This window comes from Notamacropus eugenii, chromosome 2 (assembly GCF_028372415.1).
Source record: "Notamacropus eugenii isolate mMacEug1 chromosome 2, mMacEug1.pri_v2, whole genome shotgun sequence".
Classification (NCBI taxonomy): domain Eukaryota; kingdom Metazoa; phylum Chordata; class Mammalia; order Diprotodontia; family Macropodidae; genus Notamacropus; species Notamacropus eugenii.
Window position 1 is genome coordinate 18,078,252 of NC_092873.1, and position 138,014 is coordinate 18,216,265.

The 138,014-nt window shown below is 51.2% G+C and overlaps 6 protein-coding genes and 3 long non-coding RNA genes across 23 annotated transcripts; 6 read left to right on the plus strand and 3 right to left on the minus strand.

Moving 5' to 3' along the window:
• The first annotated feature begins 835 nt into the window (after positions 1-835).
• POLA2 (DNA polymerase alpha 2, accessory subunit) lies at positions 836-20,991 on the plus strand. Its single transcript, XM_072639123.1, has 18 exons — positions 836-1,055; positions 1,778-1,902; positions 4,635-4,729; positions 4,901-4,958; positions 6,528-6,637; positions 10,479-10,672; positions 11,425-11,513; positions 11,957-12,112; positions 12,431-12,493; positions 12,850-12,892; positions 13,619-13,743; positions 14,210-14,248; positions 14,645-14,718; positions 16,875-16,983; positions 17,820-17,926; positions 18,858-18,917; positions 19,313-19,439; positions 20,573-20,991. The coding sequence occupies exons 1-18, from the start codon at positions 959-961 to the stop codon at positions 20,720-20,722; spliced, it is 1,821 nt and encodes a 606-aa protein (XP_072495224.1). The 5' UTR covers positions 836-958; the 3' UTR covers positions 20,723-20,991.
• Positions 20,992-35,757: 14,766 nt separating this feature from the next.
• LOC140523417 (uncharacterized) lies at positions 35,758-37,877 on the plus strand. Its single transcript, XR_011973398.1, has 2 exons — positions 35,758-36,314; positions 36,438-37,877. It is a non-coding gene; the product is annotated as an uncharacterized lncRNA (long non-coding RNA).
• A 2,741-nt stretch (positions 37,878-40,618) lies between these two features.
• CDC42EP2 (CDC42 effector protein 2) lies at positions 40,619-45,072 on the plus strand. Its single transcript, XM_072637331.1, has 2 exons — positions 40,619-40,782; positions 43,525-45,072. The coding sequence occupies exon 2, from the start codon at positions 43,857-43,859 to the stop codon at positions 44,508-44,510; it is 654 nt and encodes a 217-aa protein (XP_072493432.1). The 5' UTR covers positions 40,619-40,782; positions 43,525-43,856; the 3' UTR covers positions 44,511-45,072.
• A 369-nt stretch (positions 45,073-45,441) lies between these two features.
• On the minus strand, positions 45,442-57,080 carry LOC140522190 (uncharacterized). The gene is made up of 2 exons (XR_011973247.1): positions 56,913-57,080; positions 45,442-45,957 (listed from the first exon to the last, which is right to left on the minus strand). It is a non-coding gene; the product is annotated as an uncharacterized lncRNA (long non-coding RNA).
• A 101-nt stretch (positions 57,081-57,181) lies between these two features.
• Positions 57,182-67,410, plus strand: DPF2 (double PHD fingers 2). 6 transcript variants are annotated; one of them, XM_072637325.1, is made up of 13 exons: positions 57,183-57,286; positions 58,681-58,793; positions 60,088-60,248; positions 60,565-60,672; positions 60,867-61,030; positions 61,388-61,480; positions 61,641-61,719; positions 62,154-62,195; positions 63,339-63,476; positions 63,617-63,745; positions 63,900-64,012; positions 64,225-64,306; positions 66,214-67,410. In XM_072637325.1, the coding sequence occupies exons 2-13, from the start codon at positions 58,783-58,785 to the stop codon at positions 66,288-66,290; spliced, it is 1,197 nt and encodes a 398-aa protein (XP_072493426.1). In that variant the 5' UTR covers positions 57,183-57,286; positions 58,681-58,782; the 3' UTR covers positions 66,291-67,410. The 6 variants fall into 6 exon arrangements, with proteins under 6 accessions (XP_072493425.1, XP_072493426.1, XP_072493429.1 ...); XM_072637326.1 differs by lacking the exon at positions 57,183-57,286 and adding an exon at positions 58,134-58,273; XM_072637324.1 differs by lacking the exon at positions 58,681-58,793 and having other exon boundaries at positions 57,182-57,286.
• A 231-nt stretch (positions 67,411-67,641) lies between these two features.
• Positions 67,642-70,184, minus strand: LOC140522189 (uncharacterized). The gene is made up of 2 exons (XR_011973246.1): positions 69,369-70,184; positions 67,642-67,904 (listed from the first exon to the last, which is right to left on the minus strand). It is a non-coding gene; the product is annotated as an uncharacterized lncRNA (long non-coding RNA).
• Positions 70,185-70,602: 418 nt separating this feature from the next.
• Positions 70,603-74,495, plus strand: TIGD3 (tigger transposable element derived 3). 4 transcript variants are annotated; one of them, XM_072637334.1, is made up of 2 exons: positions 70,603-70,960; positions 71,628-74,495. In XM_072637334.1, exon 2 carries the CDS (start codon positions 71,645-71,647, stop codon positions 73,058-73,060), a length of 1,416 nt encoding a protein of 471 aa, XP_072493435.1. In that variant the 5' UTR covers positions 70,603-70,960; positions 71,628-71,644; the 3' UTR covers positions 73,061-74,495. The 4 variants fall into 4 exon arrangements, with proteins under 4 accessions (XP_072493435.1, XP_072493436.1, XP_072493434.1 ...); XM_072637335.1 differs by having other exon boundaries at positions 70,603-70,941; XM_072637333.1 differs by lacking the exon at positions 70,603-70,960 and adding an exon at positions 70,967-71,449.
• A 390-nt stretch (positions 74,496-74,885) lies between these two features.
• Positions 74,886-91,787, minus strand: SLC25A45 (solute carrier family 25 member 45). Of its 7 annotated transcripts, none has more exons than XM_072637339.1 (7): positions 89,531-91,787; positions 86,814-86,969; positions 85,432-85,475; positions 85,056-85,127; positions 84,061-84,246; positions 76,042-76,300; positions 74,886-75,821 (listed from the first exon to the last, which is right to left on the minus strand). In XM_072637339.1, exons 2-7 carry the CDS (start codon positions 86,848-86,850, stop codon positions 75,553-75,555), a joined length of 867 nt encoding a protein of 288 aa, XP_072493440.1. In that variant the 5' UTR covers positions 86,851-86,969; positions 89,531-91,787; the 3' UTR covers positions 74,886-75,552. The 7 variants fall into 7 exon arrangements, with proteins under 7 accessions (XP_072493440.1, XP_072493439.1, XP_072493441.1 ...); XM_072637338.1 differs by having other exon boundaries at positions 86,814-87,036; XM_072637340.1 differs by lacking the exon at positions 89,531-91,787 and adding an exon at positions 85,651-85,756 and having other exon boundaries at positions 86,814-89,141.
• A 103-nt stretch (positions 91,788-91,890) lies between these two features.
• FRMD8 (FERM domain containing 8) lies at positions 91,891-109,366 on the plus strand. Its single transcript, XM_072637332.1, has 11 exons — positions 91,891-91,992; positions 92,580-92,664; positions 96,726-96,893; positions 99,837-99,938; positions 100,483-100,541; positions 100,712-100,878; positions 101,637-101,855; positions 101,928-102,051; positions 102,585-102,728; positions 103,397-103,604; positions 107,446-109,366. Exons 2-11 carry the CDS (start codon positions 92,580-92,582, stop codon positions 107,562-107,564), a joined length of 1,395 nt encoding a protein of 464 aa, XP_072493433.1. The 5' UTR covers positions 91,891-91,992; the 3' UTR covers positions 107,565-109,366.
• Positions 109,367-138,014: the final 28,648 nt, after the last annotated feature.

The window sequence follows — 138,014 nt, forward strand, 5'->3', positions numbered from 1 at the left end:
TGTCCGGCATGTGCCTTCAGGATTCAGTCCCGTTGGAGGGACGAGAGTCATTCATTCATTCATTCATTCATTCCCCCAGACACTTGTGGAGCCCAAGCCTTTCGGGGAGCGGGCACAAAGGCCCCTCGGCTGTCGCACGGTGGCCCAGCTCCCGGGGGCTGTGCCCTCAGCCTCCCCGTGCCGAGCATGGCGCCTGAGGGCCCTGCGGCTGCGCTGGGCACTTCCAGCTGCCCAGCCCTCTGCCACGGCCCCCGAGACCCCGGGTCTGTCAGGCAGTGCCGGCTGCTTTAGAGAGGGGTCGCTACACAAAGCGACAACGGATGTGCTGGCCAGAGCCGGAGACCTGGAAAGGCCCTCGGAGATGAGTCAGCAAGCACGTGCGTGGGGGCTGGCCTCCCAAGGCCACGCTCCAAGACCGCTGCCGTACACGTGTGTATATACGACTATATACGGGGCTGTAAGGGCCGCAGAGCGCCGCGCACGCGCACTCCCTCAGCTGGGCCTCGCCGCGCCCCGACAGGTGGGGGCCGCAAGGAGAGGCGAAGGCCGGCCCGTCTGGGGAGGGAGACCCACAAGGAAACAGCCAGGTTCCAGCGGGCTGGGCGGACAAGCTGGAGCCCGTCCCCGGGGGCGCGCGAGGAAAGGCTTCCGGCAGGGGGCCGGATGAAGCGCGAAGCGCCTGCCCCGTAGGTGCTACTGGTCGCAGAGCGAGCCAGGTGTTTGGCTTTTAGCGGCGCACGCGCACGGCGCACCCCACCCCCACCTCCCGCCGGCACCCAGCGCGCCTGCGCCCGGCCGGATCGCGGGCCGGGGAGAGTAGGTGAGGCGCACGCGCGCTGGGGCAGGGCGGAAGGGGCTGGACGCAGCCTCGCCTGGGACGGCGCCTGCGCAGCGGAGGAGTTTGGCGGGTGTTTTTTTTTTTCTCGGTCTGTTTCGGTAACCCTGCCGGGCGGGAGGGATGGGGCCCGGGGGCGCCGGCTCCGTGTCGGCCGAGCGCCTGGCCTCCGAGCTGCAGATGTTCGGCCTGGACTGCGAGGAGGCGGCCTACGAGAAGCGTGAGTGCACCCCGCCATGCCCACCCCCCATCTTCCCTCGCCGAGCCTTTGCCCAGCCGTCCCCCAGCCTGACCTGCGCCCCTCCTGGGGCACCAACAGATTCTGCAGGGAGCCTTCCCCGATCCCTCCCCAGCCCCCAAGTACTTGTGGGGGGATGAGAGTGATTGCAGAGCCCCCATCATCCCCTCCATTAGAGCTGAGCTCTTTGTACGCCCGGTACACACCGAGGATGGAGGAAAGAAGCATTTATTAAGTGCTTACTGTATGTGAAGCTCCAGCTAAAGGGGGGAGGGACTATCCTCCGGGATGGAAGGTGGAGCCTGCCCTCAGGGGTCCTGGGACACCGGAGGTGCATAATAAATGCTTGTTGGCTTGTCTCCCTCCAGGGAGAGACCCCCCCCCCCACTAAGGGACCTCCTCCTTCTGTTGGGGGGCTCTTTGCCTTCCCCTTGCTGTAGCCCTGTGCTTTCCTGGTTCCCTGCATCTGCTCATAGAGCTCTTCTAGAGCTTCTCTGGCCTCACCCTTTGCCGCCCTCTACTCTTGGCCCAAACAGAAATAAAGCAGCCTCCCTCTTGTAAGGGATGGCACGGCCACCCAGCGCCAGGACTCTGGATGATGGGGAGAGTCTCCAGCTCTCCCCCAAAAAGTTTGCTCTTTCTAAAGTGAAAAAGCCAAAGGGGAGCGTCCACACTGACGTGCGCTTTGTCCTGTGTCCCTGCAGTGGCAGAGCTGTGTCCCTTGTACCGGCAGACGGAGGACCAGCTGGTGGCCGAGCTCGTGGCCTTTAGCAGCAACACCGGCAAAGTCTATCTCACCTTGGAGACCCTCAGCTCCTTTGAAAATGAGGTAAGAACAAAGCCACGGTCTGGGAGCTGGAGGCAGACCCCAGCACTTGTGGTTCTGGAAATAATAAGTCTCCTTTACATCTGAGTCCTGTCAGCCTAAGGAGTGGGAGAGACCAGAGTTCCAGTCCGGCCTCGAGCACTGGACAAGTCGCTTCATCCTGTTTGCCTCAGTTTCTTCACCTGTAAAATGAGAGTGATAATATCTACCTCCTAGTATTGTTGTGTGGATCAGACCTTCAGTTACCTCCCCTCTCTCCTCCTGTCTATCATATTCCATCTCCTTCCCATCCACTAGGGCCATGAGCCTCGTGCCTCCTGACCTCATACTCAGCTGTGGTCAAATTTACGCTCTCCTTCATCCTTCACCCTCCCACTTCTTGACTGGCCAAGAACAGTCCCTCTCTGCTTCTTTTCCTGCCCGCAAACTGCTGGCCCACATCTCCCAGTCCATGGTATCTGCCTGTGGCTGGAATCATCCCAAGGCTGTACCCAGGGGCATCTTGGCCCTTCAAGCCACTTCTTTACTTCAGGTGACACCCCAAGGCTTGCCCTGGTGTTTATGTGGAATTTTTCTGCTGTTTTCTCTTTGGAGGCAGAACCTGCGTCTTCTTCATCCCAAGACACATGGACCCTGGCACAGAAAAGCTCCTGAAATCATTGGACTGAACGACTCTGTGTTTTTTAACACCTTTAAAAAATTTTTAATATGTTACATGTCCCTTTGCAGTCAGTTATTTTATACAATTTGGCATTGAGCAAACAAGATGTTGGAACATAGTTTACATCTTCCTCATGAACCCATCCTTTTGTCACCTTAGATATTAAGCTTTGATGAACAGTACATTTTTCTGGGTCTAGCTTTGGAGAAAGCCTGTAAGTTTTCTTTTTAAATAGATTTTTTTTATTATCTTTTGTTTCATATTACTTAAATTTCCCCTTATATCCTTCCTATTCCCCACTCCCAAAGAGCTATCCTTTATAACAAAAACTTTTTAAAAAGAAAGGAAAAATAAGAAGCAAAAATCTTAGCAAAACTGATCAATACATTGAAAAAATAGGACATTCCATGCAGTATTCCCCACGTGCAACGGCCCTCCGCTGTAAAAGAAGAGAAAGTATGTTCTTACATCTGTCCTTGGACACCACGCTTGCGGGTCATAACTTGTGACATTCATTTTTAACTGTCTTTGGTTGTGATCCCATTTCCAGGGCAGTAACCACTGTGGTTGTTTTCTTGGCTCGGGCTTGGACACCTCAATCCCTACACACCTTCCAGCCCTTAGACTTGTTGCTCTACAAGGTCTTGTAGAGTGAGTAGGTGAGAAAGCCTGTCCTCTACTGGATGTGTGTGGACTCAGCCTGGCACTGACCTCTTTGAATTTGGTATCCTGACTTACCCTGTGTTCAAAGTGTAGGTTAGAACATCAGTGGCATTTCCTGAAATCAGGGTTGCGGTCTGATCCCCAAAGAAGCTACATGTCATTTTGTCTAATGTAAAAAAATAAGAACAGGAAACGAGAAAGATAAGCACTTGGAGAGGACGGCTGGCTGACATCCCCTCCCCTGCTGGCTCCTGCTTCCTCTGGTCCCCCCAGAGCCAAGCTCAGTCCTCTGGGCTGGGACTGATCCATGCACAGGCCTGTGCTCCCCTGCCTCCTCAGGGCCTCCCCCCAGGACTTCCCTGGTCTCCAGGTCTTCCTTTGATCCTGCCATCCCATGTCCTTCCTTTTCTCTGCCCCTCCTCCACCCTTCCATTCAGCCTCTGTAGTCTGACCTCTGCTTTATCTTGAACAAATCCTTTGAGGAGAGGAGAGGGCGCTTTGTCATTTCTTGACTCATTCCTGGCCCCCATTCTCCTGACGCTGTGCCCTCCGGTCCCCAGGGATCTCTTAGGTGGCTGATGCCTGGCTGTCTGCACTGATGGCCAACCTTCCCATTGGATCCTCTTTTCTCTTTGGGCGTCTGAAGCACCTTGTGGTGACTCTTTGCTAACTCCTCCCCTCCCTGGGCTGTCCCTGGGTCTTGTCTCGGCCTCTTCTGTCACTGAGCCCTTTCTTCCAGCAGGCTTATGTCCTGCACTCATGTCCAGAGCTGCAGCTCCCCTGCAGTCACATCTCCAGTCCTAATCTTTTTAACTGCTGCACAATGGCTTTCCCTGGAAATGCTGCCATCCCTCAGATTTAGCAAATTAAAACCAAACTCTGAATTGTTGGCCATTCCCTCAGAGGGCATCGCTTCTGTCCCTGGCTCCAGCCTTACCCTCATCTCTCACATTTGAAATCTTGGGGTTCTTGTGGGCATGTCTGTCCCTCCACTGTGGGTTTCCTCCTTACTCTCTTACGCTCTCTTACGCTCATCTCACACACTGGGACAATGACAGTCGCTCCCAGACAGGTGTGTGGCCTCTGTCTCCCCCACCTCCTGCTCCATCACAGTCCAGAGAAACTCAGAAATCTAGAGCAGATCCATTGATCCCACTGAGCAAACTTCAGGAGACTTCGACTGATATCAAGGCTCCCCACACCCCCCTGCCTCCCAGCGTTTCCAACTTCATCTCATGATTTCCCTCCAGGAAATGTACCCAAACTCATATTGTCCCTGTCCGTGTCTTATCGCACTCTTGGACTGTAAGCCCTGCAATGTGTCTTCCCTAGCACTTAATATCATTTATTGAACGGGAGCCGGTGCCTTGGGACTTGGGCTGACACTGAGTCACCACCTTTTCTTCCTCAGTTTCTGATCAAAAGGTTGGCCAAAGCGAGGCACGGTCCCACCAAGAAGGACAGCAGCCACCCAGGAACCTGGGACATCGTCTCCATCCAAGAACTGTATCCTTCTCCAGTCAGAATGAGGGTGCCAGCTAGAGACCTAAGGGGAGGGAGGGTGCTGGCAGCATGTGCCAAGCCCTCTGGTAGCTGGGAAGGTGTTGGTAATGTATCCCAAGCCCTGGCCTCTGGGAGCAGGGGAGGGGCAGGGTTTTCCATAACTCTGATGTTCAGGATTGAAGTGGAGGCCCAAGAAGAGACCCTGTTGAACTCTTACGCCACGCCCTCCAAGGTGAGTGGACACTTCCCCCAAGCTCAGGATTTGAACCAATCAGTCCATGCAGCTCCTGAGCCAGCTCTCTGGAAATCAGTTCTGTCCAGGTAAAGGAAGTGAGGCTGACCCACTGGAGTCAGATTTGTGAGAGTGAGTTTGTCCTGTCCCTCTGCAGCTCAAGGTTGGTGTATCACCAAAGAAGGGAAAAGATCTTCATTGGAAAGCATCACCATATGAAACTGCACCTAGATCCGTCAGTGAATAAGCATGTATTAAGTACCTACTTTTTACCAGGCACTGTGCTTAGCTCCAGGAATCCCATGAAAGGCCTAGGACATTTCCTACCCTCCACGAGTTCCCAGTCTAATGGGAGAGAGAACAGACCTCCAACTGTGTCCAGACAAGCTCTAGACAGGAGACCTTAGGGAGCATTGCTGGCGGGAAAGCCCCTGCACTTACATGGAGCAAGAAAGGCTTCTCCTCAACAGTAGTGTTATTGCCATCGCTTGATTTGGGGAAACCAGTCTTGAAATGACAAATGCTATGTATTTTCTGTACAGTTCAGGGCATTCCTTTCTAATGAGCCTGGCCTCGTCGGGCCTCCAGGGGGAGCCCAAGAGCTGCTGCAGTGGCGGCTGTCTCTGGTTCTCTTCCAGGCAGAGATTGACTTTTTGCCCCTCCTGCAGCCAAGTTATTCCCTGGCCTTCCCCAGGGAAAGCGGAGCCCAGTGTTTTCCTCTTGTCTAGAGTCTGACAAACTAAGTTAGAGAAAGTGAATTCCCAGCATTCCAGAACCTGCCAGTTTTCCTCACCACACAAGGTTCATCCTAGGACTTTGATTAAAGAGTAAAATACCAAATTCTCTGGCAACTGTACCTTAGAAAGTGGCCGGAGTTCAGACATGTTACCTGCCCAGAGTCATTCTATTTTTTTTCTAGTTTGAGAAAAACTAACTAATTAAACTTCTTAGAATGACTGGTGACTTGGCCCTAGCCCATCTCAGAGAAATATCCGCAGGTCAAGATAGCTTGTGTTGCAGAACTGAAGGTTGTTGTGTAAAGTACAGAGAAGGAGGCCTTCTGATCGGCCAAGAGTCAACAGGAGAGATGTTCCTGCCTTGGACCTTTTTTGAGACTCCCAGGGTTTGTGGCTTTATAGAGGTGTGGATATTCCCTGCTATGTCAGATTTCAATGCCCCATGGCTTATAGGTGGCTTTCAGGACAGAAGCTAACTTACTATGGGACATCTATAAGTTTAACTAGACTGACCTTCATCCTGTAGACACAGGCTCCATCCCTGTCTCACATTGTTATAGCATGGCAGCTTAGTAAAACCTGCCACCTTACATAGCCCCTGATGGTGAGCTGTCACAATGGGGCTTTAGAGGAAACTTGAAGTGGGGTGTTGGAAATGGGGGTTTGGGTTCTCACTTGGGACAGGCTTCTCTGAGACAGCAAGTTTGGGCCTCCAGAACTAACGGTCTTCCCTGGTCATCAGTGGATCTTCCCTTCTTGAGACTTTGCCCTTCCTCGTTCACCAGCTTGGACTTAACGTTGCCTGGCCCTTGATGGGCTGATCTGCTTGCAGGGTTCTCAGAAGCGCAGTGTCAGCACCCCTGAGACTCCCCAGTCCAAGCGGAATGTATCAGCTGCTCGCAGTCCTCACCTGCTCTTCTCCCCATCCAGCTTCTCTCCAAGGTATGGGGCCAGACTCGGTGCTTTGGAGGCCCAGACGGTCTTAGTTACCCCAAGAACAGGGACGATTGTGTGAAAAACCAAGGTTTTGTACCAATGATTGCTCAGCCTTCCTGCTCACCTTGCATCCTCTTGGCTCTTCCTCTCTTTGTGGAAAATTACTGTATCTTAGAGTCATTGAGGAAATTTGGTTTCCACCCTGTTTTCAAGGGCTTGTTTTCAAGGGCTTGCTTCCTAGATAAGAAACTGCTGATAGCAGCCTGCCAGCTGGTTCAATAGGATTTATCCAGCTTGTCTTTTTTCTAAAATGGCCAAAGGATTAGGAGTTGTTTTTATATGTTTTTAAAGGAACTTAATCAGCACCTCTCATGTTACATAACCTACTTCTTTTCCCTCACTCAAGTTACATGGAGCTGGGACATTTCCTGGAAACGGCAGCTCCAGGCCAGCTTACGAGGAGATCATTCCACTTAGCCACCAAGGGAGCAGCATGTCCACTCCAGTGAAGTTAGGGGCCTTAGCCTTGTTTCTTGGGGTCCTGGACACCCATCTACTGCTGCTTCCCATCTGGAATCCATCCCCCCCAAACTCCCTGAGGTCTGTGCCTGGGAGAGCAGAAGCAAGAGACCTTTAGGGCATGAAGAACAATGCCATAGAGGTGGCTTCTCTTCAGTGTCAGCCCTGCACTGATGGGCAAGGTGCTAGGCACAGCAGACACTTTGGATGGGTTGGAGGTCTTAACTTTTTTTGGGCTTTAAAAAAAGTTCTTGATATCTTTTCTTTCCAAATATATCCTTTCCCCTCCTCTATCCGGAAAGGCATCATTGAAGGAAAGAGAAGGAGGAGGATGGAAAGAGAAGCGGTGCGGGAGCTCAGCGTGGGTGCCCCCAGCAGGCTGGCACTGCGGTTTCTCCTCTCCCCTGGCCACCAGCTTGATTATTACAATCCAGCAGCATCTGACTCCTTCTTGGCCTGGCTTTTTCTGCTCCCATCTGAAGTCTCCAGTAGGGATTGTTTTCCTGGTCCAGCCGCCTCTGTCCCCATCAGTTCACAGACATCATCTTGGCATCTCCTAGTCCTTTTTTGGTCCTCATTTCTTACAATACAGTGATACTCCTTGACCCTTATACACCATGCTTTGTCAGCATTCCCCTATCCGATGGGCATCCTCTTTGTTCCCATTCTTTACTATCCCCGAAGTGCTACAAACCCTTGGCCACATTCAGGCCTTTCTTCCTGCCTTTGCTCTCCTTGGGGTGAGTGCCAGCAGTTTACCTTGCTTTTTTAATACCCTCCAGAAAGTAAAACTTTTGAGTGCAGAGTAGAATGGGATCCAGACTCTCCTGTGCCTCCAGGGTGATGTTACTTAAATTTAGAAGAGACAGTAGTCTGGGCAGGGGGCTGTTTTGGGAGCCCTCACCTGCCCCTGTATGTAAGCACTTAAGAACTTTTGGGGCATCCTTGAAACTGCATGTGTAGATGGCTGCTCTCATGGGGTGGGGTTGGGCATGGGTGCCAGCCCCTCTCCAGGAGCAATAGTCTTTAATCACATAAGCCTTTGAGCTTCCAGACAGTTTAAAACTAACCTGAGTTTGAGCCTTTGTTGTAGGCAAGGGGCCTGTCTTAAATGGTTCACAGGAAGGCTTCCTGCAAAAGGTGGCATTTTACTTGGGACTTAAAAGAAGCCAGGGGTATTCTGTGTTCAGAGCGGAGGAAGGAGAGAGGTCCAGGCTGAGGGACAACCAGAGAAAATGCCCAGTGCTGGGAGATGGAGAAACACCAGGAGGTCAGGGTACTGAATGGAAGAGAAAGCAGGGTATAAGAAGGCTGGAAAGGGAGGTGGGGCAGGCCGTGAAGGCTGTGCTGGACTCTGGAGGCTGGAGCCGTGGGAGCCACTGGCAGTTAATACTGATTATATAATAGTTGCATGGCCATGACAAGAGAAGTGTGAGGCCTCACTGCTGCTTTGATAACCAGTGACAACACACAAAACGTGATATGGCAGGCCAAGCTGGTCTTGTGTGGTAATTGGTGGTTTAACCTTTCAGTAAGAGACTGTCTTGTTTTCATGACCGACTACTCACGACCCCATGGACCATCACATGCCAGTGCTATCCTTGGGGTTTCTTGGCAGAGATGCTGGAGTGGTTTGACATTTCTTTCTTCATCTCATTTTACAGATGAGGAAACAGAGGCAAACGGGGTGAAGTGACCTGCCCAGGGCCACACAGCTAGGAAGTGTCTGAGGCCAGGTTTACTCTGAGGTCATCCTGACTCCAGGCCCAGCACGCTATCCACTGAGCCACCATAGTACCTGATTACCTTCCAGCCATGCATAATTCCTCTGGCCCCCCTGAGCTGGGTGTGTTTCACCTGGTGTATTTCATACATGCGTTTCACGTATTCTCTCCGTTATACACTCACATACAGGCTCAGAAACTTAGCTTTCCAACACAGTCTTCCCTCCCCGCCCTCAGTCACAGGGGCTAAAAATTAAGTGGGATTTGAAGCTTGAGTTTTGAACAATTCAAAGAATTGTTTTGTTTTGTTTTTCTTTAACTGAGCATTGTAATTATAATACCCAAGTCTCCCTCCGAAAAGGAAACCTGGGTATGAGATATCACCCACCAGCTCAGACTCAGTGTTGGTTAGTTTTTATGAACGTTTTTCCCTCTTTGAAACTCTTTGTCACATACATAATGTGGCCCTGGAGTGAGCCTAAAAACCAAATATCAGTTGAGATGGGCCATGTGCCTAGGAGTGGGATGGTGCTGCCAGGTGCCAGGGTCCTACTCCTTCTGCCCTGCTCAGCTCTAAATTACAGGAAGGATGTTGACCTAATCCGCTGGAGAACGGTCTCCAGATCATGCCAGACAAGGTTCAGTGGAAGGACCTAGGGATGGATGACTAGGCCAGACTTACGGCCACATGAGCTCAACCATCCTCCCGAGGGATGAAGAAACCAGTTGCTACAGATCCCAGGAGGGAGAAATGAGAGCAGGGGGTGGACCCTTCCGCAAAGGAAAGGCTACCTAGCCATTCTTAGAGAGAAGAGCCCCACCTGGAATGGTCGCTTAGGAGACAGCCAAGCTGGAGGCCCCCTTATCAGGCCCATGACAGAGGATTCTGACCAGAGTGGGGCATTGGACTTGTTTCTTCCAGCTCAAATTCATTTTTTGGAGGAGGAAACGGAGGCCCAGAGAAACATGACTTCCCCAAGGCCACTCAGCTAGGAGAGGGCAGGGGTTTCAGGTGACCTCCCCCACTCCCACACTGTCACAGCATGAGGGACCCTCCAGATTCGCTCCGTCTCCTTTGTTTTAAGAGGAGGTATAGGTCAGGAAAGAGGAAATGCTTGAGTGACACAGTGAGAGGAGGGGCTGGGGTCCCCAGGCCTTCCCACCATCTTGGCTCCAGGACAGGGCATCTAGGCTGGGCTGGCTGATCAAAGTTTGGAGTGGTTGGGCATGGGATAGGGAGCCGATCCCAGAGCAGTGCTGGGGGATGGTGTGCTCCCACGCCAAGTCTATGGGGCGTGGTGTTGGCAGACATTGTGGACTTCCTTCAACCTTGCTGCTGGGGCCAGGGCCTGCTCTTTCAGGAAGGCATCCCAGTGGCCCCAGGCCTTCCCTGGAGAGCACCCTGTTTTCACTAAAATGTTAGGACACAGTACAACCCTGACGTACACTGGTGTAGCCAGATCCCTCCAGGCATGTTCAGTAGTACTTATGGTCTCTTCCCGGACAGTGCTTAGACCCTGTACATGTGGCTGGTGCTGCAGATATAGCAGTCTCCATCACTCAAACATGGTGCCCAATGAAGTCCCTATTTTGTTCCCACCCAGTGCCACACCCTCTCAGAAGTACAGCTCCAGAAGCAGCAGAGGAGAAGTCGTGACCTCCTTTGGCTCCACACAGGGAATGTCTTGGTCTGGAAAAGGAGGCAGTGGCAACCTCAGTGTAAAGGTCTTGGAAGCTGCCAAATCTCTCACTGGGAGCTACAAATCCATGTTCCAGAAGCTCACCGACATCCGAGAAGGTGAACCCCATGCCCCTAGTCTCACCCCTGGACGTGGGAACATCTGGGAGGACTTAGAGTATCCACCAGACCTTTGGCCATTTGGGGTCAAGTGTGATCTTGGGGCTGCCTTTGTGAACGTCCACCAGTAGCAGCAGTGGCCTGTGTGTCCAAGACCTTGTGACCACAGCCAACACCTGAACCAGTCATGCCCCCTTCAGGAGTCAGAGGTCACCATTTTGAATAGGTCAGAAGGATCTAGGCTCCCAGCTGCTGGCCTACAGCAAATCCCTTACCCTCAGTTTCCAGAACAGTACATGGGGGTGCTTTTAGGACTGCTCCCTTCCCTCTGTGGCTCTTGGGGAAGATGTCACTGTGGCTACAGCCACCATCACTGCCTACCATCTGTGTGTGTCACTCCCACATCAGGAAAGACACTTGATTTGTTTGGAAGGCTGGGAGAAGGTGGGGCCAGTCTTTAGTAATGAGGGGGGAGGCTGGAGAGAAGCACAGTTTACTTACTGGCAGGCGGGCATCGAACTAGAAGTGTGGGTTTTCTCCAGGTTCAGCCTTTTCCCTTGACAAGATGACGGCAGGGACAGATGGAGAGCTTCTCCCAGGCTGGGTCACGGGGCTGGGCTGGGGCCTTGGGCAGCACTGAGCTCCCTGGACCACCCACACTAACAACACCAAGCTGGCTGCTTCATACCTGGTGAGGGAAGGGGGGCTTTTCCTCTTCCAGACCCTCAGACCTTTAATCCTCCTGGCTTCAGTTCTGACCTGCAGGATCGAAGAACTTGGCTATGAGCTGAAGGAGTTTCACAAGATTGAGGCCTTTAGTCCTGTCTCAGTGCCAGCACAGGTCAGTGTCAGTGCTGAGCTGCTGCTCCCTGCCTGACCAGACACTGTCAGTGGCTTCCCATTGGGAGTAGATTCTCATACATGACAGGACAGGTGAACTCCATTTTCTGTCAAGGGAAGCCCAGCCCCTGGAGGTTTGGAGCTCCCAAGGGGTTCGAATGCCAAGGCCCCCAATGAGTTCCAGGGGCACCTCCAGCCACAGCCCCAGCTCCTAAAGAAGGTCACTCCCATCACGTTCCTAACACATATCACACATATGAACAGGATCTTCTCCCACCTCCCACCTCCTCCCCGGGGTCCCTTTGCCATCTGGACTGATTTCTGGTGGTTGACATTTTTAAGCCCGCATGTTCACTTGGGTCAAGATGGTGCAAGGAGTGGAGGTGGGCTGGGAATTCTGTCTCTGGCTGCCTTTTTCACACCGTCGTCTCTTTCCTTCCGTAGGAGCCAATCACTTTGCTGGGCCAGATTGGTTGTGATAGCAATGGGAAGTTGAATCCAAAATCAGTGATTCTGGAAGGAGACCGGGAGCATTCCCTGGGGGTACAGATCCCTGTGGATCTCTCTGAGCTCAAGGAATATTCTCTATTTCCTGGCCAGGTGAGGCTTCAGACATCACCCATGACTGGATACAGGCTCTGAGCGATCTCTTGGATCCTTGGCCTAGTGGGATAGGGCAGGGCCCCTGCCAGGTGCTCCTTGAGAGTGAGACACAGACACCACACCAGTGTCACCTAGTCCAAGGTCTTCTTGGTTTCCTCTGGGAATTCGTGTGGGCCCAAGTCCACTCTGCAGGGGACAAGGAGCCCGAGAGCAGCAGTCACAATAACATGGCTGTGCTTCCTTCTGAGGAGCCCATGCCTTGCCATCAGTCTGTTCCTGGCCTCCTTCGATCACTGGTTCTGCTGCTTGTTTCAGGTTGTTGTTATGGAGGGAAGTAACACCACAGGAAACAAATTCATTGCCACCAAACTCTATGAGGTAAGGATCTCGCTGCACCTGGGGAGTCCCCACCCCCTTCTGGGCCTCACAGCTGCTGACCAGAGATGCCACCTCAACCCATAGTGCACCTTTTCACTTGCTTCTCAGACCATAACCTGTGACCTGGAGCTTTGGTGGCCTTGCAGGGCCGAACACCGGGGCTCAAAAGCATCGTCTGTCACAGGCAGCACATGCTAGGGGCTTTGAAATCTCCATGAGGGAGGTGTCTCCCCAGAGAAGCAGAATGCCCTACTTCCTCTCTTTGCCACTTTCTCAGGCAGGAGCCAGTCCTCTCAGACACTTCAGGGAGCGGGGCCTGAAACAGATCGTAATTTAGATTTTTCCTTGTTTTTAAGGGAGTACCTCTTCCTTTCTACCAGCCCACAGAAGAGGATGGAGGTGAGTTTTGATTTTAAAAATAAAATTTCTTCAGTAGAAAGCCATGCTCAATTTACTGTCATGTCACTGTCAGCGGAGTGTCCAGGAGTGTGGATTCTCTATCCTGGAGCAACCCTGCAGTGTTTGAGGGCAGCGGTAACACTGATGGGGGAGGGAGCTGGGGGTCTGGCGGAGGACACTGACTGGGGCAACAGAGAGGCATAGGACCAGCTCAACCACAGCCAAAGAATTCCTAAGGACAGCAGAAGCAGGGTTTGTGTGAGGTGTTCTGGTGTCCTCCCATCGTGGGCCCGTAGTGTGTCGCCAGGCCAGCCACAGGCCCCACGGTGTAGTCTACAAGACTACAGAAGAGCTGTTATCTGCACTGGCGGAGAAAATCACGTTTTGTGGAAGTGTTGAAGTTCCAGAAAAGAAGCAGGAGAGGGAGCGATGTGTGTTTGTCACACATACAGGATTTTGTTTCAAAGCCTTCATACACACAGGTTTTTTCTCTTTGCAAGCAAACTGAGACCCTTGGCGAGAGCCATTCCGACCTAACACAGCATGCTGGCATTTGGTGAGCCTTGCAGGGGCATGATCCCCAGCAGGGGTCAGAGTCAGGGGCAGGGTCCAGCTGAGAGCCTTGAGGGGAGCCTCCCAGCAGGCTTCTGTTAGCTACTCCCGCACAATCCCAGCATTGTGTCATGTGGACAGAGCCTCTTGAAATCCTGCTGTCCTTCTTGCCAGATTCGGATCAGCGGATGATCCTTGTGGCCTGTGGACCTTACACAACATCCGACAGCATCACTTATGACCCCATGATCGACCTGATTGGTGTCATTGGCAGAGACCAGCCAGATGTCTGCATTCTGGTAAGCAGCCCCTGGGTGGCAGCAGTGGCTGCTGCTGGGCAGCTCTGGGAAGCATTGGCTGGAGGGCTGGAGATGTGGCGACCTGCCTGGCTCCCCCACACAGCCTGAGACACTTGGAAATCCTCTGTGGTCTGTTTTCTGTGAGTCCAGCTTGATCAGAGCGGTCTGTGTCTGCCTGTTCGGCTGACTCTCACCCGTTCTGTTTCCCGTATCTGTCTCTGGCCCTGTAGGCCAACCTTTGGAAAGGAGGGAGAAGGGGGGTGTCATGGGCCTGAGCTGTGGGAAGGGCTCGTGGTGGGGGTGCTTAACCTGGGGTCCAGGCTGTCCAAGGGGTCTGTGTCACAGAAGAAGGCAGGACCCCCAGGCCCTGCAGGCTCTAGGGAGGCATGACTTTTGGGGGGCAGTCCTTTGTTCTCCACTCTGTGACTCATCCTTAGCGCCTTTGTTTTTCTTTCTCTCTGTGCAGTTGGGACCTTTCCTCGATGCTAAGCATGAACAGGTTGAGGTAAGAAATTCCAACTAGACAAACACTCAGGCCACCCCGCCAGGCTAGGAGAAGGCCTTCTTGAGAATATGTTTGGCCCAGTGGGGCCCCAAGGGCCCCTCCCTCCCTCTAGGACCCTGGCAGGTCCTTTCTAAGACAGTCAGCCTTATGCTCCATGAGGCCTAGAAGCAGATGGAATGTGGAGGCCTTGTGATGTCTGTGGAGCCTGAATCTGGGTGTCCTGGGGGCAACTCAGAAAGCTCTGTGGAAACCTGGGTGGGGGGAGGTCCTGTGGGCACCTCACATCCCCAGCTCTGCCCCCTCAGGCTCCTCAACACTGGCCGCTGTCCACAGATACTTCAGCATGCCCTTCATCCTGGCGCCTACAGACCATCCCTTCCCTGTCCTTTCTTACAGAACTGTCAGCTGACCACCGCATTTGAAGATGTGTTCAAACATTGTTTGTTGACAATCGTGGAAGGAACAAGAAGGTTAGGACTGAGTGTGTGCCAGGCTGCAGCACATGTGTTAAACCTTCTGCCTTCCCAGGTTTTTGCCCTTTGTCTCTAGCAGTTCAAGAGGTATTGACCATCAGCCTCAAGTGGGGCTGGTGCCTTGGGAAGAGTCTTCCTCCACACAATAATCAAGCCTCAGAGCAAGGGGCCACCCCTCCCCCACCTTCCGGCCTACTGGGGCCGCAGGGGGAGCTGGCCTGCCCTCCCACGTTCTCCAGGGTTTGCCTGGACTCTCCCCCTGGTGTAAGCCAGCGGAAGGGCCTGTGTCGGATGCAGAAGAGAGGATGCGGTTCTAATTTGGGGAGTAGAAAGTCATTCAGGAAGCCAGCTTCCTTGCCTTCAGAGGCCTTCCTCCGGGGCTGCAATATACAGGGGTCAGTGGTGCAGGGATGGGCCTCTCTCCAGGGGTTCACTTAGGACTGAAAGCAGAGAGTTCAGATAATCCCGAAACTGAGCTTTTGAAAAACAGGTCGGTATCACAAAGGTTACTTTAAGAGGAGAGGTGCAACCTTTGCCCACTGAGCTGTGAGAACCGATCCTAGGGTGTTATTAGTAATCACAGACAGGAGGTGGAGCCCGGGCCACTACATGCTCCTGCTCAGGCCTCTCAGACCTCAGTTCTCCCTTTCAGTAATGGCACTACCCTGCCCAAGCTGAAAGCATTCACTGGCTCTAGCACAGCCCCATGACTTCTCTGTGGCTAGGGAAGGTGTTTGTCCTGCCTTCCCCAGAAGGTCAGGCAGGGCCCAGAGCCTGGTGAGATCTCCATCAGGGAGGAGTTGGTTCTGGTTTTGACCTCCCACTACCATGTGGCACCAAGACTAACGGAACAGACCCGACATTGTTCCTGACGGGCCGTACATGGCACCACCAGGCACTTTCATCTGCTGCCAGTGGGGAGAAGAGGGGGAGCATCTCTGAAATTATGGGGACTTTCCTCAGTGGTAGGAAACTGTCATTGAAGCCTGGGATGCAGGGCAAGAGCCCAGTGGGGACCTCCTGCCGTGTGCATCCTGGGCAAGGACTGAATACCCTAGTTCCCATGCTGGGGACTTGACAGAGAGGCTGTGGGAACCCTCCCACCACGATGTATGAGATTGTGCAATCCCGTAACATAGCTGGAATTTTCTTCCCAGTCCCTCCCCCTGAACTGGTTCATAACCACAAGCAGCCGGGCTGTGTTTCCTCTTAACAATAGCTCTCTGAAGGCCTCCAGGGAAGCCGCACCCTCAGGGCTCTGCTGGCAGCTGGGCCACCTCCTGGACTGTGGCCCCCTGGGAGCCAGGGCACAGAAGGGCCTGAGGCCCACCTCCTCCCGGCTCACACAGAGTCCAGCTATACACAGCCCTCCGTCAGCTTCATTTATCAGGATGGGAACAGTCATGGAAGCCTGACCCCATCATGGATCAGTCCTGCTGGGCTGCCAGCCACATGGGGATGACAGTGGAGCCAGGGCATTACTTTCCAGACTTTCAAAATGTCTGATTTCCTTAGAATTACATACCCTGGAGGAGGGGCCTTGGGTGCCACCTTCTGACTGAGCCCAGGTTCTACAGAACAAAGCCTCTTATTAAGGGGTTTATTCTGTGAAGTTTGGATTAGGTGAAAGGGCTGCACTTGAGGACCTAGAGGGCCACATGTGTTCCTGAAGCCAGAGTCGCAGAGCTAGAGCAGCCTGGAGCTCAGGGAGGATCCACTGTTGGAGCCTGCAGACAGGCCCTGTCCTGCCCTGCTGCTCTGTCCCCAGAGATCCCACAGGAAGCTCCCCAGAATCCCCATGACATGTAGTGTGACTGCAGACTTCAGAACACCAGCAAGTGTGGCAAAGTAGGGTCGGTCACATCCCTGGCTTGTGTGTTGTCTTGGTATCATCCTTAGTGCACGCACATGTGCACACGCACATCCTTTCACTCTTTTAATAAGCACAGTCTAGCAAAACAAACTTGCACTTTGGTCATCTGCCTCTTCCTGCACCTAATCATGACTCTCAATTGCGATTCCTTCCTCAGTCCCCCAGAGAAGTAGGCCTCCCTGAACACTTCCCCAGGGAGGTGAGTGCGGTGCCCCTTCCTTGTTGGGCTCAGCAACCTCCTTCCATGACTCACCTTACCTCTCTGTTCTCTGCTGCACAGTTCGGGCACCCACCTTGTGTTCGTCCCATCCCTGCGAGACGTGCACCATCCTCCCGTGTACCCCCAGCCACCCTTCAGCTGCCTGGAGCTCCCCAAAGAGGACAGAAAGGTACTGGTTACCCCCCACAAGGCCAACAGGAATCTTATCCCTTTGGGCTGAATCTAAGACAAAGAAATTGAACTGGGGATGCGTGGAAGGTCTCGCATTTGGGTTAGAAAACTAACTTCCCAGGTCAAAGATGGGAAGGCATGGCTCGGTAGCAGTTAGAAGGCCCTGGAGGTGTGAGTGGCCTGCAAGCTCACTGTGAGGCAGGAGCATGATAAGACAGCCAGAGGACATAGTGAGATCTCAGGCTAAATTGAGAGGGGCTGACCCAGCTTCCAGGAGCGAAGGGTGAACTGTGATCTGCCCTGATCAGCCTCCCTGTGGAGCGGAGGGCCATGAGGGTGGGCCTTCAAGATGCATGTCAGAGAGCAGGAGTGTGAGACACAAAGTGGTTGGGAAAAGCTCAGCAGCACTGACTTATCAGAAGTGAAACAGGCCTCCTCAAGAGACAGTGGGGGCTCCGGCTTCCATGATGGGAGGACCGTTTGTTGGGAGGTGTTGTAGAGAGGGCAGTACTTGGTTCTGGGGTCCCTGAAATTCTGCAGCTTTCCAATGGCCAGTGCTGCCCCCAAAGTCGCATAATGCGGAGGATGTCATCTCATCCCTTACCACTTCACTTTCTTGGTAGTGCCCCTGGCATATTGTGGGCAGACAAGTTGTGTGTATGTGTGTGCACGCATGCACTTTTAGCACACAAGTACATTCCTGTTTACTGTGAATGATCCTGGCCTCCCTTCCTTGGTGACGCACCCAGCCCAGCAGGAGGGCCTTAAAGAGCCCAGCCTTCTAGCATTGGTGTTCGATGAGAACCATCTTGATGTCTCTTCTTCCCCCTTCAGCGAACACACTTTGTGTCTGACCCCTGCAGCCTCTCCATAAATGGGGTGATTCTGGGCTTGACCTCCACGGACCTGCTGCTTCACATGGGAGCGGAGGAAATCAGTAGGTGAGAGACAATGGATGGGCTCCACGCCCAGTGCTTGAGGAGATGGATTCTGGCCAGCCCTCCCTTGAGGTCAGCCATAGCAGTGCAATGAGGAGGATGTTGTCTAAGGAGCACACGATCACGTTGGAGGGCAGGCTTTCTTGTGGGCCATGTTCCCCACTGAGGCTCTTTGGCAGGTGGTCATCAGCGCTCTTGAAGTTGTCCAGGTGGCGTGGGCATGTTCGTTGGCTTGTGTATTTCCCTTGGCCAGCACGGCTGCCTCTGTCCCCGGATCTGACAAGTCCTCTCCCTGATGCCTTCATGGGGGGAGGAATTACAGTTGTCTGACTCCCTCCCACTCACCCTCTCCAGCCTCCACATTTGGAAGCTAGACAGGTTGAGGGGGGATGACAATGACTTGATTTATGTCCATGAGGTTTCCAGGCCTCTCAGTATTGTAAATGGTAGAGGGAGTGGAGGCCTGTGGTTTGGGGCGGACTTCTCGTACTAGAACACCGTGCAGCTCTGGGAGGAGAACAGCACAGCCAGCCAAGTATTTGCGTCTGGACTTGGCAGCTCAGCCCTGCTGGTCCATCATTGAGGGGAAGGAATGTTTGAAACAGGCGTGGGCCAAGTCAGCTGGGCGTGTGCTTGTTGGCCAGGTCACCCCTGGGCCACCGCTGGCCTCAAGGACTGTGCTGTTTCAGGGGGTCTTCATGAGCTCCCTTGTGAGTTTTCAGTTCTGGAGGCAGGGGCCCCCACCTGGTGAAGACAAAGCCAGGGTCTTCCCTTGCTGGTGAGAGCCATCCTTCCTCTTGTAGAGTCCACACCCGGAGGGCCTGCTCTGGGCCAGGCACTGCCTCACTTGGCTCACATAGGTGGCAGTGTACACTCCACTTCCCCCGCACCAGGTGCCCTGACTGATACGTCTCCCCCGCCCTTCCTTCCCCAGCTCGTCCAGCTCCTCAGACCGATTCAGCCGAATCCTCAAGCATGTCCTGACCCAGAGGAGGTGAGGCCCATTGCTGCCAACTTTACCTGAGACCAGATAGAGGCCCAGGGAGCGTTGTGGTCAGACACTGCTGGGGGCACATGGACAGGGTGACAGCAGACCAGAGATGACCATTCTGCCGAGAGCTGGGGACAGGAGGGTGCTAGGTTCAGACTAGAGCAGGACGCCACGTGGTATTTGCCTTTATTTTGTTCAGGGTCTCCTAATTAGACTTCATCTGGATTCTGATCCAGCTCTTACCCTAGCTTTCTGTGACTTAGAGCAAATCTTCTGCTCTGTGTGCCTCACTTTCCCCAGCTGTAAGCTGAGGAGTTTGGGCTGGTGTCCCTTCTGTGAGCCTCAGCCTTGGGTCCCGCCAGTGTTGGGGTGACCGCCATTCTTCTGTGTCTGTGCAGCTACTATCCCCTGTACCCTCCCTTCGAGGAGATGAGCTTCGACTTTGAGCACTCCTACACCTACGCTCAGCTTCCAGTCACGCCGGATGTCTTCATTGTCCCCTCCGATCTGAGATACTTCGTGAAGGTGTGTTTGACGTTGTGTTGCTGGCGGCTTTGTTTTCAGCCTCGCCTGTGGGTTCCCGAGAGCTGGGGGCATGTGAGCAGGGACACAGCAGGGGGCCAAGGCGGCCACTGGGCAGTGTTCCTATTGACCTCTTGGCAAGGAGGGGCCCAGAGAAGAGGCATCCCTGGGGATTCTGCAGCCTAGAACAGACTGGTCCCGAAAGTTCCATTTCCACCTCCCATCACCCCTGCCAGCCCAGTGGAAGGAAGACTGGATTTGGAGCCTGAGGACCTTGGTCAGAAGCTATTTCTGTGACTTGTCTGACCTTGGCAAATTACTTACTACACTCATGTATAACATGGGGGCATGGGTGATTAAATGGCCTTTAAGGTCTCTTAACACTCTAACATCTCCACTCCCTGTAGAGCAGACCCCAGAGGTTCCACGTTAAACCAGCCCCCAAAAGCTGCCCCAGAAGAGGAATCTGGAGGGAGTTCAGCTTCTTGGCTGCCACTGGGCAGAGGCCTACAGGGATTGGGGACACACCACTGAGCCGCAGTGACCATTCTTGGCTCAGGGCTTTTCCAGCCATTAGATAATCTCCAAAAGTGGTTCAGTGGGTAGACTGCTGGGCCTAGAGTCATCAAGACCAGAGTTCAAATCCAGCCTCAGACACTGCCTGGCTGCGTGACCCTGGGCCAGTTGTTTCATGTCTGCTTCAGTTTCCTCACCTGTAAAATAAGGATAATAGCAGCTACTTCCCAGGATATTTGTGAAGTGCTTAGCCCAGTGCCTGACACATAGTAGGTGCCTAGTAAATGCTGGAGTGGCCATCCAGGACAGCCCCTTCATTTTGCCCCTAAGGAGCTGTGGAAAACCAGAGTCTGTAGGCACTGCCTGCCTCATGAGCGGGTCTTGAATCCAGGACCTTGGATTTCTGATCCATCTTCTTTCCACTCCCCTGCATTGCTTAGTGAGTAGGGAGCCAGCTTCCAAGTCAGGCCCTGGGTTCGAGACCTGGCTCTGCACTGGCTCCTTGACCCTAGACCAGTCACCCAAGCTGATCTTTGGTCAGGGGATTTCCTGTCACAGGCCTTTCATGCATGTACCCCCAGACTCCCAAATCCTATCCAAACCTGTTTTCTCCTTTTCAGGACATCTTAGGTTGTATCTGCATGAACCCTGGGCGCCTCACCAAGGGGCAGGTGGGGGGCACCTTTGGGCGCCTATACATCAGCAGGCAGGCTGCCGACGCCAGTGGGAGGAAGAGCCCGTGCACAGCGGCCCAAGTGGTCAAGATCTGATGCCCACCTCTCCCCTCCTTCCTCGAGTCTGACCACTGGAAGGGACTGGAGGCTAGTGGCAGCTCTGACAGGCCAGACCCCAGCAGCACCTTTGGCCCAAATTGGGCCCCTCCCTGGAGAATGAAGCAGCACCTCCCCTTCTGATAGGTCCACACGGTCCACACCCAGCCCTGAGTAGGGACATAATCACTATATTTGGGGAAAGAAGGGGGCATTTTCTACATGGAACAAAAACAAGACAATTGTAAAAATTCAATTTCTTTACAGTCCACCTGGGGATGTGATCATTCTGTTCCTCTGTCAGGCTCTCCCTTTTCCTCTCTGAAGCAGACTTCCCACACGACCTGTACATGGATAGAGAAAGCAGAGCATCAGTGGCCCTTGGTCTTTATCCGTTCCCCACTACGTCCGATTCAGTCCCCACCATGATCCACAGGTGGCATCTGTGTTAACGGGACTCAGGTTCTCCACTGTCTTGCTCATGTTAGAGTGAGCAGCTGGCCCTGGGCCTGCTCCCCCCACACACAGTCCCTGATGTACCGGAGTGATGGCCCAAGCAGCATGGGGCCTGACACTCTCAGAGGAGCCAGTGTGTCCTGGCCCTAAGCTCACAGGGCTGTCCAGGCAAACCACCCATTCACCTTTCCAGAGGACCCCAGCAGTGGGGTCGTGTCTGTCCAAGAGGAAGGGGCATTGCTGCTGGCAATGAGATGGGTGAAAGGAAATCCTTCTGTTTGCATTTGGATCAGGGTGGGTGCCCTCCTAAAGGCAAGGCAGCCAACTTGGGTTTCATTAATTCCCCACGGGTGTGTCCTGCCTTAATATCTGATAAGAAAACCAGGAACCAGGCCACTAGCTAGTGAGTGCCAAGCTGGCCTCTCGCCTTCTCCTCCCCAGGTCTCTGGACATTGGCAAGGAGAGTTGTGACCTTTGGTCCCCTCTTCCAGGTCCGCTGGTGTTTGCTCAAGCCAGAAACAAGCCCCCTTCCTATCTCAGGGCTGAAGATTAACCAGCAGGCCCCTGGTTAAGCTCAGCCAAGACACCAGAGCTTCCAGTCCTCTCTGGCCTTAGTTCCCACCCACCCCCACTTGGAGCAGGCACCTCATGAGCTCAGCTGCCAGACGGGCATTTGAGCCTCGGGGTCTTTACCTCCATGGTGGATGGAGGCCCAAGGGAGGTGGAGAGCAGCCCGCCCCATTCCCCCAAACCTTCCTGGTGGAACTGGACTGTGATATGGCCGGTGTGATTCCCTCTTCCATTTTCTTTCCTTTTCCCCCCATCCTCCATCCCTGGCACAGTGACAATATGGCATCTCCTTCTTATGGCACCTTAAGGTCTAAATAGATGTTAGGCTTTCCTGATGACCTCATGAGGCAAGGAGTTCAAAGCTTAACCCCATTGTGCAAGTGAGCAAACTGAAAAGACCCTGCTGTGGAAAGAGCCCTGCCTCTGGACTTCAGACCTGGCTTCAATTCCTGTGTCTCAGGCTTACTATCTGGGGGACTCTCTGGGCCTCAGTTTCTTCTGCTGCAAAAAGGGGTGAATAAAGTGCCCACTAGGGTCACTTCCCCTGGGGTCCCATGCGCCCTTTTTGCCTGGGTCACTTCTCACTTCCTCATAGTGTCAGGTTCTAGAGTTCTGGCCCCCTGTCCCCTCACTACCTCCCTTTTAAAGGCCAGGGCAGAGGGGTGAGTGGCAGGCACCCAGGAGCCTGGGGCTGGCTCATACACAGCCTCCAGAGCATCTAAGCTTTCCCTGCCACTGAGCAGTGTCTGAGGCTCCCTGTGAAGTGAGGACACTTCAGTCCCTTTGTGGGTCAGAGTTAATAGTGGTTTAGTCAGACCTCCATGTGTGTGGACTGACCTGCTTGACCCCAGCATGGCCCTGCTCTGCATCCATGTCCCCTTTGCAGTACACTGGGATTCCAGCCACTTCTGGGGGAAGGAGGGGAGAACCAAAGGCCCCAAGAGCTCCCAGTGTATGGGGTCCAAGCAGGCACCACAGAATCAGACCGAGCCCTTTTGGAGAGGAGGGGGGCAGGGGCCCAGCCGCAACCCACCACCCCACTCTGACATCTGCAGACCATTCTAGCCATTCTGTGTTTCCTTTCCCTTGACCTTCAGCTGGGGTCACTGGCCCAGCCCAGACTCTTCCCCTCCTGCTGGGAGTTGTCATCTTGGCTGGGTGGGTGGGCCACAGCTTCTCTGGAGCCATCCTTTCCCCCTCAGTAGGGCCTGCCTAGGGAGGGAACAGCATGAAGCTCCAGGGCCCAGTTCCAACCACTGGGCTGGGCTTCCTCTTAACCTGCTGCGAGGGGATAGCCTCCTGGCCCTGAGCCCACAGCCCACCAAGCAGAGGCAAAACCTTTGAAGAACCTTGGGAGAGAAGGGAGTTAGACTTGGTTGTCTTTACTTTGAGAGTGGAATTCACAGAATGTGAGGCACAGGGTCGGAAGGGACCCGTCCCAGAAAGAACCCTCACTCCAACAAACAGATCTCCAATCTTGGCCTGGCAACCCCTGGTGAGACAGTATGGTGCCATAGATGAGCCCTAGTTTGGGAGGCTGAAGTCCTGGGTTCTAATGCTGCCTTGCTACCTACTATGTGTATGACCTTGGGCAAATCCCTGTCCTCTTCTAGATCGCAGTTTCCATATCCATAAAGTGAAGGAGTTGGGTGAGGTAGCCTTCTAGTGTATAGCCCTTTAGTCTTAAATCTATAGTGCGAGAATGGGGGAAAACCTGCCCCCACCTCCTGGGCAGACTGTTCCACTATGAAACAGCCTCAGTTTGCCTCTCTGTCACCCAGATTGATACTTTTGTGATGGTAAATTGAGCCACCTTTTGTCCCTTGGTGAATGGGTGTTGCCTCAGACAGAGACCTGGGGAAGACCTTCATTTTAAAAGGCCAAGGTCATCCACGGCATCCTGAGCTATCACCCATCGTCCTGACTTGTCTCACCACTGGACTCCAGTGACTCTGAAGGACATAGTGAGGCTGGTGACTTTGCCCAGCTCTGCCTCACTTCAACCCAGTTTACCCACCAGGAAAGGCCAACCTCGAGCCATCTGCCTTTGAGGCAAAACCCCTACAACTGAGTCACACCCATCCACTCCCATTGCAGCAGCACTGGATAGTCCTTGGATAGCCTTCAGTCAGTAATAAACACTTATTTTGTTATATACCGCTTGGTTTGTTGCTCAGTCCTGTCTGTCTTTTCCTTGGCAGAGATACTGGAGTGGTTTGGCATTTCCTTCTTGAGCTCATTTTACAGATGAGGAAACTGAGGCCAACAGCGTTAAGTGACTTGCTCAGGGTTACACAGCTAGGAAGTGTCTGAGGCAGATTTGAACACAGGTCTTCCTGATTGCAGGCCCAGCACTCTATCTACCGTGCTGGTATATAGTAGGTACTTAATAAACGGGTGTTGATCAATTGATTTGAGAGCTCTAGATCATCTCCATGCCACAGTGAGGAATGAGAGGAGGATGCCAGTGAAATAAATGGGAAGAAAGGAGATGAAAATATTACGGTTGTAAATCACTGTCTGAAGGGAATGCTAATTTTTAGGGGTGGCTTTTCCCTAGATAGATTTGCCCACTCTCCCTTATAACAGCTAAAGGAGAGAAGTAGGCCTGGTGGCAGCTGATACCAGGGAAGGCAGGTGCTCAAGTGAGGGCTGAAGAGGGGTCAGATACAAGCACATGGCAAGTAAATATTCCTTGAGTCAGCTCAGTGTAGCCAGAGGGAAAGCCCAAAACGGGGAAACAGTGGATGAGTCACTGGGAAAGCAGGAAGTAGTGATCCACTTGGTGCTGTTATCAACCCAGGGGAAAGGGAGGGGAATTTTGTCTTGGGGGCCACTGCAACCATCCAATCACTGTGAGATCAGTCTGTCCCCCTGCTTCTGCTCAACCCCTCCCTCCCATGGACACAGAGAGCAGAGTTTAATAAGAGAAGCTGGGAGGCGCGCGCACACACGCACACACACGCACACACACACACACACACACACACACACACACACACACACACACCTACCACCTGGACACACACACCTACCACCTGGACCCCTAGCTCCCTTCCCCAGTTTCTCTGGCTTCCTGGTGACTCAGCACTGACTCAGCTTCCCTAGCAGGCCCATCCAGTCCTTTGGGTGGGGCAGATGCTTCTCAGTGACCCTGGCGGAGGGTGAGAGGGGAAAGGAGGAAATTTCTCCTTAAAACCCTGGCTTTCTTACAATCATAGATTTAGAATCTGACTTCTCATTTTACAGATAAGGAAACTGAGGCCTAGAGAGTAGAAGGGATGTGTTAGTAAGTGTCTGAGGTGGGATTTTAACCCAGGTCTTCCTGACCCCTGAGTCCAGCACTATTCACTGGAGCTTATATACCTTGCTCTTGCCATCATAGAGTGAAAGCTGCCTGCCCTAGCAACACCTGGGACTGGTAGAGGTCCAGTCAGCATGGTCCAGTGGAGACCTGGATTGGAGCCTGAAGATCTGCATCCAGATCCCAGCTCTACCACTGAGCACCTGTGTGACCTTAGGAAAGTCTCTTCTTCCAGTGCCTTAACTTCCCCATCAATAAGTGAGGTTGGGCTGAAAGCCTGAAGAGCCTCTGTTGGCCACATATACGCAACAGAGGGATTTTATTAGGGTAGGAAAAGATAAGGACCTTGTTCCCTTGGTTTAGCTAGATTCTATCAATCAACATTTATCAAGTCCCTACTGCATGCCAGGCATCCTGCTTGTGCTAGGGATACAAAGACAAAAATAAAGCACTACCTTCAGGGAGCTTACAGATTATCAGGGGAGATGGACAGATAGATAGAAGGATGGACAGATGGATGGATGGGTGGGTGATGGATGGATGGATGGATAGATAAAGTGAGAGAGTGAGAGTTGGACAATAAGCATTTATTTAATCCTAGTGAATACCAGGCACTGTTCTGGATGCTAATGATACAAACAAACATAAAAAAATCTGTCATCAAAGAGCTCACACTCTACGAAGGAGGCTAAAATATGAACACATAGGAGAGAGGCTGTACCTGAGATTTCATTGCTATAGGGAACTCCCAGATGAAGAAACACCTTCTCTCAATACATGTCAGAGAGGTCTAAGAAGTTACAGAGTTGTCTAGACCAGTGGTAGGGAACCTGCAACCTTGAGGCCACATGCAGCCCTCCAGGTCCTCAAGCACGGCCCTTTGACTGAATCCAAACTTCATAGAACAAATCACCTTAATAAAAGGATTGGTTCTGTAAAACTTAGATGCAGTCCAAAGGCCACACTTGAGGACCTAGAAGGCCACAAGTTCCCCACCTCTGGTCTAGAGGCTCAAGTTTTGCCCAAGGGCACATAGTCAGTATATGTGAGGAGGAAGATGAGAACCTCAGTCTTCCTGCCTCCATCTTATGGCCTGTGCTGCTATTCCTGAGAGGCCAGAGAGGAGCAAGGCTTGGCTAAGTCTACACAGCCCTGGAGCCATGTGGGTGCATGCAGTCAGTGACCCTGAACCCTTGTAGATGTAAGCTGCCTCTCCACCCTTGTAGCTCAGTCACCCAAGTTCCCTACGTGTGTATCCTTCCACATATATTCCCTGGACGTACATGTTCTAACGTGCCCCATGCATGATATCCGTGGGTGCTCATTCTCTCCACTGATGCTATATCTGTTTGGGACCGAATATGCCCAATTTATGAGGGAAATATTTTACTGCTACTTTTCTATGTTTTTTCACTAAATGCTGTTGCTTTCAATGGTGTCCTCTGGCTGACTAGTAAAGGCAAACACAACGGGGGGCTTGGGAGCCAGAGTTCTGAGTGGACAGCACCTCAAACCTGGAATATTCTGTTCTGGGAGACCCACATGCCCCCCAGAGGGAGCTTCCAGATGCTACATTGTAGAATGAAGGGAGCAGATGAGATGCTCTCCAACATCCCTTCTGGCTCTAAGCTAGTTCTTAGGAATTGAAGAGGGAGATGAGGGAGGAAGGTTTGTGGATCACCGTGTGACCTCCTTTCGCCTCCTTATTTATCCCTCCCTCTCTTTTCTGGTTTTTGCTTTGGGGTTTTCCTTCTCTGTCTGCGTGTTTGTGTCATGGACTTGCTTGGTCATTGTTTCTCTTTTTTGATTTTTCTCTCCTAAGTTTTCCAGTATCTGAGGCTCGTGCCAGACTCAGGCACCACTTTGAGCCAAGCCCTGAAGCAGGAATCCCAGGATCTGGCACTCAGCGGCCCTAAAAATGGATAATTACTTAGGATGGGAGGCAGCCCTCCCCAGCCTGTTCAGGAGCCTCACCAGGCCTGGGGCTGAACAGGACAGCTGGCTTTCTCTTGTCCAGAAGGGAATCTGGCAGGTTATAATGAGCCTGAAAACCCTAAGATCAGGGACCTGGAGATTACTCAAAAGGACTTCTCCCCCCTTCTCCCCCTCCCCTCTCTCTTCCCCCTTCTCCTCCCCCTCTCCTGTCTTCCCCTCCCCCTCTTTCATTGCCTCCCCCTCTTCTTTCCTCTCCTCCCTCTCTTGTTTTCGCTGCGACTGTCTCCGTATCTTATCTCTGTGTCTCTTGCCCTTAGCTCTCCACTATCAGCACCCAAGGGAGCGCCTCCTCCTTACTTTCTAGATCTCCCTGTCCTCCTCCCACAGTTGGCAGGGGCCCCAGAGTCATCTAGTCCACCTCATAGCTGACCACAAAATCCTTTCCTCCCTTCTGGGCCAGGTGTCATCCAGCCTCAGCTAGGGGGTCCGCAGGCCAGAGAGGGTGGTCTGTTCTACTCTGGGGCTGATCTAGTTGCTAGCCATTTGTCTGGCCTCACGCCTAAATGTCAACATCTCCCAGTCAGGTCCCAGAGTCTCCTGAAACCTCTACCCAAGTCTCCCAGGCCCCTTGGTCCTCTGTGAGGTTTTGTGTTTTGAGGAGGGGAGTAGAAGGGGGAGCCATGCTCCCAACCCCCCTTCCTAGAACATTAGGAAGCCAGCAGCTGAGTGTCCCTGTGACTGTCCATTGATCTCTTCTCCACTAGGCAGCAGAGAGTAGAGGGGACATCTGTGGGTGTTTGACCCTGCCTGACCTCTGAACCCAGTGCACAGGGCTCTATGAGAACCCAGGCTTGCTGCCAAATTCTGGCTGCTTCCCCAGCACCAAGGCCCCTGCTCCCTTGCCCTCCTCCTCCACTCCCTGCAAATGTTCCCATGGTTAGAAGCATTTCCTGTTGGGAGAAAGAACCGGGCACATTCAAGGCCTTTCCACTGCCCTCCCCAACATAGGACTTCCCCTTTGCTGGGAGGGATCTGGCCAGTAGGCTGACACTGCTACTGTCCAGCCCAGAAATCAGAGAATTTCAGAGTTGGACTAGAATTTAGCCACACCCCAAGATATTTCCTGCTGTAAGGACCACAGCCAGAATGCAGGAAACTGGTGCCTAATTTGCCCCTCTTCTAAGTCCTTCTTTGTGTCAAAGGGGCCACCAAACCTGCCGGCAACCTGTACGTCTGTGGTCCCGACTCTTTGCTCTCCCTCTCCTCACGTGCCCACTCTCGTGCCAAGTTCTACCCACCTGCCATGATCTCTCTCACATCCATCTCCTCCCCACTCACAGCACTTCTCAGTCCTTCATTGCCTCTCCCCTGGACTATTGCAATCACTTCCCCACCTCAGATCCCTCCTCTCTCCAATCCGTTCTCCACACAGCTGCCGAAGTGACTTCTCTAAAACTCAACTCTGACCACTCAACCCCCACCCACCCATTTAGATCCAGAGGCTCCCACTAGGATAAGTAAACACTCTTCAATCGGTCATTCCATGGCCTGGTTCCAGAGCATCTCATCTCTGCAGGCTTATTTCACATGAAATGTGAATTAAATTCATAGCACATTTCGCATTACGATGCTTTATGCATTCTCCATTCCAGCCGAACCACCCAGTTCACTGTTCCCCTAAACTCCATATTCCTTCCCAGGCCTCCGTATCCCTGCCTGGAATGTGCTCCCTGCCTCCCTCTGTCACTCCTTCCTCACCTCCCCTTAAATTTCCTGGCTGCCTTCAAGGCTCTCTCTGCCTCAGGCTAAGGTACCTCCCTCCCTGCTCAGATTATCTCATAGCTACTTGTGCAGGCTATTCTCCCAAAGAAATGTCAGCAACTTGAGGGGAAAGACTGTGTGCGCTTAGCACACAGGAAGTACTTCATATGAATGTCAGGTGAATTGGAGTAGGTTAGGTGGGAAGCCCAGGAAAACTGGACTTTCCCTGCATCCCACGTTCCAGATGTTAACCCTCTTGGGATTGCCCCAAAGTCTTCCTTCATTTAAAGAGGATCCAAGGCTATTCTCAACACGACCCTCAGAGGTAAATACAACAGGTACCCTTAGCCCCATTTTATAGATGAGGAAATTGAGGCCAAACAACTAGTAATTATCAGAGGTAGAATTCTAACTTGTACCTCATCTGACTCCGCGTCTGGTCCTCTAAACCTCAGGTTCCCCATCTGTAAAATATGGAGGATAATTACATAGCCTACTGGGCTGGGCTATTGGGAGGAAAGATCTTTACCAATTTTAATGTGAGTTATAATTGCAAATTTCTTAATTTTCATTCATTCACTTAACAAACATGTATTAAGTACCTGCTGTATGAAACATTGAAGGACAGATGAATCTCCTGGAGCTCACTGCCTCCTAGGGGGAGTCTTCCATATGCTGATAATCTGTGATCTCTTAGAGATGAGAGTTCCCTCCCAGCCAACCATCAGTCAATCTACAAGCATTTTAAAGGGCCTACTATGTGCTGGGGGAAAATGCTGAGGCTACCAAGATAGAAAACAAAACAAAATAACCCTGCCTTCAGGGAACTTCCCTTCCAATGAGGGAGACCACCGGCACTGAGAGCGTAATATACACAAAATAAATCAGAAATACAAGGTCATGGGGGCAGGCCTCAGAAAAGGTGACTGGAGCAAATTTTGAGGAAAACAGAATCTTAAGAGCTAAAACAAGGAAGAACAGTATCGAGGACAGCCTGGGCAAAGGACAGAGATGGAAGATGGAGAGCCATGTATGCAGAATGGCAGGAAGACCAGTTCAACTGGTGTGGAGAGAGCAAGAGGAGTCAGAGAGTAAAAGGCCAAACAGCAGACCTTAGGGTAATAGGGAGCCAGTAAAGTTTATTGAGTGGTGGAGTGAATGTGATCCAAACCCATTCACACCCTTTCCTGTCCTTCAAGTCCCTCCTTAACTTCTACAGGGATCTTCCACTCATGGGCACCAAGCCGAACTGCCATCCCACAGAGACAATGCCAGTATGTCAGTGGCCCGGAGTACTCTTCATGATCTCGCCATCTCTCACCCAAGACTAGACCACCTTGTTTTCTACCTAACCTCCGGTGACTTCCTTTGTCGCACTTCTGTTATATAATTCTTGCTGGATGATGATGCCCTCCGTGGGTCTCTCCATTGCCCTTTGGACAACTTACAACTTCCATTCTTGCCCGAACTCAGCATTCCATGGCTGGTGGCCATACACCATTATCCATGGAGTACCATTCTTTACAAGTTGGGCCCTTGTTTCCAGAGGAAGCCTGGGGTGATTAAAACTATTTAAGCAGTTCCCCAGAGGTCAACCAGCCCGCCCTCTGGCTCCAGCTCTCCCTGGCTCCAGCATCCAGCAGAGCCCTTAAGACAGGCTTGTTGACTGACTGGTCTATTCAGGTCCCAGTTCATTGGCCATCGGCCACATCGGTCCTAGATTCTTCCATTGATGCAACAAAGGCTCACATAGTTAGAACAATAGGCATTCTTCATCTGCTTGACTTTCCTGGTGTGGATAGCTCTAATGAAACACCCCCCCATTCTGAAGAATACCTTTCCTGGGCTTCTGTGCCACCCCCACTCTTCCCCAGGACCTTCACCACCGGAGCCTCCCAGCCCCACAACAATTATCTATATGTTGATTGCTGCATTAGAATGGAAGCTCCTTGACGGCAAGGACTGGTTCCTCCAGTTTTTTTATCCCTGGAGTTCAGCACAGTTCCTGGCAGAATATGACGAATTGATTTGGAAAGTGAGACCAGAATTCTCTGTTAGTTTCATACTAAGAAGGGGGATCTGCGAAGGTTCGGCAATGACTAGTATTGACAGTTTCCCTGGAACTGTGATCAGGGCAGGAGAAAGCCACAGATAACCTCCAGCTTATTCCCCCAGGAGGAGAGCTGGTTCAGCTCCTCCAGCCCAGGGCAACACCTTCACTCTGGAAAATCTTGCCTAGAAAATCCTGTGTCGAGGGGCGGGGTGGGGGGATGGGGGGGGGAGGGGAGGGCGATGCTATCCAAACTTTCACCCAAGCCACAAGCATGTATTAATCACCTATTCTTCGCTACATCCAATGTTAGAGACTAGGGATAAATTCAAAACATTACAGCTCCATTCATTCCTGCCCCGGAGGAGCACAGTCCACCAGGGAACCAGCATGTATATAAGTAAGCCAAATCAAAATATATAAAAGTAAACACAAAGTAACATGGGGCAGAGGCAGCTGGGCAACTGGGCGGTGCAGTGAATGGAGCTCCAAGTGGAGTTGGGAAGACCTAAGTTCAAATCCAGCCTCAGGACACTTACTAGTCGTGGGATCCTGGGTAAGTCATTTAATCCAGTCTACCTCAGTTTCCTCACCTAAAATGAGCTGGAGAAGGAAATGGGAAATCATTCCAGCATCTTTGCCAAGAAACCCCCAATGGGGTCACAAAGAGCGAGACACAACTGTACAACAACATAAGGGGATGGAAGTGAGAAGCTCCTATGAATTAAGGAAATCAGAATGAGCCCAGGAGGAGGGGGCCCTTAAGATAAGAAGGGACATCATTTCCCAGAGGTAGGAAATGATATATCAGTCAGGTTTGGAGAACAGAAAGTAGGCTGATCTGGTTGGGAGGTAGAGTGAGGGGAAGTTATGTTAAAATCAGCCTTGAATGATGGAGTGAATCCCTTTAAATGCCCAACAGAGGCATTTGCCTTCTAGCAGCAGGAAGGGGAGCCCGGAAAGCTTCCTGAGCAGGAGAGCCTCTCTGTCTATGGAGGGCAGGCTGGAAAAAAGAAAGAGGAAGGAGTGGAGGCTGAAAGTCATTCATCCCAGTGAGATGGTGAAGGTCTACACTAGGGTCCCAGTGAAAAGAAACAGGCAGATGGAGGAGGTGTGGTAAATGGAAAGACTAGAAGGCGAGGTGATTGATGGGATATGGGGGGACTGGGATATCTACAAGGTGGCCGGTGACAAAAACTGGGAAATTCTGAAGGGGCAGGGCTGGGGGCGGAGTTGATGAGCCTGATGAGGTTTGGACTTGTGGAGTCTATTTCAGAAGTCTAAGAGGCATTTGGTGACAAGGGTCTGGAGGCCCTGCATTTGGTGGACTGTCTTCCCCCCAGAGCTTTCCTCATCCTGTTTGTTCACAAGGAAACCCTGGCGGCTGAGGGCATCCTAGAATTTGGCCTTAGAAGCTGCTGACAAGCTTACCCAGCCTTTGTTGGGGATCAGTCTACAATTCTGACCTTGTATAAAGGGGAAGGATGAGATGGGGAAGCAGTCAGAGCTGGAGATTGGCAGGGGGCTGGGGAAAGGAAGTAAGAAACAACCCAAGGAAGAAGAAATTGTACTGAGTTCTGGGGGTTATTTCAGGACACAGTGGTCCCTGGATGCCAAAATGAGGTTTTGTGGAATTCATGCCTTATCTTCTCTGCTCTTCTCAGGCCCTGGGAGGAGTGCTAAGCTCCACTGGACCCTCCCAAGGTCTCTATTGTACACCTTTGTGGCCCCCCCCCCCCATTGCCGTACTCCCCATGGATTTCCCCTCCCCCATGCCTGGCTAGACCTTGGGAATTCTAGGGCAAATGACTTCTGAGCCCCACCCCAGCTGAATGGCATGGACCAAAGTCCCCAAGAGGCCAAGGAAAGGGTGTGGAATAAAGCTTCTGGCCCATGATGAAAGGGTGAACATCCCCATAGCCTCCAGTCCCCCTTCCTGAAGGTGTAGCCCCCTGTGGTACCTGTCTTCCCTAAGCCACCCCCCCAATCCCCCAAGGCTTCTATCCTAACCTAGGCCTAGGCTCACAGACTAGCGTTGTCCTCATGGATTTTTTGAATCTTACTGTGTGCCAGACAGCATTCCAAGTGCTGGGGAGACAAAGAAAGGCCAAAGCACGGCCCTTGGCCTCTTCTTAGTCTGATGATCTTGGGATTCTGGGATCATGGGATCAGGGACTCTGGAAGATGGGAAGAAATCAAAATCCAGCATGGCAAGTGACCAGAGCAAGGCCCCAGGGATGGGACCACAGGTGCTCTGTGTCTGGGTCCACTGGGCTGCCTCTCATATTTAGCGCTGAAAAAGACCAGAGCTCACCTGGCACACTCCTGTCATTTTATCCATCAGGAAACTGGGGCCCAAAGAGGGCAAGTATATACAGGTCCTGCCCAGAGTCTCACAATAGGTCCACTCTCTAATCTCTGCCTCCCAGTACAGGGACTCTTTCCTCCTATTCCCCTACACTACAGTATATAGCAGACCCTGAGGAAAGGGCTGAGCATCCTCAAAAGGAAAGGGAGCTGGTGCCAGCTTTGACCTGGCCTGGCCCCTCTGCCTGACTCTGGGACAGATTCTGCAGGTGACAGGAAGCTGGTCTGCTCACCCTTTCCATTCACTGATCCAGCTCAAGTCGTGATGACAACTGATGTACTCTGTGGAGGAAGCAAGAATCACTGAGAGGAAGGAAGAGGCAAGGCCAGGCCCCAGCCTCTTTAGGCAGATGGATGGGTGAGGCAGGGCCAGCCTGGAGTGACAGAGAGCTCCTCAACCTGGGCCAAGTCCTCCCTCCTCCCCAGTGGTAGAGCCTTGGACAACCCAGGGGCCTCCTAAGGTGACAGGCAGCTCCCTTGCTCCTTAGGTCAGGAAACCCAAAGGAAATGCCTCTGAGACCTGGGACTGGACAAGAGGTGGGGGCAATAAGGTATCTTGGAAACCAGGTGATCTTGGTTCAAATCCCTGCTCTGATATTTGTCGAACTGTGTGACATTGAGCAAATAGCACTCCCTCTCTGAGCCTCAGTTTCCTAACCTATAAAATGGGGATAAGTACATCTGTATTTCCTATCTCACTAGGATATTGCAAGGAAGGCAAAGCGACTAAGAGTACTGGAGTTGGAGGCAGGAGGGCATAGGTTCAAATGTCACTTCGGGTACTTACTGTGTGAGACTGGGCAAGTCACTTCCCCTCTCTGACCCTCAGTTTCCCCAACTGTAAAATAGGGATAAGCTTCGCTGTATTTCCTACCTGGTAGGATTAGTTGGAATCAGCAAGACCTAGGTTCAGTTCCCATCTTTGACAAACACTAACTTAACCATAGATGAGTCACACCTTTCTGAACCTTCTTAGATTAAATGACTTGATAAGTAATTATGGTTAAATTAAAGAGTTCTTTATTAAAGTGTGTGCTTCCCTGGCCAGTAAGTCAGTCAGCCTCCTGGGACCTGAGCTTTGGTGAGAAGAAGGGCTTGCTGAGATCCTTCCCTCACTGTCTACAACAGAGGAAAGAGAGGACATGGAGCTGAACTCCCAGCCCCTCAACTTCCCGAATGAGCCTTCTGGGAACAGGCAAACAACAGACTGACACTGTCACATCCTGGAAGCCGTGACTGTCTAGTTCCTGGACTAAATCGTCAGCTTCCTCTCACAGCACAGGGCCTGGGATTTTAGGGAAAGTTCAGCTCTGCCAAGAAACAGCAAAATCCTCACCCCTAGAAAATGATCCTGTGTCTTCTCCTTGCTATGGACCAGGCAGAGGCCACTAAGAAAAGAGACAAACTCAGAGAACTAAGGAGAAGACAAAATAAGGCATAAGAAATGTATCAGGGGCAGACACAGGGCTAGGGTAAGGTCCAAGGAGGAAGGATTTGGGGGGAGAGGAAAACAAGGACTGGGCTTGTTTGGAGTGGGAGGGGCAGAGAATTGCCCAGTCTGGCTAGGGCACCATGTTCATGGGGAGGAAAGGCTGGAAAGGGAGAGCCACGTCAGATTGTGGACAGCAAAGGTTTGAACTTGACTGAGAGAGAGAAAGCCACCATGTTCCTGGGAAATTGAATGTAAGGCAACGTTTTGTAAAAAGGGATTCTTATGGTTGTCAGTTCTCAAAGAGGACCAAAATGACATCTCTGTGTTAGAGTCAAGTGACGGTGTGTCTGACTTCGACTGATCAGACAGAATGCTCTAGCACAGGTCAGGCACAAATAGTCAGTGTGAACATTTGAGGGGATTCTCAAAATTTGGACATCTCAAGTTTCCTTGGAGCTCCTTCAGTTCTGTTTTGCTCATAAACCACCTTCTCTGATGAGGACACACTATGCTGGGAAATCCTGTGCCAGTGTCTCCCAAGTCATACAATCGATTCCAAAGTTCTTCAGTGAGACCTTGAAAGTGTCCTTATATCACTTCTGATCTCATGTGAGCACCTGCCTTGTGTGAGTTCTCCGTAAAATAGTCATTTTGGCAAGCATATGTTTGGCATTCGAACAACATGACCAGCTCATCAGAGTTGTGCTCTCTGCAGTAGAATTTAGTTTGAGGAAGGATCTCAGCGTCTTACTCTGCCAGGTGATCTTCTGAATCTTCCTAATACAATTCAAATGGAAGTGATTCTCTTTCCTGACATGGAGCTGGTGGACAGTCCTGGTTTCACAGGCATACAATGAGGTCAGCCCAACTAATGAGGTTGAGGGGTGATGGTGGACCCCAAAATACTGACAGTCCAGGTCATGCTCGAATGAATTTGACTCAAGCCTTCTTAAAGCCAAAGAAAACAAAGTTTATTAAAGATTCACCAAATTGGGTTGCTTCTTAAGGAACCTAAGCATTTGTGACACTTGTATTCACAAGCGGGCCAGACAGAATCCCAGCTAGACAAAGTCTGAGCTGGATTGAATCTGAACCCCTTCATGGAGGCAAGATGGAACTAAATACAGAAAAGAGTATCGGAGGGATGGGGGGGGGGGGGGTCTGGTAATCCAGGGTGATGGGAGGAGGGGTTTAGGAAGGGTCTTGAGGAAAAGTCCAAGGAGGGTCAAAGGCTGGAAACAGCTGGAGGCTATCAGGAGACAGACTAGGGGGCAGACTAGGTGGGAAGCAGGTGGGGCAACCCAGAGATCTTGATAGGGGCAGTATGCGGATGGATACAGATCTTGATAGGAGTGGCAGGCAGCCTGGGGAATGGGGTTTTGATGGGATCAAGGGTGGGGGGGTGCAACAGAGACCTGAGTAGAATGATAATGAAAAGCCCATGGGCTTCCTGAGATTGCCAGAACAAATGGGAAGATTAGAGTTGAGTAAGAAAGGCCAGATTAAGTGGGAAGATTCAAGGGGAGCTCAAGGAGGCTCCCAGAGTCTGAACCCCATCACTACAGTTCCGTGGAACTTCAGTTTGGTAGTCAGTCTAATACCTACCTCTTCTCTCCCACACTTTTCTTCAGAGCCTTCCAAACGCTGAGCTAGCTCTGGCAATGTATGCATCAACCTCATTATTAATGTGTACATCCCTGGAAAGTACACTACCAAGGTAAGTGAACTTATCCACAGCTTTCAAACCTTCTCCATTTGTTGTAACCAATGGTTCCACGTATGAATGGTTCAGTGCTGGCTAATGGAGCACCTGTGTTTCCTTGGTTCCTTTTTTTGTCAGTCAGGCTCATTAGCACAAGCAGAGGGGAATCAGTCCATTCTTTGTTGCATCTCAGCTTCAGAGGCTGCACTGAGTGCACGATCATCTGCGAACAAAAAGTCATGCACCATCATCGCCTTTTCAACTTGAAGAATTTACCATCAGTGCAGTAGCTCACCTTGATGCTGTGGATTCTAGTATGTAATGGAACAGCATACACCATAAAAAAAAAAACCCAAAGAATTCAGAGCAGCAGAGAATGACTTATACGAACTGAGGCAAGGTGAAGTAAATGGACAAGAAAACAAACAGTAATAACAACATTGAATTCTGTATCAACAAAAGTACCAAGATTGGCCTTAGAGAGAGATCCCTCCCCTATTTAAAGGGACTGTAGATGTCAAGTATTACATATTCTATCAATCTCATCACTTGATGCAATGATTGGTTTTTAGGTTGTTAATCATTTTTGTATTTTTTGTTAACAAGGGTTAGTTCTCTGGGCAGGGGATAGGGAGAGACTTGTTTAGAAAAAAAGTGAAGTTAAAAAACAAAAGATATGAAAGAGTAAAAATGTTCCAAAAGAGGAGCGGAACAAAGAAAATGTGTTACACTAGTCCTAGAAAGGACAGCACCCGATGGTAGATAATGATGATAATAACTAGCATTTATAGTTTGCAGAGCAAACCATACCTTTACAAATATCATTTCACCTTAGTGTCAAGTCACAACAGCCCCTGGGAGGCAGATGCGATTATCGTCCCCATTTCACGGATGAGGAAACTGAGGCAAACCGAATTTTATGTGTCTTAGCCACAGTCACACAGCTAGTAAGTGTCTGAGACACATTTGAATTCAGGATAGAGAACTAGCGTGGGACTCTGGAAGACCTGGGTTCAGATTCTGGTGTGTGACTTGAGGCAAGGCATTTCACTCTTTGTTGTCATTGGGCAACTCTCTAAGACTGTTACAAAGGAATTATGGAAAAACCTCCCAGGAGGAAGGTTCTACCACCAGAGTTCTTGAGTGGATGGAATCCATCAGTCATCAACCAAGCACTTAGGGGAGGCAAAGAAAACACTGCAAAGATCAAGCCTCGAGGAGTTTACAGTGGAAGCAAAGCAGGAAGCAATTTGTAAGCAGCATAGAAACACATTTATTATTCTCTCGTATTTGCATTAGACTTTGAACTCCTTGAAGGTTGTGACTGATTTTACACGATGTTTAGCACACAGTAAGCACTTAATACATGTTTTTTGACTTGACTGTATACCGACATATGGCAAATGAAAAACTGCAAAGTAAGGTTTTTTCTCACTTCATTTAAAAAAAATCCGAACTTAGTAAACATCAAGTAAAAATAAGTGTTTCCATATACACTGTAGAACAGGAGAGACTTACAGAGTATAATTTCTGTTCTGTAGAGTTTGCTTTTCTTTATAAAGTGCATAATATGTTCAATCTCTCATTTTCAAAGTTCGCCTGCCCGGTTGTGATTCCTTCTGGCCTTCTGTTTTCTTCTCACTTTGGAGGGGGAAGGGGTCGACCCTTAGGTTTCCTTTCTCTTCCACCTCTCCACCTCCACCCCCCCAAAATATCCAAGTGTATAAGGATTCGGTGGAAAACCATTCAGATGCAAAACCCGGTGCTTTGACTAGAGATGGACACTTTTTGACTAAATCTGAAAATCAGAACTGAATAAGAACAGGATTTTAGGTGAAAGGCTGGATGCCACCCTAAGCAATTTGTGTAAAAGGGAGAGCTTTTATCTCAGCATATCTCAAATTTATATTTTAATGAGGATGGGGCCAGTGGGGTGGAATGAGATTCTGAGTGTCTGAATTGAAGGAAGAACTTGTAAGCCTAGGGAGGACTGATTTCTGGCTAGAGGGGAGATATGATGGAGGACATGGCTGAGGAAATTCCAGGTCCCTCTCTAGACACCAGTCTAGCCACAGATTCTATAATATAATCTGGTGTCCACTATTCGGTTACCAAAATGTTTCCAATAAATTGAATTTTGCCTCCACCACAAAGGGGAGATAAATAAAGGCATGGTTGGGTAGAAAGCTTAACTTCTGCTAGGTGTTGGGAATTTTCCTAACTGAAGGCTCAGAGGAATCGTGATTGAACTCAAAAGTTTTTCACCTATAACAAACTCCCTAAAGAAGAAAGAAAGACTTTTGCCCTTCCCCTTAGTTGCTTAAAACGAAGAATTAACTTCTAATTTATGCTTGGTTTTTGGGTGGGTTTTTTTTAGGTAATTAGGGTTAGGTGATTTGCCCACAGTCACACAGCTAGTAGGGGGTCTGATATCAAATCTGAACTCAGGTCCTACTGACTCCAGGGCTGGCACTCTATCCATTTGCCACCTAGCTGCCCCTAATTTAGGCTTTGTGTCGATATGAATTGTCACATATGTACCTGTTTTAAAATAGGATTTATCTTGACTTTCCCAGAAAGAATACATTCAGCCCTCAGACTCACAGAGTTTCAGAATACCATGGCAGTCACTTTCAAGTAGGGCCCTGGGCCCAAGAATCCTATTTCCCCTTAAGCCAGGTCCAGGGACCCCAAAATTCCCCTTCTCTCTCTAACGCAGCCTCCCAAGTCCTCTATCCAAACCTTAGCAGGCTCTAATAGCTTTCATTCTCCACACCTCAGTCTTCTTATCTGTAAAATGGAGATAATGATGCTAACCCATTTCACTGGTTAATGAGGGGGAAAGTACTAAGATTAAGTACTTTAATACTTAGGTACTAGATGAATCCTTAGTTTCTTTCAAAGCTCAGATTAAATGTCACCTTCTACAAGAAGGAATGGAAGAAACCTTTGTCAAGTGCTTTCTATGTATTAGACACTGGGCTATGTGCTCGGGATACAAAGTTTAGAACTTACATTTCACCAGGAAAACTAAGATACTTGGGGGTGAGGTGATTGGGGAATGGGAAGGGATAAGTGTTCATGTGACACCTACTATGTGTCAGACACTGTGCTGAGTGCTTTATGAACAGCTCGGTTAGGGAAGAGGGGTGGGGCAGAGGGGAGAGGAGGAGAAGATGGTTGGATGGGTCAGGAAGATGTCAAATGGTCGGCTACCTGGGTCCAGCCAGAAGTGGGTTAAGCGGACTAGTTGATGGGTTCTCCATCACGAATTAACTCAGCTAGGCTCCTGGGCTGAAGCTGTAGAGATGTGTGGATTAACTTCCCCAGGAAGTGGGGCCCTAGGTCTAGGGGTTCAGGTTTGGTCCAGGTAGTGAGACACAGGTCGGTAGTGGGAAGACCTGAGCAGGTGGCGGCAGGGCTCCACAGCCTTACCCCAAAGACTCCTGTAGTCCCTTTTGATTGTACATTCTGTATTTATGTCTACACAACTTGTATATTTATGTACATACAATAGGTCACGTGGCTAAGGACCGAGAGCCAGTGTGGACAAAACCAGTTAGACCTGGGTTCAAGTTCTGCATCTGATTCACACTGGCCCCGCTGTGTGACTCTGGGCAAGTTCCCTAAGCTCTCATGGTTAGAACTCTGGTGTTCTCAAACTGTTTGGTCTCAGGATCCCATTTACACTCTACAAAACTGAGAACTCCCCTCAATAATTAAAGATGTATGTGGGTCACAGGTAGCAAAACTTACCATATCAGTAAGTATTTTCAGCAGTATTGGCAAAATAGCTTTGACCTTCTGGCCCCCACTTCTCCAAGGAATTAATGGCCTAAGCCCGTATGGGGCACACACGGCCTGCAGAAAAGCGAGACGTGAGGTTCGGGACCTAGTCCTCCAACCTAGAGCTTTCCGGACTTCCCTGGGCCGGAATATAAACTCCCTGAGGGCAAGAATTATGGGTGCCTCCAGTCTAACAGCCTGCCCGCACTGTGGGGGCCAGATTCCTTTAGGACTGAACAGCCAAAGGGAGTCGAGTTCCCCAGCTCGATGGCCCCCAGGCATCCTTCAAGGTAAAGCCCCAGGCTGGACACGAGCTGGGCTGGATCCCCCGGGTCCTCCCTCCTTCTAGCCCACTCTCTCCTTCCTCCCCACACTCATCTTTCCCTCCCTTCTCCTCCCCACCCCACCTCTACCTCCCTGGACAGCTCGAAGCAGCAGCTGGAGAGGCGGGGCGGGGAGGGGCGGAGCCGGCTCGGACCGGGCCTGGCCGGGCCGGGCCAGAGCCAGGGCGGTCATTGGCTCGTCGGGGACCTGGGGCGGGGCCCGCGGAGGCGGAGCTGCTGGCCGGGAGCCTGGGAACAGTTCGGTCCCAACAGCTGAGGGTCTTCGTTGTGGCAGCCGCCGCCTGTCCGTCCTAAGCCCATCCGGACCCGGACCTACCGGCTTGGCTGAGAGCACCTCACCCTAAGTTCCCGGGGTAAGATAGGACTGAAGCGGGGCGGCTGTTCAGGAGGGGGGCACCCCGAGGTCCCCACGCCAGGCTACGGAATTTCCCTGGTGGGAGTGAGGGGTTGCTCGATGGGTGGAGAGGGTCCCCCCCCAGATCCTCCCGCCTCTTTCAGCGTTTTCTGTCCCTCCTCCTGCACTGTCCCTGTCCCCCCTCCCTCTCCTTCCCGGAGCTTTTCCTCGGTTCACTCCTCCCCTTTTCCTCCCGGCCAGTCGTGCCCCTTCTTCCTTTAGGGATCTCCAAGACCCCCGGCCAGCCTCATGGCCAGCCCTCCCGCAGCCTCCCTGCCCTCAGCTACCACTCCTGATCCTGGGTGCAACCCCCCTCCCCGCTCTCCGTCCCGCCCCAGGGGGAGGGGGAGAGCGCCCCGTATTTTTAGAAAATGGCTGAGGTGTGCGCCTATCTTTAGCCGTGCCCTGAAACAGATCCTGGCTAGGCAGGGCAGGGCAGGGCAGGGCTGGCGGCGCCCTGCTTGGGGGTGGGGAGGGGGTCCGAACGGCCCTTAGTGCTCCAGCCTCCGGACAAGCCTCGAGCTGGGGCGCCCTCACTTCCCTTGGTGTCGGACCCCCGAGCCCTCGGGGACGCTCGGCAGGCTGGGCGTCCCTCTGCCGAGGCGTAGTTGGTGACGTGCCGGGGTCCGGCCCCCGGCCCTCCCGGTGCGGAGGGTCTCATAGCCCCCTCCCCATTCAAAGAGCAACCGGGCGGCAGGCTCGAGCTCGCAGCCCAGAGCCAGGCATGGCTTTTCTCCATGACCCCCCTGTCCTCTCTCCACCCTCCCTCCCGTCCACGGGTGTAACCCGGCAAGGACCGGACTCCAGAGTCTCACCCCATGCCGGGGGCTCTATGTGCAGGGGGCGCGTGGCGCCATCTACTGGCCCCTGTGAGTTAGCCGCTGAGCTCCCGACCCCAAGGGGAACCCCGTTCTGTGGCTCCTGGTAAATTCTCATCCTGTAAAATCCCTGAAATCTCTGGCCCCTGGAGAGTTAGGATTTAAGACTGACTCTCTCCCTCTTTCCCTCCCTCCCTCCTTCTCTCCCTCTCTCCCTCTTCCTCTCTGTGTGAATTCATGGGAAGACATCTTAACAAAGGAACCCTGGCTGAGGGTCAGAGGATTTGGGTTACTGAGCCTCACTTTCCCCCTCCATAACATGAGAGGGTTGGAGTCTATGACCTCTGAGGTCACATCCAATCATTCTGTGATGTCCCAAATGGAGGTTATCTTCATAGGCTCCCAGGGCCTTGAGCCAGGGGTCCCATTTGATAGAGCAGAAAGCTGAAGTCAGGGAGCTTGTGAGTGGTTTCTACCAGGCCTCCCAGGTTGGCAGAGCTGGGGTCAGCTTCAGGTCTCCAGGTCAGCACACTTTTCCCACTAGAAAATGTTTCATTGTGAGGAGGGCAGGTTGGTGTTAAACATTCATTCCTAAAGCTTTGAGGTGACAGATACGGATGGGACAGAAACAGGCCCAATTTGGGGCTTGTGAAGATAGCTGGTCTAATCCTAGAGGAAAAGGGGCTTTGCGAGGTCCCTCAGAGTAAGTGGAGGGGGTCCAGGTCCTCCAAACTTGGGGCTTCTTCCTTACCACCACCTGATCCTCCCCCAGAATCTGGTGGCTTGGTGGCCTGGCTTCCACAGACCTCCTGCCCTCATCAGATGTGATCCAGATGACAGAGACCTGCCTGGGGCTTGACACCCACAGGACAACTGGGAGGAACTGGCCAGCAGTACCTCCCCACCCCACTCTTTCCCTGTTCAGTTCCACATCTGGAAATGGGTGGACACATCTGGCCCAGAATGAAGCAGCTGTCTGGCAAGCACTTCTGCCCACCCATGGGCTAAGTTTGTTGTGGAAACGCTCACTGTCTGGGAACAGCCTTATAGGCCCTCAGCTGAGAGGCAAGGGGTTTTGGAGGGGGGGTTTATAGACCCTGAGATCTGAGCCCTAGAGCTAAAGGGGCTAGGGTGGCCAGGCTGCTGAAGGGAGCAGGAGGGAGGGAGGTTCCTCACCAATAGGAAGAGTGGGCCCTGGCTCTGTGCCAGGAGGTTTACTGGCCTGCCAGCTGTGAGTGCAGGGCCTGGCCCATCTGGACTTAGTCCCCACCTGGCAAGTCTGCTCAGTCGTGCACCTTATCAATGAGCAGATCGAATCTTTTCCTGGGATCCCATGATAATGAGGGCTTTGGGGAGGTGGTAGGGGGTTTAGGTGGGCTCCCCCATTCAGGGCTACCTGAGTCCTCTGGGAGCTCCTAGTCTAGGTGGGCAGGCAAAACTACAGGCCACACATAGCAGTGCTGTCCTGTATACACAGTGCAGAGGGGATAAAATGTGGTGGTGGGAGCTGGAAGTCAAGAGGCCTGAGTTCCGGTCAGGCTCTGCCACAGGCTTGCTGCGTTATCTCAAGCAAGTCCCTTCTCTTTGGGTCTCTGTTTCCTCCTCTAAAGTGAGGGGGTGACATTAAATCCACAAGGTTCACCTCTGACAGTCCTTTGTAGTCTAGACTGTTCTAAGTTCCTTGAAGTCTGACATTCCAACCTGTCTTCCTCCTGATCCTGACATTTCTGTCTTCTTCCCTTTAGTCACTGGAAAGCCAGGGGCACTTACTGTCATGGGAATGTGTAGAAGGATGGCTTCTGGTGGGGACCAGGGCAAGAAAATGAAATGGTAGGGACAGCTTTCCACTGTGGGCAGACACTTACTTTGTTCTTTTCTTTCAGAGTGTGTCAACTTCCAGCCTCTTGGATCCAGGAGAAACAGTCATCTGCCCATTGAGGGAGCCAGGCAAGAGACACCCGCAGGCAAGGACACTGGCTGCCATTTTGCCCCTTGGCCCTTTTTTGAAAAGACTCTAATTTTTTACTTTGCCTCATCTTGCTGACTTCTTGAGCAGCTTTGGTTGAAGCTAACCCTTGCCCCCTTTTGGGCCACCTCCCATTGGCAGATTTACAAGGATTGGGGAGGCTTGAGGGCACCCACTCTGCAGTAGAAATCTAGCTTGTTGTGGCAGCCAGTCCTTCCTCTACTCGCCCTTTGTGGATGGTAGGGTGATATGTCCACCAAGGTGCCCATCTACCTGAAGCGGGGCAACCGCAAAGGGAAAAAGGAGAAGCTGAGGGACCTGCTGTCATCAGACATGATTAGCCCACCCCTGGGTGACTTCCGTCACACCATTCACATTGGCAATGGTGGTGAGGATGACATGTTTGGTGACATCTCCTTCCTACAGGGCAAGTTCCACCTGCTACCTGGCACAGTGGGTGAGGGTCTTGAGGAGGAGGAAGATGGCACCTTCAACATCCCTTTCCCATTTGCCCGGACCACCACAGTCTGTGGGAGGGAGCCTCGGGGGCTCTCTGATGGGCATTCCCCTCTCCTCAAGAATGCCATCTCCCTCCCAGTCATTGGTGGGCCGCAGGCCCTCACTCTGCCTGCAGCTCAAGCCCCACCCAAGCCACCCCGCCTGCACCTGGAGACGCTACTACCAACCTCCCAGGAGAGTGAGGGCTTGGAGGTCTGGAGGACTCCGGAGACCGACTCTCCCCAGAACGGCTTTGTACCTGAGCAAGGAACAGAGGAACCATTCCTTTCCCAAGCCAGCTCCCTCCTTTCCCTCCACGTGGATCTGGGGCCTTCCATACTGGATGATGTGCTACAGATCATGGACCAGAACCAAGAACTGGACAGAGTGCAGATCCCCACATAATCCCCTGGGAATGGGATAGGACAGCACGGTGGCATTAGGCTTGTGGTGAACCCGGGGGGCAAGAGAGGGTCAAGGATGCCTTCATTTGTTACATAGCCAAGCCTTCTGTGATTGGAGGGCAGATCACAGCTTCCCCCCATCTTGTCCCGTGGGAAGAAGGAAGTTTTGAGAGAGACTACTAGAAAAGCTCTGTGCACTCCTTGGGACTGATGGGTGCGAGGGAAGCAACCCATTCTTGCTAAGACTGCCTCTGCTCTATTCTCAGATCCCCTAGCTGGCAGACTTCTCATAGTTGGGAACAGGGCACCCAGTTCTTCCTTTCCTCAGCCAGGGCAAGGATGACCAGGAGATATTCTCTTGTATGAGCTACAGGATGGAGAAGTCTCAAGAAAGAACTGAGGGAATCCACCCAGCCCTGGGGTGGGGGGCTACCAACATTCTAGACACAGCTTAGTCTACCTTGCAGGTAGCATGGGTGTGGTATCGTCCCTTTCCCCTTCCCCCCTCTCCTGACTTAGAGTGAGCTGTGACTGCAATAAACCTTGCTGGATTGGTGACAGCCTCTTCTGCCTCAACCTCCTTCTCTGTCTCCATCTCAGGTTTGCTTTGAGACTAACCAACTTATATTTAATAACTAGCCAGCAAGATGCTAGATGCCAGGGGCATGGCCAAATGCGCAGAAGACACGGGCAAACAAATGCCTGTAAGCCATGTCTAGTCAGAGGATTGAGAAGGTGTCTAGCTTAGCTCCCTCATTTTACAAATGAGGAAACTGAGGCTCTGGTTTATGTGATTTGGCAGAACAGAGATCCCCAACTAGCTTTTCCAGTGACAACGGGCATTCACCTAATTCCCCAGCCCTGCCTGCCTCTCAGCTCTCTAAAGAGATTCGATAAGCGAATTAGTCCAGGACTAACGAGAGACCAGGGAATCACGTCTTATTTCTCTTTATCTCCTCCCTAGTATCCACAGGGCCTTGAATGCAGCAGGCATTTAATAAATGTTTCCTCAATAATGAAATGAGTAATGAGACATAGTCAGATTGCAGAATACAGGCCAGAGGTGGGTACAGTGCAAAGACTCAGAGATTTGAACTGGGAACACCTGTGTGACCGGCTCTGGGCTCCTGGGGCTCAAAGGTCCCGGACAGCATTGCATGCCTTGTGACTCCTTGTGTTGGCCTTGAACCAGGCAGGCTTCCCAGAGTCTGCATCCTCTCTCTGGGTGGTTTCCTCCACCATACATGCCTCTCTCCATTTCCTGCCCCCCCCCTTGTCATGCCTGTTCCCCCAGTTGAGTTGTTTCCTTTGTGGGATCTTGCTGAACCCCTGATAACAGCCACCATCTCCTTCTGTGCCCCTCAGTCCTTGAGTGGATGGCGGTTGCTAGGACAGTAGTGGATTCTGGCTTTCCTCAAGAGCACCAGGCCTTGCAGACAAGGGCAGCCCTGGAGAGGAGAGGAAGCAGGGTGAGAGGGCAGGGCTGAAAGGGGGCTCGCTGTCCTAACGAAGGAGCCCTAACGAAGCTGGTCTTAGGGATAACCCAGCTGCAAGCTGACCCAATAGCAGAAATTTGGAGGCCAAGGTACTGATCCTTGCACGGCCTCCCTCATGGAGACCCTACCCAACAAATCACCCTCACATTTTATGGGACCTGGCATTGGTTCCCACTTCTGGCCACCAAGTCCTTGGCTCTACAGCTTTTACACCACTGCTTGGGTGCAATTCAATTCCACCATTTTTTGGTGGGCAAGACAGGAACCTGGATGGTTCTTCACTTGCCAAAAACCTGTTTACAAGTGACTGGAAAGTAGGGCCAAGAGGCCTTTAAAAAGTCAAGTCTGCTAAAAGGTTCGTATCCTAATGCCTACCTCCTGCTTCATGGAGAATCCCAGCACTCAAGCTGAAGGGAACCTGAGAGGCCTTCTTGTTTATCCCCCTCCTTTTACAGAGGAAGAACCAGGCCCAAAGAGGGGATAGGATTGGCCCAGGGTCACGGTTAATAAGCAATGGAACTAGGATTGGAACCCAGCTCTAGTTCTGAACAACCCTTTGCACTGACCTCAGTCACCCTTGAGTGGTGCCGCCCTGGCTTGGAGGTCAGGCCTGGGAGCCTTGGGCCACACTCACCCACTGCTTGACCAAAACCACTGTGCTCAAATGTTTTCTCCATGCAGGTTCGGACGCTATTTGTACTGAGTAGGGAAAGTGCCAGCAGGGAGTCCCCTGGCAGCAGACAAGGTCATTCCAGCAGAGTTCCCACTCTGGAATGGCCACTAATCTTCTGGGTGACTAAAGGCTCTTGGGATGGAGGAGTAAACTAGACAGAGCTTATGTGCCAGGTTTTCTGTTCCCAGGTCCCTTCAAATCTCATTTATGTTTTAAGGGCCCTTCAGCTTAATTTAAAAAATCTGCAGATGGGACAGGATTCCCAAAAGGGGAAGAGGAGGAAAGAATATTCCTTTTCACTTCCACACCATCATGGAATTAGACCCTCCTCACTGCCCCTCCATTATCAGTTGTGTACTTCCTGGGGCCCTCCATCCTTTCTCACATATACACACCCCTCCTTTCCTCCAGCTAAGAATACTTGAAACCCTCCCTGACTCAGCATGGATGGTCCATAGTGGAAAATTTCCCCATTTCAGGGATTGGACCAGAGAGAATGAGCTTGACAGAAGTGTTACCCATGGCCAGCGTTTCTGGTCAGCTTTCCCTCTTCCTACCTTCTCTGGCATAGTCTGGACTAATCAGGGTTGCCCAGCTCTTAGCAGGGAGATCTCTACCTGGGTGGACGTTGAGTTAGTCTTTTTTTGCTCAGTTGTATCCAATTCTCCATAACTCCATTTGGGGCTTTCTTAGCAAAGGTATTGGAGTGGTTCCATCTCCTTCTCCAGCTCATTTGACAAATGAGAGAACTGAGGCAAACAAGTGATTTACCCAGGGTCACTAGTAAATGTCCTGAGTCTTCCTGACTCCAGACCTGGCTCTCTGTGCACTGTGGCGCCACCTAGCAGCCCTGTGATTTTTACTAGAGTTTTATTTGACCTCACCTAGGAAATCACTTTCCCTTTGAAAGTCTCTTTACATGGACCTCTTGTCATCACAGAAGGAGGAGTATCAGAGGGATGGTAAGCCATTTTAAACAATGGCTTGGATAGAGGCAAAGATGGCAGGCTTCTCAATGGTGCAGATAATACAAATCCAGGAGGGAGAGCTTACCCTGGGTAACAAGGTCCAAACAGATCCTGGCCAGCTAAAGTGCTGGGTCTAATTTTAAAAGATGGTATTTAATAAGGATAAATATAACTGTCTCAGCTCAGACTCAGAAAGTAACTTCACAAGTGAAAAGATGGGGAAGATTGGACAGCAGTTTGAAAAGGAAGGTTTTAGTGGACCACAAGTTCAATAGGTAGCTGAGTGGTATAGTGGATAGAACACCTAGCCTAGAATCAGGAAGACATCTTCCTGAGTTCAAATTCAACCTCACACACTTACTAGCTGGGTGACCCCGGGCAAGCTTCTTCATCCTGTTTACCTCAGTTTCCTCATCTGTCAAATGAGCTGGAGAAGGAAATGGCAAACCATTGCTGTACCTTTGCCAAGAAAACCCAAAATGGGGTCATGAAGAGTCTGCCATTACTGAAAACAACTGACCAGTGACCATGGGCCCTATTAGCAGAGACATCTGTATCCAGGACTCAAGGGAACTGTCCCACTGCTCTACTGTGGTCAGACCACATGAGGGCATCAGGCTCAGGTCTGGGAGCCACATTTCAGGAGGGATGTTGAAAAACTGGAGTATCCAAAGGAGGACAACCAGTATAATGAAGGGCCTCCCCACACCTGACCCCAAATGTAGGGTTCTATTCTCCAACTTGCACTTCCCAAGGCCACTGGAGTCAGCCCCACCACCTCTGCAAGATGTTCATTTCCCATTAGCTAGGGAGAGAAGTATGAGGGGTCAAATGGACCAGACTGCAGCAGGGAGAAGTTGACTATCCAGGACCCTGCCTGGCTACTAGGCCCTCTGAGAGGAGGGACCCCCATGAACTCTCGGAGACCCTTCACTGTCATGTGCAAACCGATGCTGTCACTATCCAAGGGCAGTGTGGCTGGCTGTCCATGACATTGAGATGGACCCATTCTGTGGGCTTGAATCAACACTGAGTTAGTTCCTCTTTCTAAAGAAGTAATCTGATGTTGGGCCAAGCAACTAGAGAGCTGGCCTGGGAGCCACATAATGGCTTCTGTGGCACAGTGGGCAGAGAGAGCTCTGGGCTAAGAGTCAGAAAGACTTGAGTTCCAATCCAGCCTCAGCTACTTAATAGTTTCATGGTTCTGGGGAAGTCACTTAACTCCTCAGTGGGTCAATGAGCATTGATTAATATGTGCCAGTCACTGGGGATACAAAAAGACAAGGAGTTTATAATCTGATCAGGAGATGACATTCAAACAAACAAGCTTCTATACAGGATAAATGAATCTAATCACCAGAGGGAAGGCATTAGAATGAAAGGGGGTGAGGAAAGGCCTCCTGTGGAAGGTGGCAGCTGGAGGAAATCCTACGGCCAGTCTCTATAAGTCTCCAAAGCTGAAGTTCATCAAAGGGCTTAGGAGCATGCAGATGAGAGAGAAGGTTACCTCACTTCACCCAAAACACATACATAACAAAGGCAGAAGGGTGGTGAATGGCAGCATGTGATACAATGGATGTGAGTGGGCTGCAAGGAGGAATTCCTTGGCAAACATGGTGCCCAAGATGCTGACAGAAAGGGATCCCTCTGAGAAGGGAAGTGTAAGAGCAAGTGGTGAATAGCCCCCACTGGGAGCCACACAGGCAAGGCAGCGCAACTGAAAAACACCAGGTTTGGAGGGAAGACCTGAATACAGTCCCTGCTGGGAGTCATGCTGAGTAGCCTCTCTGAGCCTCTGTCTTACAGATGAACTTGACACACCAGAAAAGATAGCAAGGAAAAGTTAATAAAAATGGAGTTCAGAGGAGGGAAGGCCTTCTACATCTCTTCCCCTGCACCTTGCCCCTCCCCGGCAAGGAAAGGTAGCTTCCAGCATGGAACTGGAAAGACAATGACCATGTCAGGATGAGGCAGAACCCTTACAGAATTCCAAAATTTGGATCTCCCTTGATACCATCCCCTGGCCATGTGACTTCATATTCTCCTCTGACAGGTTTTCCCTCAAAAAACTTATTGAGCACGCACAGTAATTTTCTGACCTTCACCTCCCTGTATTAGGTCACACACACCGCCCTCATCAAAGTGTGGAAATAAAACTTATTTCCTGTTTCCCACATCAGTCTCTTCCTATATAAAAATGAGGTCCTTGGACTCAATGGTCTCTAAAGTCCTTTCCAGCTTTATATCTTAGAATCCCAGGAGCCAATTAGATCCTAATTTCTGATGTTAAGCCTTTGATAGAACTTGGGTGGCAAGAACTTACTCTTTTGGGAGACAGCCTTTCCAAAGGTGCAGAGGCCAGAGATAGAATACTGAGTTTAAGGATGTCAAGGACACCAGTTGGAGCACAGTTTATGGAGGCTAGACATACAAAATCCATATTTTGGACTGAGTCCTGGAGCCATATTGTGAAGACCTGGCAGTCAGAAGGCCAGAGCTCTAGCCCTCATCCAGCTGCATGTCTTTGTATCTGGCACAATCTCCACCTATAAAAATCAACTGTTCAGACCAAAGGGTTCCTTCAATTCAGTGTGAATCTAAACAGACCAACCTGGGGTTCTTAGTGCCCCCTGGTGTCTGACACTAAAACACTCAGAGACATACAAGGATTGGGTCATTTTACCTACAATTGTAATCAGCCTCCAGAATGCAGGAGGACACACATTTGTCCTCTCCCGTCTCATTCTCTCCATGCACCTCTCAGGGCTATACCTGTTTTTTGGTGTCAGGCCTAGAGGCCTAAGGGCTACCCGAGTCTTACCTTACCTATTGCAGGTCTTCGGCTGGCCAAACCAGATAAACGTATGAGAGAAGAGACTTTCCAGAGTCAAACAAGGGTTAGGCTTTATTCAGGGTCTTGGTTACATGTGCAGGGGGAATTCTTCCTCAGGAGAGAGGAATCCTCTTCCCAAGGAGGCAAAGATCTTACAGTAAGAGATTGGAAATGGGAGTGGGAGAGGGGAGAGGGGAGAGGGAAGAAAGGAGAGGGGAGAGGGGAGACGGGAGAGGGGCCTTCTATCCTCTAAGGGCCCCTCAGCGCTAAGAGTGCCTTCAGGCTTTCCTGACCCTACTTAAGCTCTCCCGCTGCATAGTTTGCACCTGAATACCGTGCCTGTTAGACAACAATAGGTGTGCTCAGACCCCGGGCCAATCTCGAGGGCGGGGATGCTCTCTCCCAGCATGTTCCCACGGGAAGAGGTGGAAATGCACGAGATAGCCCGGGTCTCACACCTCAATTCCCTGCTGTTCCCTGGGGGGCCTCATGAGAACTCTAAGGTTTAGAAGTCCTCACTTTTACCTGCCCAAGACTGTCCACATGGAACTGAGCTTACACCCCCAACATTTTGGTGCATTCGTTTACCTCCCAAATGCCTTTCTCTGCAATGGAAAGAATCTAAATAAGTTACACACCAACATACTGGTCCTCTCTGAAGCATACCTCACTCTGCATCCATCCATAACCCACCACTTCTACCCTGAGAGTGACGCTCACCCCCAGTTTTCTGATCAGAGCTCAGAAGTTCATCAGTGCTGTTTTCCTTTACATTACTGTGGCCATTCTGTATTTCTTCTCTTGGTGCTGCTTACTGCATCTCTTGGCATTGGCTCCTAGAGGCTTTCCCGAGTTTCTCCAAATTCATCATATCATTTCTTATGCACAGCAATGGTCCTTCATGTGCTGCGACTTCAGTGTGGCCAGTCTGCAGGCACCCATATTAGGGCCATTTCTTGTCTACAACAGAAAGCTCTGCTCTGGACACTTCTGCACCTATGGCGCTTTACTCTTTGATTCATTTCACTGAATTTTGTTTTCATTCTCTGGGAGGAGGGGGAAGATACAGTGGAAGACAGAAGTGATGCAAAAACAGAAGACATCATCAGAAAAGCGACTTAAAGCCTCTAAAAGAGCCCCTGGGCCAGCCCAGACCCTTGCTGGAGTAATACGTTAAGCTCCAGGTGCCAGAGTTTAAGAAGGATGTTAACTAGCTGGCAAGCGTCCAAGGAGAAGGTGACCATGGGGAAGGGCTATAGGAAGATCCATTGAAGAAACTGGGAATATTTGTCCTGGATGAGAGGGGATTTGGGGGGGGCATCATAGCTATCTTCAATCATTTGAGGAGCTGTGGAAGGGGGATCAGTCTTGTTCTACTTGGCCCTAGAGAGTGGCTAGATGATGCAGTGGATAGAGCACCAGGCCTGGGGTCAGGAAGACTTCATCTTCCTGAACTTAAATCTAGCCTCAGACACTTCCTAGCTGTGTGACCCTGGACAAGTCACTTCACCCTGTTTGCCTCAGTTTTCTCATCTGTATGTGTTCATCCTTCTTTGCCAAAGAAGACCATGACATTAGAGAAATAATGACAAGACTTGCACTTGACTTTGTTTTGAGTGAAGAAGGGCTGTGCAGGTCACCAGCCTCACTTCTCCTCCAGAGCCATCTGAATCCAGTGACCAGATATTCATCAGGATGACTGGAGATGACCCAGGATGAGGCAATTGGGGTTAAGTGACTTGCTGAAGGTCACATAGCTAGTGGGAGTCAAGTGTCTGAGATGAGATTTGAACTCAGGTCCTCCTGACTCTTGCACTGGTGCTCTATCCACTGTACCACCTAGCTGCCCTCTCATCTGTAAAAGGAGCTGGAGAAGGAATGACAAACCCCTCTTAGTATCTTTGCCAAGAAAATTCCAAATGGGGTTGCCAAGAGTTGGACATGATTGAAATGCCCTCTAGTGGTCAGCACCGGGAACAACAAGAAGGAGGCATTGAACCAGACAGACTCTTCTATGTAAGGAAACTCCTGAAGAGTTCAACTCCAGGTATCACCGCAGAATGGGCCTCCTTGAGAGCTAGTGAGTTCCCCATCACTGGAGGTCTTCCAGGAAAAGTTGTTTGACTACTTGTAGATGAGATTCCTGATCATATGGCTTAGACTACAGTTCAGCACTTCTTAACTGTGGATCAAAAATTTGGCAACTGTAAAAGGTTAACAAATATGCAATGACCAAAAATTAATTAAAAATTTAAAATTGTGATGAATCTGCACTTTACACTGTGCATGATCTCCAGCCACACAATGCCAACCAACACAGTCCAAACCAAAAAGAGGTTGCAGGTGGGAAAAGTTTCAGAAGCTCGGGACCTACATGTCCCTAGAAGTCACTTCCAACTCCAAAACTGTCATTCTTGCACCTGAAACAAGCAGAATCTGGCTGCCAAGATTAGATTTAGAGCTTAAAGGGGCCCTAGAAGTCATCAAGTCAGATTTGTATTCAGGTTCTGCCATTTAGAAATTCTATAGTAACTACTATCTTCCAGGCATTATCACTTTAAAATTATTTCAACTGATCACAACAACCCTGCCAAGTAGGTGCTGTTATCTCCATTTTACAGATGAGGAAACTGAGGCAAACAGCAGTTAAGTGACTTGGCTAGTGTCTAAGGCCAGATTTGAACCTAGGTCTCCTTGACTGCAGCCCTAGCACTCTATCCATTCTATCCAACCTTACCTCCCTGGGACTCAGTTTTCTCATTTGCTAAAGGCTAATAATGATACTTCCAACCTCATTGCACCACTCTTCCATAATGTATGGAGCTAAAAAGGGGCTTTGAAATTATCTGATATAAACTCTTCATTTTACAGATGAGGAAACTGAGATCCAGGGAGCACAGCGGCTTGCCCAGGTCATACAGCCAGTGGGTAGCAGAGCTGGCCTTCTAAGCCAGGTCTTCCCAGTTCTTTCTACTCCACCCAAGGACACAGGGGTGATGTCTATACACATCTTAGCTTTGCCCAATCCTGCCAGCTGTAAGCACTCTCTCCTTCTGGACATTTTATACACACACACACACACACACACACACACACACACACACATACACATACCCATATATACATACATACATCCTCTGGACATTTTGTATAGGTATACATACATATATGTACGCATACATACATATGTACATATATCTTTAATTCAATTAACTCAATTTGTTCCTTTCTAATTTTCAAGGAGTTTGTTGCCTGGGCAGATTTGATGCCTCTTCTGCCAAGCTATTCATTTCCTTTTCAATTCTTTCTTCCATAGCTCTCATTTCATTTGCAAAAATGTTTTTAACTCATTAAAGAAAAAAACAAAAAAAACCTGCTTCATCTTTTCCAGGAATTCTAGTTGAATGTGTACCCAGGTTGTTTCTCTTGAGGCTTTGCTTGGAGATGTTTTGGAGTTATTCTCTTCTGCCTTGGTGATAGCATCCCTGTCACTAAAATAGCTTTTTATGGTGGGATCCTTTTTTGGGGGGCAGCAGGTTCATTTTTCCAGCCTATTTCCTGACTTCAGGCTTGTATTAGGGCCAGACTCTATGTGCTTTTGGAGGGAACATCTGGACTGGTCCTGTTGCTGTCTTCTTAGGGTACTGAATGTTATGTTATTCCAGGATCTCAGGGACAATTCAAGCTGGAGACCCATAAGCTTTCAGTGCTCCCAAAGTGGTCTAATCCAAAGCAAAATCTAATCGTTGTCCTCCTCAGCCCAGCCCAAGTCTGAGCTCTATAAGTTCCTGACCACGGTTTGGGTCTGAGCATCAGTAGATGCTGCTGGAACCAGCCCCTACCAGTCAGCTGGAACACTCTGTGCGTTCAGAGTGATAGAATTATAGGCTCCTCTTTAGACTGAGTTTCCTGCCCTGGTTACTCTTCCATAGGCTGGGCAAGAAGCTGGAACTGAGATCCTGCTCTTCTTCTGAGATCTGAGCCATACTACTGCTGCTGCTGATGGCATCTAAGCTTGCCTCTATGTACATCAACTCAGGCCCTCCTCAGCTGCTCCTTACCCCAGAATGCCATCCCTGAGAACAGGTCTCCTCCTCCATCCACCTTGATCTTAGACCTGGAACTGATTAGTGTTGGCACCTGTTCCTCTCCTGCCACTCAGGGGTGGGTCTGACCTCCTTTCACCCTGGTCCACAACACTGGAGGGCTTCTGGCCAGATCCCTTTCTGTCTATTTTCCTAGACCAAATTGGGCTGGCAAAACAACTCAATATGATTTTTTTTCATGGATTTCTCCATCCAGATTAGATCTGGCACATTTTCCAGATCTGCTTAGGGAAGGTGGGGGATTGGGACCCTGGAATACTGGCTGTGAGGCCTCCTGCTACTTGGTTCCTCGGTTCCTCCATCCTAATAAGGAAAGCGGCAGCCCAGAGAGTGTCATTTGGATCTGGGAAGTTTCAGGATGGTACAAACAATGGAGGAGTTCATCCTTTTGAGGAATAGCAGAGTATGGATTGATTATTTTTCCCAGCACAGTCAATTAATAAACTTTATTAAGCACATACCAAACGATGCCAGGTACTGTGCTAAGTGCTGAGGATGCTACAGCCCCTGCTATTAAGGGGTGTACTGTCTCATGGGGGAGATGATGTGCAGACAACTATGAACCAACAAAGAAGACAATGGCATTAAAGGCGCATCTAGAAGCCTTCAGGTAGAAGGTGGGATTTTAGTGGAACAAGAGGTAAAAGTCATAGCTTAGGGAAGGGATGATACCTATGGCAGAAACCTGACCAGAGACTACTGGGGTGTGTCTAGGGGTCCCTCCCTACCCTGATCTACCTAGTCAGAATCCAAAGTAGAGAAGCAAAGTCAGAGGCAGAGGGTGGGGATGAACAAGTTAGCCCTCAGCAGCATTGCAGAAAGATGGTCAGAGGGCATCAAATCCAATCACCCTGAGCTTGAAAGTGGGTTAGAGTCAGCAAAAATTTATACTTCTAGATCTAGGCCTGAAAGGAAACTTAGGAGTCATCTGGCTTCAAATACTCATTTTATAGCTGAGGAAACTGAGGCCCAGAGAAGTCACCATTAAGAGATTTACCAAGGTTCACTTGTGTGGTAAATTATTTCTAGGATTTCATCTCTGGTCCTGTGACCGCAAGGTCAATGAGTGCTCTCTCCACTGAGCATCAATAAAATTTTTTAACTTTGGGAATTTTTTCGATATTAAAAAATTATAAATCAGAGGTTTAGGGCAGTTAGGTGGTGCAGTGGATAGAGCACCAGCCCTGGAGTCAGGAGGATCTGAGTTCAAATCCTGCTTAAGACGCTTGACACTTCCTAGTTGTGTAACCCTGGACAAGTCATTTAACCCCCATTGCCTTGAAAATAAATAAATAAATAAAAGAGGGTTTGAACTGATTAACAACAATGTTGTTGTCCTTTGTTCTTGAAGAGGACCATGACATCAGGGAGGTGATGCTATGACATGCAGGTGAATTGGATCGAAGTGATTTTGACGAGACTATGAGTGTAGAATATTGCAGCTCCTGCCAGACACAAGCTGGTGCATGGATAGCTTGGCTAAACCGTTTTCTTTTCTTTCCTTCTAATTCTCTGTTAACAGAGCCGGCAAGGCAGGTGAATTCTTACACCTCAGAAACCGGCAATCCCTACAAATCAGCGCTTGATTTGTCGTTGGTTTCTTAATTGACTACATTTTAAAAGTGTTAATAATCAGATTTAACTTAAAAGTGTTTGTGCAAATCTTCCCCCCTCCTCCCCCCCGGAAGCCTGTTTGTTCCACTACCATTATCTTCATGGTCATGTTTGGAAATGAAATCCGTGTGAAAATGGAAGAAAACAGGCATGGATACAAAGTTGCAAAGGAGATACAATGTAACTTTTAAAATAAGGGCAACTTTGTATGTTTGTATACGAGCCTGTTCCCGCGAATTCCTGGGCGGAAAAATGGGAGGCAGGGCGGTCCTCAGGGGGCAGACCGGTTTTTGCCCTTCTGGATATGCCCAGGTTAGCAGGTGCCCGGTAAACAGTAGGCGTTTAATAAATGCTGGCTGCCCACGGCAAAGGAAAAAGTTTAGGTTTGAGTTACTGTTTTCAGTTGCAGCTACTTTCCCCTCCTCGCTCCCACCCTGGGGGTCCCTTCCACAATTGAGGAGCCCCCAGAGGACGCTGGAGGTGAAGGGGAAAAGGGCCCCCCCGGCCCGAGGCAAGGGACTCACTGCAGTCCCAAGGCTTTTGTCGCTTTCCTGGAGTCACAGGCTCAAACCGCGCGTGCGCACTGGCTTGGTTCTGTTCCCTCCTACCCGGTACTGGCTCGGCTCCTGCTAATGGGAAAATTACCGCGCTTGCGCGATGGAGCTGGGGCGGCGGGGGCGGGGGGGGTTGGGGAAGTGGGAAAGATGGCCGACCTTTTTGGCGCCTGCGCGTTGGAGCAGGGAACTACGAGCCGGCTTCTACGTGGAGGCGGAGGAGACGGAGAGAGCTTCTGTTTGGAGCTTTGGGGAAGGCGGGGTGGAGCGCGTCAGGCCTTCGGAATCGGCGCCTGCGCGCTGCGCCGCGGTGCGGGCGCGCTCTCCGGCCCCGGCGCTTGCGCGCTGGCAGCCTTGTCCTCCTCTCTGCACGCCTGCGCGCTGGGGTCGCCGCGGGGGCGGGAGCGGGGAGCGTGCGGACGCGCGGGCACGCGCTTCGGGCTGGGCGCCTGCGCACTCCGACCCCGGGGGCTCCCGGGCTGAGGGAGAGGAGGAGGGAAGATGGCGGCCGTGGTGGAGAATGTAGTGAAGCTGTGAGTGGCGACCGCCGTCTCTTCAGAGCCGGGGCGGGCGGGGGGGGCGGGCCCGGGGCCGCGGAGGGGGGCGTGGCGGCGGCGTGCGCGGAGACGCCGCCGGGGCGGGCGCGGGGCGGCCGGGCCCGGACGAGGCCGTTGGGCGCCGGGCCGGGGCGCGTGGCAGCTGCGGGCGCGAGCACTTCCAGCGGGGGCGCGCGCGGGGCCCCGCTCCAGCCAGGCGCGCCCCCGAGGGGGAAACTGAGGCCCGAGCTCCGGCGCCTGGAAAGGGACCTTAAAGGGGGGGTCGTCTCGCCTGACCGAGGAAGTAAACTGAGGCACGCGGGCAGTGCCAGGGCCAAGGTCACGGAGAGAGTCAGCGGGAGGGATCCTAGAGACAACCACGGTCCCACGTCCCATTTGACAGATGGGGAAACTGAGGCACAGAGCGGGGCCTGGACGGGCGCCCCCGCCCTCCACAGTCCCTGCCCGGTGCTGAGGCTCGTCCTCGGGGGATTGGGGAGGACCCCCGGGGGGCGGCCTGGGCTGCCCTACGGGGTCCTCAGGAGGTGGGCCTGGCACGAACACCCCCGGCCAGACGCAGAGCCACAGGATGCGCTTTGGGAAGGAAGGAAAGGGGCACCTGTTCACCCAATAGGGGAGTTTTAAATACAAAGGGGGTCCCCCCTGCTTGGGGTTCTGGAATGAATGCTGAAACCGGGTGCCAGGGAAGGCTGCAGCTCTTGGGCCTGACCCACCTGAAGAAAGGAAGGAGGGCCGGCCGTATGGCAGGATCCTCCTGTTCCCAGGGGGCAGGCCAGGGGCTCTTCCTTGAATCCTGAGGAGCTTGCTTCATGCCGTTGGCCAGGGGTAGAGGCATCTCAGAAGTGCGGGCAGCCGTGAAAGGTGGCGTGGCCTTGGCATCTTACCTGGGAGCTTAGCATGAAGTGGGCCTTGAATTCACTCCACCTCGCCCAGGAGTGGGTCAGCAGAACTCCTGTTCTCTAGGTGCCAGCTAGATTTCCAGCTGTTCCTTTTTAAGCGGGTGCAGGGAGTTGGAAGAGAGGGTTTTTCCAGGGTTCTCAGGCCTCTGTCCTTGCTTTATGGTAGGCTGCAAGCTGCTCCCTGGACGGGAGCCTTTTTGATGAGGGAGAGCATGCCCACTGCCATTCAGCTGGGTGCCCTCCCTCTCCTGGGTTAGTTGGAGGGGGCGGCAGGCTTCCTTTCTGCTCAGCCACCCACCCATCCCACTCCATCATCATCCTCTCTGATGTGCCCACTCCTTTTCCCCAGTCTCTCCTCAGGCTGGCATTTCCCTCAGTTCAGAGAGGATCATGCTAATCTCCCACTCTGTCCTTCCTGACACAAAGGTTCTCTCCCCCCTTTTCCATCCTTTTCCTTGGGTTTGTACCCAGCACCCCACAGGGCCCAGAGGCAGTTTCACCGATTTTATACTGACGTAGAGGGAAATCCAGTTGTTCTGAGAAAAGCTGACTCTTCTAGATCCCAAGGGGAGCATGGAAAGAAGGCAAGAGGGAAAGAAAAGCTAAAAAAGGGAAGTTTCTTGGGGTAGGCCTGTTTTGGATGGGTGGCAGCAGGCACCTTCAGGTGGGGTTCAGGGGGTTGGCAGGGTATCTCCTGAGACAGGCCTTGGTTTCTCCATCTCACCTCTGAGGTAGTCTTGGGGGGTGGGGTTGGGGTTCCTGATACCCTGGCACCCTGGCAATGGGGAGCCATCCACCTCCTCCTTAGTACCTGCTTAGCCCCCTGCTGGGGGCTGCTGATGACAGTCAAAGTCTATTGACCAGGCTTCTCTTCCAAGGAAGGGAACTCCACCTTCTTTTTCCTGTTCCTGATCCCCACCCAGAGAAGCAGCTGTTGTCCCCTTGCCATGCTATCACCAGGCTGGTTTGTTTTGGTTTTTGTTTGGGGGGGAGTACTTAGTTATCTGACAGTTTAGTCTTAATTTGACAAACAGGACACTTCTGGGCTTTATTTGTGATGGGCTCCTGAGCTGGGACTCTCTCTCCCTGGCATAAGAAATGAAAAGGAGATCTCTTCGTAAGGGTAGCACCCATTGTCCCCAAACACCCATCTCTCTCTTAGCTGCTTAACAGGATCTGACCCTTCTCTGTCCAGGGATCCCTTGCTGAGTTCTCCCTCCCCTGTCCCCCAACTCATTAGGAGCCATGTTCTCTGCCCTTTCCCAAATACATAGTGTTCTTTAAAAAGCTGTGTGGCCCACCTCCTGGTGTATGCCTGAGGTACCCACACAACCTGAAGGCTCCAGGATCTCCCTGCTCACCTTCCATTTCTTTCTGAACGTCACTCTCAATTCCCATCAGTGGAAACAAAGGAACTGCGCTCTTTAGCCTTGTTTATCCAATTTTATTCTCTGATGGTGAGAATGTGGAGGCCGATTTCTGAAAGCCAGCTAATATGGACCCATTGCCTCCTCCTCACATAAGAGGCCTACCTCAAATTACAGTAATTACAGCTCATTGAATTAAGCTGGGCTGGTGGCATTTCTGCTGCTGCCTTTCTGTTTGTTTTGGTTTGGGGGTGGGGATTTTTCCCAGTTGCTCAAAGCACCAAATTATTGAGAGCTCATCAGATCATGGTGTGGGGTTTGAGGTGGTTTATGTTCTGGGCCTTCCCAGCCAGGACACCCAGAGGCCCCTGGGGCCCAGCTTGATTCCTCTTGGTGACATTTGACTTGGCTCAGCTGGTGTCCTCTAAGGTAGAAGAGGGAACAGACAGGTCAAAAGGGTCCCAGACAGCTTTCTGAGCCTTCCCTTGAAGCCCCTCCTGTCCCCCTACAGCCTGGGGGAGCAGTACTACCGAGATGCCATGGAACAGTGCCACAATTACAACGCCCGCCTCTGCGCCGAACGCAGCGTGCGCCTGCCCTTCCTCGACTCCCAGACTGGAGTGGCCCAGAGCAACTGTTACATCTGGATGGAAAAGCGGCACCGGGGGCCAGGTGAGGGCCAGCCCGCTGAGCACACAGCTTCTAGCTTGGGCTGATGGGAGGCCCAGGGAAGCAGAAGGACAGGCAGCCCTTCTGGCTTCCTTTGTTCTCCCTAGTCTGTTGACAGACAGCACCTGGTTCCCCTTCACTTTCTTTTTTCTTTTTTGTGCTTCCATCTTTCCCCACCCAATTTCCAACAGTCTTACCTGTTGTCTGGAATCTCTTCCCTGCCTCCACAACATTTACCCCAGCCTCAGAGTGAGCGGGCATCTCCTGGTCCAGAAGGCATTCTCCTTCTCAGGTTACTGACCCCGATCATCTCTCACAGGGCTGGCCTCAGGGCAGTTGTACTCTTATCCTGCCCGGCGTTGGCGAAAAAAGCGCCGAGCCCACCCTCCTGAAGACCCCCGACTCACCTTCCCATCCATCAAGCCAGGTAGGGGCAGTATTCCTCTTCAAGTAGTGCCATGGTCAGTTTCTGGGGCTAAGAGACAGACTGAAAGGGGAAACCTGGAGACTGTGGGATCCTGGGAAGTTGGGGGGTCAGAGGTGAATGAGGGCCCTTTCCTTCCAATGGGCATGACTACCTGTGCCCATCCATATCTCAGTGTAGCCTCGCTCTCCTTCCAGACACAGACCAGACCCTGAAGAAGGAAGGACTTATCTCCCAGGATGGGAGCAGCTTGGAGGCCCTACTGCGCACCGACCCCCTTGAGAAGCGGGGTGCCCCCAATCCTCAGGCGGATGATGACAGCCTGGGAGAGTTCCCAGTTACTAACAGCAGGGCGAGGAAGGTACCAACGGAGGGACCTCACAGGGACAAGGGACCCCTCATTGGAAGGATGCTGGAGCAGCCTGGGTTAAACCAGCCAGATGGACTTTCGGAGTGGGAGAGGGGCAGGCCATGTCATTCCCTGAAGTGTCTAAGAAAAATGCATTCTGTCAACTTCAGGCTTTCCCCAAATTCAGTGGGAACCCTGGGAAAGGAACGAGAAGCTTCCCAGTTACGTTTGCCTCCCATTGGCAGAGTAACAGCTGAGAATGGGCAGGGGGGCATGTGCCATGCCTGTCTGGATGGCGCCCCCTCCCCACAGATGCTGTGAGCATCCTTGCTCCTCTCCCCACCCATCCTTATCTTCCCCTTCCCTCAGCGGATCCTGGAGCCTGAGGACTTTCTGGATGATCTGGATGATGAGGACTATGAGGAAGACACACCCAAGCGCCGGGGCAAGGGCAAAGCCAAGGTGAGCTGGGAGAAGGGGAGATGACCAACAGGGTGTATCAGGTGCCTCCCTGCTCCTCACAGGGAGAGGGGAGCATACGCCAAGTGTGGGGAGATTCTCCGCTTCCCCAAGGGCAGCTTAGCTCCCCAGGACCTGAGATCTCCCTTATTCCCATTGGCAGGGCAAAGGGGTGAGCAACGCTCGAAAGAAGCTGGATGCCACTATCCTGGAGGATCGGGATAAGCCCTATGCATGTGACAGTGAGTGCCTCCACCTCTTGGGGGGGGGGGGGTCAGGTGGGTGGAGCAGCCCCCCTGATGGGTGGGGGGAGGGAGGGAAGAAGGCATTGACCTTGGCCTGTAGGCTGTCATCCTGAGTTCTGCCCCCAGCCCTCCAGGATGCTGGGAGGTGTCTAGCTGACCGCATGGGGGCCTGGTGGTCCTGGAGCCCCCTCCCCCGTGAGGTTTTTAATGCAAATTTCTTTCTCTTCCTTTCTGTTTTCTCTTCTTTCTCCTGCCTCCCCCCCATTTCTGTCCCTCCAAGCGCCCCCCCACTCGGAGACTTCTCTCCTTGTTGGACTTATGCTGTAGCTGCTGCTCCTGTGTGCGTGTGTGTGTACATGTGTGTATATGTGTGTGTGTACATGTGTGTGTGCGTGTGCCTTCCTCTCACGACTTTTCTTTCTGTCTTTCAGATAGTTTCAAACAAAAGCATACCTCGAAAGCACCCCAGAGAGGTAGCCGTCCTCTCTCGGCGCTCTGCCTTTGTGTTTCCTTTTCCCTTGCCTCCTTCCTCCGACGCTCCTCCTGCCTCTGTCTTCTCCTGCAGCGCTAGTCTGAAAACCTCTGGAATGGCAGGGGCTGGGGTTGGGGAGGGGAGGCAGGGAGGGAGCCTTTGCTCTGCTGCACCTGCCTCTGCCCCCACGTGTCCTGCACAGACTTGCTCCTCTGGCACTTGGGGCCCTGGCATTGGCCAAGAGAGTTTAAGGGAACCAGTTACATTGGGGGTTACAGTGGGTGGAAGGGGGCCTCCCATCCCCTTGAAGTGACACTTGGTGGTGGGGAATCGATGCCCCTCTGTGTCTCCCTCCCTTCTTGCCTGTTCTCCCCTCTCTCCCTCCACCATGAGAATCAAGGCAAGCTTTTGGGGCTGGGGGGCTGGAGGGAGGCCTGGGGCTAGGGGATAGCATGGGAGAAACCCAGCATGGGAGAAGACAGGGGAATTCCTGATCTACCCCTGGCATCTTCTGCCTCTGTTGTCTGGGCTGACTTACTGGGACTGACTTCCCTAGCACCCCACTTGTACCTGTCACCTACAAGCTAACTTTGCTGGCCTTCTTCCCACCTACCCTCTACCTTCCCATGATTCCTCTCAGTTGCCCACAGCATCCCCTAGTTGGGTTGCCTGGGACCACTCAGGTCCGTTCACTTTAGGTGGAGAGTTTGGCAGATTCCTCAGCAATTTAGTGATCTCTTGGGCCCTGGTTCTGAGGGCATACCTGGAAAACAGTCTCTTGCCTCCTGCCCCTAAACTTTTCTAACTGCCAGCCAGAGAGGTTCCCTCTTTGCCATTCCCCTGTTCTTGATCTGGGGCACCTCTTGGCCATGCAGGAATGAGGCGAGAAACCAGTTGGCCATAAATGGGACCTGGTGTCAAGGGTGGGGTTAGGAAGGACAGAGGAGAGCAGGCGTGCCTGGCCCACCCTCTTCCATCGTCAGTAACATCCACTAAAGCCCTGTCCCTGAACCGAGCTGATGTTCCGGGTTGGAAAGGGGGCGGGGGGGGTGCCTCCTTGCACCCTGGCAGAGCTTCAGACTTTGCAGGGAGCAGGGAAAGACTGCTTGGGTTCCCATGCCTTTCTCTGCCGTCCTCTCCCCAGTCTGTGGGAAGCGTTACAAGAACCGTCCAGGCCTCAGTTACCACTATGCTCACTCCCACCTGGCAGAGGAAGAAGGCGAAGACAAGGAGGACTCTCAGCCTCCCACCCCTGTGTCCCAGAGGTCTGAGGAGCAGAAATGTAAGGAGGTTGTTGGGGCAGGACTGGGGGGAGAATCGGGTGCTGCCCGGCTCATGGGCCCTGCCCTTTGTCCCAGGCCTGTCCTCTCCTTTTCTAAGGTAGGAACTGAATCTGCCCACCACTTTCTTTTTTCCCCATAGCCAAGAAGGGCCCTGATGGACTAGCCCTGCCCAATAACTACTGCGATTTCTGTCTGGGAGACTCAAAGATCAACAAGAAGACAGGGCAGCCTGAGGAGCTGGTGTCCTGCTCCGACTGTGGCCGCTCAGGTACCTCCCCACTCCACGCACCCCTTCTTCCTCCTCCCTAGAACATGCTTGCTCTGGTCAGGTCTCCGGCCTATGTGTGGCTTCACTGCCCTACCTTGAGGTGTGAGGGTGGCAGGCCTTCTGACCTCCACTCGGACCCTTCTCTCCCCACCAGGGCACCCATCCTGCCTCCAGTTCACCCCCGTCATGATGGCTGCTGTGAAGACCTACCGCTGGCAGTGCATCGAGTGTAAATGCTGCAACATCTGCGGGACCTCCGAGAATGACGTGAGTTCACTCCTGGGATCTTCCGCCCCATCGCAGTCACCTTTAGGGTCCTTCCTCAGGATGAGTCTGACATTCCCTCTTGCCTGCTGTGCCCTACTGCTCACAACACAGGCTCCCCTACCCTGATTTCCCTCCCCTGCCATGGCTGGACTAAGGCATGGTAATCACCTCCCTTCCCTGCCTCCTGTTCTCTTTGCCTCCCCCCACCTCAGGACCAGCTGCTCTTCTGTGACGACTGTGATCGTGGCTACCATATGTACTGTCTCACCCCCTCAATGTCGGAGCCACCTGAAGGTGAGTGTCCTCAGTGAAGCCTGGGCCCATTAGCAAGTGCTTATTAAGCACCTGCTATATGCTGGGCACCATACTCATGGATACAAAAACACAAAAGAAATGGTCCCTATCATCAAGGTCCTTAGATTCTTTTGGAGCAGGTAGCACATACGTAGACACACTCAATTGGAGATGATGAGGGGAGGAAGGCCCCAGCAGCGGGGGGCGGTGGATCAGGACAGGCTTCATGGCTTCTCCCTGAATTAAAATGAGTGGTTCCAAGAAGTGGAGGGAACAGAGGGGTGTGGGACACAGCCTGGGCAAAGGGAGGAGGTGGGGGTATGAAGAGGAGAGATGTATGATGTTCCTGGTAAGGTGGTAAAGGACTTCAGACATTCATCCCATGGGCAAAAGGGAGTCACTGAGGTTTAGTAAGAAGGGTAGTGCCATTGTTAGACTTGGGTTTTAACCAAACCCCTGTGGCAGCTTTGTGGAGACTGGGTTGGAAAGGGAAGCAGTTATGGCAGCCATGAAGTGATTGTGGGTACGATGAGGAAGAAAAGATTAAATGTAGGTGAGGGAGGTCATCAAGAACCCAGCATGCAACTGAGGAGGACCCCAAAGCTGCACCCGGGCAGGAGGACAGAGCCTCTGACAGAAAAGTGACAGGTGGAAGTTGGGTACCAGGCTTGAGAGGCCCCTAGCCCAGCATCTGGGAAACTTAGTGTTGGTTGGAGAGGTGCTCAGCACTGGGGAGATCAACACGAAAGTTGTGGTGGGGGCAAGGGAGGGATCCCAGTCCTGAAGGGAATAACCAGATGGGAGCTTTTGTTTCTTGCTCCTGCCCTGCCCAGCTGTGGGAGGAAGGTTAACAAGATTAGAGGGGAAAGCAGCACACTGCCAGGCCAACTGGATGGGCATTCAGGGGGCTCTGAGTTTGTGACTGTTGGATAGAAGAACGTGAACCATCTCACAGCAGTCTACAGACTGAGGACTTGGCTCTGAATCTTGGCTTAGCCGTCTAGCTCCAAGTCTCCTCGTTGAGAAGATGAGGGCATCGGCCTCAGTGCCTCCAGTGTCCCTTCTGGCTCTAAACTGATGATCCCCAGTGGATGGTAGGTCTTCCCACCAGGAAAGAGAAGGATTCACTCTCTCAGTGAAGTTCTCGGGTCTGCATAAGCTTAGGGAATGCCCAGCCACTGACCTGACCTTGTGGGTTCTGCAGAAGTGCAGGTCACTCCTTCCAATAGGGGCAGGTGCAGGGTGGAATCTGCTGGTTTTGTCTTTGACATGGGACTGTCAGAAGGCTTTCCCAGGAGGATTTTACAATCAACAGGCTAGGCTCTGTGGGTGTTTTTCAGTGTTTTCCTAACTGTTGGCAATAGAATTGTTTTCCTTTATCATCTTATACTTTTAAAAACATGTTTCTGAGAAGAGGTCCATGGAAGGTGAAGACCCTCTGCTCACAAGGATGTAAGGGTTTGATTGAGGTAGACAGGGCTGGGGGGGATCCCAAAGAGGACTTGGAGGCAGATCCTAGCACCACCTCTTTGGGCAGCTGGGGGTGCCAGGCCTGGAGTCGGAAACACTCATCTTGGCTTCAAATCCAGCCTCAGACACTTACTAGCTGTGTGACCCTGAGCAAGTCACATCACCCCGTTTGCCTCAGTATCCTCATCTATAAAATGAGCTGGAGAAGGAAATGACAAACCACGTCAGTATCTTTGCCAAAAAAAACTCTAAATGGGGTCACTAAAAATCAGACGTGAATGAACAAACAACAAATACAGGGGTAGAACTCTCTGGATTCTAAGGCCTCTTCCAACTCAATCCCCATGGTCCTGTGGTCTTTACCAGTGAATCCTAGCCTCCTATGCCTTTACCTGCACAGCTGCCTGCATGTAGAACCCTGTTCTCCTTCTCTGCAGGGAGCTGGAGTTGCCATTTATGTCTGGACCTGCTGAAGGAGAAGGCTTCCATCTACCAGAACCAGCACTCTTCTTGATGTGACCGGGAGCCCAGGCACCCCTAGGCCCCTCCTCCATCCAAACCTCTCTCTTGTTTTCCAGTTTCTCCTCTCCCGTCCTCCCCTTTGGCAGACCCAGGGAGGGTAGTGCCAGGTTGTCCAGGGCAGCAGGCAGGTTGAACTGGCAGCTCCTGAAGATGGGGGAGACAGGCTGCCCCTGGGAAGAAACAGGCCCTGGCTTCTCCTTGCTCCTTTGCTCTCCATAAAGTGCATTCACTCTGCCTGCCTTGGGCCCAGGCCCTGGTTCTCACAGGGTTCAGCTCTGCCCTCCACGCTGGAGCAGGAGGGCAGCTCACTTCTTTCCAGCTCTGCCCCGCTTCCTTTCTGAGGGCATCCACAAGGGGATGCATGAGCTGGACAAGCCTGGGGGGCTCTCTGGCTCCCCCTGCCTCTCCACTTTGCCACCTTTTGCCCCTGCAGGGAGGCTCTCTGTGGCACTGCGAAAGGACACCTGGGGCATGGCATGACGCACCCAGGCACCTGGCCCCTTGGTGCTGCCACAGCTGCAACTTGCCTCCTCCCTCCCAGCTCATCTTCCATAGCCCTCTTTAGTGGCAAAAGTGATTCTCTACCTTGTGCGTCCACTCTCTTTCCTCAATTCCCCTTCTCCTTGTTCTTCTTTTGTTTTGTGGGGAGAAGGGAAGCATCAGGGGGCCATCCAAGTCGTGTGGGGGCCAGAGGGAGATGGTGGATAATGTGCCTGTTTTTTAACTCGACTTCAAGCCTACCTCCAAAATCCCCATTCTGTTCCTCCTCCTCCCTACCTGGGCCTTCAGCCTTCTGCCCTCAATTAAATTGGGAGCCCCCAGGCCCCCATCCCATGCACTCAAACTCCTAAGTCACAGGGGAGCCCCTCAGACATCCCCTCCTCACACGCTTGCTAGCAGCTGGTAAGGCCTTGATGCTCCTGGTTCCTCGGGCTTCTGCCAGGCGAGGCTGGTAGTGGTGTGGAAGGGGCACAGTCCATGGCAGTGCCCCAGGGAGGCCTTCCTGCTTGGTCCCAAGGCTGGCCTTCTCTCACTGTCACTTTGGATTTGAGGTGTCATTTTTTTAAGTTCCTGTATTCCAGACATTAGTACAATAAACATTTTTACATGGAGCCTCTGCTGCTTTGTTGGCCTTCACAACAGAAGGCAAGATTGCACTGAGTGCTTTGGTTTTGTCAGGACCACCCATCCTTTTCACATCCAGTGCCTCTGGACTCTTCAAGAAGAAAATGTTTGGGGACATTGAAGAGCACGGCCAGGGGCACAACTGTTCTGATACTTTGAATTTTCTTTGTTACAAGGGTAAGTTCAGTGGAAGGAAGTATATCCAGAAATGGCTCAGATGTTTTGGATTTATTTTATTGACGACAGCCATTAATAAATGGGGGTGGGGGGAGCCCTTCAGCAGAGCATCCAAGATCTAAGGCTCTTGGATTGTCATCCGTTGATCCCAGAGTTTTGTCTCCTGTCCACCTGCCTGTTAAAGTCACCAAGCGGAAACATCTGTGCCGACTTGGTCCTGAACACCTTGTGAAGTTCCCCCTTGCCTCCGTGCCTTGGCCATGTCTTGGCACCTGAGCTGTAGTTACCTTGAACTTCATGAGGCCTACAGGGGAAGGAGGCCATGAAGTAAGGCTGCGTAAAATCAGTTGGAGGAGCAGGCGGTATTGGGTACAAACAAGAGAAGCCTCCAAGGGACTGAACCAACTTCAGCACTGGGGAGGTCTGTCCTATGAAAGGATTGGACGTGTTCAGCCCAGCTGCAGCGGCCAGAGTGGGGCTAGCACTGAAAACATCCTCTTCACACTGCCTGTCCCTGCAGAAGCATTCTAACGCCCCGGGAGCCTTCTGAATCTATTGTGTGGGTTCTCTTGCCAAAAAATTCATTATCCAGTGGTCAACCCCACAATGATCAGTCACCAAGCATTAAGTGCCTGCTGTGTGCCAGGTGCTATGCCAGATGCCAAAGACAAAAACCCTTACTTGCCCCTTAAGGAGCTTCTCCCCTGTCAGGGTTGACGTAAATAGGTACAAAATCCATTTTCATAAGGTAAGGGGTGAGGGTGGGGGCACTTAACTGCAACCAGCTTCAGCTGTTAGGTTGTTAGTTTGAGCACTTACACCTCAGAAATCAGCAAATGTTACAAGTCAGGGCTTGATTTATTATTTTTAGGGATTCTAGGTGAGGAAAATGTGGATTCTAGGCCTTGAGCGGGCAGGGAAGCAGCCCGGGTAAAGGCACAGATGGGGTGCTGGACAGACAGCATGTCTTCTCAAGTGTGTGAAGAAGAACAACATGGAAGAAGCCTGGAAAGGCATCCTGAGTGATCCTAGAGGGGTTAGGGAGCCACCGCAATGTTGAGTGGTGGTGATATGCCTGTCCATAACTTGTTAGGCTAGACCTTGCCCAGACCAGGGCTGTATGTCAAGCTTTTCTTGCAAGAGAGAACCTGTCTGAGTGGGTGCTCACCAGGTATCAAAGTAGGATATTGAAGGAGATTCTTGACTTCTGTAGGGGAGGAAGCTTTCTCTGGGAAGGCAACCTCTGTCTACTCATGGAAGATGGTGCCGTGGCCAAAATCCAGGCCAGTCTTGCATGATTGTGTGTATGTTCACCTTGGAGAGTGGGATCTAATGTTGGCATGTGAAGGATTAGATGGTCTTTCTGTGCCCTCCCTCTACGTTGCCCTGTCCTGAGCAAGCAAGGGCAACCAGAAGACCTCAGGAGAGAAATCTCCCCAAGCCCTGGCCAGTCACTGGGCTCTCTCTCCTTGGCTAACCTCTGTCCAGGTCGCTCCTAGTCTGAAACTTGAGGGCTCAGATTTTATGTGGGTTTCGTGTGTGTCATATCATGGGCTCTTGGTGTCAGTGCAGATGCATAAACAGACTTGTTTGTTATGGTTGGGACCTCTCTCAGTGTTGGAGACTCTTGAAGGGGATTGTTGTTCAGTCATTTTCAGCCATGCCCAATTTGAGGTTTCTTAGCAGAGGTACTAGAATGATTTGCCATTTCCTTCTCCAGCTCATTGACAGATGAGGAAACTGAGGCAAACAGGGTTAAGTGACTTACCCAGGGTCACACAGCGAGTAAGTGTCTGAGGCCAGATATGAACTTAAGGAGATTCATTTTCCCGGCTCGAGGGCTGGCCCTCTATCCATTGCACCACCTGGCCGCCCCTGGATTGGCTCCCCATCAAGGATTTTTCTGTCCAAGCAGACGGTAGAGGTGAGCCAGTAGAAGCAGAAGTCTGTTTGCAGGTCGGGCAAAGAGAAGTTAGGGAGTAGGTCCCTGAGGCTTCACTGGGATGGAGGAAGTGAACCCTGCCTTACTGCAAGGTTTCAGTGCATCCCTGCTGAGGAGGCAGAGGCAGCTTGGTCAGGGGCCACAGAGGCAAGGGCCCAGGGGAAAGCATCTGGCCACAGGACAAGGCGGCTCTCATCAGCAGTGCCCCACGCTAAATTCGAGCACCCTAGTTACGGTTCCGAATAGAGGCTCCCAGCAGCCCCTCGGATCGGAGCCCCGGGCTCGCCTTCCTGTCTGCCCCCTCCCCCTTCCTCACACAGGGTCCTCAGAGGGGCGTCTCTTCCGATCAGGCGGGAGACCCTCACACCACAACAGCCCCATGCGGGGGTCAGTCAGAAGACCCCCAGAAGGGGAAGTCCTGGCTGGGGCAAGGGGGCCGACCTCAAGGCCAGATCTGCCCCTGGGCCTCGTCTCCCTGCCCGGGGGCTGGTTCTGCCCCCGCCCCGGGCCCAGCAGAGCAAGGCTGGACACCCCTCCGCGGCAGCGCCTCGTCCCGGACCTGCCCGCCTGCCCAGGGTGCCGGGGCCTGAGCCCGGTCTTCCCGCTGCGCCCCGGACAAAAGCCTTGGGATGCGCCCGCCCCCAGCGGGAGAAGGGGGCGGGGTCTGGAGGAGAGCTTCTGCCACGCCCCTCTGCAGCCTTACTCCCTTCCCATCACCCGTCAGCCCCTCCCGCAGCCTGCCAGCCTGCGGGCCTCTCATCTGAAAGCCCTCCCCTCAGCATCCGCTTTTGTCCCGCCCCTGTCCTGTCCATCAGCACGAAGGCCCGCCCCAGGCACCTGCTCATGCCCCCTCACCGTTCCCTTAGGCCCCGCCCCTAGCATCGGCCTTCCTCCTCACTTCCTGGTGCTGTTCATCACCACGAAGACCCGCCCCTGGCACCTGCCTTTCTCCTCACTCCAAGGCCCCGCCCAATACCCTGAGGCCCCGCCTCCAGCACCTGCTTTTTTCTGCACTCCTAGGTCCCGCCCCCCCCCAGGGGGGTGGGGCCAACGCCGGTTTTGTACCGAGGTGGTCGAACTGTGGCCTGGACTAAACCGTCTCTTCGGCAGCTGCCAATGGAGGCCAGCTGGAGGCGGGACTGGGCCCACACTGGGAGCCAATCATCTGCTTCTGGAGGAAAGGGCCCTGTGGCTTCTGGGTACCGGAGTGGTTGTCCCTCCCCTCGTCCCGGAGCCCGGGAAAACCCGGAGCGGGGAGCAGATCGAGCCAGGCTGGGCCGGGGCCAGGTCCGGCAGAGCTGAGCGGGGTAGGGGCCGGGCCGGGCTCTGCATCTCGTGGAGTGCCCCCGCCCCTTGCAGCGTCCCCCCAGCCCGAAGCCGCAGGGACGGGGCCCAGGGGGTAGGAGCGCGCGCGGGAGGTGGGTGACTGGGATTGCCGGGGGATGCTAGGGAGACCCCCGCGCCCCTCCTCCCTCTCCCCTACTTTTGTGTGTCTTCCGGCCCTTCCCGACCTTTGACCCCTCTCCTGTTTCCCCTTCACCTTTGATCCCCTCCCCATTTGGGGGGGTCATCCTCTCTCCCTGGCCTCCGCCCCCTCAGTCAGGTGCCTTCTTCCCCTCTCCCTCCCCGCCCCTCCCCCCTTGGCCTCCACATCTGCTCCCTTTGTGTCCCCACCTGCCCGTGGGCTTCTCCCCCCTGCTCGGCTCCCTCCTGGTTTCCCGGCAGCCCCCTCTTTTCCCCCTTCCTCTTCCTCCCAGCGTCTGCTCTTCTGGGTCTATTCGCCCTTCCCCTCGTCAGGCTGGACCAGATTAAGGTGGGTCAGGCCGGACAGTCCTCATCATGAATGTCAGCCCCGGGTGAAGACAGCATCCCCAACAAGCGCTGCGCACAGCAGGTGCAGTACGAAGGTGTCTGCTCCCCTCCAAGTACCCCCCCACGCACACCTGTTTCATTCTCCCTCCCTCACCCACCTGCTCCGTCCTCCCCCCAGCATCGCCTCCCCACACTGGCCTTCGCTGTCCATCCCCACCTCCCTCTTTCCGTCTCTTGGCCCCGCCCCCGTTTCACGTGGCTCCCCACTTGCAGGTGTCCCCCCAGAAGCCATGGAACTCGGTGGCAAAAAGAAGCTTCACGCCCTGTCCCTGGCGGAGAAGATCCAGGTGCTGGAGCTGCTGGATGAGTCCAAGATGTCCCAGTCGGAGGTGGCCCGGCGTTTCCAGGTCTCCCAGCCTCAGATCTCCCGCATCTGCAAGAATAAGGAGAAGCTCCTGGCGGACTGGTGCAGCGGCACAGCCAACCGGGAGCGCAAGCGCAAGCGAGAGTCCAAGTACAGCGGCATCGACGAGGCCCTCCTGTGCTGGTACCACATCGCCCGGGCCAAGGCCTGGGACGTCACGGGCCCCATGCTGCTGCACAAAGCCAAGGAGCTGGCCGACCTCATGGGCCAGCACTTCGTACCCAGCATCGGCTGGCTGGTGCGCTGGAAGCGCCGCAACAATGTGGGTCTGGGGGTCCGCCAAGTCCTTCCTCCTCCGCGGACTTCCCCAGAGCCTGCTCCCCTGGGCTCAGACCCCCATACTCCCATTACCCTGAAGGACTTTTCCCCAGAGGATATTTTTGGTTGTACTGAGGTGCCCTTATTGTATCGGGCAGTCCCTGGTGGGGTGGCATTGGGTGATCAGTTACAGGTGTTACTGTGTGCCAACAGCGGAGGGACAGAGAAACGGAGGCTGGTGGTGTCGGGAAGCCGTAAGCCTTCTCCTCGGTGCTTCTTTGGGGTCAGCAGCGAGGCTCTGCCCGTCCTCTACCACCCAGGCCCAGGGATCCCATGGGCGGACTGGCTGGCTCAGTTGGACCAGGACATGGGGCAGCAAGGCCGACATGTGGCCTTGTTGCTAACTGCCCACCCAGCCAAGGAGGGTGCAGACCTGCCCGAGCTTCAGCACGTGAGGCTGTTGCCTCTGCCTGCCAATGGTACCATACCCTGCTTACCCACTCCTGTGGTACGGGATTTCAAGACCCGTTACCGGCACCGCCTCCTGAGTAAGCTGGCTGCTCTCCAAGGGGAGACAGAGGGCATGTCTCTGGCTGCCGCTGGGGCAGGAATCACAGTGCTTGATGCCTTGCACATGATGGCAGCCGCCTGGGACAAAGTGCCTGCCAACTTCATCAGGAGCAGCTTCGCCCTTGCTGGCCTGTGGCCCAGCAGAACTCCTCCATCTACGAAAGAATTGCCCAAGATGCCCCCCCTCCCCCAGGGGCTGAAACCTGAAGAATTTTCCCGTTTTGTGGACCTGGAAGGTGAGAAGGCAGACCAGGGAGGATGCAAAGACGAAATCATCAGTGAGAGTGAGGAAGAGAGTGGAGACAACGACTTGATGTCTCTGCCAACCAAAGGAGATGCCTTGCGGGCACTGGGCACCTTGCGGCGATGGTTTGAGTGTAACGGAGCTTCCCCAGAACTTTTTGGGAAATTTTATGACTGTGAAGAGGAGGTAGAACGCATGTGCTCCCAGTGAGGGCCCCCCTGGTCCATCAGAGTCCCCGTCCCTCCCTTCCTGTTTCCCATGGAAACGCTAACAGAGGACATTTGGGGATTTCTTTCCAGTGGAAATAAGACTACTTCATGCTGAGAGGAGAGAAGCTGGGAAAACTGAGGCCAAGCTGTGAAGGCTGCTTCCCCCTTGAGCAGAAGGGCCAATAATTCTGGATATGTTGCCTAGTAACTTTAACCCTCTTGAAAATTCTAGGCTATCAGATGAGAAACCATTGACAGGGAAACTGGGAGCTTGGGTATGAAGAATCTAGGCTTTATGGCCAGGACGAGAACTCCATGAACTCTTTGTTTAGAATCAGTTTTTTTGATGGCAATCAAGGTTTGAAACAGGGAGTCAGAGTGTCACTTGTACAAGACCAGAGGGATGTAGGCAGTCAGCAGAGGGTGATTCACTGACACCTTCCCACCTCCCAGGCTGACTCCAGATTGCTACCTCTTCCCCCTCAGATCATGGTGGTTGGTACTGCAGCTTGGGCTTTCAAGGATAAGTAAAAAGAATTTCCTTTCAGAAGAATCCCAGAGCACCTTAAGCGAAGGGGAAGCTAGATTAACTATTCTGTAACATATAACCCTAATATGAAAAGACTGAGTCCAAGAAATAACTGAGAAAGCTGTCACACCAGGGACCCTTCAGTCCTACAGGAAAGACAAGAATGAATACTCCTTTGGCATATCAAGGTCAGGACCCTAATTTTTCTGAAAGAGTTTTCCGTTCTTGGTTCTTACTTGGTTTTTTGTAGACATCTCCTTTCCCTAGGAGAAACAGGTCAGGAGGATGACCTCCTGATGAAGAAAACTGGCCAGTTCTGTTAACTCTTTCAAAAGTCCAAATTTCTAGACTAGTGGAAAAGACATCAGTCGCTGGGGAAACTGAGACCTTGTAACTCGACCCAGGTCTCAAGTCAGTGTGGGTCAGGGAAAATACCAGACTTCCTTTGCTACCTTAAAGGCTGAGGTATGTATTGTTACCTGTACAGGATGTATGATCACACAAAAATTACCTGCCCCACTATCACTGACCCTCTTTGTTATGGGCCTTAGAAGGAGGAACCCAAAGCCATGAGTGTCTAATGAACTGATCAGGATCAGAGGAGTAAAAGCTGGAAGGGAAGGGTCCAGCGTTCCCTTTCCAGATGTTGCTGGAAGGCTCAGCAGGGATGCGCCCAAGGTTACATAGCTAGGAAGTAGCAGATCTAGGAATTAGCCAAACCAGGATTTGAACCCTAGCTTTCTGACCCTGTATTTAGTGCTCTCTAGGTAGAATCAGAATAATCTTTCCCCTAGAATTACAGAACTGGAAGGTCATTTTATCTGGCCCCTGCCTCTAGGAAGGTCAGTGATGAACTGATTCTATTTTTTAAAGGTCTTTAAGAATAAAGATTCTACTTCCTCCCTTGGGAGCTTTTCCACTGTTGAGTTTTCTTACAGGCACATGGTTCTTCCTTTGATCTAACCTTAACCTTTTGCCTTGACCTCTCTTTTTGTCCTCCATGGAGATGAACTAGTTAATATTGTAGGCTCATGAGAATTCCTTATATTTCTGGAGACACCCATGAAGTCATTGCTTGGCCTTCTATTTTCCAAAATAAAGAGCTTCCATTCCATTGGGCTTTCTCCTCAGGGCTTATGTTTCTAACCTTTTAATGGTAGAAATGTAGAAACCCAAATTAGATACAGGGCTTGACCTAGGCCAAGCCAAATGTAAGGAAGAGCTACTATCCAGCTCATATGTTAGCAGGAAAGATATTGATTCATTCAGTTTCTGCTCCACTAAGACCTCAGGAGAAAAGAAGGGGAACAGAATGAACCTTTATTGATGATCTGTCCCCACCACTTATGCCAACCTCCAGTGGAGTAGAGAAGGCCTCGGGTTCACAACAGTGGTTCATCAGCTATAGCAGGTTCTACCAGTCTAGAAAGGCTTCAGGGGTGAACCCAGGGATAAGCTGGCTGTCTCCTGAGAACAGGCCTGGCCCTGGCCGGCTGCAGTTTTTTAGCCACACAGTAACTTTTGACAATATTCTCTAAAGTCCTAGGGGAGGGATTGGGATGTTAGGTGGTAGTCAGACCCAGCTCATACATCCAAGTAATCACGCATCATCTTTTCTCAGGACCCTCTTCTAGAGCTAGAAGGGCCTTCAGAGGCCATGCAGGTCACCCACCCCCACCCAATCCTCAGACAAGGAAACTGAGGCCCAGAGCATCTGCTGTTTGTTGTCCTTTATGCTTGTCTCTTTTCCCCTCCATCCCATTCTTGACCAGTCACTTTTATACAGGCCAGATGGAGCCCAACTCCTGCCCCCAAGGAACAAGTCATTTTGCCCAGTTTAGGTAGTGGAGGCAGACTGGCTGGCCACCTTCTTCCACCACTGACACCAGATTTTGGGTACCAAAATGGGATTCAGTCTCAGAGTTAGAACTTGCTGGGGGAGCGGCTGACATCCCTTGGAAGGCTCAGCTCAGGAACCGGAGAAGATGCTCGTAGCTGAAGAAGGTCACAGCATTAACAGGAAAGGCCCGGACACTGTTGAGGGTCAAGCCCCGGAAGAAGACACATGGCCCTTCTTGCCGGGCACTGCTTACAATGCAATCTAGCAGCCCCCGGTACTCTCGTTGCTTAAGCCCATCCATTTGCATCCGTGACTTGACTACATCCAAAGGAGTGGCTGCGGTCCAGGACATTATCCCTGCGAAGCCCCCAGCCACCAGCATTGTAGCTGAGCCTGCAATTAAGAAACGGAGAAGAGAGCCCAAGTGTTTCCTCTTCTGGGCTCTGCCATCTTGGAATGAGGACATCCAACCTTCCCGTCCCATCATAGAACCAGTAGTGTCTCATCTCCTTCCCTACACACCCCTAAACATCCCCACCTCACCCCCACCATCCTCCAGCCATGCTGTAAAAGGAGTTCAGTCCCTCTCCTCCCCCTTCTCCTTCCTACTCACCAGGTTCCTTGCTGTCTGAAGTAAGCCACCAGCTGAGACCCTCATATGTGAGAAAATAGAGGCCCATAGTTGGAGTATCCCTCAGCACCAGAGCCCAAGCTCCCCGAAACAAGCCACAAGGCCCCTCCTCCCGGAGAATGGTCCTAGCGCAGTGCAAGGGACCACTATACCGGGGTGGGGCCACTCCTGGCCGAGACCGTGGCTCCGTCTGGTTCTGCAGTCGAACTTTGATGAGGTCAAAAGGAGCCAAGCAGTAGGCCTACAGGGAAGCAAAGGAGGGGAGGCCAGCCGATGGTAGCCTGGTGAGAGAACCACTCTCTCACTCATCAGTGGAGCACACAAGAAAGACCCAGGTAGAGAAAGCAGGAAACTGTGTGAGCTACACTTTAGGAAAATAACAAATTAGGAAATCTGAGATCCAGTCAATGTGAGTGACTTCCCCTAAGGTCACACAACTAATCAGTGATGAGTCTTCTGACCCCAAGTCCAGGGTTCTTCCTACTTGGAACCCTCAGGTATTGAATCCCTGACCCTTCACCTCACTTAGAACTATGCTATTCTAGTCAGTTGTGTCAGTCCCAAAGGCTCCCAGTGACAGACCTCTCTTGGTAACCTCTTGTCTTCCAAAGTCTCAGGACCTCCATGCCTCAACAGCCTCCCTCACACAACTCCTCCTGCTCCTAGCTCCATATTGCTGAGTGTGGCAAGCAAGTGAAATCTTGGCAATTAACAGTGCTAGAAATCTTCAACAGGAGGTTGAATTAGAGAGAAGACTGGAAGCTTGTAGACTAGAATCACTAAGACTAGAATGTGGGAATCTCACCAGTCTGGCACCAAACTAATGAAATAGTAATGGGGGCTTCTGTGATCCAGACAAACGAACACTCTGACCAAAACAGGACAACTAATAACTTCCTGATTTAATTTAATGATCATTTCATCCTTCAGAAGATGAAGGGACCAAGGAGAAAAAGAATCTGATTCCCTCTAAAAGGGAGGAACTGGTTAATGGGGTGGGAATGGTGAGAACCTTAGTGGGAAGGGACTACTCCCTCCTAGAGTTTGTGATAGAGGAAAGGAAACCCAGAAACGATAGGATGTATATCCTCAGTTTGAGGAAAGCAGATTTCAGAGGAACTGGGACTCCTAAAATGGAGACAATCTCACAGACTTGCATTCTTCAGTGGAAGTCAGACCAGAAGGAATAGGAAGTGCTCAAGAATGAAAAGTGATGACACAAAGGGAAACAACCCAAGGAGGAGGAAATATGGGACTTTGTTGAAAGAGACCCCTGTGGATGCCTCCCTAACCAACTTAGATTTTTAAAACGTATACATAATAACTAGCATTTACAGGGCACTTTAAGGTTTACAAAGCACTGCACACATCTCGCTTAACCTTCACAGAAACTCTGTAAGGTAAGTGCTATCATTAGACCCATTTTACAGATGAAGAAATTAAGACTGGGTCTAACACAGCTAGTTAAGTGTCTGAGATGGATCTGAACTCGTCTTGTTTTTCTGACTGCTGCTAGGGAATGCAATATTCTCACCGACCACGCCGCCTAGCTGCCTGAAAGATAGAAGCAAAATCAGGGATTCCTAAGATGGACCCAAGAGTTTGGAACAGTTCTATAAAACTAGCTTCGGGATCGCTAAAGCTTAGAAGCAGCTGGGGCTGGAGAGGGCAGCTCAGGACAACACAAAAGGGACAGGAGATGAGAGGAGCTGCGCAGAAGATCAAAGAAGAGATGAGAAGAGAGCCAACGAGGGAGGGGGAGTCTGCTTCTCTTTTGTCTGCCCAGGAGAACGACCTTTGTACTCAAAATGTCAGAACTAATGGCTAAGAGCCGATAGAGAGCACCTGGCAGTCCCTGATAAATCCAGATGAATTCTACCCTTGGGTCCTGAGAGGAAGGACAGGTGTGACTGCCAGACCTCATCAATGTTGTGTGAAAGGTCACGGAAAGTGGAAAAGAGAACACACCACAGAAGGGCAAATGTCCCAGTGTTCAAAAAGGAAAGAAGTGAACTTTAGGAGAGTGAGGGCCAGAGGAAGGGAGGGGAGAATCCCACAGTCCTCTGCCTTTCTCTGACCTTATCTGGAACACCTTAGTTCTGGACACCATAGGATATCAATATGCTGGAAAGTTTTCAAAGGGGAGCAACCAGTATTGATTAAGCACCTACTATGTGCCAGCGCGAAAAGCACTGGAAGCAGAAAGGAGCCAAGAGGAGGCCCTGCCCACATGGAGCTCATACTCTAATGGAGGGGACAACATACAAACAAATACATACAGCCAAGCTCTAAGGAGAATAAACAGGAAATAATTACCAGAGAGCAGACACTAGAATTAAGAGGTATTGGGAAAGGTTTCTTGCAGAAGGCAGGATTGTAGTTAGATCTTAAAAGAAGCCAGGGAAGGCAGAGATTTGGAGGGAGGGCATTCCAGGCATGGAGGCAGCCAGAGAAAATGCCCAGACGTGGGAAATGGAGGGGCTTGTCCTTGGTGTCACTGGATGGAAAGATACATATTGAGGGTAAGTGTAAGAACAATGGGAAGGCAGGCAGAGGTAGGTGAGGAAGGGCTTTGAATGCCAAAGACAACATTTTGTATTTGGTCCTAGAGGCAATGGGGAGCCCCTGGAGTTTGTTGAGTAGGGGGTGACATGGTCAGACCCATGTTTTAGGAAAATCACTTTGGTGGCTAAATGGAGGATATGCATCAGGCCACATTAGTAGGTGGGTCGGGGAGGACGATACAGGATGTCAAAAGATCTCGAGCTCCTGGCATGAGGATTAGCTAATGAAATTTGGCATGTTTGGCCTGGATGAGAAAGGACTGGGTGGGGGTTAGGAGAGGGAGATGGTACAGAGCTACCTTCAAATATCTGAAGGCCTGTCAGGTATTCCATAGGTTAGACTTGTTCTGATTGGCTGAGAGAACAAATCAGGAGTTTTGCAGGGGAGGCTGAAGAAGTGAACGGGACTAGATGGGATGGACTTGGAAGGAGAGGTTAATGGGCAGCCAGTCAAAGATGCTTGAGCAGAGAGGCCCACCAGCCACAAGCCCCACGGGATGGCTGCTGAGCTGTCCTCCTACCTAGAAAAGTGCGCTTCTGTAGCAGAGATGAGGACCAGAGGCTGTGATTAGGCTGGGGGAGGGGCCTCAGGCCTCACTTGTTTGATGAGTAGTACTAAAACCTCACTGATATAACACTTGAAGTTTTGCCAAAGGTCTGCCTCACACAGGCCCCACTCCCTGTCAGGACATGTACTGATTGTTCCCACATCTCAGATGAAGAAACCAAAGCTTGTTCACACAAATTCGTGCCCAGGGCCCCTGACTTCAGCTCCTTCCTACCCACATGGCTTTTGTGCTGAAGGTGCCAGGCCAGCTCAGATCAGTGGAGAAGAACAGGACCCTAAAGAGAAGGAAAGTTAACAGTGAAATGAGGGCCCAGGTTGGCTTCTGCCTGTGCACCCAAGAGAAGGGCAGGGCACATGGGACTGAGGAGAGAGTCACCTGATTTTTGTTTTCCTTCATGGGAAGGCAAGTTATCAACTGTGTCAGGAAACCAGTGGACCTGTCTATTGTTAAGCCAGCCCACACTCCTGGTCTCTTCTTCTGACCCTCCCTGGCTGATGCCTCACCTGACAGTACCCACGATTCCTCATCATTGGTCCTTGACTGACAAGTGGCACTGTGGATAGAGCACCAGGCCTGGAGTCAGGAAGACTCAAGTTCAAACCCAGCCTCAGACACTCACTCACTGTGTGACCCTGGGCAAGTCACTTCACCCTGTTTCCCTCAATTTCCTCATCTGTAAAATGTGCTAGAAAAGGAAATGGCAAACCAGTCCAGTATCTTTGCCAAGAAGACCCAAATGGGGTCACCAAGAGTTGGACATGACTGAAACAACTCAACAACAGACAAGCAGTCACCCCCTCTGAGGTTCCGACCCCTCCTTTTAGAAAGGAACTTCCCGAACCTCCCACTGTTACAGGGCCTTCCTGGCCTTTCTTCCTCTGCCTCATCCTTCCAGCCTCCAGCCTCCCTTGCACAACCCTCTGGGCTTCTCCAGGTATCTTTGTTTTCATACCAAAGCCCTTCTCCTTTTCTTAAGGAAGGCTCCATTCCCCTGTGACCTTAAGAGTGGGGAGCAGGGGCTGAGCAGCGAGGGGAACCTATTGAGGAAGGAGGCAGGCCTGGACTTAGAGCCAGCTCACAGAGCTGAAAGGGCCCTTGGAGGTCCTGAGCCATACCCCTTCATTTTGGGGTGTGTGTGATGAAAACAGGCTCAGAGTCATTTGGCCAAGGTCACACAGGTAAGTAATTTATAGGGTCAAGATTCAATCCTAGATCTTCTGTCTCCAAGTCTAAGACATGACACTGGTTTCTATCTTCACAATTTTGCTCATAGCCAACCTCCACTTAGCCCCTCCAAACTGTCCAGTACACATGTCATAGGGTACCAGCCCCCACCCCCTCCTGTGGTTGCTCAATCCTGTCTGACTCTTCCTGACCCCATTTGGCGTTTTCTTGTCAAAGATATTGGAGTGGTTTGCCATTTCCTTCTCCAGCTCATTTTACAGATGAAGAAACTGAGGCAAACGGGGTTCAGTGACTTGCCCAGAGTCACACAGCTGGTAAGGGTCTGAGGTCAGGTTTGAACTCAGGAAGATGAGTCTTCCTGACTCCAAGCCCAGCATTCTGTTTACCTCATCACTACCTAGCTGCTCCTCCCCACTCCTACTATGCCTATTACTGTAGAGGGCACCATCATCCTCCCAGTCCTCAGGCTCACAAGCTAGGGGTCATCCTGGACTCTCTCCCCTACCCCCCAGGGTCGAGCTATTACCAAATCCTGTCTATGTCACCTTTGCAGTATCTCCAGGACATGGCCCTCATCCTCCCACACTTGGCCTATTGCAGTGGATGCTGGTGGCTCTGCCCCTGCTGTCCACAAGGGAGCCTAGAAGAATGATGTGGGAGCTGGACCAAGACGAAATCCTGGACCAAGTCCAGGATCCCAGCCTCAAGAGAAGGATTTCAGTCTGGAGCCTTTGGGAAGGGTGAGGGCATGTACCCCCAGCCAGGCTAGGAATTAAGAGAAACCAGAACCTTTTGGGGGACTATCAATCATTAACGTCAGCAAACAACCCAACCTTTTGTCATCACTGTGGACTGTGATCCTCATTAGGAATGGAAAGTGTGGTGCTAAGTAGACTTTCGCTGAAGGGGTCCTGGGGACTGAGCTGGAAGATGCTGTGAACAGGCAAGGCAGAAGATGGTTCAAATTCCCTGCTAGCTCCCTAAGCCTCAAGTTTCTAATCTGTCAAATGGGTACAATAATACGGTCCTGAGGTGAAAAGAGCATTTTCTAAACCTCCCACTGCTGTGTATGGAAATGCTGGTTCTTCCACTCTGAGCCCTCACCCACCATGCTCTGTACACGCAGAACAGCGTGGCACTTGGCAGTGGACTACAGCACCTGCTGCTATTCCTATTTGGCTGTTTTTCAATCATATCTAACTCTTTGTGGCTCCATTTGGGGTTTTCTTGGTAGAGATACTGGAGTGATTTGTCACTTCCTTCTCCAGCTCATTTTAAGATGAGGAAACTGAGGCAGATGGGGTTAGGTGACTTGCCTAGGGTCACACAGTTATAAGGTATCTGAGGCCAGATTTGAACTCAGGGAGATGAGTCTTTCTGATTACAGGCTGGGCACTCACTCCAACGTACTCAGTAGGTATTTAATAAACATTTATTGATGCTCTTTCCCTCCTAGAACTTGACTCCTTCCAATCCCACCCCCAAAAAGCTCAAGAAATAAAGATCAAGGACAAAGAGCAAGACAAAGTCCCCTAAGTTACTTAATGATTAATATAGTACCACCTCTATCCCTGAGATCTGTGGAACTAGGTGCTCACTAATAAGTCAAGCTGTGGGCAGCGCTGCGAGCCATGGCTGCTGGGATGTCAAGGGTCACCCTCCAGCAAGGCCTCAAGCCCAATGCTGGGCCTGTGGCTATCTGCATCACACGGAGAGGGGAGGCTCCTCAGTCTAGTCTGAGTTAGGGTTATGAGAGGATGTAGCAGTTCGACAATTCCATTTTTAAAAAATACATGTATCAGGCACTTGCTGTGTGCCTAAGACTGTGCTAAGTGCTGAGGGCCCAAAGACAAAAAAGGAAACATGGGTTCCAGCCTGTCCCTACCTCCCACTCACTTGGGGAGCAGAGCCTGCACCTAGATAAGTGGGTACAAGACAATCTGGGGGGAGAGCAAACACTATCGACTGAGAGGATCAGGAAAGGTGGGTGCCCCATGGAGGGAACCGAAGATGAGCCTTGAAAGAAACTAAAGAGTCTAAGGTGTGGGAGTGGGCAGGGAGGGCACTGTAGGCCTGGAGGCTGCCTAGGGCAAAGGCGCAGAGGTGGGACACCCAAGGCCAAGGAGAGAAGTGGAGTCAGATTATGAACTGTCATCTAAAGCTGAGCATTGGACAGGGAGCCCCATGAGGGCAAGAAGTGTCTTTTGCCTCTTTTTGTATCCCCAGTGCTTAGAACAGTGCCTGGCACACAGGAGGCACCTAATAAATGTTTACTGACTGACTGAGCAGTTTAAATTTTTTCAAAGAGGCAAGAGGGAGCCGCTTCCAGCTCTGGAGCTGGAGAAGGACTTGGGCAAAGCCGAAACTTAGGGAGATCATATTTGCAACTGGGTAGAAAATGGGTTGGAGAGAGAACAGAGTGCAAGCAGAGACCAATGAGGGGCTGCAGGGGGTGGATGCAGGATGCAGGATGCAGGACACAGGACGCAGGACACAGGACACAGGACACAGGACACAGAGGTGGAATCGACAACATTTGCAAACCAGTCAAGGCACAGGGCAGAGTCAAGTGTCACCCCAGGCTGCAGACGCGAAGAGACGCTGCTGTCATCACTAAAAATGAGAGTCTGGGGAAAGGGCGAGTTTAGAGGCTGGTGGCCTGCTGAATGTGAGGTGCCAAAGGGCCATCTGTCCAACCCTCTGTTAGTCGTGAGGGAATGGTGCTTAGAGAGGGTGAGGTGGAAATATCTGTATCGAGAAGATGATTAGAGCCATGGGAGGGCATGAGGTCACCAAGGAAGACAGTGTGAAAGGAGAAGAGAAGAGGCTCCAAGGAGCACCCCAAAGGACACTCATGGTTAGAGGGTGGAAGAAGAACAAAGGGTGAGCCAGGAGAGGGCCAGGTCATTAAATCAGAGAGAAAAACAAAGTCAAGGCACGAGAGGAATGAGAAGAGTGGGCATTACTTGTTGGAGTAGACACCTAGAGCCAAAAATGATCTCATTCAACTCTTTCATTTTACAGATTAGGAAACTGAGCCCAGGGAGATCAGGCGACTGGCCCAAAGTCACACAGAAGTTGCATGTGAACCCAGCTCCTCTGATTCCAGGGCCCTCCATTGCTTCCAAATATTCCCTAATTATAGGTCAAGAAAACACTTCCAAAGGTCAGGAGGTCCCACACTAGGAGATCAGACTGCTAAGATTAACCCTTTGTTAGGGTTAAACACTAGTTAGCTTTCCCTCTTGGTCACCTAGTTCCCTCCCCTGAGTCTCTTTACCAACCTGAGCTCTTTCTAGACATCTCTGTGTCCTCTGTCCCCTGTGTGGCGCTCCTCACCACTAGAGTAAGGTCTATGCAGACCGTCAACTTGACCCATATTCCAAGTGATAGTCCCTACAAACTGGGAACAAGGCTCTCTCCTGACAACTCTTCATTTATCCCAAGTGGAAGGCTTCAGAGTCTTCTGTAAGGTGTGTTGAGGTTGCCTCCTACTGAGAAACTCTGACTTTATCTGCCAGAGAAGAAGTCCTGATTCTGTGTGGTGATGACAGCATGAAATATGGCATCATCACCCACTCTAAGCCTTAGCCCAAGGAAGGGACGGCCAGAATGTTTGGCCATCTATGTGTGTGTCCAGAGTCTGGCCTTCCCTGGTGCTCAGAATGGTGGATCACACTTACCTGCACAAACCCTGAGATGCTGCCAGCCACAAAGATGTGGCCATAGTTGGGGGGCTGGCCCTTTCGCTCCTGGTGAGACATGGAGCTGAGCAGGAGCAGGGAGTTGCTGTAGGTTCCAAAGATGACAGAGTTGACAACAGCCACACTGCTGATGGGGAAACTCATTCCCTTAAAGAAGCCCAAGACCTACAGGCAGAGACAGAGATAGGCCTAGGCTGGAGATGGGCCCTGGTGAGTGTGCTCAAATGGGGCTTGCAGGGGACAGGCCCTCCTCTAGTCATTCACTCCATTCATCCCACAAGCATTTATTAAGGGTTTCCTATGGACCAGACTTTGTCCTAAGGGCTGGGTACCAAGCCCCCCCACCCACCCACCCCCACTAGCACCACCAAGTAGCCCCTGCCCTCTACTTAAAATAGAGCCTACTCAAACAAAAATAGTCTACTCTTTGCCTATAGGGACCCAGAGACGGATAGAAATCTTGAAGTTCTCCTAACCATCCCAGAATGTCAGCACTGGAAATAACCCCTAGGGCCATCTGGTCTAAAGCTTCCATTTCACAGGTGAGGAAGGTGGGGCCCAGCAAGAGAGAAGAGTAAAGAAAAGAAAGACCTGACCTGGACTGGAGAGTCTAAGCTTGAATCCCACCTGAGTCACTCACTATCCTGTATGCTCTCACACAGGAGGCTTCTAGCTCTATGAGCCTCAGTTTCCTCAGCTGTAAAATGAGAGGGTAGGATCAAATGATGTCTAAGGTCCCTTCCAGCTTTGAAGCTATGACTCTGTGAGTCTAGGAGATAGCTGTGATGAGAACCCAAGTTTCTGAGCTTGCCAGGAGAGATCTTTTCTAGTGGCCCTCACTCCTCCCTCACTGGCAGTCCAAACCTCATCTCTGTCTCTGCATAGGTTAGATTGGAGCAGGTGCTCAGGGGAGGGGAGGAGGAAGAAGAGACTTGCTCCTGCCCAAGCTGCCCCCTCCTCTTGAGAATTCTTACTGACTCCCGGCGGTATGTTTTGATCACACAGTCCATGATGCCTCGATATGTGTTCTGGGTCTGCAGCCGAACCTAGAGGCAGAAGACACACTGGACTCACCATCAGAAAGTAGAGGGAGATCAGTGGAATTTGTAGTGGGGGGCCATGGGGTGCCTTCAGCCATCTCCCACAAGTAAATGGTTCCCCTCATCAATGTTTGGTTCTACTGTCAATGTTTGGTTCTACTGCCCAGGAGCCAGTCCAGTCACTAGAGCTGCTGCTTTGAGGCAGGATTCCAGCTTCGAAGATGGCATGGGAATCCACGCCCCAACCTCAAGTGGTCCAGGTGTGCAGCCCCTGCTTCCAGATGTTGACCATTACTTTTCTCATTCTCACCTTCACTGTGTCTAGGGGGTGTCCCAGCATCAAGCCCAGAGCTCCTGTAGACAAGGAGAAAGAACTAGGCTACAGGGCTGTTGGGTCAGAGCCCCCTGAGGGGAGAAGGGAGCCAAGCACAGATGGAACCTGCTCCTTCCTCCCCATGAATCCAAGAACGAGCCACATCTTCCTCTTCTCCAGCCCAGGGAGCACCAACATACTCCCAGGTGCTGTCACCTGGCTGCCTCTGGCTCTAGCACCTGGTGTTCTCCTGACTCCCCTCTCCCCAGCAAGGACTTCTACTTCTTGGAATTTCTAATTCCGAAGGAACTTCAGAGAAGCCCTGAGAAAAGAAACACCAAGTGGGGAAAGAGGCCTGGCTTTCCAACCTTGACTTTTTTCCCATCCAACCCTCCCATCCCAGCCAGAGGCTGCTCTTTTAGACAGGAAGATTTTGATTTTGAAAGCGGTATTGACTCTGGGACCCTGGGAAGATTGGCTCCCCACAACAAATTCCACTGTCCGCCCTCCACCTCCTAATGGTGAGCCCAGTGTCTCCTCTGGCTCCAGGTCTGGTTGCAGCCTCAGAACCTGTATCAGGGCATCATGGACTGCATGATCAAAACATACCAGCCAGAGTCAGTAAAAAGCTCTGATTCTCAAGAGGAGCTTGGACAAGAGCAGGTCTCTTCTCCCCCATCGATTAATCCCTTAATGGTTTGGAGTGCTAAGAGGCCTGCAGGGAAAGTGGGTGGAGGGCTCTGGCACTCACTGATGATGCCCACAGCTCTAGGAACAGGTCTGCCAGGAGATTGAGGTTTTGCCTACCCCCTCCAGCTCCCAGAGTCCATCTAGACAGCAGGAGAGTGGAGTGAGAAGTGCTGGGTCCTGGGTCCTACACAGGCTCACCAAGCCAAAGGAAGAGCCCATCTATGGCATGATGAGTACAGCTGAGAATTGAAAAAGCAGCCACCTTTCCCTATGGCTATGGCTCTGATCCAAAGACTGGCCCAAGGGGCACCTGTCCAGAAGGCCTCTTGTGGGCCACCATCAGGTGGCGCTAGGGGGTGGGTGGGGAGATGAAAGAGAGGCAGGGGCCCAGGACAGGGCAATCCCTTTCTCTAAAGGGGGATTAAATTGTTAACACCGATGGCTCTAGGCAACCCAGCCAGTACTCTGCCTAACCAAGGCTTGTCATACTAGTTCTAACCTTGGGACCAAGTCATCACTGATCTCCTCTTTCTCATTCTCTTTTTCTCCCTCTCTCTCTCACTCTTTCCTCTCTTTCACTCTCTCTCCCTTCCTCTGTCTCTGTCAGTCTCTCTCTCTTTCTTGCACATCCCACACAGTGATGCCCCATTGAAAGATACTCTGCCACACCAGAAAGAAAAATTTCTCACCCGAGATCCAACCAGCCACAAACTCTTCCACAGGCATTGTCCAAGGCACACAGAGCCAGGAAACAGGGGGCTCCAGCGAAGGGGAAAAAGCTGACCCAAGTGTAACTTGGCTCCTCCTCCAGGCCTGAGCTGATAGCTTCTCACTAATGTTTAAACCTAGGAGCAGGAGGGTGAGAAATGGCCCGATGCCCAGGCCCGAGGACCTTGGAGGGAGGGACAGATCCTGGATAAAGTGCAAGAAAGGAAGAGGGAGAAGCTGAAATATTCTCAGAGGCGGGGACAAGGAGAAGACCAGGCTTCCCAGTGGCCTCCTGGCTCTGGGTTCTCAACACCATGACAGAAGAAGCTCCCCTCCTCACAAGCACACCAGATATCCGGTTACAGTTGTGCTGGGCGGCTTCCTGCCTCCTGGCCTGGGAAATCCTTAAGACGTTAGCCACATGAAGTTGGCCCCGGACTGCTGAAGCTCTGATGCCCCATTCCCGTCACCCAGCAGCTCTGTGGAAGCTCACTTCAAGGGGACTGACCAAGATAGTCAAGAGGGCAGAGAGCCACTAGATGGCAATGCCAACTCACTGGAAGCATAGAGTGGGGAAGGGGGCGGGGCATCCCATACATGGAAGTCACCCATTAGAGTACTGGATAAGCTGTTTATGCCTCCCTCTTCTGAATGACTCAACCTCCATTTCCATGAGTCTACTTCACAGGCCTTGTGCAGGGATGGAGGCCCTGGAAGGGGGAAGGACCTTGTGCGTAGAGGCTGAAGCTCCCCAATTGACCTTTGCACAACCACAGCCCCAAACAAGGGGGAGGGCACCAAGGAGGCCCTAGGAGCAAAGGGAGGAGCCACTGCCAAGTGGTTTAGTAGGGCGGTGGGTCCTCTCTGCCCCAGGGGTAGCTTCCCCTAAAGCCCTAGACTCAAATCTGAAAGTCCTCTTACCCATGATAACAAGACACCCAGTAGCTTCCCCATGATCCCCAGGAATAGGGCCTCAGACCAGGAGCCCTGACCGTGTTTGACAGGCAGCTCTGCCAATCACTATCAATGTGACCTCCCTCAAGCCTTTCCGGGCCTGTTTCCTCACCTGTAGGATCAGAACTTTAAAGCTGGAAGGGATTTACAGAGCCATTTGGTTAAACTTCCTAGTTTTACAGATAGGTAAACTGAGGTCCAGAAAGGCTTAGAGACTTGCCCTAAACCATCCAGGTTGTAAGGGACAGAATCAGGCCATCCAGCTTCTTCTAATGGACTCCAGCTCTCCACCTGCCATCCCTTGCCCTCACCACACATCAACCCACCTTCTCTTCTAATCAAGGGGTTTACGCAGAAGGAAATGCAAACTAGTCATTTCATGAAGGAGGGCATTAGTAGCTAGGAGAAGCCAGGGCAGCTTCCTAGAGGAGGTGGCCCTGGAGCTGAGCTTCCAAGGAAGAGAAAGGTTCGAGAAGGGAGTTGTGAGGGATGTGGAGAGAGATGAAACCCTGGGAATGTGGAATAGCAAAAAGGCCAATTTGACCTGAATGAAGAATGGGCGAAGGAGAGACACTCGGGATTCCTCTGTGAGGTCTGCTTGTGTTTCAGCACAGAGTGACCTGGTCAGATATGTGCTTAAGAACAGCAGGGATGGATGAATCGTGATAGGATAGAGACCTAGATGTGGATTCGGGAAGACCAGAGTCCACGGTCTGTCTGGTTTACTGTGTGACTGTGATCAAATCACAGTGAGCCATTTATATCTGATACAAAAAGGGCATGAAGGATTATACCTATAGAATAAGACCTCCCCTGCCCCCAAGAATGTTATGAGACTGAAATGAGCCAATGTGGATAAACTGCTGGGAAAAACTAAAAGCAACTTTATGAACATGAGCTGGGAATACTATTATTGTCCTACGAAGCCCTGGAGGACACTGTCTTCCCCATCATCACAGGCTCCACGGAGGTCTTATCCCCTTCACCTGGTACACACTGGGAAGGGAGGGAAGTTAGGTCTCCATCAGAACTCTGCTGAATGCTTGAACTGGCCCTGAGAACCAGAGCACTGGCTGAATGGGGAAGTTAGAAGACCCAGGTTCGAATTCTGACTCTTCCACTTACTAGCTGGGATTCTGGGTGAATTGTTTAGTCTCTTTGGGCCTCTTACCTCATCTATAAAATGACGGAGTTGGACTCGATCAAGGGTTTTTGACCTGGGACCCCTGAACTTGTGAAAATAATTAAAACACTTCAAATATAATAGGTCTCCTCGGTAATCCTACACAGTCTGTATGTATATTACATATATATGTATACATATATATGCATTTAAAAACATGATTCTGAGAAAGGCTTCTCCAAGCTACCAGAGGAGTCCATGACACAAACAAGTTACAAACCCTAGGACTAGATGGTCTCTGGGGTCCTGGGGTCCAGCCCTGCCCTCACCAGTTCCTCCCTGCTTACACCCCCCCCCCCCACTCCCCCTTAGGACAGTGAGTCTTTAAGACAGAAGGACAAACAAGAAGGAACAAAGCTCTCGTATTCATGGGTAGAAGAATGGGCCCACTTCTAAACCTTCTCCTAATCCCCAACCCCGAGGGTTCTCCTTCATAGAGCTTTATTCCCACTAAGGGAGCTGCTGCCTCTTCTTAGTTAAAGGCTGGTATCTAGGACTTTCCCACGCTTGGCTTCCCTTGGGGTTGACTGACTTCATCCTGCCTCTGAAGACACCACTTACCTCACAGCTTGTTTGGTGAAGTAGCTCAGTGTCTACACTGAGATCTCTCAAGCTGGTAGGGAGCTGAGAACAAAGACCAGGATCCTCCAACCCCTTGGTATTTCCTCAGGGCCCACCCATCCACTAGGGGAAGCTAGTAGACAGAACAGCTTGTACTGTGGAAGGAGGACAGAGGTTCATCTAATGCAGCCGGTAGCTTCCAGGCAGGAGTGACTCGGTCTCTTGCCCCATGTTTCCAAGATTCCTGTTTCTTGACCATCAATATGCTGGAACAATTCAGATCCTTCCTGAACAGCTAAAGAGGTCCTTACATCACATGTGGGGAAACAGGAACATGGAACAGGAACAGAAATGACATGGGCTTGCCTGTTCGTCTTCTCCCAGTTGACAGACGCTTGCTTTCTTGTTTCTAGTTATCAAGGAAAGGGCTGCTCTGAATACCTTGGTGCATGTGCGGACTGTCTGTTTTTAAACTTCCGAAGTTCAGTAGTAGTCAATGAATAAATCAATATTTATTAAGGGCTTTCTTTGCTTTGAACAAATCTTTGGACCCGGACAATCACTAGGTCATAAGGTATTAACAGTTGGGTGATTTTTCTCACACAATTAAAAATTATTTCCCATAATGATGATACTGATGCACTATATTCAGATATCTGCCTTCCCAGAGCTCTTCAGCATTGCTGTCTTTGATCATCTTTCCTATCTTGAGAGGTATGAAGTGAAATTTCAGATTAACTTAAATTTTTCTTATTTTTAGTGTCTTGGAGGTCTTTCATATGGTGGGTGATGGCATGCAATTCTTTGGAAAACCATTCATCTCCTTTGACTTCTTATCCCTTTGCTCTCATCTATGCTTTTTTTTTTAATCCTATGTGAGTCTTGACCATATCTTCTCAGAAATCTTCCATGGAAGATCTACCCAATGCATTAGAAGTCTTCCTCTAGGTCTTTCAGCATCTTGTGGCTGTTCAAGCATAATGTGGGTTATGCATCTCTCACCCTAGCCCTCATGGGTACATCAGTTCATCTTCATTTCTGATCATCAGCCAGGAAATGTATGCCTTTTGTACAACTACCTGTGCCTAAGTCATATGGCAATATAACTGGTTATATGTTACATCCTACATATTTCTTACCATACATCTTTTGGGTCACCCATAATTCAATTCTTTGGAGATTCTGCTTTTCTATGATTTGCATCCCCAGAATATTCATGTTAAGATTTAGTTGTGTTTATCTGTCGGAGGCAGTTTGGGATTGTGAAAGCATTGTGTAATTTCTGAAAAGCAATCCAGACTACTCCCGTCCTCTCCTTCAGCTCTGGCCCTAGCTCATTCACCATTTGCAGTATCTTTCCAAGCCTCCCAGAGTCACCCAGCTAGTCAAGGAGATATCAGTCAAAGTCCTACCTAAACAATGACCCATTGTATACTCTCACTGATGTGGGTGCTCCTTCTAGCTTTATGTAAACAGGGCTTGGCTAATACTTGTCCATGTCCTTCAAAGAGTTGGACACAAGGTGGATAGGTCTTTGGGTAGGCTTCCTTGCCTTCTCCTGATATTGCTGGGGCACTGGGGGAGCCCATCAGGCAACTCTCACCCTTGCCCCATGACCAGCTCATCTGACTCTGAGGTGATAGATTCCTTCGGTGAGATCCTTGACTCTGGCTCCTCTTTGGCATTCGTGGTCCTACCTTGTAGCCTGGCCACTCTATGCCTCTTCATTGTCTTCTATGTGATACTTGAGAGCCTGCAGTGTTACAGGACTTGCAGCCCTGGAGCGAGTCATTCCGTGGCAAACCTGCCTGGCCCCTGCCATGAATGGTGCTTTGGCCATCCAGCAGGCCAAGGCCAGGACATCTGACTCCCAGGCCCCATAGTTGGGCTTCACCATGCTCCTTCACCTGGACACCAGGGAACGGCAGCTCAGGGAGGGAACGCAGGCAGCTGATAAATATTCCTTGGGCTCCAATAACTGCAGTTCTTCAGCCTTCTGATGTTTCATTACTGACCCCTTTGGGGTTTTCTTGGAAGAGATCCTGGAGTGGTTTACCATTTCCTTCTCCAGCTCATTTAAAAGATGAAGAAACTGAGGCAAACAGGGTGAAGTGACTTGTCCAGGGTCACACAGCTCTATCACACTCAGGCGCTCTAGCGACTGCAACACAGGTGCTGAGAAAACCCAGAACGAAAAAGAAAGCGCTCCTGGTCCAGTGGAGTTCTAACAGGCTCCAGACCAAAGACAGCACTCCAACACCCAAAGTGCCCCGCGGGCAGAACCACGTGGGAGGCCTAAGGGGGTGGGGCCCAACATTCTCGAAGGCGCCAGAGAGATGCGCATGCGCCACATCTCTGACCTCCTATTGGCTCTCTCGGGCCGAGGGGGCGGGAACCGTGGGGCTTGGCGCTTCCTGCTCCAGTGCCTTCCGTATACCCGAAGCCGCCCGGTCCAATTTGGGGTGAGATTCCGGGGCCAGAGCGGGTGGGGGAGACCGTCCTGGGGCGGGGGCCCTCGCCCCGCAGCTTCTTGGTGTCGGAGCTGGCTCCCCCCTGCCCTCTCCGCCTCCGCCTAGCCCTGACATCCCTGCGCGACCCTCCCTCTGGTCCCCCCCGCCCCGCTCTCCAAAGCCTCGCTCTGACTCCCGGCCCCCACCACCACCCCCCCCCGCCCCGGGTCCTCAGCCTCGCTCCGGTCCCGCTCCCCCCCCCCCCGCCCCCTCCTCAGCCTCGCTCCGGTCCCGCTCCTACCCCCGCCCCCGTCCTCACCCCCCCCCTCAGCCCGGCCCCCCTCCATCCTCCCCAAAGGCTCTTTGAGAGCCCCCCAGCCTGGCATTGACCCTCCTTCCCCCAGCCCCCTCCCTGCCACTTCTGCCCCCCCATAACTCGGGAAGTAGCTCCCGAGGGGGGGCCAGGAAGCCCCGGCCCGAATGTGGCCCCGGCCCGTGGGTGCAGCCCCTCCCCGCGGTGGCAGTTGTCAGCGCTCAGCAGTGCCCGGCCCGCAGTAGGCACCACACGGTGCCGCTCATCCTGGGCCCTCTCTCTGCAGATGGACGGAGGCGAGGCGGGGTCGGGGCCCCCGGGGCCGGCGGAGCGCTCCCACCGCAGCAGCGTGTCCTCCGTGGGAGCCCGAGGTGGGTTCTCGGGGAGCTGCCTGGGTGGGAGGAGGGCGGGCATGGGAGCTGGTGCCCGGCGCGGCCCCTCCGGCTGGACGGGAAAGTGTGTGAAGGGAGGGCCGGAAGGGTCAGCCCTGCCCCAGGGATTTCACCAGGGTACCCGTGGGGGGGGATTGGAAGGGGCAGAGACGGGAGGGGCCAGTCACCGAGGGGTCACTGGGGGTGGGGGGCCAAGCCCTGAAGAGGAGGGCCATGGGGGAGAGGCCACCCACCTGGCCGGGGCTGGGCAGGGGTGTCCAGTGTCCAGCATCGGATTCACCTTGTTGGGCAGGCCTGGAGCTCAGGAGAGGTCAGGGCGCAGACCCAGGAGCCTTCTGCGTGGGGATGGAACCCACAGAAAGGAAGCAGGAGAGTGTCTTGGGGTGAGGGACTGAGAGCTGGCCTAGAAGGTGAGAGGAGAGCAGGGGGGCTCCAGAGGGTGAAGGATGAGAAGAGGACAGCAGGGCTGTAACTTTGGAGAGAGCAGCAGGTTGAGCGGAGAGGAGGCAGAGGCCGGAGCCTGGCGATCTGCTGGGAAAAGAGAGACCAGGGAGTGAGTTTGGGGGGTGAGAGGGGGGCTAGTGGCATGGCACTTGGGGCCATGTGTTTGCGCAGTGTCTCCCCCATTAGACAGTAAGCTCCTTGAAGGTAAGGCCTGTCATTTACCACTTTTTGTATCCCTGGGGCTTAGCACAGGGCTTGGCACATTACTATGTTTCATGATATTTATTTCATGAATGTGTTTCATGAATATTTATTGATTGACCTAAATTTATGTCCTGCCTTAGACTTTTAATGACTGTGTCTGTCACTTCACCTCTGCTTGCCTCAGTTTCTCTATGTATAATGGGTATATAGAGCACCTCTTTCCCAGGGTGGCTGTGAGAATCAAGTGAGAAAACATGTAAAACACTTGGGAAACCTTCAGACACTGTCAGTGAATAGTTGGATGAGATTTTAGAAGTCCAATTTGGGAGCATCTTCCAGGCTGACCCTGGTCATCTCTACGTAGAGGCCCTAAATCGCTTTACAAAGCTGGGCTTGTCCCCCTTTTACAGGAGAAGTTGAGTCATCACAAGACTCAGCATTTGGGGCGCTGGGACTGGCTTTCCTCCTTCCTCCTCCATCTCCCCAGCCAGCTCTCTGGAGCCCCCTTTGTTTTCCTCTCCTGGTGGTGCTTTGGATGCCTCTGCTGGCTTGTGCCTTTGCTCCTTCCCTGACCTTTGTGTAAAAAGATGGCTTTCTCTGAGGGGACCTTCCTTCCCTGACCCTCCCGGCCTTGCCAAGGTTTTCTTCCCTTCATGGCCTAGCAGGTGGTTTTTAGTGGGAGTAATCCTAGGGTCAGAAGGGGCCTTCAAGACCATTTAGCTCCTTATTCTGTGGAGAGACCTGTGGAGAGCTGAAGGACTGACCCAATCACACAAGTAGTGGATGACAAAAGCAGAGTTTGATCCCAGATCCCTGAGATGCCAGGCAGGGGAGTGGCTCCATCCACGGTCTCCCAGGGCCCTCTGTGAGCTGACCTGGTGGTCAGACACTCCACATTTGGCCAGGATTGACAGACAGGGGCTGTGCCCAGGCCTTAAATGTCTGCCCCTCCCCAGACCCCTGCTCTTCCCTGCCAGTCGCTCTGCTTGGTGAGCGCTTTAGCCTCCCCACGGATGAACCCCAAGTAGAGTATTAGCCTGACTTGGAATCCCATCTCTGGCTGTTAAGTAATAGCTGCCTTCTGATGGGCCATGCTCTAGGCTAGGCCTGAGGACCCCCAGAAATGAAATGGAATACTTGAGGGGGAGGAGGGAGTTATCTCTGCAAAGGGCTATGGACTGGCTGATTTTGTGGCAGATGAACATCTGTCTGCCAGTCACTGTCCCTGGCCTCCAGATGTGCATTTCCATTCTTCTGTTCCTTCCCTCTCAGCCTGTCTGCCTCCAGCTCATTGTCTCCACTCATAATCCAGGCCCTGGTAACCCCTCACCTGGCATCGAGTCTCTGTCCTCTCTACCCTCTACACCACTGACCAAGGCACAGGTCCAACCATAGACCCTGTAGTTTGACTCCCTTCCGCCAAACTGGACTCTTTACTGATCCCTCAATTTGGTGCCATCTCCCATCTCCACATGACCCTGGAATGCCCTCCCTCCTCCCCTCTGGCTTTTAGAATCCCTAGCTTCCTTCATGACTCAGCTCAGGGGCCATTTCCTTTTCTGAATCCTCCCTACCCCCAACCAGTTATTAGTGCAGTCTCTCCTAAATCACCTATATTCTTTTCCATGTGCTATGTCCCTACCCAAGCCAGCACCGGCCCCTACCTGGGAAGAGGTACTTAATTCTCACTGAGGTAAGAGGGTGTGGAGAAGGCACAGAAGACCCTCAGCCCCATCTCTGAGAACTGGGCCACTGCTATTAAAGAAAAGGAAAGCTTGGATGGAAATGGCCCTGGGCAAGTGTTTCATTCCTTAAAGGGCATTAAGTTAAGTACCTACTATGTGCCAGGACTTGGAGATACAAAGAAAGGTAAAAAATTGAGAATCAGTCTGATGAGGGAGACTGTGAGCAAACTGACCTAGGACAGACAGGAAATAAGGAGCATTGAGAGGGGCTGGCAGGGCGGATTTTAGCTGGAATGTGACCAGGGAGGTCAGTGGGCAGAGGGGAGAAGGACCTGGGGGAGGGCACAGCCACAGAGAAGGCCAAGAGCCCAGAGGCCAGACATGATGGGGGGGAGGGCTGATGGAGGCCAAACACAGATATGCTTGAGATGCTTCTTCCTTTCCATCCCATGCACCTGCTGGTGACCACTCTCCCTCTCCCCGGAGGGGAGGCCAGGCTCAACCAGGCAGATGAACAGGCCAAGCCTCAGCCTGGCAGCCAGGCACCCCAAGGACCAGAGTTCTGCTGCCCCCTGTTGTGTCCCTCCTTCCTCTTATTCATGGGCAATCCATTCCCATGGTTTCCCCTGCACCTGTCAGGCTTCTGAACTCACAGTTCATAGATTTGCCTTGGCTCACACAACTGGGAGACGTCAGGCCTTTGCACTCAGTGAGCCTGCATCTGTTAGACCCCTGCTCTATGCAAGGCACTGTGTTGGACACTGGAGACCCCAACAGAGCCAAACACGAATCCAGGGCTCCCCTTTCGCCATGTACAGATACAAAGAGAGTGAAAATAAAGATGATCTTGGGGGGGGGGTGGGCGGAGCAGCATGCAGATCAGTAGGGTTTCATGTAGAAAATCATTTTTTTTTTTCATGGTTAAGCATAAATTCTATTTAGGCCATTGTATCATAATCTGTCAGATTATAAACCAACAATGTTTGTTCACAATGGGAAGGTGGGACCAGTGTTTTGGATTTTTTTTGTCTTTGTTTTTCCCCCATACCCAGCCTGTGGATGGGTTGGAGAAAGTGCATTTCAGCATAATTTTCTTCCAAATATTAGCCCTTTAGAAAGTCATTCTTAAGCTGAACTATGAAGGGCCCTGAGAATCCTAAAGACAGAGATGAGGAGGGGCAACGTTCCAGGGATAGGAGGCAGGCAGCCCATGTGGTGCCCCAGTGCACAGCGGCAGCAGGAAAGCTGGTCTGGCAAGTGGAGATCATGGGGTAGGGAGGACCACTTGATCAGGCTCCCATGCTACCCTCCAGAGTCTGGTCCCTTCACATGACTCTCTGCCATCTCCCCCAGGGTCCTGGGGATTGTCACCCTACTACTAAGTGACCATGGCCATGATTAGAAATGGGCCTTATCCCAGTGTCCTTTCTGTTGCACCTCAGTATGTCCTTTTCCCCCACCCCACATTCCCTGCTGTCTGACTCTGCAGGGAGTGTCTGCTCTAGGTTTGCAGGGTGGTGCAGACTAGCCTGTGGCCAGAAAGGTGCCCCTTTCCCGGGGGGTGTTTGGCAAGAGATGGCCATTCCGAGGAGGAGCTCAGAGATCCCCTGCCCAGCAGCACCCCCTAGAACTCCCCCTAGGTCTCCAAGGCTGAGAGGGGGTGCTGTTGGATTGGTTACAGCAACGTGACTGTAGTCTGTGTTGCAGCAGCGGACGTGCTCGTGTACCTCATGGACGACACAGCAGTGCCCCTGGTTGTGGAGAATGTGGTCTCCATCACTGCTCAGGACCTTCACCGCGCCATCCGAGAGGCTCTGCAGCTCCCCGACATTGCTGTGGAGGCCTTTGCCCTCTGGCTCATCTCACCCTTGCTTGGTAAGGATCCTCAAACATTATCAACTGGAGGCATCTGGTACAGTGGAAAGGGGGCTGACTTTGGAGTTGGTGTACCTGGGTTCAAATCCTGCCTCTGGCATTCACTCCCCCTCTCTGGGCCTCAGTGTCCTTTTCTGTAAAATGAGCAGGAACACTGTGGCTTCTGAGATCCCCCAAGCTCTAGACCTGTGATCCTATGAACTGGAACATGGAAAGGGCTACTTTTGGAAACAAAATGTTATCTGGAGGTAGTTTTCTCAGCCTCTAGGTGGACAACTCGGCAAATCAGCTAACAGGGAAGGCCTTTCCTGGCCCCCTAGGCTCCTGCCAGTGTTGTGTGGGGAGCAGGAAGGTGAGCATAGGGTGCATGGCTTTGGACCCAGGCATGAAGTCTGAGGTGGCTCCCATTTCCAAGGGGACAATTGGGACTGAGGTGGGGGGCAGCATGAGGCTTCAAGGGGGAAGGAGGGAGGGAGCATGGACAGACAACTCAGGTATGGGAACTGGAAATGCAGGGAGGGTCACAGGCACCAACAGGGAGTGCAAAGTACTTTACAGGCTTCCGTCTCCCCAGGCTGTTGAGAGGGCCACACTCCAGGTGTTACTGTGGTCAGAATCAGGAAGAAGGGCCCAACACACCTGAACTCTGGCTGCCTCAGTTTCCTCATCCTTAAATTGGGAGTGATGATAACGATAGCACCTTCCTCCAGGGTAGTTGTAAAGACCAAGCCAGGCCCAAACCTTAGAAAGTTGGAATTCTGGTCTTGGTGTCCAAAGATGTGGGTTCAGATTCTTGGATTTGCTATATGACCTTGGGCAGTTCCCATCCCCTCTCTGAGGCTCGGTTTCTCCATCTGTACCCAAAGAGGATTTCAGGCCAGCTGATCTCTGAGTTCCTTCTTCCCCCCTGATCCCCCACCGTGTGTTACCCTTCTTTTCATTGAGGGAGAAGGGCAGGAGCTGATGGACCTCTGGCACTGGAGCCTGGGGACTGGCCCCCTCTGCCCTCCCTTGAGGAGGTTGGCTCAGCCCTTCCAAGTGGTAGAGCAGGCATAATCCACCCATTTCAAAGCAGGAACCATAGGGACCCTCAGGCTGTTCTACATCTTATCCTCAAGCTCAGGCTCTGGTTCTCATCATTGATTCTGAGGCTGATAACCACTACCCATAGCCATGCATGGAATTAGAAGTGGGGGCTGCCACAATGCTGGGGGACAGTCCTCTGTCAGGAACTAAGTCGTTTGGGAGGAGTCAGGCCACCTGGCTGTCAGCCAGCCCAACACCGCCCTCCTCCTGCTCCCTCCTTGCCCATCCATCCTCTCTCCTCAGCAGCCCCAGCTCCCATCCCTACCTGCCCCTACATCTTCCAGGCCTTGGGGCTTCCATGGTTCTCTGACCTTGCAGGTGGGGCTCTCTCCTGCTGATCCCCCAAGCCCCTCCCCTTTCCACTCCATCCCTACATAGACAGTGCCCTGTAGAGAAAAACAGGGGCATGCCATCCCTGACAGCTGATGTTCCCCTGTTTGTCTTGGACCTCTTTGCCTTCCTCCCCCTCCCCAGCTCTGAGCACATTCTTGACTCTAGCTGTGGGAATCAGCTTGTGGTCTGACTTGAGGCATTCTGACGTGGGTTGGCTCTGCCCACCCTGGAGTTCCTTTTCCACCCTGGCCATGGGCATACCTGAGCTGTAGTCTCACAGTGAGCGTTGAGACTTCTTTGTGGCCCAGCAAGCCAAGACTCTGACTTACTGCCCAGTGTGGTGTCAGCGAGCTTCCCTGGCTATGCCCAGCAGCATGGGGAGGACCTCACCCTGACAGGCCAAGTGAGACTTTGGGGGCACAGCGGGGTGAGAAGAAAAGAGCTAGCCCCTGGGAGACTGAGGGATCCAAGACATTAAGGTGATGGGGCCAGACCCTCCCAACTCTAGCCTGGGGCCCAGGTGTCCTCATGATTCAGTCACTAAGTCATGGCACTGGGGGCCCATTGTGTACAGGACTGTGTCCCCAGGAGCTCCTCCTCTCCAAGGAGATGCTGGTGGCAAACTACAGAACTATGTGGTAAACAGACTGGCAGCTTGACCCCAGGGCCACTGGGAAAAGGAATGGGGTTGGAAGTGGAGGATATGGGAATGAGGCTACTGGAAGGAACAATTTTGGCTGGGGGATCGGAGAGCCCTGAAGAAAGGAGTTGGGGCCGTGTTAGGAGTGGTTGGGGGCAGAGGCAGGATCCTAAAGACCAAGGAGAGATCTGTGGGGTCACAGGGACAGCTACCAGATGGAAGCCTGGAAGATTCCCAGAAAGGCTATGTTTGGGCAGCTCCAGTGGGGCAGCAGGCGGAGGTGAACAGGGGCTGGGAGACCAGATTGGAGCTGAGGATCTGGCCAGGGGGTGGGGGAGGGGATGCAGAGTAAAATGTTGGGGGGGTGCTGGAGACACTCCTTAGGGTCACAGGGTCATTGAGGCTGTGCCCCTCATTTTGCAGACGAGGAAATTGAGGCCCAAGAGCTTACATGACAGGAAAGAAGCAGCCGTGGGATCTGAATCCCCATTGTTCCTCTCATTTTAAATCTAGGACGCTTTCCACTGTACCTACATTAGAGGTCAGCTGGACTCAACAGGACTTAATAGTCACCTGCCTCCTGTGGGGGCACAGTGTAGATAGAGCCCAGAGGAGGGATGTTCTGGGTTCATACATTTAATGTGGGGCTGCTCCTCCCAAGGCCTGCCTGCCCTTTGATTTCTGGAGAGAGAGACCTTGCTGGATTTGGCTTGGCCCAGCCTGGGCCACCTACCCAAGGCCCAGCCTCTTCTCCCTGAAACTTGGCCTTGCTGGGGCATCCCGAGGAACCAGGACATAGGGAGCTGGGAAGGGAGGGAGGGACTTGCTCCTTCCTGAGGCACTGCCTCTACCACACTTAAGGGCCCTTCTTTGCTTCTCTGCAGAGGTGCAGCTGAAACCTAAGCACCAGCCGTACAAGGTGTGCCGGCAGTGGCCGGACCTGCTGTTACGCTTCACAGATGCCCCAGAGGATGACATGGCTATGGGTCTGTAGCACTTTCTTTCCTCACACCCCAGAACTTCTCTTTGCCCTCCTTCTCTCCTTTTCTCATTTCAGTTTAGAGGGGTGGCTTTCCTATTGAGATAAGTCCAATTCTCTAATCATGGGGTCAGAGGTGAGAGTGTTGGCCTTTAGCCCAAGGGAAGTGCAAGCTGCTCCATGGGACCTGTAGCCATGGAGTCTAACCCCACGGTCCCTCCTGGCTTTGTCCCCAAGGCTTCTAGAGCCCAGGCCATTCTGGTGACCAGGATGGCTAGCTAGGCCACGGCTGGTCTGGGCTGGGCTGGGTGGAGCATGCCTGAGACTAGCAGAAAGCCTCCTACCCAGGCTACCTTTGCCTCCTCAGCTGGCCATCATCCCTCCCCCCTGCCTGAAGTAGAACCTCAGGAGGAGGTCACCTGTAGTATCCCCAATGAGTCTCCTTAATAAATTGTGGCACATGAGGCCGGAACAAGAGAAAAGGGGCTGGATGAAGAATCAGCACATCTGGGAGAGGGCCAGGTTTGTGACTTTCTCATATCTCTTCCCAGATGAGCCATCTCTGCAGTTCAGAAGAAATGTCTTTTTCCCAAAGAGGAAGGAGTTGCAGGTGAGGCTGCCTGGCCTCAGCAGAGCCCAGAACAGACTCCCCAGGGTGCTTCCTGTCTCGGCCTTCTCTTTCATCTCCCTTCACCCTTCACATGCTCCCAGGGTCCTGCTGTGCCTCCCAGGCCAGGCCTCCCTGGCTAGGCCTCTATCTGAGCACCCTTTGGTTTTTAGGTCAACAATGAGGATGTCTTGAGGCTGTTGTATGAAGAGGCCAAGTTCAACGTATTGGAGGTGCGCTATCCCTGTGACGTGGAAGACTGCGAGAAGCTTGGGGCCCTGGTGTGCCGACTGGAACTGGGGCCTTACCGCCAAGGCCAGCAGACAGCCTGTGCTGTGAAGTAAGGACCAGGAGGGCTCATTGCACTTGGAGGAGAAATATATCTTTACCTGTCTCTTCACCTGACTCCCACTGACACTTAGGATCTCCTTCAAATATTTAGAAACATTCTGAGAAAAGGAGCCCCCAGGCTTGACCAGAAAGACTGCCAGAGGAGTGAGGCTCAGGAGACCCCAGCAAGGAAGTGGCCTCCCCAGAATTTGAACCCTGATCTGAGTGAGGCAGGATCAGGCATGCCCTCATTGGTCTCTGGTGGACAGATTACCCACCCAGACACACTCACAGTCTGGGGGGCTGCCTGTCTTGAGTTAATACATACCTGAGGCTCTGAGGCCAGGCCTGCTCGGCTCTGGCCACCTCTGTGAGGGACCTACTTGTCCCTACTCCCTTGGCCTCCAGTTGTGGGCCGCTGCTTTTTTCCACTTTGTCCTCTCTCCCCATCTTCAGAGGCCTGGGCCCTGTCCCACCCCCTCACAAGAGAGCCTCTAAGTAGAGACTGGCCCTAGTGAGAGCAGGATGTTGAGAAAGCCTTCTCCTGGGACCTGCCAGGGGTCATTCCCTGAGGTGGAAAGAGTGTGACCCAGGCAATGTCCTTAGCTTGGCCACCAGAGGCCAAAAGCTGTCCCACATGGGACATCAGCATGAATATAGTGGATGGAAGCCTCATGGCCTGATACCTCCAGGGCTCTGGAGGTTTGCTCCCTTGGCAAGGTTGCAGGTGTGTCTCCATTCCCTGATGGTGCCCATCTTATCCTCCAGAGAGAAGCTTGACTCCTTCCTGCCTGCCCATCTCTGCAAGCGGCCTCACAGCCTCTTCACAGCCTTCCGGAGCCGGGGACCCCGGCTGGTACCAGGGGAGCAAGGCCTGTTGAACGCCTACCAGGAGGTGAAAGAGGAAGAGGGAGGCTCGGAGGCTGAGCTGCTCACCAGGCATTACCGGGCCTACCTGCTCAAGTGCCATGAGCTGCCCTACTACGGGTGAGTCTCAGAGAGAGGCCTTTGAGCTGGCAAAGCTCCTAGCCTAAGGATAACCACCCCTGTGCCCCCCAGGTGTGCATTTTTCTGTGGCGAGGTCGACAAGCCGGCCCAGGGCTTCCTGCACCGGGGAGGGCGCAAAGCCGTGACCGTGGCCATCAACTTAGAGGGTGTCCACGTCATCGATACCAAGGAGAAGGTATGGTTCTGCTGGGGCCCACTCTGAGTGTGCCAGGGTCCCGTCAGTATCAGGAGACAGCCTCCCCGGGCATTCCTCATATAGTGGCACAGATGGTGCTGGGCTCTATCCAATACTTCATGGGCCTTGGACATCTCCTCCCAGTGCCTCAGTTTCTGACCTCCCAGGGTGAGAGCATATGGAAAGTCCTGTGCAGATTCAGATGGCCCTCACTCAGGTCTTTGTTGTTTGTCTCATAGGTTGTTTTGTGTAGACTCAAGAGTGAGGTCCCCTTGCCAATCTCCCTTTCCCTTCCTCCTTTGCTGTCCTATTCCTTAGTACCCCCAGTCCCATGGGAGGTTCTGAGGGATGCAGCCCCCTCAGAACCATGGGCGTCTCATTTCTTTGAACTGATTGGCTCTGACTGCAGAAGTGCAAATCCCCTCAGCCACTCCCCTGCCGCAGGCAGGCTGGCCTCCCACATTGTGTCCCTGGTCAGTGGCCGGGACCTGGGCCCTTCCCCTCTGACCATTCCCTCCCTGTCTCATTACCAGCACGTCCTCCTGGGCCTGCGCTTCCAAGAACTGTCCTGGGACTACACCTGCTCAGGCGACGATGAGCCCATCCTGTGGCTGGAGTTTGATGGGGAGAGTGAGGGCATGCCTATCAACAAGCTGCTGAAGGTCTACTCCAAGCAGGTAGTGACCTCAGCAGTGGGGGATGAGCGTGTCCCACACTCCAGGTTGACCAACAGTGAAATCCCCTTCCCTGCGGTCATACAGATAGGGCCAGAATTGGAACCCAGTGCCTGTAGCTCTTCACCCTGTTCCAGCCTCTTGGCTGTTTGGACAGCTTGGAGATGGCCCCATCGGAGCCAGAGGAGGAAGCCTGGGCACGATGGGAGACCGCTTTGGTCTGGGGCACTAATTTGGCTTGGGAGGTTTTGGGGGGCTAATTCATGCTTTCATGATCTTGTTTGTCCTGTGTTTTTCCTCAGTCCCCCTCTCTGTGAAAGGTGGTAGTCATACTAACTTACCCTTGGGTTTATAACCAAGATTAAATAGCTTCATAACCCTGTGAACTAGACAGTGAAACTATGGTTGAGCCCATTTCACAGAACACACCGCAGGTCAGAGAGGTGAGCTGACTTGGGCTTCTGTCACAGAGCAGAAGGCAGGACTTCACCTAGGTCCTCTGACTCTGAATGTCCTGTGGGCAGGGATGGGGACAGGGTCGAAGAGCTCTGAGTGGTGCTCTGTGAACTCTGTGCCTCCCAAGTCCCTTCTGGCTTGGTATCCTCAGCCCCATCCCCCGACTTCCCACAGTCCCAGCCTGTTTTGCCCTGTTCCTTCCTTGGCTTTCCTAGGCAGAGCTGATGAGTGGCCTCATTGAGTACTGCATCGAGCTGAGCCTAGCCAAGGAGCCTGCCCTGGCCCAGGAGACAAAAGTCAGCCCCTCGGCTGGCCCCGGCCCCCAGCCTCCCACCACCTCTCAGCGCCACAAGCTCCGGAGGCAGAGCAGTGTGGTCTGCAGCCGGATTCAGCACCTGGCCACCATCGATTATGTGGATGATGGTGAGTGGCTCCAGACCCCTGGGGAAGGGCGTGAGGTAGGCTTCCTGCCACCAAGAGAAAAGCTTGATACAAGGCTCTGGAGGTCATCCAGCTATGCCCAAGTCACGCTCCTCCACAACCCACTAGCAGGTGGGCATCCAGGTACATGGAGGGAGGGGGCTGGACAGCTGCATACCCAGATTTCGAGTCAAGCCCCAACACTCTTCAGCTTCTGTTAGATATGTGTAAAGGGCCAGTCTTGACCTACCAAAGCAGCCCCTCCCTCTGACACCTTCTCTGCTGCGTCTCCCCCCAAGTCTTCTCTCAGCTCAATGTCCCCAGGCCTTTCCCATCCTTCCAGGGCACCATCAAAGGGATGCTCAGTGTGCTCCCCATCTGCTTTGCCTCATCCTTCAGTGGCCTTTCTAAAACAGGATGTCCAGCACTGGGGGGAAGGAGGCGTAGGGTCCTGGGCACGTGGGTCTTCTCAAAGCCTGTTTGCATTCTTAGCTTCTGTCTTGTGTTATTGACTCATCATCTTCCCATGGCAGTCACACCCCACCCCCTGCTGGGGAGCCCAAATCGAAGGCTTTCTGTGTGCTTATTTAACTGCGTTCAAGTAGATTCTGCCCAAAGTTCTGGCCTTTCAAGACCTTCTTGACTTATTATTGCCATGTAGTAGGAGTTCCTTGCCCCCAGCTTTGTGGAATCTGCAGATCTGAGGGGCTCACACTCACCCCCTCAGCTTCTGTCCAAGCGGTTGGTGAGCAACATCAGCTATGCTCACATCCCTCCCCCATGAAGCCACGCCCTGCTGCTCCCAGTTCTCGTGGTGCCTCCTACCCGTTCCGGTGTCTCACGGACAGTGGCCCGCCAGTCCCCTTGGCCAGTTCTTTCAAAGTCTGAGGATGTGGCACGTCCCTGCCAGTGACCCCAGCTCTCGGAAGGCTGCTGGGCTCTCTTCCCATCAGGAGCCACACAGCTCCTGATTGGCCATTTCTGTTCTGTTCATTCTGAGAATCGTTCTTGGCAGCAGACTGAGCCCTGAGGTGCTCTGCTCCCCTCCTCCTAGTCCCCCATCCTCCCAGCCAGTTCTGGCCCTTCTGAACACCTCTTCTAGCTCAAATAGAATCTTGGCTTTGGCGGGCCTCTGCTTCACTGTCCCTACCAGCCCCGGATCCCTGAGTCCTCACGTGTCAGAACCTGGCCAGGCTTTCATCTTTATCTTCTCTCACATGCCCTGACCTTTTAACTTCTGGCTTTGTCTTATTTTGTTATTAAACACAAAACAAATAACAACACCCTAGGCACTCATTAAAGCAAGTGCAGTAATAATAAAGACCCAAGAGGCCATGCAAACCTGGGTTACTTTCTAAGCAGCGCACTTGGGAGAATCTGAGGGGGGAGAATGGACACATACATGCATGCATACACACATGCATGGATACACACATAGATGTACATACACACACACAGCAACCTGCCAGGGAAGCACATGGGCTCATGCTAACTCTAGTTTTGATGCCATTGGCTTATTCAGGAACATCTGCCACACATGAGACAGCTTCTCTGCCCACTGCTTGAGACCCTCCTTTCCCGACCCGGTCCCACAGATCATTTACAAGCACTTTCCACTGACAGTCACCCTTAAAAGGGGTCTGGGGAAGGCATCATACTATTCATTTGTGTGGCAATCCCCTTTGAGCCTTGAGCTCAAGCCTTCTGTTATCTGACTGCTCCTGCCCTTGTCACTGCTGCCGAGTCTTCTGCCAGGTCCCAGTCACCATGCCAGCCTCAGCCTCTGCCTTCCTGGTACTCAGTGACTTACCTTTCGTGTAATATATGGAATAAGTCATTAAATTTCCCTTAAGAAATTTCCTGATCCTGTCTTTTAAAAAAACCAAATTGGTGAAGAATTCCCATCTCTCCACAGAAGTATATTTAGGTAACTCTCCTCCCTTCCCCTTTCCCTTCTCAAGGGCATGATCTCTCTGGATCGGTAGAATCTCATTCCTGAACGCTTCCTGGCCCTCCTGTTCCTGGGGTCTTTCCTCTCAGTGACCAGTCCAGGGGCTCTTACCTCGAATTCTCCTCTACTCAGTGATGTCTCCGTTCTCCAAATCAAGGACCTGTGTCCGACTGTACCTGGCTTCCCTCCCCCTCTAGCCCAGAATCTAACATGCAGTGCTCATTTGATCCTAGGACCCCAACAACCACATCTTCCTCATGGGTGAGAATGGTCACTCAACAACATTTATTAAGCACCTAATGTGTGCTAGGCCCTGTGTGAAGCACGAGGGATGCAGAAAGACAAAAACATTCCCTGCTTTCAGGAAGCTTCTCCCCTGATGAGAGAGATGGCATGAAATGAGCAGGTCCACTTGAGGTGTGGACAGAGGTAGATGGAAGAGAAGCTCAGAATCCAGCCTGGATGTCAGGCCTCGCAGGCAGGTAAATGAGCACTGATTCACTGCTCTGCTTCAGGCAGAGAGATCTCAGCAGACGTCTGGATAATCGAGGCTCCCTGTTTCCCCTCAGCCACACCTCCCTGTGTCCCAGCCGCCCGTGGTGTGCGTGGAGCATCATTGTGGCTTCTTTCGTCTCTCCATTGGTCTGCACCCAGGTGCTTTCCCCGTCCACACCTCTGGTTCCATGGTGTCCTCACGGTTACATTCACTCACTCATTCAGCAAGCCTTCGCTGAGTGCCTCCTATGCCCTCCCCCCAAGGGGCTTGGGTTCTCCTGTGTTTCCCCCCCACCCCTACCCACCCTCTCACTCCTTTCTGCCTCCGCCAGACCTTTGCAGAGCCACAGCTGGTCATGGAGGTCGTCCCACCGAGGCTGCCTGAGGCCAGGTGGGCTTCCCTGCACTAGGGCCTCTCATTCATCTTCCTTGTTGCCTGTACTTTGTGTATTTGTGAAGGTGAGGGCTTTCTTAGGACAGGAGAAGGCAGCGAGTGTTTACCCAGCACCTGCTCTGTGCTAAGCACTTTACAGTGTTATCTCCTGGTCCTCACAACAACCCTGGGAGGTCAGTGCTGCTGTTATCCCCATTTTACATTTGAGGAAACTGAGGCAAATAGAGGTCACCTGACTTGCCCAGGGTCACACAGCTAGTAAGTATCTGGGGCTAGTCTTCCTGACTCTTGGCCCAACCTGCCCCCATTGGGCCAGTGTCATAGTAGGCCAGGGACTCTGATCAAGTTTCCCTTCTACACGTGTGGGACTTGGTGGGGGTCAGTGTCCATCCAGGAGGGGAAAAGGAGAAGAGAAGGGCATCCTTGTAGGACGCACCAGGCAATTCTGTTCTTAACTACCCCCTTGTTAGGTATACTCCATCCTTGGTCAGGAGCCTGTTAATCTGGGATTTTGAAGTGTGTTCTAAAAGCCAGATCTCCTTTTCAGACGTCTTCTGCAGTAACCTTGGCTTCCACCGAACTCCTTGGAAGGGGAGTAGACACCATAGTACCTTTGACTGCTGCTCTGATTAACCCTGACCAATGGAAATGCTTCTCAGTTTGATTTCACCCAAGTCTGAGCATACCCATGCCCAGAGCAAGGCCATATGCTGTCCTTGATGAGATTTTACAAGAATATCCTAGGTCCCTGCTGCCAGGCAAACTTGTGTTACATGCCCATGTCCTCTCTTTCAAGGTTTGTCACTGCCCACTCTCTGTGGACCCTTTTCCCAGCCCTGAGCTAAATCAGTGCCAGTTCTGTCTGAGCCCAGCACTCCATGACAGTGACCTTCAGAACTCTCCTACTACTTCTGCCTATATCCGCTTGGCTGATGGCCAAGACACATTATCACCAGCCTGAAGCAAATTCCCCTCCGTCCTTTTCCCTCCCTCTCAATTTCCAGGCAAGGAGATCAAACGAGTGAAACCCAAACGGACAACTTCCTTCTTCAGTCGCCAACTGTCCCTGGGCCCAGCAACTTATGGTGTGGTGCAGCCCACGGACAGCCTAGAGCAGGGCTGAAGGGAAGAGACAACAGAGCACCCTACCTGAACCGAAGCAAGCACTGGATTGGGGGCACCAGTCCTGTCTGTCCCACCCTTGGCTGGGGAAATGGCTGAGAGACACGTGGACAGTCCTGTTCCCTGCTAAATGATTCCTCTAATTTCTGTAAGTGCTTCCCTCTTCTGTCCATCTGTGGCCAGGTGACTTGGGACTTGGCATTCAATGCCTTGGGTGATTGTAGGGCCCTACCACCGGGCTCAGACAGGGTAGGGGTCTTCCCTCAGTGTCACCTTCCCTCCTGTGCCCTGGGTCTCTGGGCATCTTCCTTGCGCTCAGAAATGTGGGCCTCTTGCCCTCCCCAAAGTGCCTGCTACTGTGTGAACAAGCTGAATCTTGAAGAAGCAGCCAAAGAATCCTCCAGCTTGGGATCAGAGCAGCAGAGTCTGGTTCAGATCCCCCCTCTTTGACCCCAGTGGGCTTGGCATCTGCATCATCCACATTCTTTCTGCTAAACACATTGTCACACTCCTTTCCTGGGGCTGCTGGAAGGGAAGGAACCAGCCTCCAGGCTGCTGCTGGATGCTGTAAGCTCATTGTGGGGGGGCCCCCCCACTTACCTTGCTCCCGATGGCTGGGAAGCAATGCCCCCACACACACATGCTCTCCACAGGCTCCTCCAGGATGCCACAGCGTTTCCTAAGGCATGTTTCCGCTTGTCAGCTGTTGCGTGACAGAAGGCTGGAACAAGGGTGGGTTGACAGCGCATTGGTGGGCAGATTCAGGTGGGCTTGGAATGTCTGTTATCAACCAGGAAACAATCTCCTTTTCATCTCCATAGAAGTTCTGCTTTCTGGGATAAGCCTGTGCGTCCCACAGGCCCTAAGCCCACTTACTCATTTGTTCTGCCAGAGGCTTCTGGGAACACAGGATCTCCAGCACTTTAGCTAGGGCCTCCATCAGTGGCACTGAGAGCATTTGGATTCCCCAGGCTGGCTCAGGGTCATCCCTTAGGTTAGGAGCCCAGCTGTTGTGGTTGGCTGGTCAGCAAAGAGTTTCCCCCCACCACCCTGTACTTAACCTGGACAGCTGGAGGAATTCATTGTCACTTAAGGTCTTAACACTGCCCTATAACTCTCTTTTAAGCACTATTCGAATGGAAATTTTAATTTAAGAAAATAATTTGTTTTCCATTCATATTTTGGTTGATTTCTCCCCACCCCTAAAAATTACCAACAGCACAAACCTTTCAACAGGGGAGAACATTTCCTATTGCAGTCAAAACTGGGTTTGGGGTTTCTTTCAAGACTTTCCTGTCACTACTAATCCCATATTTAAAAGAAATCCGTCTTATAGGAAAGGGGCAAGTGTCATCACTGGAATTTACTTTGTATTCCCTTCATGCTGCTGAGCAAGGTGACCAGAGGTGTGTCCTCGACATGGTCTGTTTGTCAGATCATCCCAAATGTCTGGTGTTTTGTTACCTCCTCGGAGAGCTTTCTCTTTTAAAAAATGCCTCAAGGATTTTGAGATTGTGATGAGCCAGCAGGACCCTGGTGCCCACCCTCAGCCCCTGCTCTGCACAAGCAGTGCTGCCCAGCAGCTCTCAGGGGAGATGCTGCTTAGCAACAGTGAGGAGAGCCTCTTTGGGGAGGGGGAGGGAGGCAGGGCAGTGATGTACGTCTGTTATTCATTTCACGGTTTTTTCTGTATTCTCTCTTTCCTGTTCTTAGCAACACGTGGTGTTACTCTTTTTTTAATGGGCATACTAATTTTTTTTGTATTCTATAAATAACCATTAATAATAAAGATTATTTCTAGCACATTTTGGAGTGGTTTGTGACACAAAAAATGAGAGTATTGTGTTTTTATTACAGGCTGTTTATAGAACTTTTATGAAGTAGGAATGCAAGGAATAGTGATCCTTGGGTTGCTCAGACTGTCAGCTGAGAAACCAAAATGACATATCCTTGGTGTGTTTGTCTAGGGCTACAGAATTATTATTTCTACCTTCCAGCCCACTCCCCCCCACCCTTTTCTTTTTTCTTTTTTTTTTTTGCTAGAGGTTGAAAAAGACTGTCTCAGACATGAGGTGGAGAAGAGAGGTCTGCCCATTTGGGTCCTGCCTAAGAAGGAAGGAATGTGTTACAGCCTGGGGCCAGTGTGGATGCTGAAGCCACAGGGACCTCCCTCAAACAGGCCTCCATAACTTGTCTAGGGGCTGCCAGTCCTGTTAGTTAAGACCATCCACCTCTACATATCATCAATTGACAGCTCACTTTCCTAAACCATGTTAAGACTGACTTTAGAATCGAGAGACTGGTTTTGAATTGGGGCTCTGCCACCACTGTCTAGAATACTGGTTGGCTCTCCTCATGGGGATTCCTTTCATGTAAGCTGGATAATTGTTGAAGTTCCTTCCAAGTTCAATTCTGTGACATGTATGAGACCTTGGACAATGAAAGAAGACCAGATGACCACCTTAAATCTGTGCCCTTTCTGGACCTTGGCTTGCATATTTACAAAATTAAGAGCTCAAATCCACAAGACACAGAAGCCCCAGGATTCCAGAGGGCTCTCATCCACAAAGCTTGGTGAGCCGGATCTCGTACCCATTTTATAGATGAGGAAATTGAATTCACATACAGTGGCTTGCCCAAGGACATAGACTTTGGTCCCAATCAAACACTCAGTCAGTACTAGATTAAAATATGCTTATGTAGGACCAAGGAACCTCCCTACAACTTCTGGAACTCTAGAAACTCAGGTTGCTTTAGATATGGTCGCCTCCAGTTTCTCTGTGCTGGAACCCCTGCTCATTGACTCATGCTGGTTGAACCCAATTGCCAATAACAGGCATTCACTTCTAAAATGGGTATTTTTTATCCGTTAGCAGGTGAGATGCTCATTCAACAAGCTATCTGTTAGGCACAGACACCAGAGACACAAAAACCACCCCTACCTTCGAGCCTAAGTGCCAGGAGGAAATAGATGTACTGAGCACCTACTATGTGTCAGACACTTGGCTAAGTGTGTGCTGCTCTCAGTAAGTAGAAAGGCTTCTTGCAGAAAATAGGATCTTGGCTGATACTTGAGGGAAGCCAGGAATCAAAGATGGAGGAGAGAGTAAGTTCCAGGCCCAGAGGGACAGCCAAGGAAAATGAACAGAGGAGAGAGATGGAGAGGATTGGGCAAGAAACCACAAAGAAGCCATTGTTACTAAATGGCAGAGGACGTGGAGGGGAATCAATTGCAGGGAGATGGGAAAGACAAAGAGGCCGTGTTATGAAGGACTTTAAAAGCCAAAGGATCTTATTTTTTGATCCCGGAGGTCAAAAGTTTATGGAATGGGGTGGGATGTGGGTGACGATTAGACTAAGTGAAGGATACATTAGAATGGGGAGAGACTTCCAACAGTCCAGGTGCACACCAGCGGGGTGATGAGTGGGGGCATATTCGAGAGATTCTACAAAGGTGACATCAACAGGCCTTGGCACCATATTGGATGGTGGGGGGATGGAGAGGATTCAGGGATGACTCCTAGATTGAGAGCCTGAGGGGCTAGTAGGGTGTTGCCCTCTACAGTAACAGAGAAGGTTGGGGGTGATGGGAGACTGTTAAAGGGGAAAGATTGTATATTCCATTTTGGTTAGGTTGGGTTTAGAATCTCTACTGGACATCCTGTCCCATCCCATGTCTAAAAGGCTGCTGGGGATGCAAGCTTGGAGGTCAGCAGAGACATGGGGCAGCACCATGTAGTGGATAGAACGCTGGACCTAGAATCGTGAAGCCCTGATCCCACCTCCACTTAGCACCTGTGTCTCCATGGGTATCTGACAACTTCCAAGTCTGTTTTTTATCTATTCAGTAGAGAGCCTAATCCCTGGGTATGGAAAATACTTTGTGAAAGTGCCAGCAATGAGTGAGCTCCATTTATTATTGTCAAAATATTTGTAAAATAAATGCAAATTTGGGGTGAGGGGGAGCACTATGGGATGTGTTAGTTAAGGGCGGGGGAGATAGACCTCATAAGGATGAGTCGAGAAAAAAAGCTTGTGTCTTGGCAGGAGACTGGCAATTATGTTCTGTCCATGTCTGGCAGTTGTACCTCCCAGAGGCAGTGTGGTCCAGCAGAAAGAATCCTGGAGTCATCAGAAAACCTAGATTCCAAATCTGATTCTTCCATGGACAACCAGTGGCCTTGACCAAGCCCTTCATGTGCTCTGGGCCTTAGTTTCCTTTTTTTGCTTTCCCTGGAACTCTTGTGGAGGAGACTGGGCTGACACTGAAGCTAAGTGCCAGTGAGGTCTGGCATTCTGTCCACACCAACACCCTCTTTCCCCGGAATGTGCCACACACACACACACACACACATGCGCGCGCGAGCTGGGCTGCCTTCAGGCCTGTGTTCTAGCTACAATTACTGCTCACATCCGAGAGCCAAGGGTCAGCTCCCTTCCTGAATTACTGCTGAATTGTGTCCACTCTTTATTCTTCTGAAACCCCAGGGACAATCTCAGTAAGTTGGACTTGTTTACATTCAGGATATAGACAGATTAGATGGAAGGCAATCTGACTGAGAAGGGACTAAGTGTGTGGGAGGGAGGGGAAGTTGGCAAAGGTGGAAGGTAGGGCTTAAATTCTTGAATTCCAGCCCTTGGAAAGGACAGAGCTAACTCCCATTTTCTGGGGGAGGAGGGGGGTTCATTTGAAGTTTCAGAGCTCATCCTCATTGTCATACACCAATCAGGGCCTTGTTAAGAACTCCCACATACTCAGAGCAGGAAGCTGAGGGGGCAGCAGCAACCAAGCCTTTGTTGTTTGTCTGAGGGTCACCCCTCAGATCAACACTGTGGAGGATTTGGAAAAAGTATCTTGGAATCATCAGGAAAGGAGCCAGCCATCAGCCCTATCCTTCCTGGCCCTAGATAGCAGCTCCCACTCATAGATGTGCTGGAGAGGGTCGTCCAAGGAGCTCTTTCAGGAACACCAAGCCTGGTGTTGGGATCATAGACACCCAGGCCCTAAAGATTCAGAGCCAGGGAGAGCCTCAGAGAACATCTAAGCCCACCCTCTCATGTAACAGATGAGGAAACTGAGGCAAATACGGTGAAGTGACTTGCCCACAGTTACATATATAGTAAGTGTCTGAGGTGAGATCTGAACCCAGGTCTTCCTGACTCCAGGGCTAGCACTCTATCCACTGTGCCACTGGGTGCACATTTAGGGTTATGTGTAGTATTTCCAAGTTTAGAGGAGAGCCTCCACCTCCTCAGAATGTTCTCTGTCTCCCTCAAGAAGCTCAGCATCCCTCACCCACATGTGGCCTCACACCCGACCTTTCTGCCCATCAGAAGCCACGTTTCCCTCTTCTAGCAGCAAACAACCCCAAGGTGTCCCTCTTTGATACCTGACTCTCATAAGCTAAGTGTCCCCAGCCCTTGCTAAGGCCCTGGATTGTCTTCTGGACACCAAGGTTTAGGCTGGCTTCCCTAGTTGCCTCTGCCACCTCATTCCTTATTCAGAAAGTTTTTGTGGCTCCCTGGGGGAAAAGGGTTAAGGCACCTCCACCTTGACATTCCACCCCTGCCTCAGTGACTTGATGTAGGCTGCCTCCCCCATCGGGCAAGATGTCCCCTCCTCTCCTACACGGATCCTTTCTGGGGAGCCTCCCAATCCCCAGCTGTCCAGTTCTTTCCCCCCAGTGATCATCTAAGAGCTCACTCTGTGCCCAGCATTAAACAGTCCTTGCTCTCAGACAGCTCACCTTCTAATGGAGGAGGCAGTACACAAAGACATGCATGTGTGTGTATGTATACATACACCCACACAAGATCTGTGCAGTGCAGACAGGAGCTAATCAGAGGGAAGGGCTTTGAGGAGGGGTCCAGGAAAGTTGTCCTAGGTAGTTGGGCTTTGGGTCTAGGACTGTCACAGCACCAAGCACAAGGAGTTTAATAAATCTTTGTCAGATTACATTAAACTTCCCGACAAGATGGGCCCCTTTGGACCAGGCTGAGAGGGCCCTGGTGTGTGCTAGGGGGAGGGGGGGGTTTGTCCTGAATGTTGCCAGGATGACTCACGCCTCCAGGATGGACTGAATGACCACAAGACGGCTCCTGACTCAAAATTTCCACAATTCCCAGGCTCCTGAAGGTCTACTCCAGACAATAACCTCATTGAGAAAGGAAAGGTTCATGTTGGCGGAGTTAGCCAGGCCAAGCTTCCTGGAGAAGAGGGCTTGGGCTGGGAGCAGGGCTGGCTTTGCTCATGGTTCAGTGCCTTTCTGCTTGACTTTCTCCCCTTCTCCTCCCCCTCTTCCCCTTCCTCCTTCCAAGTTCTGGACCCACAAACCATGATCTGAGATCAAATCAACATCGCTACTGTTCCTGGATGGGATGTGTCAGTCTACTCCCCAATAGCCCCCACTCACCAGCACTCTAACTTTCCAGACCCTGGCCGCCATTTTCTTGGGATGGGGGCAGAAGGGCCTTCCCAATGGTGGGAGCAGCTTAAGCAGAAAGGAAGCTAACATAGTTCCCATGGGACTAGAGGCCCAAGGGGGCCCTTCTTAAATAACAGACAAGAAAGGACATAATTGGAGGAGGCTGGGGGTTGTAGAACATGCAATTCATCTTCAATTATCCAAGGGGATGTCATGCGAAAGGCTGATAAAATAGGATCCATAGGCTCTGGATGCAGAGCTGGAAGGGAATAGAGAAGTCATTTAGATGAACCTCTTCATTTTACAGATGGGTAAACTGAGGCCTGAGGACCAAATGACTTGCTCAAGGTCACACAGGAAATACAAGCTTTAGCCAGGATTTCAACTCAGGGCCTAAGACTCCAAGTCCAGCAGCTCCATGCTTTTGATGCTTGCTACCCATGGGGCCTTGGATGAGTCCCAGGGCCCCATTTTCTCATCTATAAAATGAGGCAGTTAGACTTGAGGCCGATATCTAATTACCAAGTCCCTTCCTTGACATCTCTTCAGACAGTTCCTCCAAGCAGGACAGCTCTGCTCCCTCTGCCCCTCCACATCCAGAACCCACGGAGGTGAGCAGCCCGGTGCTGGCTCAACCTGTTCTAGAGGTCTCTGCTGCCATAATGTTATGGAGACAAATGTTGGCTCAATAAAGGGGAAACACTTCCCAAGGACAAGGAAAATGCCTGAGTTCCCAAGGCCCAAGGCTGAGCATTGACCAGAGGGTTATCAGAGGGATTATATACAACTAATATATATTAATATACACCTCAAATACAGGTGTCACCACACCTGCCCTGGATCACCTCCAGTGGGCAGGCAAGTAACCCTTATCCCTTCTAGGATCAAATATTAGTTATCACTGGCCTAGTTGGGAAGCCCTGAGTTCCAATCCAGCCTCAGATCCTTCCTTGCTGAGTCATTCACCCTGTTTGCCTTAGTTTCTTCATCTACCAAATGAGCTGGAGGAGGAAATGTCAAACCCCTCCAGGGTCTCTGCCAAGAAAACTCCCAATGGGGTCAGGAAGAGTCAGATGTGACTACCACAGCCTGGTCCCTCCTACCTTCCCCGTCATCTTTCACCTTAATCCTTTCCACATACTCTACAATTCCACATACAATCTATTCTTCCCACATGACCCTCCATCTCCAGACTCAAAGTCTTTGTACTGGCTCTTCCCCCTGCCTGGAATGCCCTCCTTCCTCACCTTGACCTCCCAGCTTCCTTCAAGACTCCCATCAAACACAGCCTCCTACCCTCTGAGATGATCTTCCATCTACAGTTTCCATCTAGTAAACATCTGGCTATTTCCTTCTTGTACCCCCACCCCACTAGTGTGAAGGTCCTCATGGCCAGGGTCTGTGTTCTTGCCTTCCTTTCTTTGTCTCTCTTGGGTGCAGCAGAGCACCTGGCACTTTATTGGGGGCAATCGGTTCACTGTTCTCAATCCCATGGTCTGAGAGTAAAGGCTTTGCTCTAAACAGTGCCGGCAGGGAGACCAAGGGATCATTACCTGTTGGTGTGGATGCCCAGGGGCATCTCAGAAATGTAGAAGACAGAAGGTGCAGGAACAAGGGAGAGCAGAAATACTGAGGCTCAGGGAGCAGAATGTTTATGACCTGCCCCCCAGTGAGTAGCCCTGGTCTGGGCACAGGCTGGCACAGACCAGATGACTTGGGCTCCCTTCCTGGGTCTCTGAAGGGAAGGGGAGGCACGGAGGGCTTTCTACCCAGGTAGGGGTTTTGTGAGGCCTCGCACACACAGAGCCCCTCCCTGCATGAGATTGCCCAGGGTCAGTCAGTTCTAGGTACAGAGAAGGTGTGGCTGGCAGGGCCTGCTGTGTCTGTCTGACCAGCAGATGGCGCAGGAGTCCCACTCTGGTTTCTCTGACTGGCCTGGGCCTTAAACCCCCGCAATGCAGCAAAATGGGGGAAGGGCGGGTAGGGACAGAAAGGGAGACAGGACCAAGACCCTGGAGCTGGCAAGGACCTCTAAGAGCGCCCGCCCCTCATTTTACAGAAGAGGAAACTGAGGCTGGAGGAGCTGAACTGAGCATCAGCCTCCGAGGTGTGATGGGAGCCCCCTGCCCAGCCGAGCCCCCCAGGCTCCCCAGGCTCCGAGTCCCCCCCCCAGGCTCCAGTCCTGGTCTGAGACTCTGGATGGGGGTGTAGCAGAGGAGCAGTGGGGCCCTGGGGGACCAGGGCAGGATTATGGAGTCAGGCTCGGAGATCCAAGGCTAGAAGGGGCCGAGGAGGCTGAACTGGATGGCTGGGATCTCATAGCTGGTGCCTTCTAATTCCTGCCCACTAACACTGGCGCTCTCCGTGGGGTTCCCTGGTGCAGAGTGATATCAGGATTTTGGGGGAACTAATTCTCAGGGCAGCTGGAGTCAGGAAGACCTGAATTCAAACCCAGGCCTCAGACATTTCCCAGCTGTGACACCTGGGCAAGTCATCTAAGCTCTGTTTGCCTCAGTTTCTCCATCTGTAAAATGAGGATAACCTCTACCTCCCCAGGGTTATCATAAAGACCAAATGACACAATAATTACAAAGCACTTGGCACAGGGCCCGGCCCACAGAAATATTTTGTTATTATTATCATCATGGTATAGAGATTGGCCCTCTCCTAGGGGCTCCCTCCCCTGGAGGCAGCAGAGAGGAGACCGGGCCCCTGGAGCCCTTACTTGTCCCTCTGGGCCAGTCCCTGCCTCTCTCCTCTTCGGACGGTCCCTCACACCCCAGGGACTGGAAGCTCCTAGAACATGACTATTTTTAACCCAGGGACACAGCGTTTATTTGAGGCAGGGAGTCTAAGACTGCAGTCAGGGACAGAGACGCCTTCTTTTTCCAAGGCTTCTGACTAATTCCCCCAGAGTATCCCAGCTGGCATTCTTGGGAGGGGCAGAGAAGAGAGATTTCCAGAGGGCGGGAGCCAGACAGGGCTGGTGATCTCAATGTTCTGGAGATGTCTAGAAGCTGGGTCACCGTCCAGGCTTAGATCCCTGTATGTGCTGTAATTCCAGCAGAAGAAAAATCTTGTTCCCTAAGGTGTGGCACCCTGAAAAGTTGCCCAGTTTTGCTTACAGATTAATCAATCAACAAGCGTTTATTAAGTGCCTACTATGTGACAGACCCTCTGCACATTTGTGTTGTTGTGCATAAGTATCCCAGAGAAGGCCACATTGTCACCAGGGTTGGCAGCTTACAAAGTGACTTCACAACAGCCAAGAGAGGGGAGAGAGGAGAGAGAGAGAGAGAGAGAGAAGAGGAGAGGAAAGGAGAGGACAGAAGAGGAGAGGAGAGGGTAGAGAGAGAGACAGAGAGAGGACAAGGAGAGACAGAAGAGGAGAGAGAAAGAGAGGGGGAAGGAGAGAGATGGGAGAAGAGAGAGAGAGGGAAGGGGGGAGGGGAGGAGAGGGGAGAGAGAAGAGAGAGAGAGAATGAGAGAGAGAGAGAGAGGAGAGGAGAGATAGTACAGTTTCTCATTTTACAGATAAGTAATCTGTGTCAGAGAAAGGAAAATTTCACACTCCCTGGAGCTGGGCCTTGAACCCAGCCAGTTTGTTGCCTCCAAAGTTTTGACACCTAAAGGTGGGCGGCAAAGCGTAAGTATTTCTATAGTGCTTACAGAATACTAGGTACTATGCTGGGTTTTGTTTTGGTTTTTTACAAATATTATCTCATTGGACCTAAAATCGAACACCTTCCTGCACCCTTAACTCCTGTCTCTAGAGTACAGAACAATGCTGTATCTTCTTAGAGTCTATCAACAGGCTCTATTCTATAAATCATCAGGCAGTTCTTAAGCCCCTGTTGTCTACAGAGCTCTGTGCTAGGCCCTGGGGCAGGTACTATGAGATAGTGTGGCAATAGAAATCTGCAGTAAAGAGAAACTGCACACATTCCATTTATTAGCAAGGCTGTTCACTTGTGCCCAACTCTTCTGATCTCATTGGAGGTCTTCTTGGCAGAGATCCTGCAGTGATTTGCCATTTCCTTTTCCAGCTCATTTTACAGATGAGGAAACTAAGGCAAACAGGGTGAAGTGACTTGCCCAGGGTCACACAGTTCCTAAGTGTCTGAAACTAAATTTGAACTCAGGTCTCCCTTAGACTCCAGAACCAGCACTCTATGCATATGAGGTCCCCAGCTGCCTATTAGCAAGGCTAGTAATTGCCAATAGGGTCCTAGGCTTCTCAGTAGCCAAGGACCCCCGATCCCCATGGAGACTTTATAGAGCTTTTTTAAAGTCCACAAAGGGGAACTCATACAAATGACAAAACCTGGGGTCATGGGCGTTACCACTGCCTGGTTGGTTGGTGCAGAGGGTGCTAACTATAAGTAGTATCTGCCACACGGTGGGCTAACGTATCTGGGTCATCTTGAACAAGGAGAAGAACAGAAAATGTGACTGAAAATAAGGTAGAAACAGAACCTATTTCTGGGAATGGGGAACTGGAGAGTTGGACCATCTCTGCCCAGGGAACGCCCCTTTTCTCTGATTGGCAGTGCACTCCCAAAGCCTGTGGTTCAGCAGGGTAGTCACACCACCAGTCCTGGGGCTTAGTTAGCATCATGAGGAAAGTTGGTGATTTTCCATGAGTACAAATGAGGAATTAACTCACACAAAAAAAGGGAACTTTGATTCACACAGAAAAGGGGAATCTTACGAAAGAAACCACCACTTAGACTCACTGAGACTAACAACTTACTAACACAAGCTAGTTTTGTAATTCATAGCAATCCTCACCTGAAAATCAAGGCTGATAATAGTGATTAACCAGAATTCCCAATTTGCATTTCTTAGTAAGCCACTATCCTTTGCCCTCACTGGTTGGGTGACACTGTCCCAAGTGTTTGTAAGACCCAATGTTGCTCAGTAAATAACAAAGGTCTGAAGGGGAAGTCATGGCCAAGGTGGAGATGGGGACTGAAGAACAGGGACACCTCCCTGGAGAGGTGGGTTTTGAGTCACCTTTTAAGAACACATAGCAAGAGTGAAGTGAGCAGAAGTAGGAGAACATTCTCCACAGTAACTAAGTGTTCAGTGCTCAACTAGGACTGACTTAGCTCTTCTCAGCAATGCAAATTCAAGACAATTCCAACAGACTTCGATGGAAATGCTGTCCACATCCAAATAAAGGACTATGGAGTCTGAATGCAGATTGAGGCATAACATTTTCACTTTTTTCATGGTTTTTTCCTTTTGTTGTGTTTCTTCTTTCACAACATGACTAATATGCAAATGTTTTAAATGATTGTACATGTAGAACCTATTATCAGACTGCTTGCCATCTTGGGGAGGGAGAAGAAAGGAGAAAAATTTGGAACTCAAAATCTTTAAAAAACTGAATTTCAAAAATTGTCTTTACATATAATGGGAAAAAAATTATATATTTTTTTAAAAAGAATACACGGTAATTCAAGATCCAAGAAGGGAACAGATATAGCAAAGACTCTTGGCAAGAGAGCACAGGCCTGAATTTTGTCCAGTTTGTCTGGAATGCAGAATGGGATGAGGCTGGAAAGGTTATAGAGGGCTTTGAAGGCTAAAGAGTTGGAACTAAGAGCTTCTGCAGGGTTTTTTGGGGAGAAATGGGAAATAAACTGGCCAAGCTGAGTGGGCCACAGGCTTGCTTAGACTTGCTTCCAAAAACTACCTTGGGTTTTTGAAGCAAAGGACCTGATGAAATCTGTGAGAGCATTCTTCTGGCAGATAATTGAACAATGTGGGTTGGCCTCTTGGGCCTCTGGGTTCCCTTTGAGGCTCTTCATCTCATCACTAAGGCCTCTGGGATCCTCCTGGGCCTCAGGGGCAGCTAAGTGCTCTCTCTCTCTCTCTCTCTCTCTCTCTCTCTCTCTCTCTCTCTCTCTCTCCTTCTCTCTCTCTCTCTCTCTCTCCACCCTCCTCCCAATTACTTTAATTACTTTGTTATTAGTTTGTCAATACACTTGTTATCAGTGAATCTCTTGTTTGTCGAAGAGAGCAGGGATTGTTTTCTGTCCTTGGACCCATGGCACAGAGTAGGGGATGGGGAAACAAACTCTGAACACACTAACATGGAATGATCAGAAAGCCAGGACCTCCCAGCTGGAGGCACAGGAGGGGCTTGCAAAGGAAGCTGGAAAGAAAGAGGAAAATTTTTCCCATCCATGTTCACTGATTGCCTGAAATCTAAAGGATCAGTGATCTCTAATCACCCCCCATTTTACAGAGGAGGAAACTGAGGCCCAGAGTTAGAAAAGAATTTGGCCTACACCAGAAAGGGAAGGAGCGAGGACAAAGACTGATTGTCTTCTGTACTCCCAGAATTCCCTTCCTGAAACCTGCTGTGTCAAATGTTAGAGACAGAGGCAGCAGGTCACCTTGTTTCAGGGGTGACAACTGAGATCAAACTTTTAGAACTTGAACCAGGCAAACCCCTCCCCGAGATGAGAAAGCCCGAGCTAATCACACAGAACCAGAGATGCCAGAGCTGGTCTGTGACTCATCAGCTCTAAAGTTTTTCATATTGGCATCTCAGATGAAAAGATTGGGGTTGGGAACATTCCAGCAGGGCCTTCAGCACACCCAACACCCTAAGAGCTCCCAGGGTACCAGTCTGTCCTCTGAGGGTGCAACCTGTCTGTCATCCATACCCTGAACCAAGGATTCGAGACCTGGCCCTCCTGACGCCAAGCTTGGCACATAGTAGGCGGCTCCACGCCAAGCACTGTAAGCACTTTTCCTACAGTGCCTCTCCTGTATATAGGTCATTAATAATTGTTCCTTAAATAGCTACTGAGATGGGATTTGGGGCTTCCCCTCCCCACCCCCACCTTTCTACAACACTTTTCCTCCTTGGAGCTTATCCTCTTTGTATCCCCAATGTTTGGCACATAGTAGGTGGTTAATAAATGCTTGTTGATTGACTGACTTTATCTGACCAATCCATCATCGCTCCCTTCAAAGTTTCCTGGTTTCAGAAATCTTTCCCGATTGCTTTCTCTATTCCTCTCTCCTTCCTTCCCTCCTTCCTTAGCCCCTGATTCCTTTCACTCAGGGCTTCTCAGAGGTTAGGGAAGCTAGGTAGTGCAGTGGATAGAGCATCAGTGCAGGAGTCAGGAGGACCTGAGTTCAAATCTCATCTCAGACACTTGACATTCATTAGCTGTGTGACCTTGGGCAAGTCACTTAACCCCAATTGCCTTATCCTGGGTCATCTCCAGTCATCCTGATGAATATCTGGTCACTGGATTCAGCTGGTTCTAGAGGAGAAGTGAGGCTGGTGACCTGCACAGCCCTCTCTCACTCAAAACAAAGTCAACTGCAAGTCATGTCATCATTTCTCTGATGGCGTGGTCTTCTTTGGCAACAAAGGATGAACATGTCTCAGAGGTTACAGGTCAAATGCTGCACTAAAATCCCAGGTTCAGAGATCTAGATCTGTGAGGTCACAGGTCATCTGTACCAACTTCCCCATTTCACAAAGGAGGTAAGTAAGGCTCAGAAAAATTAAGTCACTTGCCCAGGTCACCCAGCAAAGCTGGGGCTGAAACAGAATGTCCTCCTGTCTCAGGTCCAGTCTCTTTCCCAACCCATGCTGCCCCCCAAGTGAGAAGTGAGTATTCAATATGGCGACTGACTCAGGTCCTCAGTTGACTTTGTCCATGCCTAGCCAGAGAAAGAGAATCATACTGATGGTGATCTCCACAGCTGCCAGGGCCGTGTGGAAGCTCCACTTCTGGGCACTGCCTTTGTTTTATTTTTAATTTTGTTTTATTGATAGCTTGTTTCGACATGACCCCCTTCTTCTGCCTGCCTTCCCTTGTAACCAAGATTGTAAAAGTTAGAGGGAAAAAAGCAGATTTGCCAAACTAGCAGGTCTGATGGTACAGGGCACGTAACCCACCCAGAGTCACCCATCACCAAAGAGGGGAGGGGGCTGGGCAGCATTTTACTGTACTTCCCTGGGGGCTGCAGGGGCCTTCTGGCAGTTCCTCACAGAGGACACCCCATCTTGAACTCTGTACCTTTGGACCCACTGGCTGATGATCCCCAGGCTCTCCCCCTCACCTCTGCCTCTTGGAATCTCTGGTTTCCTTCATGATTCAACTTAACTGCAGAATTCCTGATTCCCCCCAGCTCCCAGGTTATGTTGTAAGGGCTCTGTGTCAGTTTGCCTCAGATTCCACCTCTGTAAAATGAACTGGACAAGAAAATGGCAAACTACTCATATATTTGCCAAGAAAACCCCAAATGGGGGTCACAAAGAGTTGGGCATGACCGAACAACAACGTTTGGTTTATATGTGCTGAGATCTCCAGTGGCCTTGACACAGTGGCTTGGCACAGAGCAAGCCCTTACTAGACAATCTAGCTAGTTAGCTTTGGGGCAGTTCCTTCCTTCAGAGGCAGCACCAGCTGCTGTTTCTTGGGCCTGCCTTCTCAGGATGATTTTAGGTTAGCTACCCTTTCTTCCTGATCCCCATGGCCAAGGTCCTGCTCATGCCCTCTAAGCCACAAGAGAAGCTGCCCTGCCCTGGGCATGGAGAAGGTCCCTGGGGATGATGATGCCAACACAAGCATCACCGGGCCTGGGAGCCAGGCTCTTCAGTCTCCCTCTCCTCCCCCGCTCAGAACTGCAGACAGAACTGCAGAGCTGACGTCACATGGAAAGTTACTCAGCTTTCTCCCATCTGGCCTGCTCTGTAAGCTGGTAGAATGGAGGGGTGGGGAGGAGGGGAGTATGTATGGAACTGTTTCATCCTCCCCTAAAAGGTAAAGAATGACCTCTGACACCCACTGGAAGCTCGGGGCCAAAGAAACATGTTGTACAAAAGCAGACATCCCTTCTCCCCTCCCCCTTCCTGTTTACTTTCCTCTGCTCCTTTCCTCCCTGGGCTCCTTGAGCAGGATGGGAAGGGAGGAAGGAAGGAAGGGGGAAGGGAGGAAGGGAGGGAGGAGGGATGAAGGGAGGGAAGAGGAGAGGGGAGAGGGGAGGGAGGATGGAAAACACTGTAGCTGTGGCCCCAGCTCTGACAGGAATGAACCATCCCATCCTGGCCCATGCCATCCCAGGCCCTCCACCCATCCATCTGCCCAGCTGCTTTTACCGAAGGACAACAGCCCGAGTTTAGGACAAACCAGATAAACAGTCCCTTTCCAACCGAGCCTCCTCCCCCATCCCTCCACACCCAGGCGCCCTGCCTCCATCCGAGCCTCCTCCCCCATCCCTCCACACCCAGGCGCCCTGCCTCCATCCGAGCCTCCTCCCCCATCCCTCCACACCCAGGCGCCCTGCCTCCATCCCCATAAACAGCTCTCTCTCTGACTTGTCTTCATTTACCGTTACCTTCTGTTTTGATGATGACGCAAACATGACTTCCCAACAAACTAAAATAACTTCTCCCCAGGAAGAAACGATACAAAACAAAACAAGTCATCAGATTATTATTATACCAGAGAGGGCAGCGTGTCCTTTCTCAAGCTGTCTCTCCCCATCTCTCTACCCTCCCTCTCTCCTCCCCTTCCCCTCTCTCCCACTCTTTCTGTCTTCTCTCCCTGTCACTTTCTGTCTCTGTCCATCTGTGTCTCCCTCTTTCTGTCTTTCTGTCTCTCCATCTTTGTCTCTGTCCATCTGTGTCTCCCTCTCTTTGTGTCTCTCTTTTCCTCTTTCTGTCTCTCCCTGTCTCTTTCATTGTTTCCTCCCCTTCCTCCCCCCACTAATCGATTAAAACTCATGTGTTAGGTGCCTGCTTTGTGCTGGGCAGTGGGTAGGCACAGACACAAATGACCCACCAGGTGCCCAGTCCACAGCTCTTAGCCACCTATTTCATTTCCGGCTTTTTTGTGACTGTGAGCAAGGATCACTTTTGTTCCTGTGGGATTTTTCTTGCTGTCAGCAATCTCTGGTTTATCGCCTTGGATGAAGGGTTGGTTGCCAGGGACGGGGTTAGAACAGTCCAATATTTTCTCTTGCATAATTTCATCTAATTTTCCAGAAAGGCAGCAGGGAATTTGCTGGCCCTCTCCCCCCAACTGCTCCAGGGGGCTACGGAAAGGGGGGGCACTCACCTCTCAGCTAATCGCCCCCCCTTCACCTCACCCTGTCCTAAACATCAGTGCTGCCTCATCTTCCTACAAATGCCAACAGCAGCAACTCCAAGCCCTTCTCTTGGAGACCAAGCTCTTTGGGCTCATGCCCAAGGTTTCTTCCTTCAGGTGTGACCCAGCCTGGCCTGTTCTCGGGCAGTCCCTCGTCTGGTGACCCCACAGAAGGCTGTTACCTGAATTCATTAAAGATGCCGAGCCTTTGGTGGGGGCGGTTTAGAAAGGGCTGGGTAAGACCTCAAGCTTCACTTAGCTTTTCCTTTGCTGAAAACTAGGTGACTGCCAATGCTTGGCTCATCATGTTGGGTTACTTCACATTCCTTTCCCAGGCACTGTCCCCACTGATAGACTGGCAGAGTGAGCCACCTCGAGGGGATTCTTTTTTAAGGGGATGCAGAGTTAGAAGGGACCCCTAGAAGTCAAGGAATCCAGCCCCCTCACACTCAGGAGGAGAAGGACATGGAGGCAGGGAGGTCAGGTGGGGAGTAAACTGCCCAGACAGGCTGGGAAGGAGAGCTCCTGTGGGGTTGGTCCTGGGGTCAGGGTGCCTCAACTGCCCCACCCCCTCCTCTCTAAATAAATGGTCCTGCCGGGCAGTTGGAGGCCCAGGGGTAGGGCGGGCAGCCTTGCAGAGCTAGAACAAGCCCGGGCCGGTCCTCCTCAGCACTTTGGCAGCTGGCTGGCCCAGGGGCGGTGGCCCTTTGGCTCCAGGCCCATGGGCGCCATCTTGGAGCTGCTGCCTAGGACACCACATGAGCTCTGTTTATCGTCTCAGCCAGCTTCCCCTCCCAGTTACCAGGGACTCGGTTGTTTGTTTGTCCTTGTACAGGACCTGGAGCAGTAGATTCATCACCCCAAATGGCCTCCCTTCCCCAGCCAAGGGGCTAGGCCATGGTTACCTAGTGGGGCCCACTCCCCTCTCCTTCCTCCCAGGGCTCCTGGATAGATTTCAGGGGATCAGTGAACTTGGGTGGGGAAAGTCCTGCATGCTTCATTTCACTTGTCTAACTTTAGTTGTTTAAAAACATGATTGGGAGAAGGGGGCTACCCGGAAGGCCAGCCTGCCCAATGATTACAAATGCTTAGATCCTGGGGACTTTCCACTTTCATTTGGTTAGCTATGAATGAGTCCTCCTCAGCCTCAGAGCCCAGGCCCCTTCCTCCCCCTCCCCCAAAAGCTTCTCTAAACCTGAGGTTACAATGTATACCAAAGTGTGTTCTCAGAGCCCTAGAACCTGGGCTACTTAGCACCCAGTGACCTTGGGCAAGTTACTTCCCCCGAAGCCTGCCTCTCCACTCTGTAAGCTGGAGCCCCAGAATCAGGCAGGAGGCACACAGTGGCTGGGGGTCAGATGTCCCGGGTTCAAATCCTCCCATCCTATACCACCAGAGTGCCCTCCCTCCTCCGTTTGCCAGTCCGGGGATGCCAAGGAGCCCTAAGATTGTTTTCAAACAAGTGAAGGAAATGCGTGGGCAGGGGCACAGCCAGATGGTGCAGGGGGTCATTAGACCCAAGTTCCAATCCGGCCTCAGGCACCTCCTAGCTGTGTGACCCTGGGCAGGTCACTTGACCCTGCTTGCCTCAGTTTCCTCATCTGTACACACGAGCTGGAGAGGAAATGACAAACCAGGCCGGGGTTCGTGCCCCCGAATGTCACTTGTTTGCCTCGCTTTCCTCCTCTGTACAATGGGGGCACGGGCGGCCCCTACCCCAAGGGGCTCAGGCTGTGGAAGGAGCTGGCTGCCCGGCCCCGAGGGTGGCTATCTGCGAGAGGAGGACCTCCGGCGGACCGAGCCAAGGAAGGCCCGCGGCCCGCAGGGGGCCGATCCCGGGGTGCCCGGACCAGGCCTGGGGGGCCCACGGGGCGCAAGAGGACTGGACCGGCCTCCTCTCCGGGGTACAGGGGCGGGGTGATCGCTGCCCTCCCCCAGTACCAGGGCGCTCCGGCCCCGCCCTCCTCTCCTCCCGCGCGGACCCTGAACCCACTTTTCTTTCTCTAACAAGGCTCCACCCCGCTCCCACCCCCATTCTGCAGCCGCGGTCCTCTTTCTGCGCAAGCGCGCTGGGCCTCCCGCTCCGGCCTCCTGGGAGCGGGAGGCGGTGCTGACGTCAACGGACGAATCACGAGGCTGCAGCTGCTGCCGCCCCCGCCCAGAGTCACGCGCCCCTCTGCACACGGCCCCAGGATGACTGAGCATTCTTCCTCCCCCACTCCTCCCCCGCCCTCTCGGAGGACGCGCTGTCCTCCGCAAGTTATTCGGTTCCTTCGCAGAGATCCGTCCGCCGGCCGCGCCCTGGGGACTGCCGGACCTTCTTTCTCCCCTTTGTTTTGAGCGAGGAAAGTTCGAGATCAAGTTGAAGTTTGGGGGCTCTCTCAAAAATCGAAGTCTCCAAGGCTGGCCTTGAGACGTGAAACCCCCACAAAAATGCTTCCCTTTAAGTTTGCGTCTCGTATCCGAGAACTGCAAGGCTTTCAGGGGTACAGTGCGGTGGAGGTGGTGCAGGAGCTCCCCTCACCCCGAACTTCCAGTCTTCGACTTTGATTTCGAAGGGGGCAGGGCTTTGGAGAGAGAGCTGGGTAAAAGTGAGGCCAAGGCCCAAGGCCCGAGAGGAACTTTTTTAGCGGTCGCGTAGGAATCGTCCCGATGAGCGTCAATTGAGTGATGCGTCACGAACCGTATAAAAGCCGCTGTTCCTGGGCCTTGGAGGCATAGTGCAGGAGGGCTGCTAGTGTAGTGTCTGTAGGGGTCAGAGCAGACAACCTGCAGAGGGCGTGGGGTGGGGGTGCTAGGCATGGCCTGGGGAGAGGAAGGGGCAATGGATAGGAAGCTGTCGGGAGCTGAGTGGGTCATGGAGGGAGAAGACCAGAGGGAGGGGTGGAGAAAACCAAGTTTTGTGGGGTGAGGATGGTGACCTGAACGTGGTAGCAGTGAGATGTAGGGTGACGAGCCACGGCTGTTAATCTGCCCGGCGGAGGAAAGAGAAAGAAAGCCTTCTAAAAGGGCACCCCCTAAGGTCCTACATAAGAGGCGGGGTGCCCTGGTTTGTATGGAGGGAAGAGGAAGCGGTGCTGATGGGGGGCTGTATTATGGACTGGGGTGAGACCGTGTCCCCCGGCGTCTTAATGTTCACGTAGGTTGGGAAAGAGCAGGTGGCTGTGTGTAGCAGGCCGTGAGGGAGAAGCGAGGATGGTGGGCTGTCTGGGTGGGGGGGGTCCGAGCTCGAACGTGTCATACCAGCGGTGACTTTTTTTTCCAGGCAAAGCAAAGGGTTTGTGGACCATCCTGGGGGTGTGAGACTGGGAAAGCCCCAGGAGGTGCTGCTGAGCACAGATGTTGTGGAAAAGAACTTAGCTCCTGGAGGCTCAGGGTGGTATGTAATGTGTCGGCGAGAACGGGCACTCGAAGCCAGGGAGGGCTGTAGTGGATGCTGGAGGGGCCCCGGGTGGTCCCGGGACAGCTCCACGAAGTAGACTTATAAGAGCTTTTACTCGACTGCCTCGCTAGGTGGCGCTGCAGGGATTGATGTGCTGGTCAATTACTGGGTGGGGGAGGGAGGCGGGAAATTGACACGTTTTATCTTCCAGAATGCAGGATTCTCCGCGGGCAACCTTTCTTTCCTATAGGTTGGAAGCTTAACTTCTTTAGGTGTGAAGTACCCAGTCTGCTCCCTCTACCTCTGCTTCTCCTTCCTTTATTTCACGAGGTTATCAGTCGATAAGTTCAGTTTTTAAATTCTTACTGGTTCTGGTGAGGCGTAAGTAAATAAGGGGAATTTCCTGACTACGTCCCTCAGTGGTGCCTTTTGGCTCGGTAAGGCGTTGTCATCGGCTGTGAACCAAACTGGGCAGCCGGAGGGAGTGTTCCTAAGGCCCTTTGGGTGGGGCAGCAGTCTAAGGTTGGAGATGCCCCACCCTAGATACCAGTATGGGAAATGAGGCTTCTTCTAGAAGCGGGGTGTTCCAGGAATGGGTGGGGCTCCGTAATCATTAATTTAGCTCACGGCGTGGGCTTGGGTGACTCTTCAGCAAATTCCAAGTGGGTTTTACAGTAAATTTTTGGAACATGATTGATTATAGTGTTCATCCGGACGATCTGATGGCACCATCAGAAATGGAGCAGTTTGCCCAATGTGAGTCCCTAGCAAGCAGTGCGACAGGGAGAGAGCCGAAGGAGAAAGCTTGTTTCCTTGTCTTCAGAGCCCACGTAGTTGATGCCTCCAGAGCCTTGTAAAGGAAGTTCATCAGCTTTAATGCTTGCAGAGCCCATTCAGGAAGGTTGCTGGCCTTTTAAATTTCCAGGTGGTGTGTTGATAATTCGACCACAGCTGGCAGTGAGCAACCTCAGGAAACAAAAATCGATCCAGTTCAACACATCCCTGTGTATCTGCTGAGGATGTGCTTCTGCCCTGGAGCTTTTGGCACCCTCTGCCATGTTGGTTAATAAGCCTAGCAGTGCCTCTGCTGGCCTTTGGGGGGCGGGGTTTGTTGTCAGGTGCTACCTTCCAATTTGGAGGCGTCTTCTCATAAGTTAATTTCCAGTTTGGTGATAAGGAACTTGGTGCAGCAAGAAGACTGAGCTGTAATAACTTGGTCGATGCTACAAACTGTCCAAAAATCGGAACTGAGATACGGAGTCTACTCCAGTGGCCGTTTCTAGAGTGTCTTATGAATGGTTTTGTGCTGATGTAATTCTATGAGTGTTTAAAGCTGGAAGCACTGAAGTGAGCTCTTCGTAGAGCTGAATCATTCATGAAAGGGGTTTGGGTATTTAGACATAGGAGGGATTTAGATTGAACGTGAAGGGAAAGCTGGAATGGGTGGGAACAAACAACCTGGGGAGGGTTAGTCTTAATTAGGGAGAAGCACAGTAGGCCAAGTCAGAGAGGGTGTTGAGAAGGGAACACTTAGCTCAGTCATCCTATTGAGTAAGGATATGCTGGGCATGAGTCAGCTAATTGTACTTTGCCTGCTTAAGATGCCAGCTGCCTTTTGAGTGACTGGAATATTAAGTGGAGGTGGGAGGGGAAGGGATGTTACTTTTGGGGGGAGGGCAAGCCTCTAGGGTGGGTTTGAGATATGGGGGGAGGAGTGAAGGAAACCTTGGCTGTATGGGGTGGTTGGAGGAGGAAGGGGGAAGGCTGATGTGGGGGAGGGGGGATGTTAAATTAGCCCACAAATAGGGTTTGCTTTTGGAACCAGGAAGGGAAGTCAGTCTTTTCTACAAAAGGCCAAGTAGGCTGGTAATGGATGCATGCCAGAGATCCTTTGGGGCCCTTACAAATAAAGCTGTTTTTGGCAAGTGGGACCTCCTGGGTATTATTTGACCCAAGAATTTGTGAACTTAAGAAAACCCATCTTGGGCATTTTAAGTAGAGACAATGGGAGATCCGAGAAAACCCAAAGTACAGTTTCTTAATGTGGTCACTTAGATTAGCACCTTTGGCAGGGAGCCTATCTACGAGCTGAGATCTCAGTGTTGCTCCCTTGAGAATTGCCAGCCAGGGAATCAGCCTCTGAAATTGTAGGTTTGTAGGAGAGGAATTCTTCAAAAAACAACTTAATGCTATCACAGCAAACAGGTGATAAGAGTTAAATTCTCTGAAGGTTTTAAGTACTGTAAGAATGTTCTCTTGATGGTTTTGTGGGGTTTTTTGGATCAGCTACAAGGATGTGTGTATGTGTAACCTCCATCGAGTCTTTGTAAAGTTCTAATAAAGTGCTATCAGAACCTGTGCTGCGAACTTGGGGAACAAAGGAAAAGGGATGTGTTGTTGGCCCTGATACTGTAACTGAATGTGAATGAGACTGTGGGTAAAAAAACTTGGGGAAATAAGATTGGACTTTCCTTAGGGGTATGTGGGGTGGGGAGGTCTTGTCTTGGGTGGGTTTTGTAAATTTGCTTCAATTAACTTGAGTTTTATTTTGAGTTGCTAATACTTGTAGATTTTGCATAGTCTTTGGTAACTTGTGATTGTTTAGAAAATGATAAAAAGGATAGTTAGGTGATTTTGTATCCTGTCCTTTGCCAAAACAGTCTTCAAGGTTATGCCAGTCACCCAAAGATAAAGCCTCGAGAGCCCATCCTTGGTTTTAATAACCTGGCAAGTCTCCAGGTGGATTTCAGTCTTCATACAAAACTTCTATTGGGAAGCTTTCTTTTACTGCAATGTAGATGGTCTTAGAAATGTATAACTCTAGATGCTTAAAAAGTGAAGTATATTAGTCTGTATCTTGGTATGAATTGGTGATGTCTTGTAAATGATTAACATTTTTCTCCCCCGAGTAGCTCAAATAAAAATTTGGAAGTTTCAAGTTGCTATTGTATTTCTCATGTCTTTCCACCTGTAAGGGGAATGTGTATACTTTTGTTTGACTTGACAGTTTCTCTATCAGACCACTTGGGGTGTGTATAGCATGGTACTTTTTTTCTTGTAATATGCAATAATAGTGTGAAGTAAGATTATATAATGAGTAGTATAATGATCTAACCTAACCTGTGAATGGACTGAGTAAGTTTACCTGGTGAAAATCATTGTCAATACATTGCTTGGTCAAATTCCCCAAGTTATGATTTGCTAATAAGAGTCTTAAACAGAATGTGTTTCAGGAACTAAACCCCCATCCCCAGTTGCATTTCTGACGCCTAACCATGGAAATGTTTCAAAGTCAGTGTCAATGGGAATGAATTGCATTCTAGTCCTGGTGATGGGGCAGGGCTGGGGAGGAATGTTAGTACCAGTACTTGGCCTGATGTTGTGCTGAGAATACTGTGAAAGCAGTGAATTGGGCCATAATGGGATACTGTTGATTTGGTTTCGTTTGCTTCAGTTTGTCTCAAGAACTGGATAGCATACCATGCTGGAAAATAAACTTGCCTGTCTAGAGCAGATGTCCTGGGCACCAAACTAACTGGTGGTGGGACTCAACATAACATTTGGGGAATTGAGTAATTGGGAAAACTGCCTCTTCCCCCTAACCTCCTTCCTGGTTTGATGTTACATGCTTTCAAAGATTTCTTTTGGACTCTGGGTCATGTGGATCTGATGCCTGATGGGCCACGGGGGAAGGGGTAGGAAGGGGCAGGCCCGGTTCTTGGTCAGCAGCTTAAGGCATGGTAATTGTTGGGGCCTGACATGATTTGTGCCATTTAGGGTGCTACCAGTGGGGTTTGTGATACTTAGGGCTCTCTGAATGGTAAATGTATACATGTTGGTTATCAAACAGCCTAAAACTGAAGGTAAGGGCTATGTTCTGAATTTCTTCTGACTCACTTCCCCACACAAAGTTAAAGTTTGAATTTGAATCTGAAGAATGAGCCCACATTGATATGGGGGGGGGAGGGGTGTCTGAAGTCAGAATTAAACCAAGTTTTCAGTCATATGTCCTTCCTCCAGGGAGCAAGTGGAAATGTTCCAGAACTCAAGTAAGTAAGCTCTCAATTGAATTTTTCTTTCCTTAGTGCCAGATTGGACTTTCTCAGGTGAGCCAACTTTTGTAGATAATATTTTCTCCTTGGTTTCATTAATGTGGTAACACTGAAACTGAATCCTTGGATTTAGTAAAATTTTGAAACTGCTTTTCTATTTCTGTAATAGGTGGGGAATTATCAGAAGTCAGCAGGCTCAGAATTGGGGTGTGCCCTTTGAGTGGGTTGTGATAAAAAAACCAGAAGTCAGAAAACCTTTCAATAATTCAGAAAATGTGAAAGTGCTTGTGGTTTCAGAAACAACGTCCAGTGGCAAAGATGAGAGTTTAAAGGCTTGTGGCCTTGGTAAAACTGATTTCTTGTTGAGGACAAATGGTGTCTTTTTTTGGGGGGAGGGGGTTGCTGTTTGTATCTCCTACGGGCATTACTTTGAGGAAAGTATGCCTGCTTCTTGCCCACCCTGTTGGACTCTTCTGCCTTGTGTGTTATTGGCTGGCCGCAAACCTTAGCACATCCACCTTCATGCCTTCACTCCAGATGACAATGTTGAAATATTTAAAGTACTGTCATATTCGCTGTTCAGCTCCAGAGGAAGAAACCTGGAGCAACTGTGTCTGTAGGCCTACCAGTTTTTAGGGTTAGCCTGGTTGGTTTTTCCTATCTGGAGAAAGAAACTTTACAATAAACAGACTAAGTCCCTACTCTAGCCATCCTGGTGTTAAATGCTACAGGGATTTTTGTGTTGGTGTTTGGGGAAAAGGTTAAAATGAGCTGGTGAAGTACTTTGACTTTCTGAGTGCCAATTCAGAGGACTTGTATAGATCCAGTCCAGGGAAGAAAGGAACGTTGTAAAGGCTTGGGGTTTTTCTTGTCAGGCCTTGGCCTAGTCCTTGGCATAAGCCTGCACAAGTGTACTGGATGACGGGTCCTCACTGGACAGGGTCTCGTCCTCTCCCTACTGTTCACACAGACTTGTCTTAGACATTTTGTATTTGGTCAAGGTCAGCACTAAGGCTCTGTTTCTCTGGCTTTGTTATTGATAAAACTGAATTGGGGTGGGTCCCTGAAATTGTTAAAATGCTTGATGAGTCTCAAGTTAGTGCTGAGCTGGTCTGTTTTTCTCCCTCTGGAATCAGAATATCTTGGGCTGCTTTGCCCCAGAGCCTCCCCAAGGGCTTGTTTCAGGAAAGCTCCATGGCATCCCTTTTGATGCTCAGGAAATTGGATCAGCAGAGTTTTCAGCTGCCTCACGCTGGCCTGCTCTCACTAATCTACTGCTTTAGGCTGGCACTGTTGGTGCCAACAGTTTGTTAGTCTCTCTGGACCACTGATCATTCCACCTACAGTGTACAGAGGCTCCTGAGGAAGGAACAGTATCAAGTAGTACTCTGATCACTTGAGCTTTTCTCTGCCACTCTTTGCCATCCTATGACTCTTGGCTCAGTTGGGGATGGCCTTTCTGCTCAAGGTAGCCAGTGATCAGGATGAGATACTTTGAATTCTTCTGGCCCACAGGGAAGGCAGGACTTCCTGTATCCTGACAGCTCCTTTTCTGGTGTGACCTTAGACAAGTCACCTTCCTTTCTTGTTTCCCTTAATCCTTGGCCCATCCTTCACATCTGGGTCTCATGCCCATCTACCCTGAGCCTTCCTTAATTTTCTCCCTCACAGTGCCTTTGTCATGTTGTCCTGTATCCTCAGTCTCAAGAAGCCTAATTACCACCTCCTTTCCCTACTGTAGCTTGGTGTAGTCTGGGTTGTAGCTGTACCTACCTGGAGCTTAGTGACTCCCATGCCTTTACTGCTTTCTGGTCTCAGGCTATTCTGTCTAGCCTCCCCCAACTTTGCATCATTGCCTCAGTCTTAACAGCGTTTTGTACCTCTTCTCTAAAGGTTAGAGCTATGTAGAGGGCCTGTTTGGTGACCAGATGGGGACTAGGTTCTTTTGGCATTTGATAGAAATCATGTTCACTCCCCCACGTAGTGAGAAAGTAAAAAATTATACAGAAGAAGTCATGCAAAACACATTAGCTATATTGCAAGAAAAAATCTGCTTTAGTCTACACCCAGAGTCCATCAGTTCTCTCAGGAGATAGACAGCATTTGTCATCATGAGTGTCTGTAGTGGATTGCATTGATCAGGGCAGCTGAACCTGTCCCAGTTGGTGAAAGGAAGGTATTTCCAAGGGTTAAGAGACCCTGGTAGGTGTGTGTGTGGCTTTGTTTTGACGGCAGGCCTTTGTCCTGGTGACAAAAACAAGGCAAAAACCTATCTGGCATACGGATTGATCTAGCCCTGGTATCTCTCCTGGCCTCTCGTTGGCCCCATGAGGGAACTTTTCTCCTTTTTGGCCTTTGCTTTATGGATGCTTTTAGGTGGGAGCTGTTGTTTTCTTGGTTTTGCCCATTTCATGCCAGTAGCCCAAACACAGCTGCCAAGGGCATCTCATTACATGTGTTGCTTCTTCTTCCTTGCCTAAACCCTTTCCTGGTTCTAACACCGTGTCCTTGGCTTAGATAGGAGAGAGGTGTCTAATGTTAGATGCAGCCTGTGGTTGCTGCCACAGCCTTCCTCTATATGACTGCCCATCTTCCTCTGGGGTTTCATGATGGTGTAGCATTTAGTATTATGGCAGCATTATATAACATGTTTCTGTGCTACATTTATCCCGTGGCTGTACACTGGGATGTTATTGGATAATGCCATTATACCTTTCCAAGTAAACTTCACCCCCTCCTGGGTTTTTCTGGCAGCTTGGTAGATCTTGAGAAGTGTGAGGATAAAATGCTTGAAGGCTTCACTGTGGCCCGTGGTCAGTTTATTGAGTTTGTGTGTCCCTTGGGGGCCTTCCTGTATCATCCAACCAGGCTTGTGGCCAGTCCGTCTCACTAGCTTGTACCCACTGCCCCAGACCTCAGCCAATCTTATGGGTAGAAGAAGTTGCTATCTCAGTTTTAAATTTGCATTTCTCATCACTTCAGTTATTTTTCAGATGGGACTTTGAAATGTTCATAACTTTTGACCAGTTATCTAATGAGAAATAAATAGCGTAGAATTTAACATGCTTAGGTGTGATTTTATCAAAAATTGACACTTTTTTCCTCTTATCTGCATATTCTTCCAGATATATTGCTTTTTTTGTTGCATTAGAAACTTTATATAAAATATATCAAATGAATATTTTAAGGAGAAACGAATATTCCTTTCCTATGATTGTGATAACCCATTTTTCTGCTTTAATTATTGTGGCTTTTCCATTAATTTATTGGCACTTTTATAGTTGAGTATCATATGGTATGAAGTGGATCTGATCCCATTTTTAAAATATATTGTTAACATGCTCATTAACCCTGCAGTAATCTGAGGAAAGACCAGTTGATTTATTCTTAATGTCGAAATTCTTAACACTAATTATTTTGAGATCCAATTTCACATTGCCTCCCTTTCCCTTCTTTGAAACAGTCGCTAATGATGGGTGAGTTGGGGGACTCAGATGGAAAGGTTGTGGTTGCCCACCTTCCAATCAGGCAAGCCTGAGCTTACAGAGACCCAAGGCCTCTCATCTCCCACTCTGATACTTGGCATTAGCTAAGGTCTGGTTCCAGTGTCTCTAGGATAGGCCGATCCAAGCTACCCCTTTTCACTTTCAGAATTGGATGGGTTCAACTTTGTTCATTTGTCTGGGGTTTGCCAACCTTCCCCTATCTATACCTATACTGAGTGGAGTTTGTGTGCTCTGTGTGTATGTGCATATATGCATACATGCTTCCTTTAAAAGTCCAGCTTCATACCGTGTACCTCTTCTTTCCTTCCGGCTCCCTGACAAGAAAAGTCAAGTGCCAGTAACTTCATTTTAGTTTTGTGGAGCTCACATTTTTTTAAAGTGTATTTTATATGAGGTTTTTCTCCCAGTCTTTCCTTTTTATTATAGATCGCTATGTTTTCTTGTACAAAACTATTCTTATGCAAACATTTATTTCACTTCCTGTAATTTCTTTGTTGAATGGCTGAAAATTTCCCTAACTCAATGAGATTAGATTCAGTAATCCATTTTCTCCTCGTTTTTATTCATTTAAAAATGTAGCATGTATTTGCAATGTATTGGGAAATATCTCCTGTGCTATTTAACCTCGTTGTCCATCTCCACCCCATTCCCCCTTCAGTTTTCCTTTATTGGTAACAGGTGCCCTTTTTTGTGATAGAGATTCAATTCTACTTGAAGGTTACTTAATGTGTTCTTTGAAATTTTCTTATTTCTGTCTAGTGCTGGGTAGCTAGATCACCACATTGAGAAGTCTCCCTTCTCTCTAATTTCCTTTTTCATTTGTTACACAAATTTTACTCAATTCAGTGAAGTAGCCTGTGGGTACAGAGAATTAGTACAGTGCAAAATCAATGAACTAATTTCTATATTTTATCTTTGTCTATCCCAGCCATGTGTATGGGTAATCGCTATTCAACTTCTAAATTGTTTTACAAGTGTCTTTGTGAATGCCCAAGTGCTCTGCATCTTCTGTTGTAAATAGTATTTCTATTATTTTTGTAGGGTTATCATAGCCTGCTTTTCTCCCCAAGTTATCAACAAGTATTTATTTAAGCACCTACTATGTGCAGGGTACCATGCTAAACTTTGTGGCTATGAAGATCAAGCAGCTCCCAGTCTGATGGGGGGAGGCAGTATGCTAACAGAAATGTACCCACAAAATGTAGATGGACTCAACTGGAGATAGTGTCTCTAAGAGGAATCAGTAAAAGCATCCTGTCAAAGGTGGATGACTTGAAGGAAGCCAGATGTTCTTGAGATGTTCCTAAGTGAGGCATAAGAGTTCCAGGCTTAGGGGACAGGCAGTGAAAATGGTTAGAACTGGGAGATGGAGTGGTTTAAAGTCTACAGGAAGGTCAGTGTCCCTAGGGACCAAGGGGTAAAAGGCTGAAAAGGTGAGAAGGAGCCAGTTCTTGAAGGGCTTTGAACGCCAAGTAGAGCCTTTGATCCTGAAGGTGATCTAGCATGATTCTACTTTCTCCTTTCTGATCCTAATTCCTTATAGGTGGGAAAGTGTATCATTACTGGCCTTGGACTTAAGGTTAGAAATGGAATAAGCACTTTGGACAATCACCCATAATGCAGTTAGTGCTAATTAAGGAACGTCTAAAGCCATATGTGTACAACAGAAGTACAGATCCATGCTTTTGCTATTGATGGTAGGTTATAACTTTCACAGACTGTAAAATCTGTTCCCTCCTGAACCCTGGAGGTATTTTCCCTCTAGGGTTTACATTTATTCTCTTCTCCTTTATTTTCATTTCCCGTATTCTTGTACTTGTCAAGTTGCATACTTAGGCAGCCTGGCCTGCTTCTGGTACAACATGGCTCCATCATACTCGGGCTTGGCTTATTCATCCAGCTGCAGAACATGAGCCTTTCTCGTTTGGCCTTACTTTGATTAGTTTGAATGTTTTAATTTAGGGACTGATTGTCATCTTAAAAATTACATGTTTATATCCTCTGCCCATTTTATCTTTTGAAAAAATGGACATTCTTTTAAATTCTTTGTATTTTGGATGCTGGACTTTTATGATAAAACCTATTGGTCTCTACAATTGCTGTCTGTTTTTAATAGGTAAGGAATCTCCACCTTGTATAATTGATACAACATTCCTTTATCTCCCAATTCTATAAGACTTTTAAAATGTTTATTTGAACATATGGTATGAGGGCTATCTAATCTGTTTTCCCATATACTATTAAGTTTTCCTGTCTGTTTAATAATGCATCTGTTCCCCAGTGCTTTTGTGATACTGGGTTTCCCAGACACTGATTTTGGCGTATATTTCCACTTTTTCCACTTTAATGTGACAATTTGTTTCATTGGCCTTATGTAGTTCTGATTATTAGAATGTATTTTGCAATCTCACTTAATCTTTTTTCCTCTTTCTTTTATCTCTAATAATAGCATTTATCAGGTTTGCAAAGTACTTTCCATGGGAGGATCAGAGAGACAACATTACCTTAACTCAGGAGGCAGGTGCTGTTCCCTAGCCATGCAGAGGCAGGATTTAACCTTGGGTCTTCCAGGCTCCAGGCTGGTGCCCTTCTGTAGCACCTGGGACAGTCACACCACAGCAGTGATGGTGAAATGCCTTGGCTTCCTGGGTTTTCTTTGTAGGTAATGCTATACCTATAAGTGCTGATACTTTATAGGTAATGCTATATGTATATTTTCTATGACTAGGACTTTTTTTGCCTTATTAATTTTTCTGCAAAGTTAAGAGTTTGTAATGGGATCCATGTAGTGAAAAGGCCTTAGGAGTATTGTAGCTCTTTATCATATGATCCCAGGTGGGCATTAATGAAAATAGACCAATTCCCAGCTGCCCCGGCAGCGCCACAATGTGCCTGTTTTACCCCAGCTCTACCGGTACTGTATACTGTCTTTCACATCTTTGCCAATTTGATTGTGAAA

What these genes read in the sequence shown, in the direction of transcription:
- POLA2 (XM_072639123.1), top strand. Translation starts at nt 959, where the DNA reads ATGGGGCCCGGGGGCGCCGGCTCCGTGTCGGCCGAGCGCCTGGCCTCC. An exon ending in ATCGTCTCCATCCAAGAACT is followed by an intron (nt 4,730 to 4,900) that starts GTATCCTTCTCC and finishes TCTGATGTTCAG; the next exon opens with GATTGAAGTGGAGGCCCAAG. An exon ending in TTGCCACCAAACTCTATGAG is followed by an intron (nt 12,494 to 12,849) that starts GTAAGGATCTCG and finishes CTTGTTTTTAAG; the next exon opens with GGAGTACCTCTTCCTTTCTA.
- CDC42EP2 (XM_072637331.1), top strand. Translation starts at nt 43,857, where the DNA reads ATGTCCACCAAGGTGCCCATCTACCTGAAGCGGGGCAACCGCAAAGGG.
- DPF2 (XM_072637324.1), top strand. Translation starts at nt 57,255, where the DNA reads ATGGCGGCCGTGGTGGAGAATGTAGTGAAGCT. An exon ending in CTTCCCATCCATCAAGCCAG is followed by an intron (nt 60,673 to 60,866) that starts GTAGGGGCAGTA and finishes CTCTCCTTCCAG; the next exon opens with ACACAGACCAGACCCTGAAG. An exon ending in GGGGCAAGGGCAAAGCCAAG is followed by an intron (nt 61,481 to 61,640) that starts GTGAGCTGGGAG and finishes TCCCATTGGCAG; the next exon opens with GGCAAAGGGGTGAGCAACGC.
- TIGD3 (XM_072637333.1), top strand. Translation starts at nt 71,386, where the DNA reads ATGTCAGCCCCGGGTGAAGACAGCATCCCCAACAAGCGCTGCGCACAG. An exon ending in ACAGCAGGTGCAGTACGAAG is followed by an intron (nt 71,450 to 71,627) that starts GTGTCTGCTCCC and finishes CCCCACTTGCAG; the next exon opens with GTGTCCCCCCAGAAGCCATG.
- SLC25A45 (XM_072637339.1), bottom strand. Translation starts at nt 86,850, where the DNA reads ATGCCTGTGGAAGAGTTTGTGGCTGGTTGGATCTCGG. An exon ending in TGTGGCTGGTTGGATCTCGG is followed by an intron (nt 85,476 to 86,813) that starts GTGAGAAATTTT and finishes CCTTGTCTACAG; the next exon opens with GAGCTCTGGGCTTGATGCTG. An exon ending in AAACATACCGCCGGGAGTCA is followed by an intron (nt 84,247 to 85,055) that starts GTAAGAATTCTC and finishes CTCTGCCTGTAG; the next exon opens with GTCTTGGGCTTCTTTAAGGG.
- FRMD8 (XM_072637332.1), top strand. Translation starts at nt 92,580, where the DNA reads ATGGACGGAGGCGAGGCGGGGTCGGGGCCCCCGGGGCCGGCGGAGCGC. An exon ending in GCTCATCTCACCCTTGCTTG is followed by an intron (nt 96,894 to 99,836) that starts GTAAGGATCCTC and finishes GCTTCTCTGCAG; the next exon opens with AGGTGCAGCTGAAACCTAAG. An exon ending in TGAAGGTCTACTCCAAGCAG is followed by an intron (nt 102,729 to 103,396) that starts GTAGTGACCTCA and finishes TGGCTTTCCTAG; the next exon opens with GCAGAGCTGATGAGTGGCCT.